Raw genomic sequence first — 144,179 nt, 5'->3', positions numbered from 1 at the left:
AGTGTTAGTTCAGCTAATCCTAAGAAGGCATTCTGATAGAGAATTCCAAGAGGCATTAGTTTGATCTGAGCTTGTGTGGATGACTCTACGTATAAGGTTGTTTCTGGTAGAAAATTAATTTCTATAGCTTCAGTGAATAATTTACGTTAGTTTAAATAATGAATAAGTGACTGGCTTGGGTTAAACAAAAAAAGCACCTGCCTCCGGGTGAGGTGGCTCACACCTGTAATCCCAACTACTAGAGAGGCTTAAGCGGGAGGATTACTTGAGCTCAGGAATTCAATGTTACAGTGAGTTATGATGGCACCACTGCACTTCAGCCTGGGCAACAGAGAAACGTGCTGTCACAAACAGACAAAAAGTATGTTATATATTTATATAATGAAATAAGAGAAAGTTCCCATAATCCTTCCATCCAAAGATATTACAGTGAATGGTTTCGCTTATATTCTTTCGGGTTTTTATCTATTCATATGTGTATTAATGTATATAGGTGTTTGTGTATATTTTGATTATTATGTTATATTACATTATATTTATTTTTTTTGAGAGATTCTCACTCGGTTCCCCAGGCTGGAGTGCAGTGGCACTATCTCGGCTCACTCCAGCCTCTACCTCCCGGGTTCAAGCGATTCTCCTGCCTCAGCCCCCAGGTAGCAGAGACTACAGGTGAGCACCATTCCCAGCTAATTTTTGTATTTTTAGTAGAGACGGGGTTTCGCCATATTGGCCAGGCTGGTCTCGAACTCCTGAGCTCAGGTAATCCTCCTGCCTTGGCCTCCCAAAGTGCAGGGATTACAGGTGTGAGTGAAAATCATTTAAAAGTGAAAAGCACCTCACCCGGAGGCAAGTGCTTTTAAAAAATCTATTTTCACTTTTAAAAATATATATTATACTTTATTATTCATTTTTATAATTTAAACTTATTAATGAGTTTAATAGGACACACCACCCCAAAATATGACTGTAGAGTCCAGAATGTGCTATCCCAAATATGCCTCTTTGTCATAAGGATTATTTTGAGCTGGTTATTTTGAGAAACGACAGGCATAGGAGAAGTTCTGGAAAGTTACCCTTTTGTAAGAGAAATTTAAAGCTATAAAGGAAATCTCTATTTGTAAGTGTATCTCCCTCTCTGAATCAGGAAGAGAAGGATGACTAAATCTTTAGAGACTTAATCATTGGAAAAGGCATCACCTTAATCTGTATTAAAAAAAACTTACCCTGGATTTATGATATCTTTCCTGGCCATGTCATTTTTTTTTTTTTTTTTTGAGACTAGGTTTTGCTCTGTTGCCCAGCTTCTCACTACAGCCTCAGTCTCCTGGGTTCAAGTGATCCTCCTGCTTTGGCCTGCCAAAGTGTTGGGATTAGGTATTACAGTTGTGAGCCACTGTACCTGGCATTTTGGTTCTTAATTATTGAACTGCTGGGCATAGTTGAGCACAGCTAAGTGTTTCCTCGATTTTTTTTTTCTTTCCCCAGGAAGATTCTAATCTCTTAAAAGGCAAAAATCTTGCTTTCCACTTTCCTTTTGTTCATGAATTCACAACTATTGACTGCCTGCTTTACATCAGGCACTGTGCTAGTTGCTGGAGGTACATTGAATAACAAAATAGAGATAGTGCCTGCCCTAATAGAATTTATAATCCAGTTGGGGAAAGGAAAATTACATACATCATCTCGCATATGATGACATAATTACGATTCCAATAAATACGTAGTAGGAAAAATAGAAAACTAGAAGCAAGGGTAACTGAGATACTCACTCCCCTATTGCTGGGATCAGAGAAAGTCTTCTCAAGGACCTGGATACTTGGGAAAAGGAAAAGAAGTGGGGAAGAGTGTTCCCAGTTAAAGGAACACCATGTGTGAACACCCTGAGGCAATTAGAAGATTCTAAAACCTGGAGTGTGGGAGGGAGGGAGGCAGGAGGTAAAAGCTTTCTAGTGAGAAGGGCCAGACCATGCTGGCTGTTGTAGTACAGGATTTTAGAATTTGTCTTTTTGGTTTTGAAACAAAGTTTCACTCTGTTGTCCAGGCTGTGGTGCAGTGGCATGATCATGGCTTGCTGCAGCCTCAACCTCCCTGGGTTCAGGTGTTTCTGCCCCTTCAGCCTCCTGAGTAGTTGGGACTACAAGCATGCAACACCACACTGGGCTAATTTTTGTAGCAACAAGATTTCGCCATGTTTCCCAGGCTGATCTCCAACTCCTGGGCTCCAGCAATCCTCCCACCTTAGCCTCCCAAAATGTTGGGATTACAGGTGTAAGCAAACACGCCTGGCCCAGAATTTATCTTAAAAGAGTGGAAACAGCCAGGTGCGGTGGCTCACACCTGTAATCTCAGCCCTTTGGGAGGCCAAGGTGAGTGGATCACCTGAGGTCAGGAGTTCAATACCAGCCTGGCCAATGTGGCAAAACCCCATCTCTACTAAAATACAAAAAATTAGCCAAGAGTGGTGGCAGGCATCTGTAATCCCAGCTACCTGGGAGGCTGAGGCAGGAGAGTCACTTGAACCCAGGAAGCAGAGGTTGCAGTGAGCCGATATCGCACCACTGCCCTCTAGCCTGGGCGACAGCTGGGATTACAGGAGTGTGCCACCATACCTGGCTAATTTTTGTATTTTTAGTAGAGATGGGGTTTCACTGTGTTGGCCAGGCTGGTCTCGAACTCCTGACCTCAACTGATCTTCCCACCTCGGCCTCCCAAAGCCCATTCAGTATCTTTTAATAATTAAATTTAATTTTTTAAAGTATGTTTATATATATAAAATATATATAAACATATATAAAATATAGATATGAACATATATATAAAAAATATATAAACTATATATAATATATAAACATACATATAAAATATATATATAAATATATAAAATATATATAAACATATATATAAATAAATGGTTACTCATGAGGCATGTGCTAATTGTAGGTCATCGTATTAATGAAAACCCAAACAAAAATTTTTCACAGGTGGCTTACAGGCCTTTGAGAGTGTGTCTGTGCCCCTCGTGAGTTCCAGGGACCCCATTTTGAGAACCAATGAGAATTCTTTTCATAGTATTATTTACTCATGCATTGCATTTATATTGAGATCTTGCCCCAAATATTGTCAGTCTTCTAGTGAAAACAGTATCTGATAGATTTAAATATAAGTAAAACAAAAAAGTTTTTGTTAAAATAACAATAAGAATAGTGGAAATAAGTGAAGCATAGGAATCATGCTAGGAAATTAGGGTCCTTGACACCATTACCTGTTTCAAACTCTGGTTTGATGGGGAATGTTTTTCCTTTAGAACTCTAGGAAGAAGATACCAGGAGAGAATAAATAAGAGTAATTGCGGCCGGGCGTGGTGGCTCACACCTGTAATCCCAGCACTTTGGGAAGTGGATCACGAGGTCAGGAGTTCGAGACCAGCCTGGCCAACACAGTGAAACCTTGTCTCTACTAAAAATACAAAAATTAGCCGGGCATGGTGGCATGTGCCTATAATCCCAGCTACTTGGGAGGCTGAGGCAGAATTGCTTGAACCCGGGAGGTGGAGGTTGCAGTGAGCTGAGATCGAGCCACTGTACTCCAGCCTGGGGGACAGAGCAAGACTCCGTCTCAGAAAAAAAAAAAAAAAAGAGTAATGGTGGAGGCATTATGAATAATAGAAATGTGTTATAACAGCCATCATCGTAGTTGAAGAGATTTTATTTTTAACAGAGGCCAGGGTACATTGAAGCTACTAATTAGTCAGCAAATTGTTTTCTTTTTAATTGTTGCCATCAGCTAGTTGCTCTCTGCTCAAAGTGCAAAAATAAACTTTAGCACTTTATATTACAGGGTGGTGACAGCAGTCCATTAATTAAAGACAACTCTCTTGATTTGAACAGATTTTTAGCTTATGAACTTGTAGAATAAAAGAGTTCAAGACTAATTCTGGGAAAAATCTGTTCTCTTTATCAATCTACTTATTTTTATCCTGCTTTAGTAAAGGGAGAGTATGCCTCTTAATAACATTTAAAATATCAGTTTCCAGTTTGGGCTGCCTGTCTAAATAATTAATTCACAGCTGCATTTTGTTGGTTTTTTTAAATCTCATTTTTAAGTTTTTTAAGCCAGGCATGGTGGCTCATGCCTATAATCCCAGCACTTTGGGAGTATTGCTTGAGTTCAGGAGTTTGAGATCAGTGTGGGCAACATAGTGAAACTCCATCTTTACAAAAATTTTTAAAAAATTAGCCAGACATGGTGGCATGTGCCTGTAGTCCCAGCTACTTGGGAGGCTGATATGGGAGGATTGCTTGAGCCTGGGAAGTTGAGGCTGCCATGAGCCGTGATCGTATCACTGCACTCCAGCCTGGGTGATGGGGTGAGACCTTGTTTAAAAACAAAAAAAAGTAAAAGATTTAAAGATTTTTATTTTCCCTGATCTGTGAATACTTTAAGGACTGAAGACAGAAAAGTCAATCTCTATGACTTTTCTATCACGAATGTCTCTTGGTGGTGTGTGATTATACCATTAGAGATTTATAAATCATGCTCGATGTCACCAAATCATCAGGACATTATGTATATGCCTATGTGTATGTGTGCATGTGTGTGTGTAGATGTGGTTGCAATACTGTCTCTAAAGAGGGGAGGGCCTTACCCACTCAGGTAGGGTCAGAAGGCTAGATATTGTATCAGCCTTCTAAATAAAATGTTGCTATCATCCAGAAAATTCTAATATAAAGCCAAATTTAAAAAGCCTGTTAAAGGTTTTCATGGTTATAATAATAACAATAATTCTAAAATCAGAGAACTATTCTGGGTGGATATTATTGGGGATAATGTAGCTAAAACTTCCTGAGGAAGCAGCCCCTCCCTGAGTGAGTGTTTTTTTATAGTGGAAACTTTTAACAACATTTTTATCATCTTTCCGTTTTATTCTCCTTCATCACCTTTCTTCACTTCCCAGAGGTGTCAAAGTCTATCGTGGAGTTTTTGGTCCTAGTATTATCCTGGCAACACAGGGTACTTGGCCCTCAAATTCCTTCTCTAATCTTTCTTTAAAAGAAAGAAGGAAAGAAAGAAAGAAAGAAGAAAAGGAAGGAAGAAAAGAAACGGAAAAACTTACTTCTTCATGGGAATCGGCTATTGGGGCTCAGAACATGATACCCCAAAGTAAGGGCATGCTGAGTAATGGTTTTTTGTTGTTGTTGTTTTGAGACAGAGTCTCACTCTGTTGTCCCAGCTGAAGTGCAATGGCATGATCTCGGCTCACTATCACCTCCGCCTCCTGGGTTCAAGTGATTCTCTGCCTCAACCTCCCTAACAGCTGGGATTACAGGTGCTCACCACCACGCCCGGATAATTTTTGTATTTCTAGTAGAGACAGGGTTTCACCATGTTGGCCAGGCTGGTCTCAAACTCCTGACCTCAGGTGATCCACCCTCTTCAGCCTCCCAAAGTGCTGGGATTACAGACATGAGCCACTGCGCCTGGCCAGCATGCCGAGTATTGTCTTTTTCTTTTTTCTTTTTTCTTTTCTTTCTTTTCTTCTTTCTTTCTTTCCTTCCTTCCTTCCTTCCTTCCTTCCTTCCTTCCTTCCTTCCTTCCTTCGTTCCTTCCTTCCTTCCTTTCTCTTCTCTCCCACACATACAACTCACTCTCTCTCTTTCTTCTTTCTTTCTCTCTTTCTCTTTCTCTCTCTCTCTCTCTCTCTCTCTTTCTTTCTTTCTTTTTTTTTGACTGAGTCTCGCTCTATTGCCCAGGCTGGAGTGTAGTGGCATGCTCCTGGCTCATTGCAACCTCTGTCTCCCAGGTTCAAGGAATTCTCGTGCCTCAGCCTCCCAAGTAGCTGGGATTACAGGTGCTCTCCACCATGCCCGGCTAATTTTTGTATTTTTGGTAGAGATGGGGTTTCACTATGTTGGCCAGGCTGGTCTCGAACTCCTGACCTCAAGTGATCCGCCCGCCTTGGCCTCCCAAAGGGCTGCAAAGTGCTGGGATTATAGACGTAAGCCACCTCGCTTGGCCCTCTTTCCTTTTTAGAGATAGGGGTCTTGATCTGTTGCCCAGGCTGGAATGTGTTGGTGCAATCATGGCTGACTGCAGCCTTGAACTCTTGGGCCCAAGGGATCCTCCCATCCCAGACATCCGAGTAGCTGGTACTATAGGCATGTGCCACCATGCCCAGCTAATTTTTAAATTTTTGTAGAGATGGGGTCTCACTAGTCCCAGGATAGTCTGGAACTCCTGGCCTCAAGCAATCCTTCCACCTTGGACTCCCAAAGTGTTGGGATTACAGGTGTGAGCCACTGTGCCCAGCTTTGGCATTTTGAGTACGTTGAACTAAAGGATATTGGAAGGCCTCAGAAGCAAGGACTTTGTTTATTTATTTATTTATTTTGACGTGGAGTTTTGCTGTCGTCGCCCACGCTAGAGTGCAGTGGTGCGATCTCAGCTCACTGCAACCTCTGCCTCCTGGGTTCAGGTGATTCTCCAGCCTCAGTCTCCCGAGTAGCTGGGATTACAGGGGCCTGCCACGACACCTGGCTAGTTTTTGTGTTTTTAGTAGAGACAGGGTTTCTCCATGTTGGCCAGGCTGGTCTTGAACTCCCAACCTCAGGTGATCAGCCCGCCTCGGCCTCCCAAAGTGCTGGGATTACAGGCGTGAGCCACCATGCCCAGCCAGAAGCAAAGTCTTTCTGACTTTCACCAATTCTCCTGTCTCCCCGCTCTGCCTGTCTTTCTCCCCGGAAGCAATTCCTCTTTTCCAAGTTGGGTCATAGACACTAGAACCTCTCTGCCCCAAAGCAAGCCATAGAGCCTAGAACATTCCCTCTCTATTCCTTTGCCTTTCTTCCTTGAACACCGTTATTCCAGAGGGATTCTGTGAGAGGCATTTGAACCAGAGCAACTCCATCTTGAATAGGGGCTAGGTAAAATGAGGCTGAGACTTATTTATGGACTGCATTCCCAGATGGTTAGGCATTCTAAGTCACAGGATGAGACAGGAGGTCAGCACAAGGTCGTGAAGACCTTGCTGATAAAACAGGTTGCAGTAAAGAAGCCGGCTAAAACACACCAAAACCAGGATGGCAACAACAGTGAGCTCTGGTCATCCTCACTGCTACACTCCCACCAGCACTGTGACAATTTACAAATGACGTGGCAACATCAGGAAGTTACCCTATATGGTCTGAAAAGGGGAGGTATGAATAATCCACTCCTTGTTTAGCATATCATCAAGAAATAACCATAAAAATGGGCAACCAGGAGCTCTCAGGGTTGCCGTGTCTATGGAGTTGCCATTCTTTTATTCCTTTACTTTCCTAATAACTTGCTTTCACTTTACGGGACTCATCCTGAATTCTTTCTTGCGTGAGATCCAGGAACCCTCTCTTGAGGTCTGGATCTGTACCCCTTTCCTGTAACAGTCCTGCCTTACCTGGGAGGAAAGAATGCTACACAGAGAGACCAAGAAGAATCTAAATGGATAGGCCTTGCTGGGTGTCTGCCCTCAGTCTATTACTATCAGGCCATAGCCTTTTGTCCAATCACAGTTCCACGTACCTCTCCATTCTTCAACGAAGTGAAGCATAAAAATAGACAGTTTTCCTTGGGGCTTGAGGTCTTCATTTCTGAAGTCTCCTATGTCGTGTTAAACTTTGATTAAATAAATTTGTCATTCTTTTCTCTTGTTAACCTGTCTTTTGTTATAGGGCTGTTGGCTGTGACCCTGGTGATGAGTGAGGAAAGGTATCACGCCTTTCCTTAGGAATACTGAAAATCTAAAGCTTTGTAGTGATGGGGTATTAGAAGTCCCAGGGGAAGAGGTTCTGATTAACTGGCACTAACTGAAGTTTATCTACAGTTAAATTCAAATGCCTACTGAAAGAGGCTGGACAGGTGATGAAAAGCAGAAAGTAAGCTGGGGTTAAGACACATTTTGATAAGTACTCAGGTACAAAGTACATGTCATTTTGTTTTTTTTTTTTGGAGACAAGAGTCTCACTCTGTCACCCAGGTTGGAGTGCAGTGCTGTGATCTCAGCTCACTGCAACCTCTGCCTCCCGGGTTCAAGCAATTCTCTTGCCTCAGCCTCCTCAGTAGCTGGGGTTACAGGTGCGCCACATCTGGCTGATTTTTCTATTTTTAGTAGAGATTGGGTTTCATTGTGTTGGCCAGGCTGGTCTTGAACCCCTGACCTCAGGTGATCCACCCACCTCGGCCTCCCAAAGTGCTGGGATTACAGGTGTGAGCCACTGCTTGATATAAGAGATATATCAATGCCAGGGTGATGACAAAAGACCGTGGGAGAGATGGAGAGAGGACACACCGAAGAGGTTACATTCTGCAGACGTGAGCTCAGGGTTGCCTTTGTTGGGGCTCAGGACCTACCACCCCAAAATATGACTATAGGAGACCAGAATATGACACCTCAAAATATACTTCTTTGGCATATTTCAAGCTGGTTATTCTAAGGAACTGCAGGCACAGGAGTAGCTCTGAAAAGCTCTTGTTTTGTAAAAGAAATTTAGATCCATAAACGAAATCTATATTAGTAAAAGTGTCTGTATCAGGGAACTCTGAAAAAAATCTTGTTTTATAAAAGAAATTTAGATCTATAAAGGAAGTCTACATTGGTAAAAGTATCTGTATCAGGAAGCTCTGAAAAACTCGCTTTATAAAAGAAATTTAGATCTATAAAGGACATCTACATTAGTAAAAGTATCTGTATCAGGAAGAGGGCTACTTCAGATTACTTTTATTACCTGAGAGACTTCATCTGCATAACAAGATAGCTTTCGGCCGGGTGTGTTTACTCATGCTTGTAATCCCAGCATTTTGGGAGGCTGAGGCAGACAGATCACCTGATGTCAGGAGTTCGAGACTAGCCTGGCCAATGCAGTGAAACCCTGTCTCTACTAAAAATACAAAAATTAGCCAGGTGTGGTGGTGCATGCCTATAGTCCTAGTTAATTGGGAGGCTAAGGTGGGAGAATTGCTTGAACCCGGAAGGAGAGGTTGCAGTGAGCCGAGATCGTGCCACTGCACTCCAGCCTGGGTGACAGAGCGAGACTCCGTCTCAAAAACAAAAACAAAACAAACAAACAAACAAGACCCCCCAAAACAAGACAGCTTTTATCTACCATGCATTTCCTCCCCTCACCCTCTCGTAACTTGTCTTTACCACACCCCAGAAGCTCCAAGCCCGTATTCCCTTCAATAGCTCAGAGTGCTATGAAAGCTTCAATCACCCAGCCCCTTTTCAAGTTCCATATTTTGTGGGACTCTCGTACATATATATGTAATTCAGTATGTTTTTTCTCCTGTTAATCTGCTTTATGTCAATTTAATTTATAGCCCAGCCAAAAGAGATATAAGAGAACCGAGAAGGGTGGAGGGAAGTCATTTTTTTCCCTCTCCAACACCGAATTTTAGAATAATGTAGGCATTTTAATTTTAGTGCCAATATTTTAATATGTGGGCAATCAATTCAAATTTTTAAAATGTATTTATTTACTTTTTTGAGACGAAGTCTTGCTCTGTCGCCCAAGCTGGAGTGCAGTGGTTTGATCTCAGCTCACTGCAGCCTCTGCCTTCTGGGTTCAAGTGATTCTCCTGCCTCAGCCTCCCAAGTAGCTGGCATTACAGGCACCCACCACCATGCCTGGCTAATTTTTGTATTTTTAGTAGAGATGGGGTTTCACCATGTTGGCCACTCTGGTCTCGAACTCCTGACCTCAAGTGATCCACCTGCCTTGGCTTCCCAAAGTGCTGGGATTATAGGCATGAGCCACTGAGCCTGGCCATTTATTTATTGAAACAGGATGTCACCGGGCGCGGTGGCTCACGCTTGTAATCCCAGCACTTTGGGAGGCCGAGGCGGGCGGATCACAATGTCAGGAGATCGAGACCACGGTGAAACCCCGTCTCTACTAAAAATACAAAAAAAATTAGCCGGGTGTGGTGGCGGGCGCCTGTAGTCCCAGCTACTCGGAGAGGCTGAGGCAGCAGAATGGCGTGAACCCGGGAGGCGGAGCTTGCAGTGAGCCGAGATTGCGCCACTGCACTCCAGCCTGGGCGACAGAGCAAGACTCCGTCTCAAAAAAAAAAAAAAAAAAAAGAAACAGGATGTCGCTCTGTTGCCCAGGCTGGGGTACGGTGACATGATCATAGCTTACTGTGTAATCACCTAACAGGTTCTTCCTATGGGCTGCACAGACAAAATCAATTCACTGAGACCATGACATTGTAGTAAGGTAAGAGTTTAATTGACATAAGGCTGGCCACACCACATAGGGAGATGGAGTTATTACTCAAATCAATCTCCCTGACAATTCAGATGCTAGGGTCTTTCAGGGACAGTTTGGTACACAGTGGGCTAGGGGAAAGGGTGCTGCTGATTGGTTGGAGATGCAATCATAGGCCTGTGGACAATAGTCCTTGTGCACTGAGTCTGCTTCTGGGTAGGGGCTACAGGACCAGTTGAACTAAGAGTTGAGGGTCTGGGTGGAGCCATCTAGTTGTCAGAAATGCAAAAGTCTAAAGAGATGTCCCAAAAGGCCAATCTTAGGTTCTAAAATAGTGAATTGGAGAAGTTGCAAGTCTTGTGATCTCCAGAATAATGGCTGGTAATTGTTTAAGCCTACATTTTAGCAGAATTTGGGCCCCTGTCATCCTTCTAACCTGGTGGACTTTCTTTAGTTTTAGAAAGGCAGTTTAGTTTTGGGAAGGGTTACTATCATTTAAACTATAAACTAAATTTCTCCAAAAGTTAGCTTGGCCTGCACCCAGGAATGAGCAAGGGTAGCTTGGAGGTTAGTAGCAAGATGGAGTCAACTATGTCAGATTTCTCTTACTGTCATAATTTTGCAATGGCAATTTTTCAACTGCACCCTCTATCTCCCAGGCTCAAGCAATCCTCTCACCCCAGCCTCCTGAGCAGTGGGGACTACAGGTGTATAACACTTGGCCTGGCTAATTTTTAAAATTTAGTTTTTGTAGAGATGGGGTCTCACTGTGTTGCCCAGGCTGGTCCAAACTCCTGGGCTCAAGCAATCTTCCCACCTCAGCCTCTCAAAGTGCGGGGATTGCAGGTGGGAAACACTGCCCAGCCAATTCAAAGTTTTTAGGGAACATTTTAAGAGACCTTTGTAAAGGGCATCTGGCCTGTGGTTCTCTGGCTTGTGACTGCTGATTTACATATAACCAGTGTATAAATGAGTTGGGAAGAGGAGAGCCTGGGCTTTCTCTGCAGAGGTTTCTCTTCCCCTGTGTACCCACTCCTTCAAGCTTCATACTTGCCCCTGTGAGACCATCCATTTCAATTTAGCAAGTGTGTAATGACAACATCATTTGCCCTGGGATGAAAATTCTCACCTCTAGCTCTCACTACTACTTTGAAGACTTGATATAGTAGGTTCAGGTATCAGATACTACGACAGTGGTTCCAATAAGACTAGATTAAGTCCCAGCACTTTGGGAGGCCGAGGCGGGCAGATCACCTGAGGTCAGGAGTTCAAGACCAGCTTGGCTAACATGGTGAAACCCAGTCTCTACTAAAAATACAAAAATTAACCAGGTGTGGTGGCGCATGCCTGTAATCCCAGCTTCTTGGGAGGCTGAGGCAGGAGAGTCATTTGAACCCTCGAGGCGGAGGTTGCAGTGAGCTGAGACGGCACCACTGCACTCAAGCCTGGGCAACAGAGCGAGTTTCTCTTTAAATAAATAAAGAAACAATAAATAAAGTTTAGCCTAAAGCTACCTCCCTACATATTTTAAGTTTGGCCTAAAGGTTTATCTGTACATAGCAAACTGGATGTGTAAATGGATGTGTAAACAGACTATAACTTACTCTTGTAACAAGAGCAAGAAGCCAGCTCTCAAGACAGCAGCCATACTTCAATCATTCACAGGTGGCCAACTATTTAAACAAGACAAACACTGAGCTGTAACCAATCCAGCTCTTTCTGTACCTCACTTCCATTTTCTGTGTGTCACTCTTTTTTCTGTCTATAAATCTTCTCTGACCAGACAGTAGTGCCAGAGTTGCTCTGAATCTATTTCTGGTTTTGGAAGGTGGGTTGTCTGATTCATGAATCATTCTTTGCTCAGTTAAACTCTGTTTAATTTTTCTAAGTTTTTAACAGTAGATCCAAGGATTAGGCTCTAAGCCCACTCATAAAGAAAAAGTTGGATGTATCAATATCATCCTTGAAAAGTTCCCTAGAAATTCTCCATCATGGCGACCATTTCAGACCACCTCTCACCATGTTAGTTTTCCTTCTGAAACTGCCTTTTGCAAAAATTATGACAGTTAAAAAAAAATCTGACATAGAAAAATTATGACAGTGAAAGAAATCTGACCTAACTGACTCCATCTTGCCTTTAACCTCCAAGCTGCCCTTGTCCCTTCCTGGGTGTAGGCCAAGCTAACTACAGGAGGAATTTAGCTTATCATTTAACTTTGAAACAAAGACGATAGCTGGGATAACAAAGGTTCAAGCGATTCTCCTGCCTCATCCTCCTGAGTAGCTGGAATTACAGGTGCCTGCCACTATGCCCGGCTAAATTTTGCATTTTTAGTAGAGATTGGGTTTCACCATGTTGGCCAGGCTGCTCTCAAACTCCTGATCTCAGGTGATCCACCCACCTTGACCTTCCAAAGTGCAGGGATTATAGGTGTGAGCCACTGCGTCTGGCCTAAACTCTCTATTGCAATTCTCGTCTTAATAAATTGGCTTTATTTGGGCAGTGGGCAAGAAGAATCTGTTGGGCAGTTACACTTCCATTATTGGAATAGATTCATTGCTCCTTGGGCTGAGCACAAATGAAGTACTTATGTGGCTTTTAGGGCTGAGTAGTTTGAAAATATAAACTATAGCTTTAAACACTAGGATTGTACTCCATGGAGAAAATGTTCACATTTTGAGAGACCTTCCCCCAGGAACTGAGAGTTCTAGAAGGGAAAGCACATTTATATTCCCCATTTCAAAAAGCTCTCTGAGTGGAATGACCACTATTTTAATTTTTGTTCTTTACATTATTTTAGTCATATAATTTAATTCACATATGTTAAATAGGGCACGGGGTATTAGGCAATTCCACTGTAAACAATGTACCTCCAAGTAGCATTATTTTTTGTTGGATACTTACTTTCATGTAATCCAGCATTTTTCCAAGTGTAGCCCAGCTACTCCTGGAAGTCTTTGCCACCTTTCAGGGGGACTGGGCACTGTGGCTCATCCCTGTAATCCCAACACTTTGGGAAGTTGAGGCAGCAGGATTGCTTTAGCCTGGAAGTTCAAGACCAGCCTGGGAATAAAGAAACTCCATTTGTATAGAAAAATTAAAAATTTAGCTGGGTATGGTGGTGTGCATCTGTAGTCCAGCTACTCTGGAGGCTGAAGTGGGAGGATCGTTTGAGACCGGTAGGTTAAGGCTGTAGTGAGCTGTGGTCATGCTACTGTGCTCCAGCCTGGGTGACAAAGTGAGACCCTGTTTGGAAAAAAAAAAATCTTTCAGAGGGTCCATGAGGTCAAAACTATCTTTTTTTTTTAATATTGAGATGTTATTTTCCTTTTTTAGCCTCATTCTCTCATACATGTGATTTATTATATTTCTGATGCATCAACCTGGCCAGGATATAGTCTCCAGTTATTCAGGGGCTATAGTTCTCTAGTTACAATCTAGGTGTTACTGTGAAGTTATTTTATTGATATTGATATTTTATTGATAGCTTCTTGTGCCTTAGAATTTCAGTCAGCTCCATCTGACAGCCTGTCCTGTGGATTTCAGACTTGCCTCGCCTGTCCCCACAATTGCATAAATGATTGTTTACAGTAAATCTCTTAATACATATTTCCTTCTGTTCTGATTAAGATTTTCACTGATAGAGGCCAGGCATGGTGGCTCACACCTGTAATTCCAGCACTTTGGGAGGCCGAGGCAGGTGGATCACTTGAGGTCAGGAGTTTGAGACCAGCTTGGCCAACATGGTGAAACCCCGTCTCTACTAAAAATACAAAAATTAGCTGGGAGTGGTGGCACGGACCTGTAATCCTAACTACTTGGGAGGCTGCGGCGTGAGAATAGTTTGAATCTGGGAGGTGGAGGTTGCAGTGAGTGGACATCGTGCCACTGCATACCAGCCTAGGTGACAAAGTGAGATTCCATCTCAAAAAAAAAAAAAAAAAAAGATTTTGACTGATAGAAATATTGGTAGTAGAAGTGGTTATAGAGAAACAGAATCATAAGAATGAGTTTTTGGAGTTGGTTTTCTAATCTGATTAGATTTGAAGGCACCAATGCCTCTATTTTCAGTGGTAAAGAAGGCACTGGTAGTCCACATTATGATATGGTAAGAGATATGCAAGGCATAGCCACTGGATACTTCTAATAAAATATCTACCGGAGGCAAGGTTCTGGGTGGCCAAGTATTTATTTTTAGTTAAACTACGGAATATAATAAGATTGGCTGATTGTTCCTAACTTCACTGAGTAGTAGGAAAAGAAAGGATGAGCTCAAGCCTTCAAATTCTCAGGTCATACTCCACCTAAAAAACCTGAAAGCTTCTATGTCTGCCCTGAAATAAACCCTCATCTCCTGTAGCCACATGGCAAAGATTTCTGAAAACCAACCCCCGAGTCTCCCTCTGCCAAGGACTAAGTTAAATACAAAAGTGAGTCCTCGATTGAGAAGGAACAGGATCCTGAAATTTGATATGGGAACAAGGCAGATCTTGATGAAGCTGAGGCTTCAGAATCCCTAAGTTCTGATGCATCTCCTTTGCCAGTTGTAGGTGCATTCCACCACTGCCTGAAGAAGTTAGCCCTCCTTTGCCTGAAGAATGTGTCATGGTCTTCCCTGAGGCATTTACCTTGCTCATTCTCCTCAGGACCTGCCTCCATCACTCCTGTCTGGTTCTAGACTAGAACTAGACTCCAGTCCTAGCAGGTCATGAAAGGTGAGGTATACTATACTCCAAAGTATGTCCTAGGAGAAGGTATACTGTACTCCAAAAGAAGTGCTTTTTTTTTTTTTTTGAGACAGTTTCTCGCTCTGTCGCCCAGGCTGGAGTGCAGTGGTATGATCTCGGCTCATTGCAACCTCTGCTTTCTGGGTTTAAGTGATTCTCTGCCTCAGCCTCCCAAGTAGCTGGGACTACAGGCATGTGCTACCACGCCCAGCTAATTTTTGTGTTTTTAGTAGAGACAGGGTTATACCTGTTGGTCAGGCTGGTCTCGAACTCCTGACCTCAGGTGATCCACCCACCTTGGCCTCCCAAAGTGCTGGGATTACAGCGGTGAGCCACTGTGCCTGGCCAAAGAACTGCATATTTTTTGCAATGTATGCTGAAAGAAATCTGTAGAATTGTGTGGGAATGACATGAAGGAACTGGGAGCATGTCATCCTGGTTCACAAGTAAAACTAGGAGCTTATGTAGGGCAGGTGATCAATGGAGTTTTATCTCAAGTCCATCTTATATTGGGCCCAGTGAATCTTTGAACCCATCCTGTGGTTATTTTCCCAGTCCTGGAACGCAAAATTGGAATAGACATACTCAGCAACTGGTAGGATCTCCACGATGGATCCCTGACCTGTGAAGTGAGGGATGTGGATGAGAAGAGGAGACAGGTGTGTGTGTATGTGCACTGGGGGAAGCACTGGGATGTGACCAAAGACCCAGAGAAGAAGAAACCCTGCATAAACCAGAAGGTGGGAAAGATTTTTTTTGGCATGTGATGAAAATTGGGTTGGATGCAAACTGTGGAATGCTTCCAGATCTAACCTAAGATGTTCAATATTTCAGCTTTAACTTCTGGCTATTAGAGAGTGTTAAAGTAACTAAATGTGGTCTGAGAAGGACTCTGTGCTTCTATATTTGAGTCCTTGTGGATGAACTGCAACCTAACTTAACAGGCAGACAAGATCAAAAAACCTAACTTAAGAGTATGCACCTGGCCAGTGCGGTGGCTCACACCTGTAATCCCAGCACTTTGGGAGGCTAAGGCAGGCAGATCACCTGAGGTCAGGAGTTTGAGACCAGCCTGACCAACATGGTGAAACCCCCGTCTCTATCAAAAATACAAAAATTAGCTGGGCGTGGTGGAGCCTGCCTGTAGTCCCAGCTACCTGGGAGGCTGAGGCAGGAGAATCATTGGAACCTGGGAGGCGGAGGCTGCAGTGAGCTGAGGTCATGCCACTGCACTCCACCCTGGGCAACAGAGCAAGACACCATCTCTAAAAAAAAAAAAAAAAAAAAAGTATGTGCCTGTAACAATAGCTGAGTGTTGGCCAATCCCAGGAGTCATACTTCAATCACTCATAGACTGCTGAGTGTTCAAACTGTGTTCAAATAAGGCAAACACCAACCTGTAACCAATCTAGCTGTTCTGTTCCTGCACATCGCTTTAGTTTTTTTGTCTATAAATTTGTTCTGACCATGAGGCACCCCTGGAGTCTCTGTGAATCTGCTGTGATTCTGGGAGCTTCCTGATTCGTGAATTGTTCATTGCTCAATTAAACTCCTTTAAATTTAATTTGGCTGAAGTTTTTCTTTTACAGAAGTTGCTGCTGGCTTTGAACAAGAGTGTGTCAAGAAGTGAAATTCTGTGCAGGTGGAAAAGGGTTAGAATAACAGGCAGAAAGGTATGATGAATGCTGTAGCTTCTGATATCAAGCAATGAGTTCACAGTGGGAAAATTCATCTAATACACAAACCAAGGCAGGATATAATGAAAGCTCAAGAAACGTGTGAAATAAAACCAGAGAAAAGAAAGATTTTATAAAGATACTGGAGATAAGCAATGCAACTTGTCTGTTGAATAAAGTACTTCAAAAGTCTGCTTCACCCCCAGACTTCTGAGTTCTACCATACCTTTTAAATTGAATGAATAGTCTTCGTTTGGCTTCAGCTATGACGTATTATTTGCCATAGGCTTCTACTCATGACAGTATTGACAATTGCTCAAAGTTTTTTAGCCTAAATTCTGTTCGCATTGGCCACAATTGCTGTAAAAGCAGAGGCTTGAAGAAGACTTGAATAACACAATGAGTTAATAGGTAAGGGCAGCTGTTTGGAATAAATTATTTTTGCTTTGATATCCATACACTTAGCTGGACCTCAATGGGTTTTTTTTTTTCTTTTTAGACAAGGTCTTCTTCTGTTGCCCAGGCTGGAGTGCAGTAGGGTACATGTCGTCAGGACCTCCTGAGGCTGTCATGGAAAAAAAAAAAAAAAAAAAAAAAAAATATATATATATATATATATATATATATATATATATGTATGTATACACACACACATACAAACACACAAACACACACGTAGCCTATAATCCTAGCACTTTGGGAGGCCGAGGTGGGTGCTCTCCCCGCTATGGATATGACCTATGGATATGACCTTATTTGGAAAAAGGGTCTTTGCAGATTAAGGCAAAAAAAAGATGGGGAGTTTTTGCCCTTGCACCAGGCTGCCTGCTGATCTCTGCATAGAGCTTTGCATCTATACAGTAAGTATATATATACAGTATACTGTATATATATACACTATATATACACTTATATATACACTATATAAGTGTATATATCCATACACATACACTATATATAAATGTATATATACACACTACATATAAGTGTATATATACATACATACTATATATACAGTATATATACAAAGTATGTATTATACTGTATGTATATACACAAAGTATGTATTATACTGTATGTATATACACAAAGTATGTATTATACTGTATGTATATACTGTATATATAGTATATGTGTGTATATATAATATATATAATATGTGTGTATTATATATGTATATATGTATAGGTGTATAGATATATACACACTCCTGTATATCTATATATACATATACACCTGTATATACATATATATGTAGAGATCAGCTGTGTGTGTGTATATATATATATATATACACATATATACACGTGTATATATGTATATACATATATACACACAGGTGTGTAAGTGTATATATATACAGGTGTGTATATATATTCATAGTTACTGGTGTTAGGACTTGGACATATCCTTTGGGGAGGCATGTATATATATACATTCCTGGATTAGTAGGTAAAAAAACAGAATTATGGATAACTTCATTATTGAGCATTGACTATCAACTACCATTTAATACATATTCTCCAATCCCAATAACAACCTCTCCAGGTAGGTGTTATTATCCTCATTTTACAGAGATGGTAATTATAATGGATTGAATTGCACCTTCCCCAAAAGATATGTCCAAGTCCTAACACCCCTAACTATGGATATGACCTCATTTGGAAAATGGGTCTTTGCAGATTAAGTTTAATTCGGGGAAGAATCTCAAGATTAGATCATCCTGGATGAGGGTGGGCCCTAAATCCAGAATAATGTGTCCTTGTAAAAGAAAAGAAGGGACGAAGAGACACAGGAAGGCAACGTGAAGACTGAGTCAGAGATGTGTGTGCTGCCACAAACCAAAGAATGCTGGGATCCACTAGAAGCTGGAAGATTCTCCTCTACAGTTTTTGGAGGGAGTGTGGCCTTACAGACAGACACCTTGATTTCACACTTCTGGTCTCCAGAACTGAGAGAATCAATTTCTGTTGTGTTAAGTCCTTAAATTTGTGGTGATTTGTTAAGGCATCCCTAGGAAACAAACACAGTGAGTAAAGGGGGTCTTGACTTCAGGGATGGAGTAAGTAGGTTCCTACCTAGGTTTAAGTCTCAAGGAATGGAGGAGGGAGGAGAGGTGAGGAGAGTGAAAGAGAGACAAGGAGAGCGGCAAGTCGGGACCACCTTTCCCCGACTTGAGACAGGGTCAGGATCACCCTACATTTCTTCTCTTCCCTCACCCTCCTCCATCACTGCAAAGATGAGCCTTTGTTACCCTGGGGAGCCTGTGTTGGCTCTCCTGCCGTTTAGGCAAGAAAAAGATAGAGTTTTTGCCCTTGCACCAGGCTGCCTGCTGATCTCTGCACAGAGCTTTGTCATTTACCATGCAGTTTCATGCTCACAATCACTTTCAACCCTGAGAAGAACCCATCTTACTGATTAGAAAGGTGAAGCACAGAAGCACTTGCTCAAACTTATATGTGTTTGCGCTGCTGTCAATCGAAGACTCCAAATTCCATTTTATTACCATTGCACCATACAGCTGTGGACGAATAATTCTTCCGTAACAGTTAAAACAAAACCAAACCAAAACCATTTTGTGGAGTTTGTAATTACTGGAGAGTGTGTGCACTCAACACACGCAAAGTTGTGTGTATTATCTCCCTTGTGGGGTAAACTTTGGTACAAGGATTTAGCCTTCATTAGTTATCCTGGTTTGAGGAAATAAAAGGAAAATAAGAGTTTTGCCTGAACATACGGTGTTAAATATGCCAATATAATATTTGAAGTTTTGCACTCAATATATATAGTTTTTGAAAGCAAGGACTTTGGGCAGCTTTCGGTAGTTGTGTTTTCCGTGTTTTTCTAAACTAGCCAACCATACAGAGGTTTAATTTTGAGAAACCAAGCTCCTAATACTTCTTCATTTATAACCTGTTTTACTGAGTCTCTGTCTCCCAGGCTGCAGTGCAGTGGCACGATCTCGGCTCACTGCAACCTCCTCCTCCCGGGTTCAAGTGATTCTCCTGCCTCAGCCTCCTGAGTAGCTGGGACTACAGGCGTGCAACACCACGCGGGGCTAGTTTTTTTGTTTAATAGTTTTGAGTAGAGACGGGGGTGTCGCCATGTTGGCCAGGCTGGTCTTGAACCCCTGACCTCAGATGATCTGCCTGCCTCGCCTCCCAGAGTGCTGGTGTGTCCAGAATTGATGGGTTCTTGGTCTCACTGACTTCAAGAATGAAGCCACGGACCCTCGCGGTGAGTGTTACAGTTCTTGAAGGCGGCGTGTCTGGAGTTTGTTCCTTCTGACGTTCAGATGTGTTCAGTTTCTTCCTTCTGGTGGGTTCGTGATCTTGCTGGCTCAGGAGTGAAGCTGCAGACCTTCACTGTGAGTGTTACAGCTCTTAAGGCAGCGCATCTGGAGTTGTTTGTTCCTCCTGGTGGGCTGGCGGTCTCGCTGGCTCAGGAGTGAAGCTGCAGACCTTCACGGTGAGTGTTACAGCTCTTAAGGCAGTGAGTCTGGAGTTGTTCGTTCCTCCCGGTGGGATCGTGGTCTCGCTGGCTTCAGGAGTGAAGCTGCAGACCTTCGCGGTGAGTGTTACAGCTCATAAAGACAGCATGGACCCGGCCGGGCGCGGTGGCTCACGCTTGTAATCTCAGCACTTTGGGAGGCCGAGGCAGGCGGATCACCAGGTTAGAAGATCGAGACTACGGTGAAACCCCGTCTCTACTAAAAATACAAAAAATTAGCCGGGCGTGGTGGCGGGCGCCTGTAGTCCCAGCCACTCGGAGAGGCTGAGGCAGGAGAATAGCGTGAACCCGGGAGGCGGAGCTTGCAGTGAGCCGAGATTGCGCCACTGCACTCCAGCCTGGGCAACAAAGCAAGACTCCGTCTCAAAAAAAAAAAAAAAAAAAAAAAAAACCAGCATGGACCCAAAGAGTGAGCAGTAGCAACATTTATTGCAAAGAGCGAAAGAACAAAGCTCCCACAGTGTGGAAGGGGAACCAAGTGGGTTGCCACTGCTTGCTCGGGCAGCCTGCTTTTATTCTCTTATCTGGCCCCACCCACGTCCTGCTGATTGGTAGAGCCGAGTGGTCTGTTCTGACAGGGCGCTGATTGGTGCGTTTACCATCCCTGAGCTAGACATAAAAGTTCTTCACGTCCCCATCAGATTAGTTAGATACAGAGTATCGACACAAAGGTTCTCCAAGGCCCCACCAGAGCAGCCAGACACAAGAGTGTCGATTGGTGCATTCACAAACCTCGAGCTAGACACGGGGTGCTGATTGGTGTGTTTACAATCCCTGAGCTAGACATAAAGTTTCTCCACATCTCCACCAGACTCAGGAGCCCAGCTGGCTTCACCCAGTGGATCCTGCACCCGGGCTGCAGGTGGAGCTGCCTGCCAATCCCGCACCGTGTGCCCGCACTCCTCAGCCTTTGGGTGGTTGATGGGACTGGGTGCTGTGGAGCAGGGGGTGGCACTCGTTGGGGAGGCTCGGGCGGCACAGGAGCCCATGGAGGGGATGGGAGGCTCAGGCATGGTGGGCTGCAAGTCCGGAGCCCTGTCCGGCAGGAAGGCAGCTAAGGTCCGGTGAGAAATCGAGCACAGTGCTGGTGGGTTGGCACTGCTGGGGGACCCAGTACACCCTCTGCAGCCGCTGGCCTGGGTGCTAAGCCCTCATTGCCCGGGGCCGGCAGGGCCGGCCGGCTGCTCCAAGTGCAGGGCCCGTCAAGCCCACGCCCACCCGGAACTCCAGGTGGCCCGCAAGCGCCGCGCACAGCCCCGGTTCCCACTCGCGCATCTCCCTCCACATCTCCCTGCAAGCTGAGGGAGCCAGCTCTGGCCTTGGCCAGCCCAGAAAGGGGCTCCTACAGTGCAGCGGTGGGCTGAAGGGCTCCTCAAGTGCCACCAAAGTGGGAGCCCAGGCAGAGGAGGCGCCAAGAGCGAGCAAGGGCTGTGAGGACTGCCAGCATGCTGTCACCTCTCACTGGGATTACAGGCATGAGTCACTGTGCCTGGTCCATAACCTGGTTTTAATCATCAAGTTATAATATTTTCCGTTCTTAGTGTGGGAGGGGGCTTGTGACAGCTACCTGGCAGTAAGTACTTAAGGCAGACATCTACATTCTTTACAGAGGGGCTTCTCACTTCCTCGGCCCCCCACTTCCTCCACACCCTGGGCAGGGACCATTTTCTCTGCAATATTTGCTATCAGCGCTGTTTCAGTTTAGTTTGCTGGCCCTCTCAGTTTTTTCCAGCTTGAAACAACACCTGAAAAGTACCTGTAAGAGATTTTGGTCGAATTCAGCGGCAATCTGGAAAATCCCTTCTCAAAAACCCTTCTGCTCATTCTTAAAAACAGTCCAGGTCTCTAAGAGAACAGCAATGGAGTAAATAACATACAAGGTTTTGCCCTTCGTTGCTCTGATAAGGGCTGGCGCGGTAGAAGCGCGGAGCCTGAACGCCCAGGAGACACGCGTCAGCTTGGTGAATGAAGGCTTGCGCCGGCCTGGCATTTCTGCTACGCCTAAGCGCGGGTAGTGTTGGCTGAATGGTAGGGGAAGGTGTGGTTGGAATCTTCCTCCAGGAAGGGAGTGACAGATACTTAGCCGCAGGGTTTCTGTACCAGGGAGATGGCGGCTCAGTGGGCTAGGCAACGCGTGGAGAGAGCTTCCTACTCTCGGGATAAGCAAGATTGAGCCCCACAGCTGTAGGCCATGTGGGGAAGGAGGTGTGGAAGCCTGAAGCGGCGTACACGGCTGCCTGGTGCGCTCTGCGTTTTCCTGTCCTTGGAAGCCCTTTCCAAGAGTTCGTTTTACACCCACACACACAAGACCTCAAGCGTCTCAGATACGTCAGCAGTTCATTCTGCGGGTGAAGAAAATATTGACATTTTTCAGATGAAAACTCTCCTCCTGAAAGGACCTTTGCTGAGTGCTGGGGGAGGCGGGGCGCGGGGAAGAACGGAGACCGCCCAGGAGGCTGCGGCACTCCTGGGCTAAGTCCTGCCAGGGAGCTCCCCCGTTGGGTGACAGAGGAGGTGGGGCGAGGGCAGCGCGCAGAAATAGGGCGCTGGGCGCCCGAGCGCAGCCAGCTTCCAGCACAGCCCGCGGCCCGGTGCCAGCTCCGCCGGCGACCGGTGTGCCAAAGTGCGGTGCTCCCGCAGGGAACCTGGCTCGGGGAGAGCCTCCGTGAGTCATCTGCTGAGTTGTCGCAATCACCACCCAGAGGAAATCAGGCACCGGGCGGGGCGGGTTTCTGGCTGCGCTCGCGCGCTCTGCCCGCGCCGCGGTGTGCCTCCGCTTACCCGCAGCTCCGACCACTGGCTCGCGCTACCCAGGTCTCCGCACGCCGCGGTGGCTTCAGCCCAGACCTGGGCCGCCAGCGGAGAAAGAGTTAACTGGCAGGCGCGAGGAGGAGCCCAGGGAGGAAGGAAGGATATTGCCGTAATTCTGAAAGTTTTTTTCCTTCCTCTCTTCCCTTCGCAGAGGTGAGTGCCGGGCTCGGCGCTCTGCTCCTGGAGCTCCCGCGGGACTGCGTGGGGACAGGGACTGCTGTGGCGCTCGGCCCTCCACTGCGGACCTCTCCTGAGTGGGTGCGCCGAGTCATGGAGGGCGCAGAGCTGGCCGGGAAGATCCTTTCCACCTGGCTGACGCTGGTTCTCGGCTTCATCCTTCTACCTTCGGTCTTCGGAGTGTCTCTGGGCATCTCCGAGATCTACATGAAGATCCTAGTGAAAACTTTGGAGGTGAGTGCCGGGAGGGATGCAGCCAGCCCCACACCGCTGCGGGCTGAGAACCTGGGGGTCCAGTTCTCAAGGTCAGTGGTCGTGGGTCAGGGGTGTGTGTGCGCGCGTGTGCCTGCGTGCGTGCATTTCTGTTCCTTGCCCGCAGCAGTGCGAAAGTCAGCAAGCATCTCGGCTTCTTTCGCGGAGCTGGAGGGATCTAGGCTGGAACCACTGGACCACTCTGTTGTTTCTCTGGTCGAAGGCGAAAAATCACTCCACTCCCTGAGCATCGTTATTATTTTACTGATTAGAATAACAATGCGACCAACTTTTTGTATCAGAGGATTTGCTTATATCCATTATGCAGTGCAGTTTCCGCTTCACCCACTTATTTTTACAGCCCCAGGTTTCAGAGGTCCTTTTGTGTACTAAGGCATCCTGTTCAGAAAGGCATCATGTTCTTCTTTATGCCCAAGATAAGACACCAATTGCTGGATGGCAGAAAGAAATCTCATTTTATTTTAGTGGAGTCATGGAAATTTTATCTAACCAACAGCACTTGAAATGCCATTGAAAAGGTATATATTCTTTGACCTCAGGTCTCCCTACCCTCCCCTTTCCAAATTCTGCAAAGAAAAATGTTAGATGGAAGTGGGCCTGGTAGAGAACAACTGCAGCTTACTCTTAGGGTTTTATTAAGTGTCAAAAGGCTGGGTAGGGTAGGGAGGGCAAGTGCTATCCCGCTTTTACAGGAAGGGAAACTGAGAGTCAGAGATCAGTGGTTTGTTTGAATTAAGTGTTAGAAGCAGGAGTCTTTTTAAAAAAAATATTTTATTATATATAATATATGTGCGTGTGTGTGTGTGTATATATATATACATATATAAATATATATACATATATAAATACATATACACATATAAATATATATACACATATAAATATATATAAATATATATATAAATATATATATAATATATATATATTTAACATAAGAGACAGGGACTTGCTATCTTGGCTAGGCTGGTCTTGAACTCCTGGCCTCAAGCAATCTTCCTGCCGTTACCTCCCAAAGTGCTGAGATTACAGGTGTGAGCCCCACGCCTGGCCAGAAACAGGCATCTCAACTGAGAAGAGGCCCTGCAGCCTAGTCGTTAGGAGTAGAGACCCTGGATACAGGTGTGCTTAGATTTGGTACCAAAATTGTAGCTCTGTTTCTCAAAATGTGATCTTAGGGAGGTCATCTACTCTTGTGCCTCATTTTCTGTATCTATAAAATAGGAGTAACAATAAGTCCTATTTCCATAGGGTTGTTCAAATGAGTTAAAATGTATCAAGCACCTTAGAAGGCTACCTGCACCTACTATATGAATGCTTGTTGCTATTAAAAGAATAATATGATTACTGAGATTCTAGCATTCCACAGTGCCTTCTAATAAGTTTGGTTCCCATTTTTGTGACCTATTTTCTCTCTGCCCTCAGGACGTGGCTTTATCTGCTCTTCTTTCTCAGCTAATTGGGTGGCTCCCAGGTATACATCTCTAACCCACTGGACATTGTCTTGTACCTGCTAGCCTCCTGTATTGCGCTAGACTCTTGTTTGTGGCTATTTCTTTGCCTAGACTTTGAAGTTGTGTGTGATTCTTCATCCGCAGTGCTCATGTTTTTAAAGTTCTATTGTTTCTACTTGGGAGCTGTTTCTCAGTTTTGAACTCTTCTTATTGACTTTACATTCTGAGCTTGGTCACATTATGCTGTGAATTTCTTAACTGCTTCCTACTGTTAGACCTTCAGAATCCTCTCCCATAGCAGATGATCCTCTTCAGCTGGTGTTCCCTCTTTCTCTGAATTCTGGAATGATTGAACTGCTCTCCCATACAGCAATGTCTTTTGGAATTTATACCCTGTGTAAGAATGGTGTAAAGGTAAATCACACCCACTGGCTTCCAGGGGCTCACTCCTGTCTGTTTTTCTTTAGTAACTCAAGGTCAGCAAGGATGGTGGTCAGCTAGTTGCTGTCAGCCTGGCAAATTATTGTACCTGATAGGATGATCTCCAGTCCAGGATCTGACTTTCAGTTTGACAGGCCAGAGATTTTAATTTTTGTCCTTCTGGACAACTCCAGAGCTGAACTCCTTGTCAATCTAACTGTCAAGAATGCCAGTTTTCTAATTCTGGTGGGAGAAACCAGATAGCTTGGAAACCAGGTAGGTGACACATCAGGAACCCATGCTGTCTGCTGAGACTAAGTTATTAGGTCAAAGAGATGCTTGATATATGTGGAATTTGAATACAGATTCATTGTGTGAGCCAGCTCTGATTTGTTGGTTGCGGCTGCCTGGAACTCCTATGTTTGGGAGCATCTGAACTCATCAGGAAAGAGAGCTGTGATCCCATAGTGATTTCTGCTTTAGGTGCAGGAGAACAGTAACCCAGGATCCTCCATCCTTCAACTAGAACAGTGTTAGATGTTTCAAAGACATTTCTGTTAGACTGGGGTTAATACGGTGGATTGCTTTTCTCAACTATAGGAATACTTCCTTAAGGGATTATGCTGATGTTTAGCATTAGAACATCTTCAGTGCTGGACAAATACCCTGCCTTTCTGTAGATTGCATTCAAGGCCCAGCCCTTGTATCACTCCTTGGTAAATTCTTAATTGATTTAGTTGTTTCTTTCTTTACATTTCATTCCCAAGAATATTCTTTGGGCTCTGATCATAAATTAGATATTTCTGAAGTTTCTTTTCTTATAATTTATGTACCATTTAAAAAGATCATTTAGTTTTGTTTATGTTTACTTTGACAAGTTTTACTGTCAATGGGTGACTTTCTCATGACAATAAACTCAAATTCTAGAAGTTGAAATGTGTGTAGGGTACCCTGTAAATTGCTGATTTTGGTAATTGTTACTTGTTAACTCACTGAGCTTTATGCTCTTCTCTGACCCCTTCTTAACCCACTGGTTCAAGTAATAATCATTTATTGAGCACCTACTTCTATTTTCTTCTGCATTGCTGGGTATCTCTAGATGTATGCATAAGTCACTGATATGGCAAGATACTTGAGGATAAGCCTGAATACTTGGCTTGGAATAAGTTTAGTGATTCTCCAACCCAGTGATTTTCAAGGGATGTATGATAATTTGTTGGATACGTATGTTAATATTACAGCTTTATATTCGAGAAAATTGTTTTAGGAATACAAATTATGAAAAGTAAAACTTGGCCAGGTGTGGTGGCTCACGCCTGTAATCCCAGCACTTTGGGAAGCCGAGGCGGGTGGATCACTTGAGATCAGGAATTTGAGACCAGCCTGGCCAACATGGTAAAACCCCATCTCTACTAAAAATACAAAAATTAGCCAAGCATGGTGGTGTGCACCTGTAATCCCAGCAGCTCAGGAGGCTGAGGCTGAGAATCACTTGAACCCAGGAGGCAGAGGCTACAGTGAGCCAAGATCGCGCCACTGCACTCCAGCCTGGGTGACAGAGCAAGACTCCATCTGGAAAAAAAAAAAAAAAAAAAAAAATCAGACTTAAAGCCATTTCTTTTTGGTTAATTTTGGACAGCTATCTTTTTCCCTCCAAGAGGATTTGGAAATTAGGTGAAAAGAGAACTTGATTGATAAGTATCTTTCAACTTTCCCTGGGGGGCAGAGAATGTGGGTTGTTAGAAGCTACTTTTGTACTTTAGGACCATTTTGCTGACAGAGCTGCCTCTTTTGTGATGCCTTGAGACAGACATGTTCTAAGATACCCCTGTAAGAGATTCAGAACATCTGAAAGAGATATTCTGTCTTTGTATTTGGGTTGATCTGATTGGCTAGAGAAGCTGGCATGGTAAAAGAGAAATAGCTATTTATGGAGAGAAGCACTGGACAGTCTGGAAAAAACTGGCCATTTCAGAGGCCTAAAATATGGAATATAGGGAGGAGGAGGCTACTTTGTGGCCTACTGTGTGGTAGGCAGCAGCTACATTATCTCTTTTAGCCTTTATGGCCACCCTTGGTATTGTCCCTGTTTTATTTTTATTTTATTTTACTTCTTTTTGTGAGACAGAGCCTCGCTCTGTCACCCAGGCTGGATGGAGTGCAGTGGCACAATCTCGGCTCACTGCAACCTCCCCCTCCCGGATTCAGGCGATTCTCCTGCCTCAGCCTCCTAAGTAGCTGGGATTACAGGCGTGAGCCACCATGCCTGGCTAATTTTTGTGTTTTCAATAGAGATGGGGTTTCACTATGTTGGTCAGGCTGGTCTCCGACTCTTGTCCTCAAGTGATCTGCCCGCCCTGGCCTCCTAAAGTGCTGGGATTACAGGCAGGAGCCACCGCGCCTGGCCCTGTGCCTGTTTTAGAGATGATGAAATGGATGCCCCAAGACGTTAAAGTCTCTTGTCTGATGTCTGAGATGATTACAGTGAGGAAGTGGCAGAACTGCAATTCAAATGTATATCTATCTAGCTGCAAGGCACAGGCATGTTTTTACTTTCACCGGGGGATCAACCTACAGAAGAAAAGGGTTTTCTAGTGCAAATTCCCTTAGGCACTAAATGTCTGCTTTTTCAACCTTAAACTTAAACTTTGCATATCTTTTTTTTTTTTTTTTTTTTTTGAGGCAGGGTATCCCTGTCACCCAGCCTGGAGTACAGTGTCATGATCACAGCTCACTGTAGCCTCGACCTCCTGGGCTCAAGCAATCCTCCTGAGTGGTTGGGCCCACAGATGTGTACCACCATGCCCAACTAATTTAAAACATTTTTTTTTTTTTTTTTTTTTTGTAGAGACAAGGTTTCACCCTGATGCCCAGTTTGGTTCGAACTCCTGGACTCAAGCAATTTTCCTGCCTTGGCCTCCCAAAGTATTGTGATTATAGGCATGAGCCACAATGTCTGGCCTAAAATTTGCTTATCTTAACACAGTAATTGTGTTATGCATGGTAGACCTTTAGAGCTATCATTTCAGGAGATGGAATGCATTCTGAAACTTGTCTGGTGCCAAAACATGGAGTGCTTTTGAGCAGATCATGCTATTTGAGGAATGTCACTGTATTAGTTTGCTAGAGCTGCCATAACAAAGTACCACAGACTGGTGGCCTAAACAACAGAAATTTATTTTCTCAGTTCTTGTAGCTAGAGGTTCAAGATCTAGATGTCGGCAGGTTTAGCCTCATTCTGAGGCCTCTCTCCTAGGCTTGGATGTGGCTGCCTTCCAGCAAGAAGGTGTAGTATCCTCACGTGGCCCTTTCTCTCTGTGCTCACATCCTTGTGTCTATTTGTATGTCCAAGTTTTCTCTTCTTACAAGGACATCAGTCAGATTGGATTAGGGCCCACCCTAAGGGCTTCTTTTTAATTTAGTCACTCTTTAAAGTCCCTATCTGTAAATATAGTCACATTCTGAGGTACTGGGGGTTAGAGCTTCAACATATGAATTTCAGAGGGACATAATTCAGCCCATAACAGGCGCAGAATACCAGCATTTTCCATCATGTGAGCATGGAATAATAGGTCTAGTCTAAGATAACTACTATTTGTATAAAATATAAAATCACTCGCCCACAATGAAAAAAAGTGAGTCTGAGATTAACAATGATTGATTGTTTACAAAATTTTGTTTTAATCATATCTTTGGTTTACTTACAAATGATAATAGGCACTAAAGCTGTAAGTAAAAAACTATGGAAACAGTTACCTCAGTTGAGAAAAGCTGAGTGGTGTTAGTCCAGAGTTTGAGAATTCCTGCACTAAATCCGTGAAAGATAACAGGATGCAATCAGATTAAGACCGAGTCTTATGATTTAGTCACTTGTCACTGGAAGCTGGGAGATTGGCATCTATTTATAGGCTGTTCTCTAAGTGCAAATGGCATGTTCTTGTTTGGCTCTGTGGGTTGTTTTGAAGGGGTCCTGACGTAGTCAGATATCATGCGTTACTCCCTGACCTTGATGTACGTTTTAGGTTATTTATTCTCTATCAGTTATGTTCTTATTTATTTGAAAATTTTTTTAACCTCTCTAGTCAACAAACTCTTTTGATCCTAGCAATAACTGAGGTTTTTGACTTGGCATATTAATAAATCTGTCTCTGGGCTGGGTGCAGTGGGTCACACCTATAATCCCAGCAGTTTGGGAGGCCGAGGCAGATGGCTCACCTGAGGTCAGCAGTTCGAGACCACACTGGCCAACATAGTGAAACCCCATCTCTACTAAAAATACAAAAATTAGCCGGGCGTCGTGGTGGGTGCCTGTTGTCCCAGCTACTTGGGAGGCTGAGGCAGGAGAATCGCTTGAACCTGGGAGGTGGAGATTGCAGTGAGCCAAGATTACGCCATTGGACTCCAGCCTGGGCAACAAGAGCAAAAACTCCTTCTCAAAAAATAAAATAAATAAAATAAATAAAATAAAATAAAATAAAATAAAGTAAAATGGTAGCTCACGCCCGTAATCCCAGCACTTTGGGAGGCTGAGGCCAGTAGTTTGCTGAGCTAAGGAGTTCGAGTACAGTCTGGTCAACAAGGTGAAACCTGGTTTTTACAAAAAATACAAAAATTAGCTGGGAGTGATGATGCAGGCCTGTGGTCCCAGCTACTCAGGAGGCTGAGGTGGGAGGATTGCTTGAGCCCAGGAGGTCAAGGCTGCAGCAAGCCCCTGTCTCAAAAAAAAAAATTTTTTTTGTCTCTGCCCCTTCAAGGGTGCTTATGTTCAATTATAATTATTACAATACTTTTTAATATAAGAGCCCTTGGGATTCTCTAGAATGAGAGACTTGATAAGTTCACTAGCAGTTTTTGAACTATGAAGTTAATAGTGAATAATTTGGGATATGTGTAAAAAATGTATAAAGAAAAAAATAAAAAATATCACATCTGGGTATATTTCTTTATACTCCTAGGTACATTCAAAACAAAGTGAGAGTTGTTTTCCCGTTCTTAAATTCCCTCAAATCTGTAGATCTTCATAATTATAACATTTTCCTATGCATCTTCATAAGTAACCATGTGGACAGATGATTTTCTGTAGTTAATGATTTCTTTTTCATTCTCTTTTTTTTTTTTTTTGAGAGAGTCTCACTCTGTGTTGCCTAGGCTGGAGTGCAGGTGCCCGATCTCTGCTCACTTCACCTTCTTCCTCCCTGGTTCAAGCAATTCTGTTTCAGCCTCCAGAGTAGCTAGGATTACAGGCATGCATCACCATGCCTGGCTAATTTTTGTATTTTTAGTAGAGATGGGGTTTTGCCATGTTGGCCAGGCTGGTCTTGAACTCCTGACCTCAAATGATCCACTCTCATCGGCCTCCCAAAGTGCTGGGATTACAGGCGTGAGCCAATCGTGCCTTAGTTATTGATTTCATCGAGTCCTTTCCGGCTTTCCAAGTCTGTGCTGCCTCTTTCTGCAAGCTTATTTCTGATACATCTTTGAGTGTGTCCTACCCCTGAATGTCTAATTTGTTGTGAAAATAATTGTTACAGTTTACGCCCTATGTTTAGGCCCTTACATGTGTCATCTTGTTTAATGTGACGGCAACCTTGTGGGATAGGATCTATTATCCTTATTTCACAATGAGGAAACAGAGGCCTATAGGGAATAAGTAATTTCAAACCCAGACGTTCTTGATGCCGTGACCTGTACTCATGCCCCACATGCTTCATAGCCTTTTCAAGGAATAATTTATCAGGGCACCAGTGCATGTGAGGCGGTTGAGAAAGGGTAAATAGAGTCCTTTCCACATTTTATTAGGGCATTATCAGTAAGTGATATAAAAGTATACTTGGGACTTGGAATATTGCTGTATCAGAGATTCCCTGGGGTTATCTCTTTAGTTCAGATACCGCCAGAGCTTGATGTGTAATTTCACTTCTGTATAATCATGGTTGAAGTATTTTATGTTGTGTCTGTGGGTCAGTTTAAATTAATATTTCTTGTTTTTGAACAGTGGGCCACAATACGAATTGAAAAAGGAACCCCAAAGGAGTCGATTCTTAAAAACTCTGCTTCTGTTGGTGAGTTTTCCTTTTCATTATGACTGTTACCATATTCAAATTGGGTAGATGTAAACCTACCCAATTTGAACTTGAAATATGCAGAGAGCAGTGTGTTCTATAGGGTTTGGACCTTTCATAACTCTGTCAGAGTAAAATAGCAGCTGCCAGAGTTTTCATGGACTTTTTATTGTAAAGGTGGTAATATGTGTTAGCTCATCTATGTGTCCTTATAGATATTGTTTTCCTTTCTAAGGGCATGTATTTGAAGATGGCTGTCCATGGTTTTAAAGATGTAGTCAATGGCCAAAAGAAAAAAAAGAAAAAGGCTAATGGGAGTCCCTGGGAGTTAAAACGTATTATTGAGGTTTCGTTAACCAGCTTGTGATTCTCAAAGTATGTTCCTCAAAATACTCTCTTCTGCTGAAGGCTAATTGGTAATACATGAAATAACAAATAATTTTCTTGTGAAATAAGCTTAGGAATCATCACATACTATACTTTCCTTTTGGAGAGTACTATTGCATACTAATAAAGGCTCAGAAAAGTCCTGCAATAAAGAAACGTGCTTGACCAGGTGCAGCGGCTCACGCCTGTAATCCCAGCACTGTGGGAGGCTGAGGCGGGTAGATTGCTTGGGCTCAGGAGTTCAAGACCAGCCTGGGCAACATGACGAAACCTCGTCTCTACAAAAAATGCAAAAATTAGCTGAGTGTGGTGGTGCGCACCTGTAGTCCTAGCTACTCAGAGTGGGGCTGAGGTGGGAGGAGCGCTTGAACCCTGGAAGTTGAGGCTGTAGTGAGCTGTGATCACGCCACTGCACTCTGGCCTGGGCAATACAGTGAGACCTCATTTTTTTTTTTTTTTTTTAAAGTCAAACTATCAAATACTTTATTGGAAGAAATTTATCTTCTGGAAGCTTTTCTAAAAGGAATTGTAGAAATTGTATTCTATAATGAGTTTTGGAAATAACAAAATATTTGACTGAAAACATTGAAGTATTTTTGTATAATCGGATTATGATATTCAAATGATTGAAGCAACTAGTAGAGCTTCATGGTGTATACTTAAACACCAAAATATTATCACCAATCACATTTTTACCAAGTCTGGATATTTCTGGCTGTATTTTATCCTTTTTTTTTTTTTATTGCCAGATACCTTCTCTGAGATATAGCAGATCTATCATTTAAAAAAATTATTCTGGGTTCACTTAAAAATGTATGTCCTTATGATTTAAGGAAAGAACAAACTTTGTTGCTGGTTTTCTGTTGTGCTTGGTGAGACTTTGAGCTGTTGATCTTGAGAGAAAATCAGTGGGCCTTAATAGATTGGGGTGATTGTGGTACGTTTTGGGCCATGAATTTTAATTTAATTTAATTTTCTTATTTAAATTAAATTAATTAAATTTTCTGCTTTTGAGACAAAGTCTCACTCTGTCCCCGAGGCTGGAGTGCAGTGGCGAGATCTCAGCTCAGTGTAACCTCTGCCTCCCAGGTTCAAGTGATTTTCCTGCCTCAGCCTCCTGAGTAGCTGGGACTACATGCATTCACCACCATGCCTGGCTAATTTTTGTATTTTTAGTAGAGACGGGATTTCACCATGTTGGCCAGGCTGGTCTCAAATTCTGACCTCAAGCGATCCTCCCACCTTGGCCTCCCAAAGTGCTGGAATTACAGGCATCAGCCATTGCACCCGGCCGGGCCATGAGTTTTAAAGGACACAAACGATTTCAATTTGGCAGGTGATGGGATTAAAAAATCAGTAGATGAGAGGGTCCAGTAGCATGGGTTTGGTGAGATGGAGTCTCGCTCTGTCGCCCAGGCTGGAGTGCAGTGGCGTGATCTGGGCTCACTGCAAGCCCCGCCTCCTGGGTTCACGCCATTCTCCTGCCTCAGCCTCTCAAGTAGCGGGGACTACAGGCGCCCGCCACCACGCCTGGCTAATTTTTTTGTATTTTTAGTAGAGACAGGGTTTCACCGTGTTAGCCAGGATGGTTTCGATCTCCTGACCTCGTGATCCACCCGCCTCGGCCTCTGAAAGTGCTGGGATTACAGGCGTGAGCCACGGTGCCCGGCCTAGTTTTTTTTTTTTTTTTTTGGCCTATACAGAAATGAGAACTTTTTGAATATTTACACTTGTTGGATTACTATTTTTATTGTAATCTTTGTCAAATATCTGCTTTTTCTGTTTTTGATCTTTGTCTTTTCCATGGTGTCTCCAGGAAAGAATGGAAGTGAATGGGAGAAGAAAATAGAAATCATAATATTTTAGAGTAATGCTGATGCCCGCAAAATTTGTCATATTTCATTCAGAGTGTCTACCCTTCCTTGTAGCCTGTGAAATTGGAAATTGACTCTCACAGTTATTGAACAACTGCAACATGTAGGGTTGACAAAGGAACCAAAGTTGATTAAGACATGGTCCCTGTGGGGAGATAGGCATTGGACAGACCACTGTGATAAATACTGAAATAGGTGCATAAGCAAAGGACAGTGTGAGATCTAATTTCGGCTCTGATATGTACTGCTTTCATCTCTGCTAATCCCACAACTGTGCATGGTATGCAACTCTGCTCCCCTCCTGACTTCGTGCTTGGGTATCCAGGGGTACTTAGTACCAGGGGTATTAAGTAAGGGGTGTGTGCCCTGTTGATAAATACTAGTATTTGGAGTCATCTGAGAAGTAGTGTTACAATCCTAGACAGACTGATAGCGGGTGATGATGAAACATTGAGTACTTGTGTGCTTGGCTGGTGCAGTTTTTGGCTTTGTACCAAAGTTTAGGCAAGGGTCACAGGCAGGCCAAGGACCCCAGGAGTGTGGGTACAATTTTGAGATGTGTCTGAATGATATAGTCCTGAAAATAGATTTTGAGGAGCTGAGAGGGAGAGTTATGCTTATTTTCTGCACTGAAAAACTTCCTTCTGCTGCTCTTTTTTTTTTTTTTTTTTTTTTTTGAGATGGAGTCTTGCTCTGTCATCCAGGCTGGAGTGCAGTGGCAGGATCTCAGCTCATTGCAAGCTCCGCCCCCTGAGTTCACGCCATTCTCCTCTCAGCCTCCCAAGTAGCTGGGACTACAGGCACCCGCCACCACTCCCAGCTAATTTTTTGTATTTTTAGTAGAGATGGGGTTTCAGCGTGTTAGCCAGGATGGTCTCGATCTTCTGACCTTGTGATCTGCCCGCCTTGGCCTCCCAAAGTGCTGGGATTACAGGCATGAGCCACCGTGCCCGGACTCTGCTGCTCTTTCATTTAGTGAAACACATTTTTTTTTTTTTGAAATGCATTTCAAGTCTCCCTTCGCAGTTAAATCCCTCTTGCATTGTATTTCTTCTGTGCTTTTATTGAATAAGCCAGCTGAAAGCTGAGCCTAGGCAAATTATTATCTTTGTGGTTAAATAATTCTCTTCTGTCTTTAGCCATATTCTGCTGTGTCTTTTATTTAAAAGCTATTTAATTTATTGAGCTTCAGATATGATTATTGGTAAATCTCATTAAGAAGCTCTGTTATTGCACTTTCACCTTCCTCTTCTTCTTCTTCCTTTTTTTTTTTTTTTTTTTTTTTTTTTTTTGAGATGGGGTCTGGCTGTATTGTGCCAAATTCCTGGCCTCAAGCAATCCTCCTGCCTCAGCCTCCCAAAGTGCTGGGATTACAGCCATGAGCCATAGTGCCGGGCCATACCTTACTCTTCCAAGCTTAAGGACTTTTCGTCATTGTTAACACAAAGAAAAAAGTAAATCTTTTTCCCCACTTCAAGTAACTGTTATTCTGAACATTAAACTTCAGTGGAGAATATGGTTACCCTTCTACCTTGGTTTTGTCCCCTGAAAGCAGAAGTGCTAGAGCTACAGCATAGAAGGCTAGGACAAGAAAATACAGGAATAATAGCTTGTTTGCTTCTTTTTATCAGCTGTGCTTTGGTTGCTCCAGCCATAGGACAAATGCATCTCCTTGGACCCTGGGACTTGGTCTGACTGAGATCTTAGCAACTTTTATTTTAGCCTGTTTTAAATATACAATGGATTGTTTGACTTTTAAGAGGCACCAGCCTTACTCATTGGACATCTGATTTCCAGGGATTATGATGCTGTTAGGTCTGAGTTTGAATCGGTTCATAGCTTTGATAGTAATTGTGATTAATACTAGTAATTATGTAATTTTAGTGACTCAAGATGAATTCTACTCTAATTGCATTATGACACTAGGACATTTCGAATGATTACCATGAAAAGTCAGCAAGCATGAATAAAGGCCTGCATTTACCTGAGAGTGAGTCATAAACACCATAAATACATAGAGGCGGTGGCTTGTCCTTTTGGCATTGTTCCCTTAGAGGGTGATGCTGGCATGACTCAGCATTGTTGGCCACAAAGTGCATGGAACCGCTGCAAGTCTTACACCGTGCCCTGCTCCAACAGCACCACACACGAAGACTGTGGTCGCATGGCCTGCTGTTGATTTAGCCCCAGTGCTAAATTTCTCTCTGCCTTATATTCATGCCCCCAAGTCTCTGCCCCTTTGCCCACCTAAACACTCAGAAAGGAGAAGGTAATAAGGTGAAATTTCGGTTGCTATACCTATTTGGAGAGAATTCAGGTTGCCTAACATGGCCCTCTAATTTTACTTTGGGAATTTTTTTCTGTGAGGCAATGGACTAACTACTTGAAATCCTGTATGCATTGGCTATATGAACATTAATAAAATCTTATACATTCACAGAAAATATGGGATCATATTTTGTGACAGAAGTTTGAGAAATATCAAGTCAGGTGGGGTCATGCATGCCTGTACTCCCAGATACTTGAGAGGCTGAAGGGGGAGGATCTGGAGTTTGAGCATAGCCAGGGCAAAATAGTGAGACCCATCTAAAAAAAAAAAAAAGAAATTTGAGGAATATTTTATATACTTATTTTGTTTTGGACAGGCCATTTTTGATAGTTTAAATTAGCTAACTTGATTTAATGGTGTAAACTCTGTGAATACAAACCGATATGTGTTGCCCTCAATAATATGAAGTATAATGCATCTAATGGGGTTATCTTATTGATAGAATACAGGAAATTGTCTAGCTACTTGTAGAGAGCAACATAATCCAGTTATGGGGTTGGAAGGATTATAGGCTGAGGCTTTCTTTTTTATTTTGCGTGTGTGTGTGTATATGTATGTATATATATATGAAATATTATATATTAGTATGAGAAATATATAGTATTAATACATAATATATATTATTATTATTAAGACAGGGTCTCACTCTATCACCCAGGCTGAGTGCAGTGGTGCAATCTTGGCTCACTGCAACCTCTGCCTCCCAGGTTCCAGCAATTCTCCTGCCTCAGCCTCCTGAGTAGCTGGAATTACAGGGGTGCGCCACCACGCCTGGCTAATTTTTGTATATATTTATTATTATTATTATTATTATTATTATTATTATTTTTGAGATGGAGTCTGGCTCTGTTGCCCAGGCCGGAGTGCAATGGTGTGATTTCGGCTCACTGCAACCTCTGCCTCCCAGGTTCAAGAGATTCTCCCATCTCAGTCTCCTAAGTATCTGGGATTATAGGCATGCCCCACCACACCTGGCTAATTTTTGTACTTTTAGTAGAGATGGGGTTTCACCATGTTGGCCAGGCTGGTCTCAAACTCCTGACCTCAGATGATCCACCTGCCTCGGCCTCCCAAAGTATTGGGATTACAGGTGTGAGCCACCACACCCAGCCCATTTTTTAATTTTTAAATAGAAATGTGGTCTCACTATATTGCCCAGGATGGTCTTGAACTCCTCAGGATGGTCTTAAGTGATTCTCCTGCCTCGGCCCCCGCTAGGTGCTAGGATTACAGGTGTGAGCCACCATGCCCAGCTGAGTTTTTCTTTTTCTTTTTTTTCAAATATATTTTAAAGAATTAAGAAAATATACAGATAGGGTTTCATCATGTTGCCCAGGCTGTCTTGGAACTCCTGGGCTCAAGCAACCCATCTGCATCTGTCTCCCAAAGTGCTGGGATTACAGCCATGAGCCTCCACACCCAGCTGAGTTTTTCTTTAGCATGGCCAAATGTCCCCCTGCTTGCATTAGTCTATCCCTATTTGTGAATATTGTGTCTGATGATGATGACGATGATGATGATGACAATTTTCAAACATACACAAAAGTAGAGAAAATAGTAAATGAGCCCCATATCACGAGATTCAACATTTGTCAAGATTTTGCCATGCTTGATTCATTTATCAACCCTCTCATTTTTTTGCTAAAGTTTTAAAATTTAGACACAAAATCTCATGTCTTTTAATGCATAAAGGACTTTTTCAAATAACCACAATGCTATTATCCCTTTAGCAAACAATAATTTCTTAATATCATCTAATATATTATCCATATTTAGATTTCCCTAACAGTCTCAAAATGTTTTTATAATTGATCTGTTTGAAATGAATTTCAGTCATGGTTCACAAAAACATTTATTTTTTATTTTTTTGCAGTGCTTTAAGTTGGAAATATGAAAGTTTTTGTGGGGGCAGGGGTGCAGTTTTATTTCTTGGAAGAAAAATTACTTAATAGCAACTGATTCTGATAAAACTCACTAGAGTACTGTGCATTTTAATCTTTACATCTTAATATAGCTCCGTAGAAGGCAGAAGTTTGATTGTTAGGTTAGTCATCTGTATTTCTTTTATGTACAATATTATAAAAATTTAGTTCAATCACTTTGGAGAGCAATTTGGCAATACCTAGGAAAGTTAAAGACCAGAAAATTACACAACAACCCCACAATTCTACATCTCCTAAAATATCAAATGTACCCAGAGCCTCAGCATGTATGTATTAGGTGACGTGTTACAAGTGTTTACAACCAGTGAAAATGTGGAGACAATCTATCAGGAGGAAAGTTAATATGTAAGCTGGTTTATTTATACTGTACAGCAGTTAAACTGAATTAACTGGACTTATGTGGAAAGAAAAAGGAGATGAATTTCAAACCATATTGAGAGAAAATAAAATATATAGTATAATAACATTTATTTAAAATTTAGAATCACAAGTAGATACTATACATTTATGTGAATATATCATATATGCATGGAAATTATATATACTATAGGGCAGTATATTGCGCCTGGCTGGGACAGGTTGTCTTCAGGAGGGAAGGCAAGAGGTGGTGAGGAGGGGCTTTAACTGTATTTATAATTTTTTTCTTTAAAATATACCTGGGCTGGGCACAGTGGCTCAAGCCTGTAATCCCAGCACTTTGGGAGGCTGAGGCGGGTGGGTCACAAGGTCAAGAGATCGAGACCATCCTGGCCAACATAGTGAAACCCGGTCTCTACTAAAAATAAAAAAATTAGCTGGGCGTGGTGGTGCGCACCTATAGTCCCAGCTACTTGGGAGGCTGAGGCAGGAGAATCGCTTGAACCTGGGAGGCGGAGGTTGTAGTGAGCTGAGATTGTGCCACTGCACTCCAGCCTGGGAGACAGAGTGAGACTCCATCTCAAAAAAAAAAAAAAAAATCTATTTATTTATCTATCTATCTATCTGAAGCAAATATGGCAATGAGTATTTTTTTTTCTTGTTAAACTCATTTTTTGGGGGTTAAATTTATATTATAAACTTAAAAAATAGAAAACCCCAACCAAATAAAACATCAGTAGTCATTCAGCTAATGTTTATTCTGACAAATAGAACTAGTTATATATGAATGGAAGATAGGTACCTTCTTGGGGTGTGATTTGATGGTTATCTGCTCCAAAACACAGCTCCATTCAGCCTGACCGGTACCTGGAATTTAAACTTAAACCTATGGAACAAAGGAGTTTTTAATAAAAATACATTACCTCTTAGAGCTGGCTTTCTCAACCTCAGCACTACTGATACTTTGGATTGGGTAATTCTTTGTCGTGGGCAACAGTCCTGTACAATGTGAGATGTTTAGCAACATCTCTGGCCTCTACCCACTAGGTAACAGACAGTAGCACACTGCCATTCGTGACAACCAACAATGTGTGCAGACATTGCCAGCTGTCCCCTGGGGGCACTTCTCTCTCTTTTCCTCACCCTACCACTGCTCATTTTTGAATCACTGCTCCTAGAGAAGAATGCATTAGTGTATTGGTCCCCACTATCATTAGCATGATTTTAGTTTTCTAACAAATAGGCCCTTGAAGGAGCAGAATTTGATTCTACAGTTTTTTGGTGGTTGATTTGGGGAAGAATGGAACGACAAAGTAAGGCATAGGTGGGGGTGGTTAGATGAGCAGCAGGGTTAGCAGATGGTGGAAGAGGAGGCAGGTTCCTTAAGGAAAGGTAGAAAGCAGACAAAGAAATCTTCCTTCAAACTTTACCTCATAATCTAATGAGAATATACTGGTCTATTTTGGAGGGAGCTTTACTTTAAAGTGGATTAGAGGCTGGCATATAACTGTGCTTTATGGACTGAATGTCTATGTCCCCCCCTTCCCAAATTGATATGTTGATATCCTAACACCCAAAGTGATGGTATTAGGAGGTGGGGCCTTTGGGAGGTAATTAAGTCATGAAGGTAGAACCATAATGAGTGGGATTAGTGCCCTTATAAATAGGGGCCCCAGGGAGTTGTCTAGCCCCTTCCGCCATGTCAGGACACAGTGAGAAGATAGCCATCTGGAAATCAGAAAGAGAGCCCTCACCAGAACCTGACCCCACTGGCCCCCTGATGTTGGACTTCCAGCCTCCAGACCTGTGGGAAAAGAAATTTCTGTTTTTTGTAAGCTACCCAGGCTATGGCACTTTGTTATCGCAGCCTGAAGTGACTAAGGCAGTGCTCTAAACCTCTGAAAGTAAATGACTTAGCATTTAACTTTGACCACTGATGAATGAGCAGGATGAAGTGGTTCTGGCAGGAAATGAGAAGGTAAAAGGTCAGATCAGAGCTATGGTCTTGTAACTGCATTGCGAAGTGATGGGTGTGAAGAGAGGGAATTAAGCCTTGAATCACAGAAAGGAAGGCTCCCATCTAAGGAAACTAGCTAGGACATTCATAAAATGTCTTGAATTATTTTTTAGATTATTTTTCTTTTCGAATAGTAGTAACAACGTGGATAGTATTCCTATGCCTTACCTCTATTTTCAGTGAAACTAGTTAAAAAAAATGTGACTAAGCAGTTTTAAAATTTTCCGTCTCTAGCACTAACTGCTGAAGGTTTGGTTGGTGATTTAGCTGCATTAGTCCAAAACCCCTCAGCAGCTTGGAAGAGGGTACCTGCATCTCAGAGTTGTGGAGGTTTGAAAAACTTGAATGAGGACTGAGATTCAAAGATTATTTGAGGCCGGGCACGGTGGCTCACACCTGTAATCTCAACACTTTGGGAGGCCGAGGCAGGTGGATTGCTTGAGCCCAGGGGTTCAAGACCAGCCTGGGCAACATGGTGAAACCCTGTCTCTACAAAAACTACAAAAAATAGTCAGACATGGTGACTCAGGAGTCTGAGGTGGGAAGATCTCTTGAGCCCAGGAGGTCAAGGGTACAGAGAGCTGAGATCGCACCACTGCACTCCAGTCTAGGCGACAGAGTGAAAGCCTGTCTCAAAATAAATAAATAAAATAAAAAAAATGAATAAATAAAGTAAAATAAAATAAGTTATTTGAGAGGGAGAAGATAATAGGATCAGACAATAGTCCCTTATAGTCAATTCAAGAATGCATAGCCTTTTATTTATTTATTTAGGGAGACAGGGTCTCCCTCTGTTGCCTAGGCTAGAGTGCAGTGGTAAGGATCACTGCTTACTGTAGCCTTGACCTCCCAGGCTCAAGCTGGCCTCCCACCTCATCCTCCTAAATAGCTGGGAGACTACAGGTATGCACTACCAAGCCTGGCGAATTTTTTCCTTTTTGTAGAGGCGGAGTCTCATTATGTTGTCCAGCCTGGTCTCGAACTCCTGGGTTCAAGTGATCCTCTTGCCTTGGCCTCCCAGAGTGCTCAGATTAAAGGCTGGCTGCCTTATTTATTTAGGGAAGTTCTCTTCACTGTTGATAGGAGCAGACCTTTTAGCCAGTATCTACCACATTGAAAATCCAGCTTGTCATTTTAGAAGTATTCCCCAAACCAGGCTCCCCACCCTCTGCATATCTCCTGGTCTCTTTATTCCCCAGAGAAAAATCCCAATCAAAACCCCAAAGCTTCTTTATTTTGTTTCTTTTAGGCAAGAACCTGTCAATAATAATAATCATAATCACCACCATTTGTCAAACATTGGCCCCACTGTTCCAAATTATTTATTATGTATGAGGGGGTCTTGTTAATCATGATTTTACTTGCTCTACATTGCATGGCTGGTCAAAGGCAGCTTGAAAAGAATCCCAGTTTGTTTGTTCTACTCAAAAGCCCCTGTTACCACTTTCTACTACTCTCTTACTATGCCTTCCTTACTAGCTCCTCTGGTCCATACTTTCTGATTCTCCTCTTGATGTTTAAGGTGACTCCTCTTCTACACATGGAATGGAATGGAAGCTCCCTCTTTTTTTTTTTTTTTTTTTTTTTTTGAGATGGAGTCTTGCTCTGTCACCTAGGCTGGAGTTCAGTGGCATAATCTTGGATCACTGCAACCTTTGCCTCCGGGGTTCAAGTGATTCTCCAGCCTCAACCTCCTGAGTAGCCAGGACTATAAGTGTACGCCACCATGCCTGGCTAATTTTTGTATTTTTAGTAGAGACTGGGTTTTGCCATGTTGGCCAGGCTGGTCTTGAACTCCTGACCTCAGGTGATCCACCTGCCTTGGCCTCCCAGAGTGCTGGGATTACAGGTGTGAGCCACTGCGCCTGGCCTCCTCTTCTGAGAGTTGGCTTTGTCACTGTGACATAATAAGAAATATGTATTGGACTTCTGCTCCCTCTCCCTTTCCTGGCACATAGGTCCTAAAACCTTTGGCATCTCTGCAGTGATAAGTGATAGTGTCTTTGTGTATGCTGATGAGATGACTGGTGGCTGGGAGCTCCTGGATAGCCTCAGGATGGTGGCTGATTGCCAGGGGAGCTAAACATGTGATTACAGGGTTGGAACTTTCAGCTCCCCTCCATATTGCTCTCCAAAGGGCAATGATTTAATCGATCATGCTGATGTCATGAAGCTTCCATAAAAACTCAAAAAGACACGGTTTAGAGAACTTCTAGGTTGTTGAACACACCCAGGTGCCTGGTGGGAGGTGCACCCCAGCTTCATGGGAACAGAGGCTTCTGTGCTAGGGACCCTTCTGAACCTTGTCATCTGTGCAATCTTCATCTGGCTGTTCATTTGTGTGCTTTAAAATATCCTTTGTAATACATCAGCACTAGTAAGTAAAGTGTTTCCCTGAGTTCTGTGAACCATTCTAGCAAATGACTGAACCTGAGGAAGGGACTATGGGAATGCCCAATTTATAGCTGGTAGATCAGGAGTACTAAAGGCTTGGACTTGCAATTGGCACCTGAAGTGGAGGAGGTCTTGTAGAACTGAGCCCTTCATCTGTGGAATTTGACTCTAACTCCAGGTAGATAGTGTCAAAATTTAATTCAATTATGGGACATCTAGCTGGCGTTGAAGAATTGTTTGGTGTGGGAGAAAAACCCACACATCTGGGGTCACAGGAGTGTTCTGTGTTTTGGTGAGAGTATAGTAGAAGAAAAGTCAGTATGTTTTTTTCTTATTATATAGTCGCTTACCAGAAAGCTCCTAACAGTTTGTCCTCAAGTCATCAATGAAATTTTTGAAGAAACAAATCTATTAAGAATATTTAGCGTTTCAATCAAAGATACCATTCGTAAATGCCAAACCACAAGGCTGACATTTTAAGTGAATTAATGGTTCATTTGACAGTGGAGTTTTATAAATGCTTCTGTGTTGTAGGATTTCTTGTTTAATCAAATTAGCTGTATCCAAATCAACAGAGTTAATGTGGGCTGCCAGCCAAGATGTGGGTCAACTGTGTGTCAACTGTGTGTTGAGTTGTTAAAATGTTAGTCGTTAAAATGGAACTCTGTTAAGACCATTCTGGCCAACATGGTGAAACCCTGTCTTGACTAAAATACAAAAAAAATAGCCTGATATGGTGGTGCACAGCTGTAATCCCAGCTACTTGGGAGGCTTAGGCATGAGCATTACTTCAACCCAGGAGGTGGAGGTTGCAGTGAGTTGAGATTGCACCACTGCACTCCAGCCTGGGTGACACTGTGAGACTCAGTCTCAAGGAAAAAAAAAAGAAAAAGAAACAAACAAACAAAAAAGGGAACTCTGCCTGTTATTCTCAACACTGTTTTTTTTCAGTGCTAACTGACAACTGATTAGTGTCCTCAACTGCACCCCTATCCCCATTTATGCATTAAAATTCACAGTTAATTATGTGGCTAATATTTATATTTGGGGTTAAAATTTTCCTGTTTTGTAATCAGCATTGATTATTTTGTAAGTTTTTGGAGAACTACTGGAATTTGTAATGATGAAAAAAGAAATAGATTTTCTCATCTACCTTTCTCAAAAAAAAAAAAGTAAATCTATTGCTTGTAGCCTAGTATTTGTCTTAGTCCACTCAGGCTGCTATAACAAAATACCATAGAGTGGGTGGCTTATAAACACCAAACATTGATTTTTCACAGTTCCAGAGGCTGGAAAGCCCCAGATCAAGGCCCAGCTTCCTGGTTTGTACAAGGCTGTCCTTTTGCTGTAACCTCACGTGATGGGAGGATTGAGGGATCTTTTTAGGACCTTTCTTATAAGGGCAATAGTCCCATTCATGAGGGCTCCACCCTCATGATCTAATTACCTCCCAGGGGGTCCCACCTTCAAATACCCTGACATTGGGGATTAGGTTTCAACACATTAGTCTTGGCAGATGCAAACATTTAGCCTATGGCAGTACATTTAACTTGGTTTTGATAACTGAGAGATGCTAGCAGAAAATTATTCAGTTATAAAAAAGGGGAGGGGTACAAATTATTCTATTACAAATATGCAAACCATGTAGAAATGGAAGTATTGAAGTTACCTTTATTTTAGTAAAGCTTTTGATTCTATTCTAATCCCAAATAACAGGGTCAGCAAATCCATTCTGCCTGTTCCCTTGCCATCATCCTGGCAGACATCACTAGTTGATGAAGTCTGACTCTAACTCAGGGGTATCCAGTCTTTTGGCTTCCCTGGGCCACATTGGAAGAAGCATTGTCTTGGGCCACACATAAAATACACTAACACTAACAATAGCTGATGAGCTTAAAAAAATTGCAAAAAAATTTCATAATGTTTTAATGTTGAATGTGGCCCAACACAAATTTATATGCAGCCCACAGGCCATGGGTTGGACAAGATGCCCTAAACCATGATATGTCCTCAGAACTCTTTCCTGCAATGCAGCAGACAGCTACTCACGTCTCCCTGTTTTGGAGTTGGCCTTTGTACCACCTCTGATCTGGAGGATAGATAGGGATTCTCACTCTGTGTACCAGAGAGGGTCACTAACTGAGAGTTGGGGAACATGTTGAGTAGCTGGGTTTTGGCATGTATTTGATTTTATTGTTTGAGGTAGTATTGATGAATTTGACATAATGTAAAGGGCAATGAAGTTGATTGGAGACTCAGAGTTTTAAACAATGTAGGAAACCGGAATAGAATTTAAAGTCATCTTGACTGGGTGTGGTGGCTCATGCCTGTGATCCCAGCACTTTGGGAGGCCAAGGCGGGTGGATCACCTGAAGTCGGGAGTTCGAGACCAGCCTGGCCAACATGGTGAAATCCCATCTCTACTAAAAATACACAAAATTAGCCGGGCATCGTGGTGCATGCCTGTAATCCAGTAGCTACTAGGGAGACTGAGGCAGGAGAATCACTTGAATTGGGGAGGCGGAGGTTGCAGTGAGCCAAGATCATACCACTGCACTCCAGCCTAGGTGACAGAGCAAGCCTCTGTTTCAAAAAAAAAAAGTCATCTTGACAGTTTTGATGAATGAGCCATCAGAGAGCGGGACTACTTTCGAGATTGTTTACCCATAGATGATGCTCTAAAATGAGATTAAAAAAACTGGGCTGGGTTACGTGATAAAGGTGTGCCACAGAATGGCAGAGGCAGAGGTTTAGACAACCAGTAAAAAACAAGGCAAAACAGAGCCTAAAAAGATGCTGCAATGCTAACAGAACCAGCACATTCAACTACACAGCCATGACTGAACCGCTCACCCTGGTTTCTGCCTGCAATATGAAAGGAGATCATTCTGGATGGGGGACATTGGCAGATGTTTTTTGGTGGATGTATTAGTGTTGAAGTGGCCATGTGGAGATGGATTGGGATTAAATAAAGTGAGAAGACTGTCTAAACTGGAGGGATGAGGGAATAGCTTAATTAGCAATGGGAGTGTATTTAGTTTATAGAAGGGACAAAACATAGAAATAAGGTTGTAGGAAAGCAAGATTGGGTTCTGGAGGCCCTAAAAACAAAGCAGTTTGGATTTGATGTAAAAGCATAGATAAACCCACGTTAACTGTTCATATGAAGGGTGGTAAAGAGGAAATTCTGAAGCCTGAAAACGGTTAAGAGATCTGTGAATCTGTTAAATGAGATCTGTGAAGGCTGATTACTGAATTTAGAGAAAAACCAAGGGATGACTCATATTAAGTTGGTTAACTAAGTTGGAAAGAGGAAGCAAACCCACGTTTTCTCAAATTCTTAAGAGATGGAATAAAAAGATCGGCTTAAATGGAAATAAAAGAATTATATTGTATATAAGAAAACACTTCTTGTTAGCAAAAAATGATTAGAAAACTGGACCAGACTAGCAGGTAGATTATATGAGATCTTTTACAAGTAGGATAAATAGTTTAGAATTTTGGGAGAGGTATAAGTTATATAACAAAGCTCTTTTCATTTTCTTAACAGTGCCTGGTCATCTTGGTTGTAAAAAGTTCTCTATAAAAATTTTAAATATCTGTTTATTTTTAAATCCTTCTTTAGGCAATGCTTATACTCGTGGGACTATCTCAGGTGGATTACTTAGTATATAGGCAGAGAAAGCAGGAAAGGTTTTTTTTTGTTTTGTTTTGTTTTTTTGGAGTTGGAGTCTTGCTCTGTCACCCAGGCTAGAGTGCAGTGACCCAGTCTCTGCTCACTGCAACCTCTGCCTCCCAGGTTCAAGCGATTCTCCTGCCTCAGCCTCCCGAGTAGCTGGGATTACAGGGGCATGCTGCCATGCCTGGCTAATTTTTTGTATTTTAGTAGAGATGGGGTTTCACTGTGTTGCCCTGGCTGGTCTCGAACTCCTGACCTCAGGCAATCTGCTTGCCTCGGCCCCCCAAAGTGCGGGATTACAAGCGTGAGCCAGCGCACCCAGAGAAAGCAGGAAAGTTCTTCATCAGTTCTTTTAATCTGCCAGCAAGTAGCAACAATCCTTCCATTCTCCTTTGCCTTTTCTTCTTTCTCTAAAATGTTTTGGTAATAGAATTTCCCATTTTTCTCTGTCCTCTCACTGAAGCTCCTGGGACCCATGCATTCTCACATGAACAAAAACATGAGGGGGGCAGGTGGCAAGGCATGCTTTGTACACAGAAGGCTGGGGAGATGGAAGCAGATAGCAGTGCTTCTGTTTGGCGAGTACAGGATTTTGGGCTCAGAGAAGAGAGACAGCCAACTGGACTTGTGATTAGACAGAGTCCTTTTCCTGGGCTGGAGTAGGAAAAAGCCAGTGATGTCTGGATGCCCGGGGAGCAGGCAAAACCTTTAAGCAGGAGCTTTGGTCTTTGTCAGGCAGCCTCAGAATAGTATTGTGGAAGCTCCACTGTGGACCCCCTTCACTGACTTTTCTAGACCAGGTGCCTGGCTTTCCTGCTTCTCTTCCTCAAAGCTCTGTTTTCTCCAAAGATTGGGCTGGTGAAAGAAGAGCTTTGATTGCCTGGAGGCCCATGAAGTTTCCAGAAGGTCCCTCAGGAAGCAAACCAGTAGACCTTTACATCTCCTGTAATTTCTGAGGAACAGCTGGTGAACAAGAGCAAGAGCAAAGTGCGATGTGGCCTGCTTTTCACCAGTTTGAGCCTCAGCGTTTCTCCCTGGGGTGGGTGGACCTTGCCTCCGAGCTTCTCTGCTATGGTGCCCAGGCAGCCGTACCTGCTCGTTTCTTATTTATTTTTGTTTGAATTTTGTTTTCGTATTTTTTTTGTATTTAAGTGACATCACAGTCGTACGTACCTGCTCATTTCACCTGAGAAATAGGAGTGACTCTGAAGCATGAGGATGCAGGGGATACTGAGGACAGATTTTGTGGGTGGGATACTTTGGCCCCTTTACCTTTAAGTATCTGGGAAAAAGCACTCTATGCAGACGACAGCAACTTGGAGGAATACTGGTGATACAGTTTGGATGTGTCCTCCTGCTCAAATCTCATGTTGAAATATAATTCCCAGTGTTGGAGGTGGGGCCTGCAGGGAGGTGATTAGATCACAGGGGTAGGTTATTATGAATGGTTCAGCACCATCTCCATGGCACTGTCCTCATGACAGTGAATGAGTTCTCGTAAGATGTAGTTATTTAAGAGTGTGGTACCTCCCCTCCCTCCCTCTCTCTTGCTCCTGCTGTGGCCATGTGGTGTGCCTGTCCCCACTTTTGCCTTCTGCCATGATTGTAAGTTTCCCCAGGCCTCCCCAGAAGCAGATGCTGCCATGCTTCCTGTACAACCTGCAGACCCGTGAGACAATTAAACCTCTTTTCTTATAAATTACCCAATCTCAGGTATTTCTTTATAACAATGTGAGAACAGACTAATACAACTGGTATCAGGCCTTTATAAGGAGTTAATGTATTTTGGAGACAGTGTATACACATAGCAAATGACACCCTTCTTCAAGTTATTAGAGAAAACAGCACAATGGGGGATGATTTCTAACATCCTTTCGTAACCAGCAGTTTTCTCTTGGTTTAAGTGGAGAGAAACTGATAATGAATTCCAGAGGCCATCATTTTAATAAAAACAAAACAGAATTTTTTAAAAAAGGAGATTAATGCCAGAAAGAGATTACAGGCTTTGGCTATGTGTAATTAATAACATGCTTGGTAGAATATGTAAAGTACTTAAAATCTTTGCAAGGTGTAAGTCCATGTTTCTTTTTTCTCAAGATTGGCAAACTTTTTATTTATTAGGTTGGTATCTGTCAGTGTATCATTCATATCCCTTCTTCTTGCCTCTGCAATGACGTTGGCACAAATCCGCTAAAATAATGTCCTCATTTTCAGTGACTCATTGTCCAAATCAATGAGTTTACTTGCCAGTGTGTAGGCCAACCCACATGACCTCCCACAAATGATATCAAGTGTGTGATGTGGGCAGGGATTGCAAAATTACAGCATGTTCTGGTGTTCAGCATCTGATGTTCCACTGGCATCCTGTACAAAAAGTATAAGCCCAACAGTGCTAATCGATAAAGAAGCATGTGTATCAGGGTTTGTGTGACGAAGAGTAAAAAGTAGGCATTTTGTAATTGAGGAAGATAACAAACTAATGTCCTTTTTCCCGCCTTTTTGGGTAAAAAAAAAAAAAGAGAGAGAGAATTGCCTTGCCATTCCATCCTTATCTCCGTAGGACAAGCATCTATCAAGTTCTTTAGTACAAGCCTGATTTAATTTTAGAAATTTGGAAATGATATTTCATAAATTTGATATAATTTGTCGTTTTTTGATCTTTTGTAATCATTTAAGACAATGCCTTATGTAATGAATGGAGTCATGAGCTCAAGGAAAATAATAAACAAGGAAACGAAGTTCTACTGATGTGAAAACTCAGAATGATTTCAGGAAAGGGGGCATCTGGTAGAAGAAACTGTAAGCAAAGGCAGGAGGTTAGGAGAGCCTAGGAGATATTAGGCACCCAATAACTGATTTCTAGTTATTATAAATATATATTATATAGTTTGGCTGCAGCTAGAATGCATGAAGATGAGTTGGGCATGGATGGACTTGAGACTGAATATGCAGGTTTACATCAAATCCTAAAAGGCTTTAAGTGAATGCCAGGCTAGGAAATTCATTCCTTAGAGGAGGAGATCTCAAAGTTTTGAAAAGATGAATCTGGCAGGTTTATGAGTGGGATTAGACAGGATGTGTGTGGGGGAAGTGGAGAAAGGAGGCGTAGTAGACAGGAGGCCATTCTGGAAGATAATGGGGGCTTGAACCAGAGCAGTGGGATTGGTGGAGTTCCTAGCAGCCATATAATAATGTGAGCCTGGGGAAGAAGTCAGGACTATAGATGCATATTTGGGAATTCTTTGCAGAGGGTGAAAGTTGAAATAGTAGATTTAATGAACTCACAGAAAGTGAAAGACATTTACAAGGGCTGGAGAAAAATTCATAGAAAAAAGGCAGGAAGAGATGAATGAACAAGACAAAGATCAACCAGGTAAGAGAATAAGAGCAGAGAAAATGGAAACAGAGAGAGACAGAAAGAGAGAGAGAGAGAGATAGATAGATAGATAGATAGAGACTTCTAACTATATATATATTCTCTCTCCTCATTCTTCTGTCCACTGCTACTCTTGTGGGCTATATTTTTCTCCCAAGAATAATAGAATTTGTCTACCAACTCCTCTTCAGAAACAAAAGCATTGAATGTGTTATCTGTAAACTGTGCTTTTCTGTGAATTAATAACACACATGAAGTGGGAGATTATTAGGGACTTCTAAAGCTAACACAGAAATTAAGTATTTTCTGTAAGATTTGGAATGAAAGGGTAACATTAGTTATGTGGAAAGCACCATAATCTAGTTTTACTTTGTTTCATCTTTACAATTCTGAGGACATGCTGAACCATCAGACTGATGTTATTCCGGGAAGGCTAGTGCTAGTGGACAAACACGCAAAGGATATGTGTGTGCAAGTTATTGTGTAAACACTTTAAATTTGGGTTTTACTCATCTTTTTAAAAACGTTTTAATGTTTTGCATAAGTAATAAACTCACATGGGTCAAAAATTATAGCAATTTAAAAACATATGCTTTAATAAATGTAGCTTCCACTCCTGTTACTGCCTACCTCTATCCCAAGTTAGTTTCTTATGTATCTCTCCATTGTTTCTTTATGCTATTACATTACAAATATGTTATTCTAATGCAGGTCTTTATTATTTTCTTTTTTCTTTTTTTTTTTTTTGAGATGGAGTCTCACTCTGTCTCCCAGGCTGGAATACAATGGTGCGATCTCAGTTCACTGCAGCCTCCTCCTCCCAGGTCCAAGTGATTCTCCTGCCTTAGCCTCCTGAATAGTTGGGATTACAGGCATGCACCACCACACCCAGCTAATTTTTGTGTTTTTAGTAGAGACGGGTTTTGCCATGTTGGCCAGGCTGGTCTCAAACTCCTGACTTCAGGTGACCCACCCGCCTTGGCCTCCCAAAGTGTTAGGATTACAGGCGTGAGCCACTGTGCCCGGCCAAGTATTTATTATTTTCTTGACTTGCTAACACCAAACATGATGTCCTATAAACAGTATTCTGAACCTTGTGTTCTTCACTTATAATAGATCCCATAAACCTTTCTCTATTATTACTTAGAAAGTTTCTTCTTTTTTAAGAGTTGTAAGAAGTTTCATTATATGAATGCAAATAGTTCAATTTACCTGTAGTTCCCAACCTTTGCTGCTAAAAAAATGATGCTGAAGTAACTATATCTGTAACATGAATTCTTAGCAATAGGACTGCTCTGTCAGAGAACATGTGTGATTTGGATTGATAGTGTCAAACTGCCCTCCATAATGGCCTCTATCATGGAGGCTAGTGGGGCTATGAGTTCCCACTAGGAGTGTGTGCAAGTGCCTGTCTCCCCACAGCTTCACCAATGTTGTAAATATATGTCTAACTTTTGGATTTGTGCCAATCCGATAGACAAGAAGTGGAAATGCAGTTTGGTTCTAATTAGTATTTCTCTGATAAAGCATTTGAACGTGTTTTCATGTTTAAGGGTCAGTTGCATTAATTTTTCTGGGAACTATCTACTCGTGTTTTTTGACCATTATTCTGTCAGGCTATTCTGTTTGTTTTCTAGGACCCTCTCATGTATTAAAATGATTAATGGTGGGTGTGGTAGTTCATGCCCATAATCCTAGCAGTTTGGGAGGCTGAGGCGGGAGGATAGCTAGACCCCAGGAGTTCAAGACCAGTCTGGACAACATAGCAAGACCTTCTCTCTACAAAAACTCAAAAAATTAGCCAGGCATGGTGGTGCATACCTGCGGTCCCGGCTACTTGGCAGGCTGAGGTGGGTGGATCACATGAGCTCAGGTGGTTGTGGCTACAGTGAGCTGCCATCACACCGCTGAACTCTAGCCTGGGCAACAGAGCAAGACTCTGTTACAAAAGAAGAAAAAAAAAAGGATTAGCTTTTGTCTGTGGTGAGAGACAAATATTTGTTTCAGTTTGCAATTTGTATTTTTACCTTTGCTTATCATACTTCTTACTGTGCAGACATTTTTCATTTATATATAGTCTAATTTATCAATATTTTCTTTTTCTAACTTCTGGATTTAGTAGAAACATTTTTTTTCCTCTGCCAAGTTTTAAGGGAACTCTCCAAAGTTTTCTTTGATTACTTTTATGGTTTTATTTTTTATGTTAAAATCTTTGATTCATTTATTCTTGTGTGTTTTTTCAGATGTCTATCTAGTTGTCTCAACACTCTGTGAAAAAATCCTTTAACCAACTGATTTGAGATGCATCTTCAATAATGTCCAGAATTCCATTATATGTATTTATTTATTTATTTATTTTTATTTTTTTGAGATGGAGTCTTGCTGTGTTGCCCAGGCTGGAGCACAGTGGCACAATCTCAACTCACTGCAACCTCTGCCTCCTGGGTTCAAGTGATTCTCCTGCCTCAGCCTCCCAAGTAGCTGGGATTACAGGTGCCCACCACTATGCCCGGCTAATTTTTCTATTTTTAGTAGAGACGGGGTTTCACCATGTTGACCAGGCTGGTCTCGAACTCCTGACCTCAAGTGATCCTCCCGTCTCAGCCTCCCAAATTGCTGGGATTACAGGTGTGAGCCACCACGCCCAGCCTCCAGTTTATACATTTAGATCTGTTTCTGAGCTATTTTATTTCGTTTGTGTACTTGTCTTCTCATGCACTGTTATCATATTATCTTAATTATTGATTTCTTTTTTTTTTTTTTTTTGAGACAGAATCACGCTCTGTCACCCAGGGTGGAGTGCAGCAGTGCGCTCTCGGCTCACCACAACCTCCGCCTCTAGGGCTCAAGCAATTCTCCTGCCTCAGCCTCCCTAGTAGCTGGGATTACAGGCACCTGCCATCGTGCCAGGCTAATTTTTGTGTTGGGGAAACCAGCCCCAAACCACCCAGTGGGTACCCCGAGTCCAGCAGAGACAAAGGAATTAGAAAGAGACAGAATAAGAGTTTAAAAGGCGGGTCCAGGGGACCGGAGCATCGGAGGCTTGCTCATGCCCCGAGCTCTCGGCCTCCACCCAATTTATTGGTTTACAAGCTCTTTGTTCTTAGGGCAAATGGGAGGGGTAGGAAGGGATGAAGAAAAGGATTCATCAGTGAAGGAGAACTCTGTGAATTTCCTCAAGCAAAGGCGTGTGTCTAAACTACTTAAGATCTTTAACTGACATGGGTGGGAGTGGGTTTCAGGAGAAACCAAGATGTTTGATTATATTCCACTGCTTCAAGGGAGTGTTATTTCCCCCAGCAACCTGTGGAATGTCGCCGAGCTGTTATGCTCTTGGGGCATAAAGACATGAAGGCAATAAGGAGACTTTTCTCCTCAGAGGCCACTCATGGCTCCCCATGGCTGTCTCACACAGGGGAGACCAACTCATCTGGCATCCCAGAAACTCTCTTTCTCACGTTTTTGTATTTTTGTAGAGATGGGATTTCACCATGTTGGCTAGGCTGGTCTGGAACTCCTGACCTCAGGTGACCCACCTGCCTTGGCCTCCCAAAGTACTGGGATTATAGGCGTGAGCCACCAAACCTGGCCAATAGTTGTTTTAGTGTCTGGTCGGAATGGGATTATAGGCGTGAGCCACCAAACCTGGCCAATAGTTGTTTTAGTGTCTGGTCGGAATAGTTGTTCTTATTGCTTTTCCTATTTATTCTTTTTTTTTTTTTTTAAATTAATTTATTATTATTTTATTTTTTATTTTTTTTTTAATAGAGACAGGGTTTCACCAGGTTGGCCAGGCTGATCTGGAAGTCCTGACCTCAAGTGATCCACCTGCCTCAGCCTCCTAAAGTACTGGGATTACAGGAGTGAGCCACCACGCCCGGCCTCCTGTTTATTCTTGTTTACTTATTTTTCCATATGATCTTGAGATTCAGCTTTCTATGATACAAGGAAATACAACAACCCATTTTTATTGGAGTTGTATTAAGTTTGTAAATTTATTGAGGAAGGTTTGACATTATCTATGTTGGGTCTTACTTTCTGAGGACATTATATCTTTCCATTTGTTTAGATTTTCTTATTTCTTTTTCACATTTGTTTAGCTTTTCTTTTCTTTCTTTTTTTTTTTCCCCATTTGTTAGGTTTTCTTTTGTATCCTTAAGAGATGTTTTAAAATTTTCCTCAGATAGGTATTGCACATTTCCTCTTAGTTTTATATTTTAGTCGCTATTATAAATAGGGTGTGTTCTTCCATTATATTTTCTAAATAATTGTTGTTCATTTATAGGAAAACTTTCTACTTTAGTAAGGTAGAATAATATAAAATTAAGAATTCTCATACTGTATATGGTTTTCAGGAATTTCCTTTTGTTCAGATATATAATTATTTTATTTTCAGATATTGATAGGCTTGCTGTTTCTTATTCAACTTTGGTTTGCATTTTATTTCTTTCCCAGTTTGTACTTCATTTTTTTTCTCTTGTCTAGTTGTGCTGGCTGATACTCCCTGCAGTGCTAAACAGTAGTGGTGCTAGTTGGCATTCCTATGTGGATAGTTTTCAGTGCCTTTAGGGTCTTCCCAATAAGGATCACGTCAGCTTTGATCTATTTTTCCATCTCATGTTAAATAGTTGCTGATTCTTGTTTTGTTACTTTAAATTAAGAATGAGTGTTGAATTTTCATGCTTTTAAGGCATGTCTGATGGTGAAGATAGATTACCCCCCTTAGACCCATTGTAGTGAATTTTATTAATAACTTTAAAAATATTTGAATTATCTTTGCATTTATGGAATAAACATTACCTGGTCATAATATGATGCTGGAAGTTGTCTGCCAAAATTGAAGTTAGGATTTTTGCAGTTGATTCTTATACTTGTGATTAGTGTATTACTTACCTTTCATCCTTTATTTCTCCCTCCCTTGTCAGTTTAAATGTTTGGTAGAATTCCTTAAAAAAAGGTCTGGGCCAGGAGTGGTGGCTTATGCCTGTAATCCTAGCACTTTGGGAGGCTGAGGTGGGTGGATCATTGAGCTTGGGAGTTCAAGACCAGCCTGGGCAACATGGCAAAATCCTGTCTCTATTTAAAAACAGCAACAACAAAAAAAGCCTGGATCTGGTGCTTATTGGTTGGTTAGGGGTGCATATGTAGGTATTTTTTTGCTGCCTGCAGCGTTATTTCATCTGTGCAAATGGTTCTCTTTAGCATTTTCATCTCTTGGTGTCAGTAAAGCTTTGAACAATTTTTTTTAAATAGAAAGTTACCTATTTGCCCAAATTTTTATTAAAGTTATTTGCATAAGACTTTGTGTAGAATTCTTTCTTATGGTTTTTATGATTTTCTGTTTTTTTCTTTGCACATTTTTATTTTGTATTATATGCAGGCTTTCTCTCCTGCCCTTATTTTATTTTTCTTAATTGGATTAAGTAGTAGAGGGTACAGGGCTTAAACTTTACCCTTTTTCACATTAAAAAAAAATTGATTGTAACTTGTATCTTTAAATGTGCCAACCCAGGCCACGTTACTAGGGGGAGCGTGAGTAGTTTCATAACTTGAATGCTTTTTTCAAAAATAGGCAGTTGTGATTGAGTCATCATGATTGAGTAGTGCTTAGGAAAACCAAAGGAGATGCATTTATTTTGAGCACATTTCATGTATATTAAAGGTCATCATAGTTGTGATGACTTCTTCCCCTTTTCATTTTATGGACCTATTGTATGGTATATCATCATCTATTTCTTCTAAGGCAGGGTTATTGCTACCAGGAAACCTGTGAAACTTTTATGTAGTGTTTTTTCATTTTTCATTTGTATTCACTTCCTTTTTTTTTGAGACAAGAGTCTCGCTCTGTTGCCCAGGCTGGAGTGCTGTGGCGCCATCTAGGCTCACTGCAAGCTCCGCCTCCCATGTTCACGCCATTCTCCAGCCTCAGCCTCCTGAGTAGCTGGGACTACAGGCACCCGCCACCACGCCTGGCTAACTTTTTGTATTTTTACTAGAGACGGGGTTTCACCGTGTTAGCCAGGATGGGCTCGATCTCCTGACAGGTGATCCACCCACCTCGGCCTCCAAAGTGCTGGGATTACAGGTATGAGCCACCACGCCCGGCCTGTATTCACATTTTTCGTTTGTCATCCTCTTAAATTCCCCCACTTCCAATAACTGAGAAACTTAAAACCTTAAAATAACAACATAACTGCCTAACAAGGAGCAACCCCTCTTACTAGTACATTGCTAATGTAACCATTAAATAGATAAAATACTATTCATAATAAGTAAAATTAAGTGGAAAGACATTATGTGTGTCTGTGACCTCCCAGTGTTCTAATACTTATTGGTAATAAGTTGGTTCTGTCATCTTAAGTATTTTTCCTAGATCAGCTTCATTTGTAAGGTGAATGGTTTAACATAGATCTGTTGTTTCTATCAACAAAATGATAATGTTATTCAGAGGTAGGGGCAAGTCCAGGTCTTGTGGGGGCTTAAAGCTTATGCAATTTGGAGGCCTTCTTTAATAAGGAATACAAAGTGATCCATGCAAAAGTAAGTACAAGACCTTGGAAGGAGCCTGTGCAAGTTTGGACCCTGAAGTTTAACCTTACTGGCTTCACAGTCTATCTGTCTTTTGCTCAAAGACCTTGAACTCAAACCTGGAGTGATGACTGAGAATATAGCAGGGCTGCTTGGCTCTTTGGACCAAAAAAGAGAGACCATTTTCTATAAACCTTGCCTGGCTAACAGTCCAGGTTAATAAGGATGTAAAAATGGTAGAAGGTGTGAGAATATATTTAACAACAATAACACCAACAACAAATCAAGGGTGATTATCCTTTCTAAACCTTGACTAATCTGTAAGAAGTGTAGGGAAGCTGCTTCTGCCGTGTAGAGGGCTTGAAGAGTAAGGATACTGGCAGGATGCCTGTGCACTGATGTTATAGAGTCTTAACGGAGGGCAGAACAGTCTCCTTGGACAACGTGGACCTGGCCGAACTACTGCACTGGGGGACCACTGGGTGCACCACTGCCCAGGGCATGGTTTTGTTTGTTTGTCTGGCTTATTGTAGGATGGCTCAGAGATTCTAAATGAGAAGAATTTAAGTGGGTTCCAAGCTGTAAAAGATTCCTGCCTCAGTTAAAAAAAAAAAAAAAAGGATGAATTGAGTCACAACTTTCTGGGAAGAATGATCACGTGTAAGTGAATTGTAAGTGCATCTCTAGATTAATGTTAGATAGGGGCCATATATAGATTTTCTTCTATCAGTTAAAGTTCTCTTTCTTCCCTCAAAGGTAGGAGAAATGCTAGGAAGAGCTGCTACTCAGGGCTTTCTGTTTAGCAAGGAAGAACTGGGGGGTGGTGTGGTATTGACGGGAAATATCTTACATATTTGGGATTCGTCAGTGGGCAGGTATTGGACAGAGTGATGTGAAACTTGAGGCAATAACATATGAGGAAGCACTTGGTTTTGGAGTCACTGACTTGGTTGCAAATCCTGGCTCGGTTCCTTCTTCTCTCTGGCCCCAGGCAAGTTACTCAAACCCTCTGAACTTTAATTTCCTCATGTATAAGTTGGAGGTAATACATAATACCTCATAGGATTGTGAAGACTGCAAAAGTGTAGGTGTCAAGGGTTTTATATACAGCCTGGCATCAGGAAACACTCAGTCAATGTCAGCTGCCTTCTAGTTTAGGAAGGAAGATTTTAAAATATACATGGGAAGACAGGATTGGCTAGAGCCTTTAACTGAAACTATAGCTAGAAATTTGGGAGCACTCTTTTTTTTTTTCTTTTTTTGAGACGGAGTCTTACTCAGTCACTCAGGCTGGAGTGCAGCGGCACAATCTTGGCTCACTGCAACCTCCACCTCCTGGGTTCAAGCGATTCTCCTGCCTCAGCTTCCTGAGTAGCTGGCACTACAGATGTGCACCACCACGCCTGGCTAATTTTCATATTTTTAGTGGAGACAGGGTTTTACTATGTTGGCCAGGGTGGTCTCGAACTCCTGATCTCAGGTGATCCACCTGCCTTGGCCTCCCAAAGTGTTGGGATTACAGGCGTGAGCCACTGTGCCGGCTTGGGAGAACTCTTAAAGGTAACCTTTTTTTTCTGATTAAAAAAAAATTGAGGTATAATTTACATCTGTTACAATGCACATATTAAGTGTTCAGGTACATGATTTTTTACATATTTGTAGGCTCATGTGATTACCCCAGTCGAACTAAAGAACACATTTATGATCTCAAAGTTCTCTTAAGCCCCTGCTCAGTATCTGCCCTTCATCTCTCCGTCCCAGTGGTACTCTCTTTTCTGATTTCTGTCATCATCTGTTTTTCCTGTTTTTGACATTTATACAGACGAAATCATACATTATATATTCTTTGTGTCTGTTTTTGTTCCCACTCTGTATAATATTTGTGAGATTTCTCCATGTTGCATGAATCAGTGGATTTTTTAAAAAAAATTGCTATGGAGTATTCCTTTATATAATACCAATAGTTTATTTATTATGATGTCGATTGATAATTGGGTTAATTCCAGTTTTTAGCCATTAGGAATAAAGCTGCTATAAACATTGTACAGACATTCTTATGACTGTCTGTGCCATAGGGTAAGCAAGTATTTGTTGAACTTTATTAGAAACTGCTACATGGTATTCTAAAACGTTTGTACATTCTCAGCAGCAATGTTTGAGAGTTCTAGTTGGTCCCTAGCATCTCCAGCACTTAGTATTTTTTGCCTTTTAAAATTTTAGCCATTTTTGTGGGTGTGTAGTAGTATCCCATTATAGTTTTAAAAATAACATCTTAAGTATTTTTCTCAATGTAAATTAATCTATATACTTCATTGAAAAATTAGACATTGCAGAAGTATAAAGTTAAAAATCAGCCATATGAAATACTTATTAATCAGAAAAAGCCTAATATTTTAATGTTTCCTTATAGTTTCCCCCACTCATATATATATATAGTTTTGTTGTTGTTGTTGTTGTTTGAGATGTAGTCTCCCTCTTTTATCCAGGCTGGAGTGCAGTGGTGCCATCTTGGCTCACTGCAATCTCTGCCTCCCGGGTTCAAGCAATTCTCCTGTGTCAGCCTCCCAAGTAGCTGTGAGTACAGATGCCTGCCACCACACCGACTAATTTTTGTGTTTTTCATAGAGACAGTGTTTCACTATGTTGGCCAGGCTGGTCTCAGACTCCTGACCTCAGGTAATCCACCCCCTTTGGCCTCCCAAAGTGCTGGGATTATAGACGTGAGCCCCTGTGCTTGGCTTCATATAGATATTTTAAAATGTAACTGACATTTTAGTTTGCTATATCTGGGAGTGGGCCCTGGTGTCTGTTTTTTAAAAGATTCCACAGAGAATTATGGAAGGCAGCCATGCTTGAGAACCACTGAGTTAGCTCAACCCTTTTTTCTCCCTTTCCCTTATAACTTAGTGTCGTGTCTGGTACCTGTCACACTTTATATATTGACTAACTGAATGAATGAGTGAATGATTTTTTTAAATTTAGATGAGGAAATTGATCCTCAGCTAAGCGGATATCTCCAACAAATTTCTTAAGTGCATTTTTAAGCATAGTATTAATTTTTTAAAAGTAGAAAGAATAGTACAATTAGTCACCTTATACCCATCACCCAAATTCAACAGTTACCAAGAATTTGCTACATCTATCCTTTTTTTTCAGGTTTTCCTTTGTGTAAGTATTTTTCAATTAAAAAAATTAATTACAGAGGCAATATATGAGCAATGTAGAAAGGTGGAGAACACCAATAAGTAATTAGAAATACCATAGTCTCATCTTCATGTATATCCTTTTATGAAAGTATTTTAAAGTTAATTCCAGATATCATATCCTTTTATATACTTCAGGATACATCTCAAAAAACAGACTTTTTGAAAAATATAACCCTAATGCCATTATTACACTTAACTAAATTAATAACAATAAAAATATTTTAAAATGTTTGGGAAGGGAAGCAGTGATAATCAGGATCACAAAGGAGTCACTGTGAAATGAGCTTAGCCAAGTGGCCTAACTTATGTCCTGGAAATCCTAACTTGACTAATGGCTCAGGGAATGGTTTGGATTTGGTATATCTAGAGGTTAGCCTTGCAGTGTTACAGCTACATTATTGTGAGAAAAGGTGGCAAAACGTGGACTGGAAATCTGTGCAGTTAGGTGACTATGTTGTTGATGCAGTAATTAACATATTAATATACCTAGTGATTAATGAACTGTAGAACGACAAGATGGAGATCGGTTGTATATTCCTGGGATCTGTCCTTGGTACTAGCTTGTTAAGATGGTATAATGATCTTTTATTTTTATTTTATTTTATTTATTTATTTATTTTGAGATGGAGTTTCACTCTGTCACCCAGGCTGGAGCGCAGTGGCATGATCTTCGTTTGGTTCACTGCAACCTCCTCTTCCTGGGTTCAAGCGATTCCCTACCTCAGCCTCCTGAGTAGCTGGGACTACAGGTGCATGCCACTATGCCTGGCTAATTTTTGTATTTTTAGTAGAGATGGGGTTTCACTACATTGGCCAGACTGGGTCTAAGTGCCTCACCTCAGGTGATCCGCCCGCCTCAGCCTCCCAAAGTGCTAGGATTACAGGCATGAGCTACTGCACCTGGCCTTAATGATCTTTTTAGTCTTTACATCTAGGTAATTCCTTGAGCATGGGCCAGGCCTCTTCCTTGACATTGAATATTTCTTTTCTTTAATCCCAGTAGCACTGGTCCATCTCATTCCCCAATGTATACATACAGTTGGTCATTATACTACCTTATCGTGGTCTCTTCTTTAATCACACTAATCACATTAATGGGTTAGGAAGGAAGTTGGGGATGGTAGGGAAGGATCTAGGCCTGGCTTCTTTGCCAAGGATCTGAGCCCCTCAGAGGAGCTTCTCATGCCTGGAAAAGGACACTACCACCAGTAATTGGTGCTGGAACAGGTAAACTCCTCCCTGCCCAATTTTAAAATAATAACATACCTAGACAGGGGTGTGAAATGAGTATACAACTTCATGCATTTTCCAAAATGAACTTGCTCATATACCTCTCATCTAGGTCAATAAATTGAACATTACCAGTACCCCCAGAACATTACCAGTACCCCAGAACATTCCCCCAAGGCCCCCTTCCAGTCTCTGTGGGATTTAGGAGTATATTTTTGTCAATTCCAAACTAGATTTAATTTAAAAATTTCCTATAGAAACAGTGTTAAGAGAGACTTTCTATTTCATGCTATTACTGCTCTGTGATCACCTGTTTTTAAGTGAGTTAGGCTTATGACTGGGCAGGGTTCTTGCTCACACAGACCACTTCAATCAAGGCTTCCATGAGAAAGTGTTTTGAATGCTGAATGTTTTGCTGCTGTGTTTGGAACACAGGCCATTGGTAGATTAAGGGTCTACTTCTGTATATAAGCTGCTGTATCTTCTTTGGTCTGCAGTAGACCCTGATTTTCTTAACTGCTTGCTTAGAGAGTTTGCTTTACAACTGGAGGACAGAAAAACTAGTGTGATTTATAAATGGACTGTTATTCTAAGAGTTCACTCACCTAATTTAGAGTTAATTATGTTTGAGATGGTTTCAACTTCTGCCTTCATTTCCACAGGCCTTTCATATCTGGTATTATTTATGTACAAGTGATTTGCTAAAGGCACAGGGGCACAGGGCAGCTTGTGCAATTAATCGCTTGCGTGAGATAGAGAGACAGTTGTAATTTTATCTTCATCCAAGCATGGACTGTGTTGGCTTGGTGAAAGCATTTGGTGTAAGAACAAAGGTCAAATGTTTATGGCTTTACCCTTTTAAAGCTGACTTGTAAAGTAAAAGGATTTTTTTTTTTTTTTTTTTTTTTTTTTTTTTTTTTTTTTAGAATTAGAGTTTTACCAATTTAAGAACTGTGGGCTGCTTTGAAGGATCAGGATTAACTTATTAAAAATAATGAGATTGCTTTAATGATAACAAAACTAATATAATAATTGAATCTGTGTTAGCTAATCTGATGTGTTTATTTCTGTGTATTTGGAAGACTTTTGGTCTACTTACGAACATTTCTTGGTGCCAGAACAAAAATTTCCTCTCTTCCTTTCTAATCTGTAATTTGAGGCCCGATGCATAGTGAATGTCCCCTATATGTTGATTGAATTGAATATTTTTTCCTGTCAGAGCCTATATTTAGGTAAATTGGATCTGTAACTCAGACCCTCAATAGTCAACATATCTCAGGAGAAAGTAACATTATGTTTTCAGTCATGCTCCTTTTGACACCTTATTTTATTTTATTTTATTTTTTTGAGAAGGAGTCTCACTCTGTCACCCAGGCTGGAGTGCAGTGGCGTGATCTCGGCTCACTGCAAGCTCTGCCTCCCAGGTTCACGCCACTCTCCTGCCTCAGCCTCCTGAGTAGCTGGGACTACAGGGGCCCACCACCACGCCTGGCTAATTTTTCTGTATTTTTAGTAGAGACGGGGTTTCACTGTGTTAGCCAGGATGGTCTCGATCTCCTGACCTCGTGATCCACCTGCCTTGGCCTCCCAAAGTGCTGAGATTGCAGGCATGAGCCACTGCACCCGGCCGACACCTAATTTTATAATAGTACCCATTTTCAGATATTGTGTGCCTAATATTAGAGCACTCATAGTCTGGTACCTGCTCTTTACAGTACAGATTTTTGTCTTAGGGACAACTGTCAGTTCCATGTAGCACTTTATTTTTTAGTTATATCACATGTGTACTTGCCACCTCACTTAATAAATACAACATTACAGAAACAATGGAATTCTCCTAGGTATCCTTTCCTGATCCCTTACCCTGCTACTCCTTGGAACTACTACTCTGACTTTCATGCTCATCTTGATGCATATTTTCATACTTCCCTTACATATGTATATATCCTTCATACTTAGTATTTATTGTTTTGCATTATTCAAATGATAAAAATGTTGTCTTCCACATATCGTTTTGTGTTCATTCTGACTTTTGCTCATTCTGATGTTTCAGAATTATCTAAATTAGTACATGTTCTAGCTAATTTATTTTAACTCTTATATAGTATTTACTGTATATATCTATCAAGTCTCTTATCTAGTCTCTCCTTAACGGACTTTAGATTGTTTCCAATATTTTGCTAAAGCAAACAATGTGGCAGTGTTCTTGTATATGTCTCCTTGTGCACAGTTTTATAAGAATCTCTCTGGAGAATAAGAGAAAAAGCTCGTTAAGGTGGAATGCTGAACAATAAATATGGAAGGATTGAAGGAGTGAGAAAATTCATTTTATTTATTTACTTATTTATTTTCTTTTGAGATAGAGTCTCACTCTGTCACCCAGGCTGGAGTGCAGTGGTGTGATCTTGGCTCATTGTAACCTCTGCTTCCAAGTGATTCTCATGCCTCAGCCTCCCCAGTAGCTGGGATTACAGGTGTGTGGCACCATGCCCAGCTAAGTTTTTTGTATTTTTAGTAGAGATGGGATTTCGCATGTTGGCCAGGCTTGTCTTGAATTCCTGACCTCAAGTGACCTGCCCGCCTCTGCCTCCCAAAGTACTGGCATTACAGGTGTGAACCACTATGCCCAACAGAGTGAGAAAATGTCATTTTAAAAGACACGTAGTACTTACTCATTAAGGCCAGAATCATCAATAGATGGTAATACAATGGGTGAAAGTTTGAATATACAAAGTTTGATACACTAAATATCCATGGGGAGCAGGTTATTTACATAGTTTCAAAGTATCTCCCCTTTATAGATGCTTGTACATATTAAGTACTTACTTATTGGTCATAAAGAGAAAAAATACTAATGTTACATGGAGAAACCTGGAAGCACCACTTTCAGCCAAGTGATCAAAGTCACATCACCAGTCATGACAAACTGTCTCCCGATGGGATGCACTGAGAACACCACATTCCTTACATTGTATTACTTCCAAAAGTATACAATCTGCATCTAATCATGAAGAAATATTAGGCAAATCCAAATTGAGAGCTACTCTATCAAATAAATGGCTCATACTTTTAAGAAATGTCAATATCTTGAAAGACAAAGGAAGGCTGAGGAACCTTTCCACATTTAAAGAAACTAAAAAGACTTGACATGTAAATGTAAGGTGCAATCCTGGACCAGAAAAAAAAAATTTCTGTAAAGGATGTTAGTGAGACAATTGTCAAAATTTGAATAAAGCCTGTAGATTAGATGCTCGTATTGGATTAATGTCAACCTCCTTGATTTTGATAATTATAATTTGGTTAAATAAGTGAATCGCTGTGTCCTAAGGAAACATATGCTGAAGTATTTGGGGGTAATGGGTATGATGTTTACTACATATTCTAAGTGGCTTAGGAAAATTTTTTTATATACATATAAAGATAGAACAATAAAGCGAATGTGGCAAGATGTTGGCAATTAGTGAATCTGGGTGAAGTGACCTATTGTTGCAACTTCTCTGTACGTTTGAAATTATTTTTTAAAAAGATCTTCCTAAGTTATACCTGGGAGTGGAATTGCTAGGTCATAAGCTCTGAATGTCTTTGAATTTACTAGATAGTGCCAAGTGGTTTTCCAGTATGGTTGACTAATTCTATTCCATTGTTCCACATCTTTACCAGTACTTCACATTATCAGATTAAACATCTTTATCAGGCTTATGGGTATGAAGGAGTATGTCATTGTGGCTTTTTTTTTTTTTTGAGACAGGGTCTCGTTCTGTCGCCCAGGCTGGAGTAGTGCGTGGCGCAATCTCAGCTCACTGCAACCCTCACCTCCCAGATTCGAGTGATTCTACTGCCTCAGCCTCCCCAGTAGCCGGGATTACAGGCATGTGCCACCATGCCTGGCTAATTTTTTGTGTTTCTAGTAGAGACGGGGTTTCACCATGTTGGCCAGGCTGGTCTCAAACTCCTGACCTCAAGTGATCTGCCCACCTCGGCCTCCCAAAGTGCTGTGATTACAGGTGTGAGCCACCGTGCCTGGCCTCACTGTGGTTTGAGTTTGCATTTCTTTCATTATAGTGAAGCAGAACATCTTTTCAAATGTTTCATCAATAAGGCTACTCTTTTATGAATTGCTTGCTATATTCTTAGCCATTTTTAAAACAGTTCTTTGACATTTTTAAATCAATTTTTTGTATGACTTAATATATTCTGGAAATTAATCCTTTGGGAAATTAATCCTTTGTCGGCTAGATACATTGCAGTTACCTACGTACTTTTGAAAGATGCTTAACTAAAATATAAAATTGAGTTATATTTTATTTAAGTTACACAGAATAAACTAGGTAAGAAGGCAGAGAAAACATTGCACAACAAGTGTGTAGGGGCTGGAGGGCTGGCATCATTTGCAGATGTCTTCTCTCTTGGCTCAGTCAAATAGTATGGGGCAACTTGAACTTGCATTCTTATCTCTGGCCCCTCTGAAAAAGGTTATTTTTAGGAAGGCTGTCTGTTGTCCCCAGTGTATTTCATTCAGAAATTTGCTGAAGAAGGTATTCTTCCCTCCTGCTGTAATGAAACTGTTGCACTGCTAAATACTGGCCAGTACTTGGATTGCGTAATGGGCTTTGAGTTAGGTATTGCAGTGCCTGTAGAGCAAAAGGGTAATTCAGTAGGCACACTATCATGGTTCATCCTCTAATACTAATTAAACCTCTTTTGGAGATGGTGAAAAAAGGTTAAACCACTTAGACTTGACTTCTGAAAAAGAGAACCTAATAATCATTCAAGAACTTACTTTTTTCCTTCCTTCCTTCCTTCCTTCCTTCCTTCCTTCCTCCCTCCCTTCCTCCCTTCCTTCCTTCCTTCCTTCTTTCCTTCCTTCCTTCCTTCCCTCCCTCCCTCTTTTCTTTTCTTCTTTTCTTTCTTTCTTTCTTTCTTTCTTTCTCTCTCTCTCTCCCCTCCTCCCTCCCTCTCTCTCTTCTTTCTTCTCTTTCTTTCTTTCTTTTTCTTTCTTTCTTTCTTTTTCTTTTTTCCTTTCTTTCTTTTTCTTTCTCTCTCTCTCTCCCCTTCCTTCCTTCCTTCCTTCCTTCCTTCCTTCCTTCCTTCCTTCCTTCCTTCCCTCCCTCCTTCCATCTCTCCCTCTTTTCTCCCTTTCCCTTCCCTTCCCTTCCCACCCCCTCCCCTCCATTCCCCTCCCCTCCCCTCCCCTCCCCTCCCCTCCCCTCCTCTTCCCTTTCCATCTCATTTTGTCACCCAGGCTGGAGTGCAGTGGCATGATCATGGCTCACTGCAGCCTTCATCTTCTGGGCTCAGGTGATACCCCTGCCTCAGCCTCCCAAGTAGCTGGGACTACAGGCACATGCCACCATGCCCAGCTAATTTTTGTATTTTTTGTGGAGACAGGTTTCACTGTGTTGCCTAGGTTGGTCTCAAACTCTTGGGCTCAAGTGATCCGCTCACCTTGACCTCCCAAAGTGTTGAGATTACAGGCATAAGCCCCCATGCCCAGCCCCTATTGCTTTAATTCTTAAGGTGACTAGGTATAAACTTTGCATGTGGGACAAAAACAAACTCCAAAATACCCATATATCCCAAACCTAAAATCATAAAACATTAGCCCTGTAAGAAAACTAAATTGTTTCCATTCTCCCAGTTTATAAAAGACGTCAGTCATGGAGCTGGTGGTTGTCCTAAACAGGACTTGGCTTTTGACTCCAGGTCCTCTTTCCTTTCTCCTCTAGTGTAGTATCAGTCCTTCCAAATACTGAACTATTACAGCTCTTTCTACTAATACACGTGTAACTCTTCCCGGGATAGGTAATACAGCACTGTCCATTTTCTTCATTGATTTCCTAGTAAACTGGAAAATGAGGTGACCAAAAAAGATCTTCTTTCAGGGAATTTAACATCTTAATCACTATCTCAAAAGAAAATATTTTTCTTTGTAGTCTAATGTCAGAAGTAACCTTTTGTGATACACCCAGAAGGAACCAGTGAATGATCATATGACTGTGTATATAGCTACTCTTTATTCTTTGAAGACTTTCTCATTTTTTGTATTCAGTAGTTAGAATTGAATGACAGTAGTCATTTTTCAATTCATAAAAATTTATGCTGCTTTAAAAATTATTGAATTATTTTCTTGATGGAAAATACAATAACAGCACAGAGAGGAAAACCTAATCCTATTGTCTAGAAATAGCTACTTAATGTTTTCATTTTGACATTGTTTCTATGTATATGTATTTCATAGAGTGAAACTATAGTTTTAGATTCTGTCTTTTCTTGATTAACATTTATCAATGGATGCATTTTATATCATTGTTTGGATTAATTATAATGAAGAATTCTACAGTGAACACCCTTGCCTACATTTGCCTACATTTCTAATTGTTTTCTGATGACAGATTCCTGGAACTGGAGTTATTGATCATCAGCAAAACTATCTTCAGTCTTTTCATGCCAAACCACCTTTGACAAAATTGCTACTACTTCCGTACTTGTACAAGTTGAATATGAGAGTACCTGTGTCATTTCAAGTCATTGAATTTTATCATTGAATAAAATGCTGCTGATTTGATACTGTAAATAGGCCTTTGTCTAATTCACATTTCTTTTTTCACTAGTGAAAAGTTGTATGATATGAACTATAAATATTCATGTTGTTTCTGTGAACTTTGCTTACTTTTATGCAGGAGGCTGTGTTTTTCTTATTAAATAATTTTCATATATTAAAAAATCGGCTGGGCGCGGTGGCTCACGCCTGTAATCCCAGCACTTTGGGAGGCCGAGGCAGGCAGATCACGAGGTCAGGAGATCGAGACCATCCTGGCTAACATGGTGAAACCCTGTCTCTATTAAAAATACAAAAAATTAGCCGAGCATGGTGGGGGGTGCCTGTAGTCCCAGCTGCTTGGGAGGCTGAGGCAGGAGATTGGCGTGAACCCAAGAGGCGGAGCTTGCAGTGAGCTGAGATCATGCCACTGCACTCCAGCCTGGGTGACAGAGCAAGACTCTGTCTCAAAAAAAAAAAAAATCAACTTTTTGCCATTTATGGTGAATCTTTTGCCATTTTGCTTGCTTTTTGATTTCATGGTTTTTGTCAGGGAGAACAGAAGTCTTTGTTTTTACACAATCTAGAGCTATCCTTGGGGAGAATTTTGCGTGTGTGTGTGTGTGTGTGTGTGTGTGTGTGAGTTCTTTGTCTAATGGTATGCAGGGAAGAAATCCAAACAAGAGGATTATGGAGGACCAAAAACTCCTCTTTATAATTAACAAAGATCATGGGGTAGAGGCCATTTCATGCAGACACAGTGATTTCACCTCTTTTCCCACTGCAATTGTTTGTCCCTTACTTCTGAAGATGGCTGATGTCACCCATTAAACTTATTTACTTGTTTGGCATATTTAACTTCTACACAGTTAAAGTTGCCCCTTTGGTCAATTCTTCTGTCCTATGGCATTTTCTCATGTCCTGATGCTTTCTTTTAAGGTATTATCCAAAGAGATGAGTCACCCATGGAAAAAGGGCTCTCTGGTCTACGAGGAAGGGACTTTGAGCTGTCTGACGTGTTTTATTTCTCCAAGAAGGGATTGGAAGCCATTGTGGAAGATGAAGTGACCCAGAGGTTTTCCTCAGAGGAGCTAGTGTCATGGAATCTCCTCACAAGAACCAATGTAAACTTCCAGTACATCAGTCTGCGGCTCACTATGGTGTGGGTGCTGGGCGTCATAGTGCGCTATTGTGTCCTACTGCCTCTGAGGTAAGTCATATGCCTGGTAATTTGATGATACGCTCGACTCAGCTTTCTTTTTGAATCATGTGCATAATGGCCACGTAAGTGTTCTGTGGTGCTTATTCCACCCATTCCCATGTAGGAAATGCCACCAAACATGACCTCTGCAGGAATGTATGAAGTATCCATTTTCCTTTCACAATTTTTCCCCAAATGAAGTTGTATATTCAGAATCCAATGTATATCTTAGAATCTGGATCCACTTTGCTATTAGAGTCTGAGCTAACTTGAGGATGGAGAGAAAAGGGAAGTGAAGAAGAAGACGAAGAGAAAGAGGAAGAGGAAGAAGAAGAAGAAGAAGAGAGATCATTAACAGTTTCATATTCACTAGAGCATCAACCAAACTGTAAGAGCTGACCAGAACCCACTGCCTTTCTTTGCCAGTCCATAGCACTTCATAATTGCATAAGAGAGAAAAAATTCTTGAGTGTGGTTACACGTGGGAGAGAGCCATTTCGAAGTGTGTTTGTTCCATCCAATTCATTGTGATCACGGACTGCTCTTATTAAAGGGTCCCCACCTGGGTCGCCTTCTGCTTCTGAGCTTGAGTGCCACCTGGTGAGGAGGCAGTGTCAAGCCTAGTTTATGGAAAGCACGATGTGGAACATGAGTAGAAGGCACTGTGTGGTGGGATGAAGCTGTAAGTGGCTGAGATCTGATTAGCATGGTGGTAGCAGTAGTAGGCACGTATACCAGCCACAACATTATTGTTGATCATCTTGCTTCATTTCCCTGGGCATGGCCTTGGCATCCTCTCAGCAGAGCTTTCCAGGCAGTGGCTACCTGCCAACTAAACTTGGCACATGAATTGAAATCTTTTTACCACCCCCAGGGTGGCCTATGCTTGCCTCATTCAGATTTATTACCAGGGAAAGTATTGCTTAACTACAGGGAAATGCAGATTTCTAAGAAATTATTTCTGGAGTTGTTTTTTTTTTTTTTTTTTGCCCATATTGCTAGTTCAGACATTGGGGCATAGTATGTCTTTTGGGAATCATTTCAGCTGTGATAATGAAGCGAAATTCAAGGTTTCACATACACTTTGGCTTGAACCTTAAACTAGTGCCCCCAAAGCAGGGTTCGTGTACTCTGGGAGTGTACAAGACTATCCATTGGCATGCAGGAAGGAAATATTAGAGCTCTTATTTACTAAAAGCTTCTGTTCTGGCTGGGTGCAGTGGCTCACGCCTGTAATCCCAACACTTTGGGAGGCCGAGGAGGGCGGATCACGAGATCAAGAGATCGAGACCATCCTGGCCAACATGGTGAAACCTCGTCTCTACTAAAAATACAAAAGTTAACTGGGCATGGTGGAGCACACCTAGTCTCAGCTACTTGGGAGGCTGAGGCAGGAGAATCTCTTGAACCTGGGAGGCAGAGGTTGCAGTGAGCTGTGATTGCGCCACTGCACTCTAGCCTGGCAAAAGAGCGAGACTCCGTATCAAAAAAAAAAAAGAAAGAAAAAAGCTTCTGTTCGCTTTATAACTAGAGCTTCCATTTATTCTGTTTTCATTCTTAAAAAGAAAAAGGCCAGGGGCATGGTGGCTCACACCTGTAATACTAGCACTTTGGGAGGCTGAGGTGGGCAGATCACTTGAGGCCAGGAGTTCGACTGGCCTGGACAACATGCGAAACCCCATCTCTACCAAAAACACAAAAATTAGCCAGGTGTGGTGATGCACACCTGTAGTCCCAGCTACTTGGGAGGCTGAGGCAGAGAATTGCTTGAACCCAGGAGGCAGAGGTTGCAGTGAACCAGGATCACGCCACTACACTCCAGCCTGAGTGACAGAGCGAGACTCTTGTCTCAAAAAAAAAAAAAAAGAAAAAAGAAAATGAAGCTTGGCCGGGCATAGTGACTCTTGCCTGTAATCCCAGCCCTTTGGGAGGCCAAGGTGGGTAGATCAGTTGAGGTCAGGAGTTCTATATCAGCCTGGCCAACATGGTTAAACTCCATCTGTACTAAAAATACAAAAATTAGCCAGGTGTGGTGGCGCATGCCTGTAGTCCCAGCTACTTGGGAGGCTGAAGCAGGAGAAATCACTTGAACCCAGGAGGCGGAGGTTGCAGTGAGACACTGTATTCCAGCCTGGGTGACAGAGTGAGGTGAGGCTCCATTTCAAAAAAAAACAAACAACAAAAAAACACATGAAGCTTTAGTCAAGTTTAATATATGGATTGGTTTGTATCCAAGGTAACCTGAAGGAAGAATGAGGAATTCTACAGCACAGTGCTTGAGATGCCCTTGTTTGTTGTTGGTTAGCTTTCACCATGCTGTGGGGGCCCAGAAAATGCTGTTATGATTCCCTTATCTACTAAAGAAATGCTCACAAAATAGATAAATGACTTAAAATATTTTTGCAAAGAAACTATGATTTAAGATAATAAAGCAATGTAAACATTTATTACTTCTTGGCCTTTGGGCTAAGATCAAGTGCAGTGATATAAGCATCCAAGAACAAAAAGAAAATGCAGAGTTCAGACTCCTACTCTTAGTAGATACTCTTCACTGTGGAAGAATTGCTTTGTAAATGATTTTTAAAAGAGGCACCTACTACAAAATGAGCTTTTCAAAAACCAGATTGTATTAAGATACATTGTGGTGATGGTTGCACAACTCTGTGAATATGCCAAAAACTATTGAATTGCATACTTTATTTTATTTATTTATTTTTATGATGAGATAGAGTCTCACTCCATCACTCAGGCACAATCTTGGGTCACTGCAACCTCTGCCCGCTGAGTTCAAGTGATTCTTATGCCTCAGCCTCTCGAGTAGCTGGAATTAGAGGCATGTGCCTCCATGCCTGGCTAATTTTTGTATTTTTAATAGAGATGGAGTTTTGCCATGTTGGCCAGGCTGGTCTCAAACTCCTGACCTGAAGTGATCCGCCTGCCTTGGCTTCCCAAAATGCTGGGATTACAGGCGTGAGCCAGTGCCTGAACTGAATTGCACATTTTAATGGGTTGAATTGTATAGCATGTGAATTGTATGTCAATAAAGCTCTTAAAAAACAGACTGTGGCTGAAAACTTATGTCATCTATGAGAACTCTAACATTGGCTCACTTAAGCTGGGATACATAATGTTCTGGCCTGTTAATCTAGCAAATAAAAAGTTTCAGTAGTTTTGAACCCAATTGTTAAACATGTTAAAATGAAACTCCTTCTGATTTAATGGACAGGAACAAGTGATTCTCATTGGGGCAAGATGACAAAACATTATTTTAAAAGTTTTGCATAATTGATGATGAGATTAAACAATAATTTAGTTATTGCATCAGTAACTGACAAGAAAAAAGAACCTGACCTTCAAATTGCTATGTCAAATCTTTAACAAGATTTAACACCTTATTTATCAAGGTATTTATAGGAAAGCATATTCAAAAAGCTTTCTTCTTGCTCAAAATTATAATAGTATTAATTATGTTTTTTAGCTATAGTAATATATCATGTTATTAAGTTATAATTATACAATTGATAATTATAATTATAAAATTAATAATATATATTAATGTATTACTATATTATTGTATTTTGAGTGAGGACAAATTGCAACATTAATATAATTTGAAAATACTATATTTTTAAATAAAAATATTTATAATTTTTTTTACATTCTTTATGTTTCCAGATGTTTTATAATGTATATTATATCAGTACAGCATATGCACATTATTCTTAAACATATTGGGGTGCATGTTCAGATGTATTATTGATGGAGTGTTTCTCCAACTGGGTTAAGACTGCTGCCTTTTACGCTGTTTCCTTTGTTTTCTTGAGACAGTCTCACTTTGTTGCCCAGGCTGAAGTGCAGTGGCACAATCTTGGCTCACTGCAACCAACCCCTGCCTCCTGGGTTCAAGCGATTCTCGTTACAGGGATGTGTCACCATGCCTTCCTAATTTTTGTATTTTTAATAGAGACAGGGTTTCACCATTTGGCCAGGCTGGTCTCGAACTCCTCACCTCAAGTGATCCACTCGCCTGGGCCTCCCAAACTGCTGGGATTATAGCCGTGAGACACTGCTTATTTCTCTTGTTTTAAATAATGCTAAACTGCTATGTTAAATAATAATCTCCTTAAAGACAGAATAACATAATGCTTATGAAAATGAATTCTGAGGCCAGACTCCCTGGGTTCAAATCCTGGCTCTGCTGCTTATTTTCTGTGTAACTTTGGGTAAGTTATTTAGCCTTTCTATGCTCCAATTTTTTCATCTGTAGAATGGGGATAATGATAATATTATTGCCTCATAGAGTCTTGGGGATGATTAAATGTGTTAAATATAAAAGGTACTTAGAATATTGCCTGGCATATAGTGTTAGCTGTTGCTTCATCATCGTCTAATGTAAAACCTGGGATTGGTTAAGACAAACGATTTTATGCTCCAAATATCTGATCAGAAAGTAAAGATAGCTACATGTCAGCAGTAAATGAGCTTCACCCTGGAGAGGGTTACTGTTCCTGACCCTTGACCTTAGGCAGCCACTGTAGCTTCCCCAGACACACAAGGTCCTTCTGATACTGCAGTGGTGGTCCCCTTCAGTCTGCTTACTGAATACCTCATGCATTCAGCAACATGTGTGTGCTCTTCTGGGAACAGGAAGACATAGATAGGCCTCTGGTTTGATTTGAGAGAGTAATGAGATAATCTAAAGTTTCTGCTGTCTCCATTTGACAAAGTAAGATGATTTAAAGGATCTTATTAGTAAAATATGATTAAACTATTGATTTTTCTTCTCTTTTAACTAAATCCTATTTATTTTGAAAGATTTTAAGTCTTAACTTTCCTTTTTGAATAATTCTATTTACATTTCTAGAAATTACTACTTTCCTTTTGAAGTCATTGGAATGTATATTAAAAGCACTTTTCAAAAAGAATGCAATGTCTATATGGAGGTTAGAGGTACTTTCAGTCACCTTGTTTGCTAACTTCTGAGTTATCTTGAACCATGCAAAAGGACAACAGTTAGATTTGCATTAAAAGATGTCTACATGGTGATATATTTTGGTGTTCTTATTATGAAAGCACCTTTAAATATATTCCCTTCACTAGCCCTGTTAACCCTTTGGTGATTATATAGATTTAACTTGATAGTTTTGTGAAAATTTCCAGGCCTTCTCTATGCATATACAGACTTGTTACACATGTGTTTGTTGTTGTTTTGCAGATGGCATCATATTCTGTACTTTATTTTGAAACTTACTTTGTTTTTTGCCTCTTAAAATGTGTCGTGGAACATTCTTCCATGTTAGATCTATATAGATTTACCCAGTTATTTTAGTGGCTGCATCATATTTCATCATGTGGATACTCTACAACTTATTTACAGTTTTATTATTTATGAACTTTTTGGTTACTTCCATACTATGTGTCAAAATCTTATATGACCCTCTCTTTTCTTTTTCAGGGTTACCTTGGCTTTCATTGGGATCAGTTTGCTGGTTGTAGGAACTACACTGGTTGGGCAGCTGCCAGACAGCAGGTGAAATATTTCCTTCCATCCAGCCATACATAGGACTGTATTTTTTCTTAGCTGTGTCCACAAAGAGAGTATTTGTTTGATTCCTATGTATTGCATTATTATTATTAATATTATTATTATTACTGAGATGGAGTCTCGTACTGTCACCCGGGCTGGAGTGCAGTAGTGTGATCTTGGCTCACTGCCACCTCCGCCTCCTGGGTTCAAGAGATTCTCCTGCCTCAGCCTCCTGAGTAGCTGGGATTACAGTCACCCACCACCAGGCCCAGCTAATTCTTTGTATTTTTAGTAGAGACAGGGTTTCACCATGTTGGCCAGGGGGGTCTTGAACTCCTGACCTTGTGATTTGCCTGCCTCGGCCTCCCAAATTGCTGGGATTACAGGTGTGAGCCACCGCACCAGGCCGCATTGCATTAAATTTATGTTCTCTACTCATTTATTAGAATCCTGCTCACTTCATCTTCATAGTCTTTGATTTTTTTAAATCATACTTCCATATTAATTGAAAGAAGTTGTTTTTTCAAAGGAGAATTGAAGAAAGAAAATGAACTGAGTTACCTAACAGAGTCTTATATATTGGCAAGCTCATAAGACCAAGACCAAAGAAGCTTCACTTTATCTTGTTCAGGAGTTTGTCATAATAGCCTAGTGGTTTTGAGCTGCTTTTCATTAGAGTTATGTCCAGTTTTTTTGGTAGACTTCTGTGATCTAATACTAAATGCGCCAATGAGACTATAAGAATTGAACTGTACTGGTTCACCAGAATAGAATGCGGTACGCTGTTGTGAAAAAGCACATTAAAACTTTTATTATATTGTTTCTTAAGAGTGCCCAGAATGGCACAATAAAATGTTTCTATTTCCTTCAGCCTCAAAAACTGGCTGAGTGAACTGGTCCATCTGACTTGCTGCCGGATCTGTGTACGAGCCCTCTCTGGTACCATTCATTATCATAACAAGTGAGTATCTGCTGCCAATGTGCCTGTCTTTTTCTAGGTCAATTCAGCATGAGATTGACAAGGAAGCATTGGAAGTGGTTGGGAGGAAGTGGGGGGAGTCAGAGTGCTTCCAATGTGTTCATCTCTACTTCTCAGTGTGGCACAGGCATAATGCACAAAAACACTAAATAGCAGTGTTTGCAGAAAGAATATAATAATAAACATGTAGTTGTGCTCAATAATTGGGCATTTATGGTGTGCAGGCCAGACCCTATGTTTCTTGTAGGTCATCCCTGTGAGATAGGCACTGTTAACCCATTTTACAGGGGAAGAAATGTAAGCTTTGGGATTTGTTGTTTAGGGTCACAGTGAATAAACAATGGAATCAGGTTTTGAGCCATGTCTCTCTGATTTTAAAAACAATGAAGTTGACAGGTCTGTACTGTGGTGGAAATAGGACTAGACGTGGAGTCTGGAAATGTGGTCTCTATTCTTAGTCCTGCTACTTCTAAAATTCCATAATTGAGTCTTAAAACAAAATTCTGCTTTTCTCTCCCAGAATTGTAGAGAATGAAGGTAGCAAAGGAAAGTAATTAGCTAAGTGAAAGTGATTTTGATTGCATTTGAACTACCTTTCTATTATCTTAATTTTTTTTAGATTTAACATCATTACTGATTTGGTCTTTCTCATTTGTAGAAGAGAAACATTTTGCCATTTGGCTTTACCTTGTGGTACCAACATAAAAGACCCTTTAAACATTTTAAATTATATGATGTTGCAATTGGACTATGAGTTTTAAAGTGAAGAGTAAAAGAAAACACTGGCAGAGGTGCAGTCAGAAGAAACACCTGTAGAAAAGGCACACTTATTACATAAAGAGGAGTTCCTAACTTCTTATAGAATTGCTTCTCATTTTGAAGAAAATATGCTAAATAATTGTGTATTTGGTTCTCTTTCTTCTCTGTATAGGCCCAAACAAAACTGCTTTATTGGTGTCAAATACTGGTTTCACTCCAGGGTAGAGATCAACAAACTGAACTGGGAGCCTATAGACCAAATCTGGCCCACCAGCTGTTTTCTGTAAATAATGTTTTATTGGAACACAGCTGTGCTCATTCACAGCCGTGGCTGCTTTTGTGTCACAACAGTAGAGTCAAGTAATTGTGACAGGCATTGTCTGGCTTGCAAAACTTACAGTATTTGCTGTCTGGCCCTTGATAAGAAAAGTTTGCCAATCTCTGCTCTAGGAGGATAGAAGGGAGGAAATTATGGTGAATTTTCTCTGTGGATTACCATGAAACTGGCCGGGCGCGGTGGCTCACGCTTGTAATCCCAGCACTTTGGGAGGCCGAGGCGGGCGGATCACGAGGTCAGGAGATCGAGACCACAGTGAAACCCTGTCTCTACCAAAAATACAAAAAATTAGCTGGGTGTGGTGGCAGGCACCTGTAGTCCCAGCTACTCGGAGAGGCTGAGGCAGGAGAATGGCGTGAACCTGGGAGGCGGAGCTTGCAGTGAGCCGAGACTGCGCCACTGCACTCCAGCCTGGGTGACAGAGCGAGACTCTGTCTCAAAAAAAAAAAAAAAAAAAGGATTACCATGAAACCACTAAAAGTGATGTATATGAAGATCAAAATAATATGAAAATACTTTAGATTAAATAAGTGAAAGCTATGTATTATCAATGGAAAAATCATGGGCCCTCTACCACACTCTCATCATACTACCTAGAGATCATCTTTTAAAGATGGGCCCGTGTACCTCCAAACTTAATTTTTAAAAATATACTTAAAAAAGACCAGGCATGGTGGCTCATGCCTGTGATCCTAGCACTTTGGGAGGCCGAGTGGGGCAGATCACTTGAGGTCAGGAGTTCGAGACCAGCCTGGCCAACATGGCGAAACCCTGTCTCTGCTAAAAATATAAAAATTAGCCGGGCCTGATGGCACATACCTGTAATTCCAGCTACTTGGGAGGCTGAGGCAGGAGAATTGCTTGAACCCCCGGAGGTGGAGGTTGCAGTGAGCCAAGATGGCACCAATGCACTCCAGCCTGGGCAACAGAGTGAGACGTGAAAAAAAAATTATATATATGTACACCCACACACTTAAAAAAGTAAGATGAGTATTTACATGCTGTGGCTATTTTAGAAGACTTCGAATTTTCCATTGTTTGTAATTGCAGGCAGTACAGACCCCAGAAGGGAGGCATTTGTGTTGCCAACCATACTTCCCCAATTGATGTTTTAATCTTGACAACGGATGGATGTTATGCTATGGTAAGAGCAGCTCATTGATATTTCAAGTAGTTGCATGTTTTATGGATTGATCAAACTTTTTATTTTGGCACAAATTAGCAAGTTGGTTTTACGTTAGAAATTTGACTGCGTTATACTATTGTAGCTATATAAGTTATGTAATATATTTACATGAGGAATATGTAGTGCAAGAAAAGGAAGGAAAAATAGCCATTATATTTAAGATGGCAAAAAATTAACTTACTGAAATGCAGACATTCTTGAGCTTAATAGGACCTTGTAAAGTTGATTCCATTTTCCTTGTAAAATCCCTGCCAGTGTTTAATAATATTTGCAATATTAAATTCTTTCTTTTTACAGTTGCACATATCCCCTAGCCAGCCAATTAGTTCTTTCTTCCTTCAGGGACTTATATGCAATTAAAAGAAATCTGGCTCTTTAATGAGGATCTAGCAAGAAAGGCAAATATTTATCTCAAGTTGTCTTTCTCAGTCCTTGCCCACAGCCCCAAAAGAAAAGAAAATGAAACAAACCCAAGAACAAACTACAAAGCCCACAGTAAAACTGTACACCTCAAAATAGCCTTTCTTGGGGATGAATACAGGAATCACATTCTTTTTTTTTTTTTTTTCAAATCTGTGTTTTCTGTTGCCCTTGCAAATTTGTCAAGATTTCCTGCATCTCTTTTCTGTGTCAGGTAAATTCTGCAGGATAATTGAAGCTGCATGGTGGTTAAATATGCCTTCAGTTGGTGTTTGGCATAGAATGTCTGGACAAGTGTCCTAGGGGATTGCCTTTTCATATTTTCATGGTGGTGGGTTGGGCTTCAGGGAGAGTAGATAGGTTTTATTTCACTTACCAGTTCCAGGGATTGATAGTCATGGTTTGGTGTGTTTTTCTGAGAAGGCATTTGAAGGGAGCCATTTTTGATTAAATGTCACTGCAAGTAGGAAGGTGGAGAGTATTGGCACATGTGCAAGTATTTGACTCTGCATAGGTTACACAATCATTAAGGGGATTTTGAAGGCCTTTGCAAAAATTTCTCCTTATTGCCATGTGTTTAATCTGTCTAAAATACATGGTCAGATATATAACTCTTGGATACTACATTTTAACACGTTATTAAATTTCTCTAAATAATGGAGCTCTTTCTGAATCTAAGAAAGCATTAGCCACCTTTATGAAGACTTATGGGAATTGGTAGTTCTTAATCTTTTCTTAGGTTAGGAATTAGTTGATAGTTATGTACCTTTTTAAAGAAAAAACTAACCATATCTGCATCATACAAACAACAATTTTATGTATAATTTCAAGATGTTTGTGGGTCTCCTTAAAGACCATCCAAGGACCCTCATGTTAACACCCTAGACCCCCCAGCACAGTTCTGAGTGTATGTAATAATCCTTGTATTTATGTGGACACTTTCATGCATTACATTTGACCTTCCCTGTAATCTAATCAGGTTAGGTCTGAGATTTTATTATAGATGAGGAAGCAGAGGCTTAGGCAACCAATCTGCCTGTCTAAGTTGATTTTGTGCTGCTATAACAGAATACCACAGACTGTAACTTACAATGAACAGAAATATATTGACTAACAGTTCTGGAGGCTGGGAAGTCCAATATCAAGGTGCCAGCTTCTGGCCATGGTCTTCTTGCTGAGTCATCACATGGTATAAGGCAGAAGGGCCAAAAGCCCAAGAAAGCAAACCTACTCCCAGAGCCATTTTATAAGGGCATTAATCCATCCATGAGGAAAGCACCCTCATGGCCTCAGTATCTCCCGTTATGCCTCACCTCCCAAAACTGTTGCAAACCATAACACTCCTTGGTCATGGTTTTGTGTTTCAGAAATCATATTCCTCCTGTATTCTGGTCAACAGAGAGTTGAGTATAACCCATTTGTAACCAAGGACCTCAGAACTTTGTTGGCATTTTCTTTACTTTTGGATCATGTATAACTGCAATTACAATATATTAGCCAAAATTTAGAAAAGCATAGTAACTGTAAACTGTCCGGTGGGTTGAGTGTAGAAAACTAAAGCTGATTGAATTTAAATTGGAGGTGGCGTAAGGCAGATGTGTGATGATACCATGCCATTAGCCTCCAGACATCATAATTGGCCTCTTTTGACTAAACATAAACTCTGTATTGAAAGAACATCAAAGATCTCTTCTCAGTGACTCTCCTTTTATTAAAAGAAATCTATTGTTTAATTGACAAATAAAAATTATATATATTTATAGTATACAACAGATGTTTCGATAGATGTATACATCGTAGAATGGCTAAATCAAGCTAATTAACATATCCATTACCTCACTCAGTGACTTTTCTAGTCTTGTTTTTCCTTCTAGACAAAGACCTCTACTTTTTTAAATTTAGAAATATTTTCAAGCTTACAGAAAAGTTGTAATAATAAGGAAATCACATTAGAACACCCTTATGCCCTTTATCCACATTTACCTATTGGTAACATTGTGCCTCATTTGCTTTGTCATTTGCTTTCTCAGGTACTGGGAAAAGCTCTCTTCTTCTGTCTCTCCCTATAAAAATGTGGGTAAAATGTTTGTATTTTTAATGTATTTATATTTAAAATTTCTTTTTTTTTTGAGATAGCACCTCACTCTGTTGCCCAGGCTGGAGTGCAGTGGCGTGATCTCGGCTCACTGCAACCTCTGCCTCCCAGGTTCAAGTGATTCTCCTGCCTTAGCCTCCCTGGTAGCTGGGATTACAGGTGCCCACCACCATGCCCAGCTAATTTTTATATTTTTAGTAGAGACGGGGTTTCGCCATGTTGGCCAGGCTGGTCTCAAACTCCTGACCTCAGGTGATCCACCCACCTTGGCCTCCCAAAGTGCTGGGATTACAGGTGTGAGCCACTGAGCCAGGCCTTTTTTTTTTTTTTTTGAAACATCGTCCTCCTGTGTCGTCCAGGCTGGAGTGCAGTGGTGTGATCTCGGCTCACTGCAACCTCCGCCTCCCAGGTTCAAGTGATTCTCCTGCCTCAGCCTCCCAAGTAGCTGGGATTACAGGTGCCCATCACCACACCCAGCTAATTTTTGTAGTTTATGGTAGGGATGGGGTTTCACCATGTTGGCCAGGCTGGCCTTGAACTCCTGACCTCAAGTAATCCTCCCACCTCAGCCTCCCAAAGTGCTGGGAATACAGGTGTGAACCACCACATCTGGCCTATATTTACTATTTATTTCTAATATTTACATTGGAAATCTGAATACATCCAACTCTTAAGGTTCTTTCTTGCTTTCCTTCAATTCATATTTGTATCTCCTGTTTTCATAGTGAAAATCCTGTTTCCCAACAATATCAATATGTTTCCTCATTTTCTCAGTTCTATGATACATCTAAAATTATTTCAGAATTGCTTCACTACTACAAAAAAAAAGGTAGTAAAAAGAGTTCAGGATGTTTTGCAGTTCTTACAATGCCATCCAAGATGGAGGGTATGTGGTCAGATACTGTCTTTGTAAGTTTTTTTGATGTTTCCCCCTTCCTTTAATGCTATTCTTTTATTCATTTAAAATACGATTGGGTTCATTGGCTTCATGGCTTCAGTTTGCTTTAGTTTGTCATTCGCTCCTTACTGATTTAATTTTTTTTGAATATGTAGGGTATCAATATGCTTCCAAATGTCAAAACTAAACAGAAAAGGTATACTCATTGAAGTGCCACTACCTTCCATGTTCATTCCATCCCATTCCTTCCTACTCTTGTAGGTTCATTGACTTTGGTTATCCTTTCTGTATTTCTTTTTGTAGAGATAAACACATGTATGCGTATTATTTCCCCTTTAGTCTTCTACAAAAGGTAGCATACTGTATTTGTTCTTTTGTCTTTTTCATTTAACAATATCTCCTGGAAATTACTCTTTATCAGTCATAGAGATCAACCTTGCTCTGTTCCCAGCTGCATAGTGCTCCATTATTTGTATGTGCCATTATCTATTTATCTAATTTCTTATATTTGGACATTTAGGTAGTTTCTAATATTTTGCCATAACAAGTAATGCTGTAGTTAATAGCCTTGTGCATATATATTTTCATTTTGTTGGAAGTATATCTTCAGGGTAAATTTCTAGGAGAGGAATTATTGAAATGAAAGATGAGTGTGCATGCAATTTTGTAGATGTTGCCAAATTTCTTTCCATTTGTGTTGTAATCTGCTCCCTTCCACCAAGCAATGTATGAAAGTTATCCATAGACTTATGTCAGAGTGTATTGTCAAGCTTTTAAATCTTTGTCGGTATTTTGATGGGTTTGAAAAGGTATTTCAGTGTAGTTTTAATTTGCATTTCTCTAATCTTGACCAAGTTGAAAAACCTCTACTTTTTGAAGTTAGAGGATTGCTAGCACAGCAACATAACTTAAAATTCAAAGGTGCTACTAAAGAATACCTTTTTGCTTACATTTGGCCTTTCAGACTATTTGATCAGACTGAGAACTTCAGTCAGTAGAAGGCCAATCTTATTTTTGAGTGGAGAATAGAAATTTGTTGGTACTTAAAAAACTTTCTTTGGACAACTGTGCCTTTTACATTTTTTCGTTTTCTTATGGTACTTCTAGGTTGGCCAGGTTCATGGCGGCTTGATGGGAATTATTCAGAGAGCTATGGTCAAGGCTTGTCCTCATGTCTGGTTTGAACGCTCAGAAATGAAGGATCGACACCTGGTTACTAAGAGGTAAGCAGTGGAATTACTCAGCATTCACTGGAGTAGCATAAAAGCTGATCAGTCTTGGCCTTGCTACCAAAGAGGACCGAGCAGCACTGAGTCTCAAAACTAAAACAGGGCCGGGCGCGGTGGCTCACGCTTGTAATCCCAGCACTCTGGGAGGCCGAGGCGGGTGGATCATGAGGTCAGGAGATCGAGACCACGGTGAAACCCCGTCTCTACTAAAAATACAAAAAAATTAGCCAGGCGTGGTGGCGGGTGCCTGTAGTCCCAGCTACTCAGAGAGGCTGAGGCAGGAGAATAGCGTGAACCCGGGAGGCGGAGCTTGCAGTGAGCCGAGATCGCGCCACTGTACTCCAGCCTGGGCGACAGAGCGAGACTCCGTCTCAAAAACAAACAAACAAACAAAAAAAACCTAAAACACAGCTCTGTTTGCTGTTGGATTTTTCTGGCAAATCACCTGTCTTAGCCAGATTTTTTAAAAATGTAATTCTGTAGTCATGGTGGGATATATGATGGGATTAGAAGGCCAATGTATTTATATTGCTGTGACTTAGATATAGTTCAGTCACTGAATTTTCAAAGATAAAAATTACCACCTTTAAATTAGATATGATCTCACTTGAGTATGAACAATTAAAAAAATAAATTAGATATGTATACTTTACCTCAATAAAAAATATATAAAAGAGAAAAAAAAACCACCTTGAAGGTTAAATATTTGATAACTACTTGCTAAATATATGATTGATTAAATGTTTGCTGAATGATTGTTATCACTTAAATCCAGCTAGAAGCTGGGCATGGTGGCTGACATCTGTAATCCTAGCACTTTGGGAGGCCAAGGTAGGAGAATGGCTTGAACCCAGGAGTTCAAGACCAGCCTGGGCAATATAGTGAAACCTCATCTCTACAAAAAATAAATAAAATTAGCCAAATGTGGTGGCATATGCCTGTGGTCCCAGCTACTTGGGAGGAAGGATCACTTGAGACCATGAGGTTGAGGCTGCAGTGAGCTGAGATTACACTACTGCCCTCCAGCCTGGGCAACATGGGGAGACCTTGTCTTAAAAAAAAAAAAAAAAAAAAAATGAAGATCCAGCTAGAGGCAGAGGAATGGGAGAAGGAACCTCTGGGGTTTAAGGTGGAGATGAACTACCAGAAACCTTTATTAGGAAACAGCTTTTGGCCTGAGGCCTTTAACTGAAGGCATGTTGGTTATCTCTTCTATAAACACAAAGGTGGTCCATTACTCTTAAGAATATAATGAAAAGTACTTGCTGAATCTGCTTCAAGTTAGAAAAACGTTTCCCTATCTTGAGATCATTTGGCAGTGGGACACTCTGGCAGCTGCATTCTGGTTCCCTCAGCCCTTACCAGCTCTGGAGAGAAGAGTTGGGAATATAGGGTTGGTTGCAGGGAGGACAGGACCTAAGCCTGGAAGAATGTCAGTCTTTCTCAGCTTCATGGTGTGCAAATGGAAAGTTCAACCTGAATCATTTAAGGATTGTCTTGTACTTAATGGCCATAATGCAGGTAGGTCCAGCAACCCAATATTCCCATTTTTCAGATGAGGAAACCTAAGTACATGGAGAAGAGCACAAAGCTCATGACACAGAGGCTCCAGAGTCCATGTCAAATGACTGTCTAATATTCTTTTTTAAGAATAGGCGAAGACACTGAAAATCACTTACTTTAGTCCAGGCACATTGGCTCATGCCTGTAATCCCAGCACTTGGAGAGGTTGAGGCGGGTAGATTGCTTTAGCTCAGGAGTTTGAGACCAGCCTGGGCAACATGGTGAAATGCCATCACTACAAAAAAATACAAAAACTTAGCAGGGCGTGGTGGTGCATATCTGTGGTTCCAGCTACTTGGGAGGCTGAGGAGGGAGGATTGCTTGAGCTCAGGGTGTGGAGGCTGCAGTGAGCTGAGATCATGCCACTGCACTCCAGCCTGGATGAAAGAGTAAGACCCTATCTCAAAAAAAAAAAAAAAAAAAAAATGACTTACTTTGAAATTAGAGAAATTATAATGGTGCAGATCTTCTTATACTTTTTTGGAAAGGAAACAACTCAAATGTATTTCTTTCACCTGTATCTCAATTATTTTCTCCTTGTTGCTTCACAATTGTGTCAGTAAAGTGCAAAGAATATCAAAAAGGACATCCATCTCTCTCTTTATAAAGGCAGAATTTTGATCCTTTTTTTTTCCCATAGACTAAAAGAACATATTGCTGATAAGAAGAAATTACCCATACTAATTTTTCCTGAAGGTAAGAATGGGCCTGCCTACCGAGCTATAGTTGATAACAACAAACCATCAAAAGTGTGTGAGGAATAGAACTGCCATGGAATTGGCAACCTTAGCCCAGATCTCTGCCTTTAGAGGAATGAGATGGCATTCTCTGAGTTATTAATTCCTTGCTTTCTTTTGAGACTTGATAGAAGTCATGTTACCTTTTTAATTCAAAAGTCATTTCTGGGTAGTGAACTGAGAGCAGAATTGTCCATGACTTTAAGGGTTGCATGTATTGAAATTTCACCTGTTGAGGAGTTGTTCCCATAGGCCCATAGAGTGTTCAGTAGAAAAGTAAAAGCTTGTTGTTAAACCTGCTTAGTTAGAACTATCGGATTACTACCTTGGCAGGGGTTCGTTTGTGATATGGTAGTACGATGCCTGTAATTTTGATATTTTAAATTATTTTATATCAAAACAATTTCTTTAAAAATTTATTTTTAAAATGACTGCCTTTAAAAATATTCACGCTCCTACCCTCACCCCCTTGCAGGAACTTGCATCAACAATACTTCAGTCATGATGTTTAAAAAGGGGAGCTTTGAAATTGGAGGAACCATACATCCAGTTGCAATTAAGGTAAAACAGATACCATAAGAATAATAATTATTATAAAGATATTTGATTGGTAATTTTATTTTGGGAGCATTTCAAACTTAAAATTTGCAAGAACGAGGAACACCAGTTTTCGGATGCACCAGTCCTCCGCACTTTGCCTCCCCTCTTTCTCATGCACCCGCTCTCCATCCGCAGATAGATGTGTACTGGGTGGCTCTGTGCCAGGCGTTGTATTTGCTTGTAGTGTTAAGTGAAACAGATTCTCTTTTCCTGCTTTCATCAGCCTGCTAGTTAAGTGTGGAGACAGTATTTAATAGTCATGTAAATAACTCTTGTTGTTGTGCTCTTTGGTTCTATTTAGAAAAGCAGTCAGCTCTAGTCAGACGTGTTAGCTGGCCCAGTTTACTTTCTTTTTTCTTTTTTTTTGATAAATTCTATCAAGTGAAATAACTTCTCTTTTCCTTAGAGTCTGATAAAGCTGTTTGGCCTACCACCTTTAAAACACTGGGCACGGATGAGAAACCACCCTTAGTTCATAACTGAGATGTATTTTCTTTTCTTTTTTCTCAGTATAACCCTCAGTTTGGTGATGCATTTTGGAACAGTAGTAAATACAACATGGTGAGCTACCTGCTTCGAATGATGACCAGCTGGGCCATCGTCTGTGACGTGTGGTACATGCCCCCCATGACCAGAGAGGTATTCCTTAGCTAATACTTTATCTAATCAGGTAGAGGCAAGGAGACCTTCACCTGAAAATCTGGGTGTCTCCCTTCTCCATGTCATGCTTTTCTGCTTTCTCAGCAAATGAGTCATTTTTTTAATAATGTATTTAGCTCACTTTAAATCAGACCATTTTATATTTAGAGATTATTTTCCATGATGGTTTTATAATTGCTGTTGGTTTATTGAACCTATAGATATTATCTTGGGTAAGACTAATAAAGAGCGTAATAAATATATGCACATGGTAAAAAAATTAAACAATACAGCACTGCATTTTCTTGATCGAACAAATGATATTTGCTATGATTGATTAAGAATAGAAAGCATTTAAGCTGAAATATGAATCTTATATTTTAAAACAAATACAAATGATTATGAGATGGTATTAAAAACTTGATAACTAAGATATTCTTGCAATTTTTTTTTTTAAACCAGGAAGGAGAAGATGCAGTCCAGTTTGCTAACAGGGTTAAGTCTGCTATTGCTATACAAGGAGGCCTGACTGAACTTCCCTGGTAAGAGATCTTTCAGAAGTACTATCACTTTTTTTTTTTTTTTTCTGAGAGAATGCCTCACTCTTTTACCCAGGCTGGAGTGCAGTAGCATGATCATAGTTCACTGTAGCGTTGACCGCCTGGGCTCAAGGGATCCTCCCATCTCAGCCTCCTGAGTAGCTGGGACTACAAGTGCTTGCCACCATGCCCAGCTATTTTAAAATTGTTTGTAGAGATGGGGTGTCCCTGTGTTGCTCAGGCTGGTCTCAAACTCCCGGGCTTGAACTCCTGCCTAAGCCTCCCAAAGTGCTGGGATTACAGTCATGAGCTACTGTTCCTGGCCTTTTTTTTTTTTTTTAATTAAAAAAAAATCACTGGTAATAATGTCATTTATTATTCTAGTCAGTTATAGATTTAGCTGAAAGTAATAATGGTTTATATATAACAATGGCTTAAGTAAGATAGAAGTTTATTTTTCACTTAACCAGTCAAGGCTGGTAATGGCTGAATCTATGTTGCTTTACTCTCCTCAATTTGTGCTTCTCTTATGGTCTAAGATGGCTGTTCCAACTCTACTCAGTGTGCACAGCAAATGGCTATGAGGAAGGAATTTTAAAAAGGACACACCCATCTCTAAGAGCACAAGCTGAGAGTTGTATATCCCACTTATACTTGTATCCATTGGCTATACTCAAGTCATGTGATAACACCTAGCTGCAAAGGAAGCTGGAGAATGTAGTCTTTGTTCTGGGTGGCCATATGCCTATCTCACATTTAGCGTTCTTTTTCTGATGAAGAAAGGGGGAGTGGATTTGTGAGTGGGGTGGGCATTGGGAGGCAGGGGGCTACTTACAGGCTCATTCATATTTAACTCTAGCTATAACTATATTGTAAGAAAACTGAACAACTTGAAAAGGGAAATAAGTGAAATGTTTTAGTTATGGATCACTATGGCTTTAGTTTTTGTTTGTTTGAGGAAGATTGAATGTAGGTGAATGTATTAGTCCGCTTGGGCTGCCAGATAAAATACGGTAGTCCCCTCTGGATAATGGGGCATATGTTCCAAGTGCCCTAGTAAATTCCTAATACTATGGATAGTACAAATCCTATATAGACTATGTTTTTTTCTATATGTACATAGCTATGATAAAGCTTAATTTATAAATTAGTAATAGAGATTAACAACAATAACAACTGATAAAATAGAACAATTATAATAGTACACTGACTAATAAAAGTTATGTGAATGTGGTCTGTCTCTTTCTCAAAATATCTTAATATTTTCAGACCATGGTTGACTGTGGGTAGCTGAAACTATGGAAAGCAAAACCTTGGATAAGGCGGGAGTTATTGTACCACAGATGGGTGGCTTAAACAACAGAAATTTATTTTCCCACCATTCTAAAGGCTGGAAGTTTGAGATCAGGGTGCAGCATGGTCAGTTTTTGATAAGGGCTCTCCTCTTGTGTTGCAGATAGCTGCATTCTCCTGTGTGCTTACATGATCTCTTCTTTGTGCAGACAGGAAGAGAGAGTGCAAGTTCTCTAGTGTTTCTTTTTCTAAGGGCACTAATCCCATCATGAGTGCCCCACCCTCATGAGCTCATCTAACCCTAATTACCTCCCAAAGGATCCATCTCCAGATAGCACCACATTGGTAGTTAGGGCTTTAACATATGAATTTTTGGGGGGACAAAAACATCAGTCTATATCAGTGAAGGTTAACTATACCTACATTATAATGGGGGATTGAATTATTATTATTATTTTTTGAGATGGAGTCCTCTCTGTCACCCAGGCTGGAGTGCAGTGCTGCAATCTGGGTCACTGCAACTTTGGCCTCCTGGGTTCAAGCAATTCCCCTGCCTCAGCCTCCTGAGTAGCTGGGACTACAGGCATGCACCACCATGCCCGGCCAATTTTTTTTGTATTTTTAGTAGAGATGGAGTTTCACTATGCTGGCCAGGCTGCCCTCCAACTCCTGACCTCAGGTGATCTGCCTCAGCCTCCCAGAGTGCTAGGATTACAGGCGTGAGCCACCGAGCCTGGCCGGGAGATTGGATTCTTATTTACATACAGGATGTTAAATTAGCAGGCTGTCACAAAACAGTCTATACTTCAAGCCCTATACAGTTAATAAAGTCCCTGCTGTCTTTTTTGGTGTTTCAAAAACACTTTGCATGAACAGTTTGTTTGAGGCAATTGTAGCAATGTTTCTAGGAGCAGGATTTGGCCAACTGAGTTAGGCTGTCAGCCAGGAAACCAAGGACCCTCCTGAACCAGCAGAGGATGGTTTAAGGTGTCTGCCTCTCGAAGAAGGGCTGGCTAGATACTATACAGTAAGCATTCACTTCACATCATTGATAGGTTCTTGTAGGCTGTGACCTTAAGCAAAATGACTTTATAGTAGGTTTTTGAATAAATAACATCATTTTGTTCAATGTTGTTTCTTTATAATGTTGATGAGAAAAAACATTGAGTTTTGTTTTACATAATTTTGTTTAAAGTTGCAGTTTCTAAGAACCTATCAACAATGTTCAGGGAGGACTTACTGTACTCCGTTATGCAAGGGTGGGGAATATCACGAAAATATTTATCCATTCACGTAGCATGAATACAACTAATTGCGTCCAGGTAAACCAGCTTCTGATATCCATTATGCAAATTAACAAACCACTAATTTCTACGGTGAAAACTCATTTCTAAAATTTGTTATGCAACATCCTGGTGCAGTGGCTCATGCCTGTAATCCCAGCACTTTGGGAGGCTGAGGTGGGTAGATCACCTGAGTTTGAGAGTTCGAGACCAGCCTGGGCAACATGGAGAGACCCTGTCTCTACAAAAAGAATACAAAAATTAGCTGGGGGCTGTGGCACGTACCTGTAGTCCCAGCTACTCGGGAGGCTGAGGCCGGAGAATCCTTGAACCCAGGAGGTCAAGGCTGCAGTGAGCTGAGATCGTGCCACTGCACTGTAGCCTGGGTGACAGAGCGAGACTCTGTCTCAAATAAATAAATAAACAAATAAATAAAATTTGTTATGCTAATTAACAAAGCTTGAGAAATCGATGGGCAATAAAGATAAAGATAGCTGAAGCCGTTAGTGGCATCTCTGAAAGGCGGCCTTCTGATTAAATGCTAGCTGACCACCCTGGAGTATGAGTTCTTGACTAACAAGGTGTATGACTTGAGTTCCATACACCCTGGAGTATGAAACTGACTAGTCCTAAGGTATAGGTTAAGACTAAACATTTGTATTACACTGTCTACACTGGAATATGTTAAACTAAATGACAGAATGATAGCATCACAAAACTATATAAAATGACCTTGGTCCACAAATGTCCTATAACCCGTGGTCATATGTGCAACTGGGTTCCTTTTCCTTATTTAAAACTCTTTATTCGGCCGGGCGCAGTGGCTCATGCCTGTAATCCCAGCACTTTGGGAGGCTGAGGCGGGCAGATCACGAGGTCAGGAGATCGAGACCATCCTGGCTAACATGGTGAAACCGTGTCTCTACTAAAAATACAAAAAATTAGCCGGGCGTGGTGGTGGGCACCTGTAGTCCCAGCTACTTGGGAGGCTGAGGCAGGAGAGTTGCTTGAACCCGGGAGGCGGAGCTTGCAGTGAGCCGAGATCGCGCCACCGCACTCCAGCCTGGATGACAGAGCAAGACTCCGTCTCAAAAAAAAAAAAAAAACAAACAAACAAAAAAAAAAAAACTCTTTACTCACTCTTTATCTTACCTGACACTCAGCCCTCCTGCTCCTACCCTGAAGTCAGTGTCTGTAGTCTCAGACACAGAGGAAGGGAAGAAAGCCTTGAGAGACAAGAACAACCTAGGGGAGTCAGCCAAGTACTGACTCTCCATCAGAGTGGCTGAACTAAATCCGTCAAAAATGATCCTCGGAATAGTCCAGTTTCCTTTTTTCAGGCCATATGCAATTGTATAATAAAATTACTTTTAATTACCTAGCCTCTTAAAAAAAAGAAAGTGGCCTCATTGCCTTTCTAGATATGTTTGTCACGTACCTATTGGTTATGAATTAACATATCTAGATTGTTTTTTCATAGATTGAGTGAAAATATAATTTTATGATCTTAAACTGGCTCTTACATATGGCTGCTCCCTTTCTTAAGAACTAAGACCTGCTGCCATTGCAAATGGGAATTGGATAAAATTTTGAAGTCTCTGGGGGTGGCAAGTCACAGTTTAAGTGCTTAGAACAGCATGAGGTTTACTGGGTGCTTGGGAAGGTGAATTGTACAAAATGATGTCAGATTGCTCAAGACTTAAATTTTTGCCTGTTTTGGGCTTGGATCTCGTGAAAGGAGAAAGGCCTTTCTTATTTCTTTAGTTTTCTTAGTTCTCACTATTCAGAATTCAGGTAAATGCTGTTAATAGAAGAAGCTCATTGGATAAAAGAGGCTTATGTGGATGGACAATTCTGTGGACCTAACAACAGTTTATAATCTTGTTTCATGAAAACCTCCCACAACTGACCCCCTGGATGATTTGTGGATCACAGTCTGTTTTTAAGTTGAGGACTTATTGCTGTGTCTTAGATTTGACTCTGGAAGCCAGAACATTGCATTTGTCTCAAGCCGGTGTCTCTATGGAGGTCAAGTTCTATCCACATGGCATTGAGTTCACTGGCTAACCTATGATCATTCATCATCATCAGAAAGCATTTGGTAAACATGTCTGCTTAACTGGGTTAAAATTAAACAGTCAGAGTATAAAGTAAGCAAGTTCTTAACCCATGCTCTCCTAGCAGTTAAAATCTAAAACTTTAGATTAGGAGCCAGATAGTGACCTATGATAGTCCAAACTACTCCCAGCAACTCCAGTTTGTTGTTTCTTTATGTGTAGTCCAAAGAAGGAAAAGCATGCAGAGTTCTTATACCCAGGCAGGCACCCTGCAGAGAGTTCAAAGATTTACAGGCTCTGAATGAAGAAATGCTGCTTACACAGGCACTTCTGGTTGAATGCAACTTATGATTTTGGTGTTTTATTCTGAGTCTGTTTTGGAATATAAAAGATTATAAATGCTGGAAATATAGTGCTTTGAATGAAAATACAACTTGTTAGACCGGGCACGGTGGCTCACGCCTGTAATCCCAGCACTTTGGGAGGCCAAGGCAGGCAGATCACCTGGGGTTGGGAGTTCGAGACCAGCCTGGCAAACATGGAAAAACCCTGTCTCTACTAAAAATACAAAATTAGCTGGGCGTGGTGGTGCATGCCTGTAATCCCAGCTACTCGGTATGCTGAGACAGGAGAATCACTTAAACTCGGGAGGTGGAGGTTGCGGTGAGCCAAGATTGCCATTGCACTCCAGCCTGGACAACAAGAGCAAAACTCTGTCTCAAAAAAAAAAAAAATACAACTTGTTAAACATAGATAGGGTTATATTTGAACAATGATTTATCTTTTTTGAATAGTCATTTATCTTTAAGAAATTTACCCACACATATACAGTACCCTTACCGTTTCTTCTGTGTATATTTTAAATTTTCCTGTGGTTTTCTAGTAAGACAAAACCAGTATTTTGTTTTCCTTAAGGAACCATATAGAGAAATAATCCTAGTTTTAATAATCCTTGTTTCAATCCAATTTTTGTTTGTTTGTTTGTTTGTTTTTGAGACGAAGTTTTGCTCTTGTTGCCCAGGCTGGAGTGCAATGGCGTGATCTCGGCTCACTGCAACCTCTGCCTCCCAAGTTCAAGTGATTCTCCTGCCTCAGCCTCTCAAGTAGCTGGGATTATAGGCATGCACCACCATGCCCAGCTAATTTTGTATTTTTAGTAGAGACAGGGTTTCACCATGTTGGCCAGGCTGGTCTCGAACTCCTGATCTCAGGTGATCCACCCGCCTCGGCCTCCCAAAGTGCTGGGATTACAGATGTGAGCCACTGTGCCTGGCCAATCCAAATATTTAATACACCACCCCTTAACTTCTAAAGAAACTGAGTTGGGGATATTGTTACTTATTTTAACCAAACATCAGAGAGATTGTTCCTTCCTCAAAGTAATGTATATTTGGCAAGTGGTAGGGCAGAGACTGAAACCTGGGTCTTCCTGTTTCCAAATCTAGTGTTCTTTCCCTTGTTTCATCCCAGCTGCCTAAGTATCATGGTATCATGCAGCATGCAATTATTAAGTTAACTCTTTTAAATCACCGCTGTAAAGTATCTTTTATGTATTTGTCTTTCTGTTCGCAGGGATGGAGGACTAAAGAGAGCAAAGGTGAAGGACATCTTTAAGGAAGAGCAGCAGAAAAATTACAGCAAGATGATTGTGGGCAATGGATCTCTCAGCTAAGAGGATAGATGACAGCTTTTAGATCTAGAACTAGCCCTTAGAAATGGAATGGCTTTATTTTTTGTTTTGTTTTATTGTTTTGTTTTTATTATTGTTAATCTTTTCTACAGAATGATTGTCTCTACCTCTTTATGCCAGAGGCAGAACCTACAGGTGCCCTTTTTGGCTTTTGTTGTTGTTGTAACATTAGCCCCTTGGATTGTAAGGTGGTTTACTGAGTTAAAACAGATTCTGCTTTTGTAAAATGATGGCGTCACTGTGGACTGAATGAAATATTTGTATAGAAAAAAGTGCTTGTAAAGTGTGTTTGGAACTCATTGATGGGGTAATTCTCCAAAAATGCCCAAACTGTCTTTCTGTAATTAGTCTTGCCACTTTCTTCAGTCACTTAAATGGTGGGATTACACATCAGTGCAAGATGACCATTATGGTTATGGTCTACTGCAAGGTTGAAAGGAAAAATGGAGGATTGTATTTAGGAAAAGGGACAACTTTGTGGCCACCTGCTCTGAAAGTCAAAAGGAAATGTAAATTAATGTTATTAGTGTGTTGGAAGAGAAATACTATTCAGTAAGCTTTGCCAGAGAAAAGTGAGTCAAAGTTAATATGTGTGTGCATTTATATGTAGGCAGCTCGTAGACCACATTTTAGCCAGCGACTGGTAACAAAGAGCTTAGTTTTCCTTGTTTGAATGCTGTAGATCTATACCTAGTACCCCTCCCATCTACTGATTTGTTTGTTTTTGTAACCAAACACATTTTCAGATAGAAGGAGCCTTAAAAAAAGAAATCACATTGAGTAACTTCAGTATGAATGAATGAGAATGTGTGGAGTTACCCCTCACCCTCCATCCCTTTGTGGTTTATTCCCAAAGTTTCCCACTCTCTTAAACAGAAAAATGACTGATATAATTACCTTTTGGAAACTGAGCCTTAATTTTTTTTAGAGGGGGAAAAAAGTTTTCCCCAACTCACACAGCGTAAGCAATGTTTGACAGCAATATAATGCTGTTGTAAACTACTGAGAGTATTGTATCTGTTCTGGTAACCATGTACAGAATGTGAAACTGTCTTATGAATGTAAATAAATTCTATATTTCTAAATGTGTGTTGCATTATTCCCCCTTCTCTTCTCCCCTTTTCTGGTTTTGAGTAAGTTAAATTCTTTCTTATTACAAACAAGTGTTGTTTGTTTTTCATTTCAGTGACATAGTTAGATTTTATTGGACTGGAACAAATGGAAAACAAGAACATGAGCCACTGATTCTCCCCCTCCCCTCCCCCCGCTTAAATCTTTTCTTCAGTCTAGTTATTTGGACTCTGGCCCTGTGAACTCCACCTTGAGCAATGTCGCAGACTACAGTTATTTTGCAGGTGAATTAAGGCAATTATATCTAACTATCTAGGTAGGCCTGGCATAGCACTATCAGTATATACTCTTCTTATCTATCTAGCTAGTTGGATTTCATCCCAAAAGAAAACTTGCAAATAGGTTACTCTCATGGCCATCCACCTCTCTGTTCTCACTCTCCCCACTTTCCCTTTTTTGTTTGGTGAAATTTTGCCCCACAAACTCTATTAGGAGTGATCTTGACTGAAAATTAGCAAATCCAAATATGTATGTTGGGTGACTTTTTGTCTTAATTTTTTTCCTCAGAAAAAGGAGTGCAATTTTTTTTTTAAATTCTATGTTAATTATGGCTTGAATTAACAAATATATTTCATTAGCCCAGTTCTCAGACAAGTGTATCTTTCCAAGAGCACTGTAAAAATAATAATGCTATCGTGTATTCACTAGATAACCTAACAGTGTCTCAATCTGAACTTTTGTCTTGTAGGTCTGATTTACACAACTAGGTTTCGGGTTGCTTGAGGAATTGCCATGTTGTTGAAACCATGTTTTTGGAAAGCTGATATTGCTCAGATTTAACGTATGCTCCTTAGAACTCCTTTTATGTTTGCTTTCCCTAATATTATTCCGTACCCACTTTAGAAATACTGTGTCCAGAGTTTAGTTTTCCTGAGTCTTCCCTAATTGTAAGGCAATATGAAGGGAAGGCAGGATTTGGTAGAAAAATCTCATCAGATAAGTAAGACCTTTCATCGAACTCTTGCATGCATTCATTAATTGAGCCTCGAGGTTGCCCTATTTTTATTTCAATTCTTTGTCCTGCGGTCGTATTTATAGACAGCAGGTTCTAGGAATGCCAAGGGTTTCTAAAATATACCACATTCTGGGACTGGATGAGCAGCCATGTGTGAAACAGTAAAAATACCCGGAGCGCAGGGGAAATGGTTTCAGATACCACTCTAGGGCAAAGAACAGTCTCAGGGGAAGTTTTCTTGCGTCAACAGACTTTCCAAGGCATAGCCATCTTTGTCTTGGTGATTTGCATGATCCCAGTGCATATGTTGCAGTTTGCACATTCTGTTGATTTTTTATTGTACTTTAAGTTATAGGGTACATGTGCACAACGTGCAGGTTTGTTACATATGTATACATGTGCCATGTTGGTATTTTAACCTACATGATAAGGATTGTTGGTTTCTTGTGAGTACAAATAATGTATTGTAGTCATGAGGACTGCTTCTTGGCCAAAGCTGCTCTCAGGTTTTTTGTTTTTTTTCCTTCAATGTGGCACTATTAACCTAAACTGCTTCATGATAGAAAAGGGTAGGTTATGATAGGAGGATAGGCTGGGGGTGGAGGTGGGGTGGAGGGAAGTGGGGAAGGGTGTTGTGGGGACTGTGGGGGGCAAGGCTGGGATCTGGGATTGATATTGCTAGGGGCCCTAATAAGTATCTTCACAAAAGCTGTGTGTTTGCTTTTGTTTTTTGACAGCTGTTTCTAGTGGATTGATACTAGCTATGATTTAAAAAAAAAAAAAGTTAAGATAATGGGATTAATGGGATACAGAGTCATAAAACAAAACATTTTCTTTATTTTTTGAGATGGACTCTCACTCTTGTTCAGGCTGGGGTGCAGTGGTGCAATCTCGGCTCACTGCAAACTCCGCCTTCCAGGTTCAAGTGATTCTCCTGCCTCGGCCTCCCAAGTAGCTGGGATTACAGACATGTGCCACCATGCCCAGCTAATTTTTGTAGTTTTAATAGAGACGAGGTTTCGCCATGTTGGCCAAGCTGGTCTCAAATCCCTGACCTCAGGCGATCCGCCCGTCTTGGCCTCCCAAAGTACTGGGATTACATGCGTGAGCCACTGCACCTGGCCAATTCTATTTTTTTATTACACATTCCTTTTTTAATGCTCAGTAAATATTTATTATTATTACTACTGCTGTTAGCAAGCATTGGTGATTGGCTCATAATGTCTTCTACTTGCCATATGTCTTTATTAGCTCAGTTCATATTCATACCCCCTTTTTTAAATTATACTTTAAGTTTTAGGGTACGTGTGCACAACGTGCAGGTTTGTTACATATGTACACATGTGCCACGTTGGTGTGCTGCACCCATTAACTCGTCATTTAGCATTAGGTATATCTCCTAATGCTATCCCTCCCCCCTCCCCCCACCCCACAACAGGCCCCAGTGTGTGATGTTCCCCTTCCTGTGTCCATGTGTTCCCATTGTTCAATTCCCACCTATGAGTGAGAACATGTGGTGTTTGGTTTTTTGTCCTTGCGATAGTTTGCTGAGAATGATGGTTTCCAGCTTCATCCATGTCCCTACAAAGGACATGAACTCATCATTTTTTATGGCTGCATAGTATTCCATGGTGTATATGTGCCACATTTTGTTAATCCAGTCTATCATTGTTGGACATTTGGGTTGGTTCCAAGTCTTTGCTATTGTGAATAGTGCCACAATAAACATACGTGTGCATGTGTCTTTATAGCAGCATGATTTATAATCCTTTATATTCATACCCCTTTTTATAGGTGATAGATTGTAACTTCTCAATCCTGTGTCTTTTCCTTCAGAATCAGCACTTGTTCCCACATAAAATAATTTAAGTCATCCACAACACTGTCCTGCAGGCCTATTTTTCAAAATTGGACAGTCTAGGGAAAGGGCTTTCCTTTGGTTTTGTTGTTTTCTTTCCTCATGTATGGTGGCTGTGCCCAAAATGTAAGGAAAATCAAGAAATTGCAAAATATATCATCAGGCTATTCATACTAAATGTGGAACGTTAAGTAATATTTCAGTTAATTTGTGGCTTGTGAAAACTTTGGGAGCTTATATAATGAACTAATGGCACATAATTTCTGAAAGTTTTAATTAGACTCTGTTGATATTTGCAACATCAGCCTTAGCATACCTACTTTTAAATTATTCTTAATTGATAGATAATTGTACATATTTATGAGGTACAGTGTGGTATTTTGATACATGTGTACAATGTGTAGTGATCAAGATAATTAGCAAATCCATCACCTTAAACATTTACCGTTTCTTTATATTGGAAACATTCAAAATCCTGTCTTCCAGCGATTTGAAAATATACAATAAGCCGGGCATGGTGGCTCATGCCTGTAACCATAGCACTTTGGGAGGCTGAGGTGGGCAGATCACTGGAGATCAGGAGTTCGAGACCAGCCTGGCCAACATGGTGAAACGCCGTCTCTACTAAAAATACAAAAATTAGCTGGGCATGATGCCGTACACCTGTAATTCCAGTTACTTGGGAGGCTGAGGCAGGAGAATCACTTGAACTCGGGAGGCGGAGGTTGCAGTGAGCCGAGATCGCACCACTGCACTCCAGCCTGGGCAACAGAGTGAGACTGTCTCAAAAAAAAAAAAAAAAAAGAAAATATATAATAAATTGTTAACATTGTTAACTCTAGCCACCTACAATGCTATATAGAACACTAGAATTTATTCCACTTATCTGTCTATAATTTTGTATCTGTGAACCAATCTCTCCCTATACTCCCCTCCCTCCTATCCGTCTCAGCCTTTAGTAATCACTATTCTACTTTCTACTCCTATGAGATCAAATTTTTGAGCGTCGACATATGAGTGAGAACATATGGTATTTATCTTTCTGTGCTTGGCTAATTTCACTAACCATTAATGTTCTACAGCCTCAGCCATGTTGCTGTGAGTGACAGGGTTTCATTCTTTTTATGGCAGAATAGTATTCCATTGTGTATATACACCACATTTACTTTATCCATCCATCTGTTGATAGACACAGGTTTATTCCATATCTTGGCTACTGTGAATAGTGCTGTAATAAACAGGACAATGCAGATATCTCTTTGACATTCTGATTTTCTTTCCTATGGATAAATACTCAGTACTGGGATTGCCATGTCATATGGTGGTGCTATTTTTAGTTTTTGAGGAACATCCATACTGTTTCCTATAATAGCTGTCCTAATTTACATCTTCACCAACAGAGTATAAGAGTCCCCCTTTCTCTGGACCTTTGCCAGCATTTGTTGTTTTTTGTCTTTTTGATAATAGCCATTCTAACTGGGGTGAGATACTATCTCATTGTGGGTTTGATTTGCATTTCCTTGATGATTAATGATGTTGAACATCTTTTGTAAACTTGATCATTTGCATGTCTTCTTTTGAGAGATGTCTATTCAGATCATTTGCCCATTTTAAAATCAGATTATTATTATTATTTTGCTATTGAGTTTTTTTAGTTCCCTATATGTTCTGGATATTAATCTCTTGTCAGTGGCTAGGTGCAGTGGCTCACGCCTGTAATCACATTTTGAGAGGTGGAGGTGAGAGAATAGCTTGAGGCCAGGAATTTGAGATCATCCTGGGCAACACAGTGAGACCCCGTCTCTACAATTTTTTTTTTGTATCAGCTGGGTATGGTGGTGCATATCTGTAGTTCTAGCTACTTGGAAGGCTGAAGCAGAAGGATCACTTGAGCTCAGAAGTTTGAAGATGCAGTGAGCTATGATCACTGCACTCTAGCCTGGGTGACAGTGAGACCCTGCTCAAAAAAAAAAAAAAATCCCTTGTCAGATGATTAGTCTGCAAAAATCTTTTCCCATTCTGCAGGTTGTCTCTTTAATCCATTTATTGTTTTCTGTATTGTGCAGAAGCATTTTATTTATATATGATTCCATTTGTTTATTTTTGTGTTTGTTTCCTGTGCTTTTAAGGTCTAATTCATAAATTTTTTGCTCAGAACAATGTCCTGAAGCATTTCTCCTATTTTCTTCTAGTAGTTTCATAGTTTTTAAAGAAGACCAATGTTCTGAAACATTCCCTCTGTTTTCTTCTAGTGGTTTCATTTTTTTGGGTTTTTCATTTAAGTCTTTAATCTGTGTTGAGTTGATTTTTATACTAAGGATCTAGTCTCATTTTTCTGCACATGGATATCTAGTTTTTCCAGTACCATTTATTGAAGATACTGTCTTTTTCTCATTGAATGTTTTTGGCATCTTTATAAAAAATCAGTTGGCTATAAGTACATGGATTTATTTCTGCATTGTCTATTCTGTTTCATTGGTCTATTTTTCTTTTTATGTCAGTATCATGCTGTTTTGGTCAATATAGTTTTGTAGCATATTTTGAAGTCAGGTAGTGTGATGCCTACAGCTTTGTTCTTTTTCTTCAAAAATCATATGGTTTTTGTTTTTCATTCTGTTGATGTGATGTATCACATTTATGAATTTGCATATATTGAGCCATCTTTGCATTCCTGGGATAAATCCAACTTGATCATGGTGTATATTTTTTATGTGCTCTTGAATTTGGTCTGCTAGTATTTGTTGAGGATTTTTGGATTTTTGTTCATCAGATATTTTGGCCTATACTTTTCTATTTTTTATTGTGACTTTGGTTTTATTATCAGAGCAATGCTGGCCTCATACAATGATTTTGGAAGAATTCTCTCCATTTCAACTTTTTGGAATAGTTTGAGAAGCATTGATATTAGTTCTTTTTAAATAATTTTGTAGGATTCAGGAGTGAAGTCATTTGTACCTGGTCTTTTCTTTATTGGGAGATGTTTTATTACTGGTTCAATCTGATTACTTGTAATTGTTCTGTTCAGGTTTTTCATTTCTTCTTGGTTCAGTCTCGGTAGGTGGTATGTGTCCAGAAATTTATCCATTTCTGTCAGGTTTTTCTAACAGAAGTTAGGAAGTAGAGTTGTTCATAATGGTCTCTAATGATCCTTTGTATTTCTGTGCTATCAGTTGTAATGTCTATTTTTTTCACTTCTGATTTTATATATTTGGGTTTTTTCTCTTTTTTCTTAGTCTAGCTATTCCTTTTCAAATTTTGTTTATTGTTTCAAAAAAGCAGCTCTTTGTTTCATCAATTTTTTTTTGCATTTCTTGGTCTCAATTTCATTTATATTTGCTCCGATATTATTATTTATTTTCTTCTACTAATTTTGGGTTTGGTTTGTTCTTGCTTTTCTAGTTCCTTGGGGTGCATTGTTATTTATTTGAAATCTTTCTACTTTTTTTGATGTATGTGTTTACTGATGCAAACTTCCCTCTTAATACTGCTTTTGCTGTATCCTATAGGTTTTGGGTGTTGTGTTTCCATTTTTATTTGTTTAAATAAATTTTTAAATTTTCTCCTTAATTTCATCATTCACTCATTGGTCATTCAGGTGCATGTCGTTTAATTTCCATGTATTTGTACAGCTTCTAAAGTTCCTCTTGTTATTGATTTTTAGTTTTGTTCCATTGTGGTTAGAAAAGATGCTAGATGAGATTTGGTTTTTAAAAGTTTGTTGAGACTTTTTTTGTGGCCTAATGTATGGTCAGTCATAGAGAATGTTCCATGTGCTGATGAGAAGAATATGTATTTTACAGCTGTTGAATGAAATGTTGTTAATGTCTGTTAAGTCTTTTGGTTGTAGTATGTTTAAATTGGATGTTTCTTTGTTGATTTTCTGCCTAGATGATCTCTTCAACGCTGAGAGTGGGGTCTTGAAGTCCCCAACTATTATTTTATTGGAGTCTATCTCTCCTTTTAGATCTGTGTACTCTAGTGTTGGGTACCTATACATTTATAATTGTTATATCCTGTTGCAAAATTTATCCATTTATCAGTAAATAATAACCTTCTTTGTCTTTTTTTTTTTTTTTTTTTTAAGACGGAGTCTCGCTCTGTTGCCAGGCTGGTGTGCAGCGGTGCGCTTGGCTCATTGCAAACTTTGACTCCCGGATTCAAGCGATTCTCCTGCCTCAGCTTCCTGAGTAGCTGGGATTACAGGCATGCACCACCATGCCCAGCTAATTTTTGTATTTTTAGTAGAGATGGGGTTTTACCATGTTGGCCAGGATGATCTTGATCTCTTGACCTCGTGATCCACCTGCCTCAGCCTCCCAAAGTGCTGAGATTACATGCGTGAGCCACCATGGCTGGCCCTTTGTCCCTTTTTTTAAAATAGCTTTTTTACCTAATGCCTATTTTATCAGATATAACTATAGCTATTCCTGCCCACTTTTGGTTTCTGTGTGGAATGTCTTTTTCTATCCCTTCACTTTTGGTTTATGTGTATTTTACAGGTGAAGTGAGTTTCTTGTAGACAGTATATGGTTGGGTCATTTAAAAAATCCATTCAGCCAGTTTATATCTTTTGATTAGGGGATTTAATCTGTTTAAGTTCAAGATTATTATTGACAGGTGAGGACTTTATTCCTGTTATCTTGTCCATTGTTTACTAATTGCTTTGTGTAGCCCCTTTGTATAGTTCTTTTCTTTCTCTTTTATCATTTATCTTTGAAGTTTGGTGGTTTTATGTGGTGATAAGATTTGATTTATTTCTCTTTCTCCTTTGTATATCTGGTGTATCAGTGAGTTTTATGCTTTCATGTTCTTTCATGTGTTTTCATGATGGTAGTTACTGTTCTTTTGCTTCCAGATGTAGAACTCCCTTAAGCATTTACTTTAAGGGCAAGCCTAGTGTTGATGAATTCCCTCAGTTTTTGCTTGTCTGGGAAAGGGTTTGTGGACTTCATTTTTCAAGGATAGCTTTCCTGGGTATAGTGTTCTTGGCTGGCAGTTTTTTTTTTTTTTTTTCTTAATGCGCTTTAACTATGTTGCCTTATTTTCTTTGCCCTGTAAGGTTTCTGCCGATAACTATGCTATTAGTCTGATGGAAATTCCCTTATATGTGACTTGACATTTTTCTCTTGCTGTTTTTAGAATTCTCTTTGTCTTTGACTTCTGACAATTTGACTATATGCACCTTGCAGAGAACCTTTTTGGGTTGAATCTATTTGGGAATCTCTGAGTTCCTTGGATCTGGATGTGTCTATCCCTCCCAAGACCTTGGAAGTTTTGAGCTATTAATTTATGAAATAGGTTTTCTATGTATTTTCCCATCTCTTCTTGCTATAGTTTGGATATTTGTCTTTCCCAAATTTCATGTTGAAATGTGACCCATCCCCACTAATGTTGGAGGTGGGGCCTATTGGAAGGTGTCTGGTTAGTGGGGGTGATCCCTCATGAATGGCTTCGTCCCCTTCCCGTGGTAATGAATGATGGCTTGGTCCCCTTCCCATGGTAATGAACGAGTTCTTACTCTATTAGTTCATACAAGAGCTGGTTGTTTAAGGCATGGCACTCTTCCCATTGCTGTCTTGCTTCCTCTCTCACCATGTGACGTGCTGGCTCCCCTTGCCTTCCACCATGAGTAAAAGCTTCTTGAGGTTGTCACCAGAAGTAGATGCAGGTATCATGCTTCTTTTACAGCAATAAACCCCTTTTCTTTATAAATGACCCAGCCTCAGGTATTTCTTTATAGCAATGCAAAATGAACTTACATGCTTCTCCTTTTGAAATTCTCATAATGTGAATTTTTATTTTGCTTTATGATGCCCTGTAAATCCTGTAGTCTTTCTTTATTCTGTTTTATTCTTCTGTTTTTGTTGTTGTCTGCCTGGGTCATATCAAAAGACCTGTCTTCAAGTTTAGAAATTCTTCTGCTTGCTCTGTTCTTTTGTTGAAGGTCTCAGTTGTATTTTTTATTTCATTCACTGAATTCTTAAGCTCTATGATTTCTGTTTGTTTCTTTTATTCTATCTATCTCTTTGTTAAATTTCTTATTCAAATCACGAAGTGTTTTCCTGATTTTGTTGAATTGTCTATATGTAACCACTTGCATCTCACCAAATTTTCTTAAACTCATTTTTTTGAATTTCTTTGTTGGCATCTTGTACATTTTTTTTTGCCGAGGGGGGAGTGGCTGGTATTGGAGAATTATTATGTTCCTTTGGAGGCATAATGTTTCCTTGCATTTTCATTTTCTTGTATCTCTATGTTGATACCTGTGTATCTGCTGAAACAATTGTCTCTTCCAATTTTATGGAGTACCTTTGGTAAGGAGAGTCATTCCTGTAGGTGAGTCATATGGTGTCAATGCGTAAGTTGAGTTGGCCTTGGTTCTGGGTGGACACAGTAGTGTAGTCTGTTAATCTGTTAAGATTCTTTGGCTATAATCCACGTTAATGACCTTTGCGAGTACCTCAGTGGCCTAGGCTGTGAGAATCTATGGTGGCAGTGGTGCATCTTTGCGGGGATGGGACCATTGAGCTTTTTCTCTGGCCAGAGGAATAAGTGTGCAGTGGGTTGGTTGGTTTGGTGACTGGCTTGCTGGGGGTGAATTTTCCATGCAGTTTTGTTGGCCATGGGTGTGGGGACACAGATGCTTGGTGGACCTGGGGGTGGGTCCACCAGGAATGTTTCTGCTGGAGGTGGGTTCACCTTGTTGCTTCTCCAGCTGGGACATGGGTGTGCAGTAGTTCGGTGGCTTGTCTCAGGGGCAGGTTTGTCAGGCTGTTTCTTTGGTAGGGAGTGCCAAGAAGGGGGACTTTCTGGGGGAAGGTCCATTGGACTATTTAGTTCAGCCAGCCAAGGGTTGGCTTTCCTGCTGTGCAGTGCTGAAGTCATGGCTGTTCCTGGTCCCATGCACACAGCATTGTGGTATTGCAGCCACCTGTGTGGACTTAGTAAAATAATGGCAGAGACTCAAGGCTGGAGACATGCAGTGGCTGCTGGACCCCAGAGCAGGGTAGACTCTAGCAGTGATTCCAATTTCAAGATGGCACACTGCTGCAGTAACTTGGCTCACAGGGGTTGATTGGGGTGGGGACCTTGTGTTCCTACTCTGGAGTAATGCAGTTAATTCCAAGCAGCTCCCCAAACTGGGCTAAGGGCTTTTAAGGACTGTGGGATTCTCCTATAGTAAGTACTACAGGAATCTGCAGTGGCAGTTTGGGCAGGTGGGGGCCTTCTGCTTACCTTTTCCCCATATGGGGAAGTCCCTCCTGGATCTGAGCCAATCTCAATGGGAAAGATGGGGTGGCAGGGGCAGGGTGCCTTGCTGCCCTCTTTTTGCTGACATCCTGGGCTTCTGTGCTCCACAGGGATTTCACCAGTCCCTTTCTGCGCTCCAGTGCTGTCCCTCAGATACTACAGTTGAATGTTAGTTGTTTATTTGTTGTTTTGGTTGTTTTTTGTTGGGAGGGATATGTGCAGGCAACTCTAGTCAGCCATTTTGTTGATGTCCTTTATTTCCCTTTTTTTTTTTTTTTTTATGAGACTGAGTCTCCGTCTGTCACCCAGGCTGGAGAGCAGTGGCACAATCTTGGCTCACTGCAACCTCCACCTCCTGGATTCAAGCGATTCTCCTGCCTCAGCCTCCTGAGTAGCTGGGATTACAGGCGTGTACCACCACCTCCAGCTAATTTTTTTTTGTATTTTTAGTAGAGACAGGGTTTTGCCATGTTGACCAGACTGGTCTCGAACTCCTGACCTCAGGTGATCCGCCTGCCTCAGCCTCCCAAAGTGTTGGGATTACAGGCGTTAGCCACTGCGCCCAGCCTTATTTCTCATTTGTAAGAGTTATAACTAATTCTTTTTCAAATGTGATTACTCTCACATAGTTTTGAAGTATCTCATGCTTATTGATTTTATGTTTTTCCCAAGAACTCCAAAATCTTATATCTTTTGAGGGTCTGGGTCTATCTTTTCTGCTGCTTCTTGTTCATACAGTCTTTGTGTGTTTAGAGAATTTTCATAATTATCATCTTTGGAATTTTATCCTCTCTTAGACCTGGAGAGCAGGGATCAGCAAACCAAAGCTTGTAGGCCAAATCCTGCCCTCTGTCTGTTTTTGTAAATACAATTTTATTGGAAGACAGCATTTGTTTATATATTGCCTATAGCTGCTTTTGCATGACAAAAGCAAAGTTGAGTAGCTACTATAGTGACCTGCATGGCCCACAAAGCCTGAAATGTTTACTATCTGTTTCTTCACCTGATATGATTTGCTCACCCCAGCTCTAGGGCACTATCAATCTGGTACTACTTTAAACTGTATTATTGGCTTGAGGTTACTGGGCTATGGAAATAGTGAGAATTTAGCCTGTAAATCCAAATGTGAGCCATTGTGGTTTTGAATGATCTGTGTACTATTTTTAGATAAATCCATGTTGTGTTTATAAGTAATTCATTCTTGTTAATTGCCAATTGGTTTTAAATCTTTAGGGGAAAGTTATTTTTCCCTTTCACTTAGCAGTAAGGTTTGACACAAGCAATTTACCTTGCTTCCATTTGAGAGTGGAGGATGGATGATTTCTTTTTTTTTTGAGATGGAGTTTTCCCTCTTGCTCCCCAGGCTACAGTGCAATGGCATGATCTCGGCTCACCGGAACCTATGCCTCCCAGGTTCAAGCGATTCTCCTGCCTCAGCCTCCAGAGTAGCTGGGATTACAGGCGTGCGCCACCATGCCCGGCTAATTTTGTATTTTTTTGGGGTAGAGACGGGGTTTCTCCATGTGGATCAGGCTGGTCTTGAACTCTTGACCTCAGCTGGTCTGCCTGCCTCAGCCTCTCAAAGTGCTGGGATTACAGGCGTGAGCCACTGCACCTGGCCCTTTCTACTTTACCCTTACACAGAGGTTATAGTCCTTTGATATTTCACCTTCAAAGGAAGACTCTAGTTAGACTTTCCATCTTGGGCAGGACTTCAATTTTGTTTTTTGTCCCTTAGGCCCTTAAGGCTCTAGAAACCAATGCTAGAGTTTGCCTGGTTCAGCCAATGCCTGCAAAGTAAATGACAACTGCTGGGCTCTCTGCTTTGCTTTTTTCTCTGGGAACTGATCTTCCTTTAGTCTTTGACTTGAGTAGTCCTAACTTTCTTGCTAGTTACGGAAGCATTCAAAATCATTTTCTTTTATCATATAGGAAGAGAGTGTGTACTTGTTGCTAAAAATAAAAGTTCTAGAAGGAGACAACTTTAAATTTAAAAAGAAGTTTCTCTGAGTGTTTTACTCTAAATTAAAGCCATTATTTAAATATAAGGAGAAAAGCCTCTCCTTTAGAATCATTACTGTTCATTTGCAAATTAAATGTTTTGCTGAAAGTTTTTGTAAGATAAAGTGATTTATAGGAGATCTGGACTAACAGGGAAAACTGGAAGATTTTGGTGTCGGTGGAGAATACAAAAACCCGACAGCAGGAAGTCAGCTGAAAGAAGCCACCAGGTCAGTGGTGTTCTTGGCATTGTGGGTGGGTGGTGAGTTTTCAGGCTGCACATGTTACAGCCTAGGCTGAGGATCCCATCAAGGCTTTCGATGGCCCTCCATGGTCATAAATTCCTGTTATGAGCACTCCCTGCTGTTGTGAGACGCAAATAGTAATTCTGGCCACTTGCTGGCCTCTTGGCTGTATGTCTGAAAAAGATGTCCTGGGGAACTCTGAGAATAAAAAATGTATACTCTATCTTGGTGACCTAAAACATTTCAAATCTGTTTGCCCTCTAAGCTGTGATCAGGGAGTGGATAGCTGAAAGAGCAGAACCAGTTAGTCTCCTCTCAAGGTGAAATATATATATTTCTTATACAAATAGGTGAATTTAAACTTTTTTGAGAAACTTTGACAATTGTATGTCTTGGCTCAGTTAAGATATATCCTTGCTGATTACACAAATAAATTAGGGATCACAGGTTAGAGTTGGGCAAGTTTTCAAATCATTGTTTCTCTAGCTTTATAAAGGAAAACACCTATATTTGGTGCTTACAATTCCTATACTGTTCTCGGTCTGAGGACACAGCAATGACAAAGACAAAAACTCTGGGCTATGGAAATCCACTGAAGCAGGTGGAAAATAAAAACAAAATCAAGAAACATGTTTGGATGAAAACATCATAGGGGATTTAGAGTGGCTTTGAACATTTTTCATGTAAGTATGGGATAGTAAATGCCTAAGCATTCTTTTGAAAGAGTTTACAGAAAAGTATACTTCCTTTACAACTGAAGTATAGTGTCAATGGAATCAAGCTCTGTGACTAGGAGCCGGGAGTGGAGCTGACATCTATGGAATGCACACGTGACAGTGCTCATGTGCTGAGTCACCTGTGGGGTTGACCTTGGTTCAAAGCCTGTTTTTCATTGCAATCATTCTTTGATACAGGCAGCCCTGATGTCTGTTGCTAAATTAAGCACAAGTGAACCTGTCAAACTTCCTAACTGGAAGGAATTTTCAGTGCTGTTGTTTGTAAGGCAGGTTCTGAAACTATTCCTGCAGAACCACAATTTTTTTAGCATAGGCAGAGAAATGACTTTGGAAATCAAGTTCTATCCAGTCAGTTCTCCAGATTTTTGGTTAATCGATGGAGTGATGAATGAAATACCATAGCTTCACCTAGTAAATTCCTTGGTCCAATAGCTCTCTTTGGAAACTGCTTCTGTTGAACAGTTATCCTCTTTAGACATTTACACATATTTTATAAAATGCATACTATAATTCAGGCTCTGTTAGTCCTGAGGCTCTTTGCTGCCCAAGACAGGAACTTGCCGTTCAGGAGCTTAGAAAAATCTGGAAGTGGAGACAAACACCACTAACCACAAGAGGAAGTGGCGAGGTCCTGTTTTCCAGCCCAAGAACAAAGTGCTGTGGGAGTGTGGAGAAGTGATTAATGTTGGGTGGAAGATGTGTAGAAGGGAGGACATGAGTGTGCCTTGGAGAATGACTAAGTGCTCTCCAGTGAAGTCAGGAAATGTGCAGGTGATTCCTTGTTCTGTACATGTACTGCCCTTCCCAATCCCCATACCCTGGAGAAAACAAAACAAAACAAAACCAAATAGGAGAGGGTCATTTATAATCGCAGACCTTTTTGACTCCTAAATACCCCATGTTCTTATTTTGGAGCCACTTACCACTTCCCCAGCATCACCACCCTAGCCCAAGCCATCATCATTTCTTACTGGGCTATAGTAACTCTTCTAATGGATCTCCCTGTCTCTTCTCTTGTTCCCCAAATAGTCTGTTTGGTAAATAGAAGCTAGTGTGATAATTTCAACTCATAAATTGAATCATTTTGCTCCCACTTTCAGAACTCTTCAGTAGCTTCCCATTACACAGAGGATAAAGATTAAATTCCTTACCCCAGTATTTGAAGCCTTGAAACAATCTGACCACTGACCAGTCTTCTATCCTGATTTCTATCATGCTTTCCCTGGCTCAACTTCCTGCAGTACTCTGGCCTTTTTGTTCTTTTTTGAAACCACTATGAATTTTTATGCTCAGGGCCTTGGCACTTGCTACTTCAGCTTGGAATGATCCCCTAGATATTTGCAAAACTCCTTTTTCTTCATTTGTCTGCCAAAATATCCTCTCCTCACAGGACTTCCCTGGCCATCCCACCTAAAAGAACAGCCCCTGCCACTCCCTATCCCCCTATCCTGCTTTTTTCCCATTAGTACTTATTTTTGAACATTATTTGTTAGTTTTACACACCCCCGCCACACTATAAGCTTGATCAATATTTGCCAAAGAACAGGAAAATTTGTTATCATTCCTCAATTCTTCCTTGACTTTCATGCCCTTAACAATTTTGAGAATTACAGGCCAAGGCATTTTTTTAGTAGTTCCTTTAATTTGATGTTTCTGATGTTTTCTCATGGTTAGTTCCAGGTTATGCATCTTTGACAGGAAAAACAAGAAGTGATTGATGCTCAGTGCCCTTTTCATTGTTTCCTATCAGGAGGTGCATACTTTTGATTTGCCCCATGACTGAAGCACAGTACTCTGGGTGCTTGATTAAGGTGGTGATATGGTTTGGAGCTGTGTCCCCTACCCCAAATCTCATATTCAGTTGTAATCCTAAATGTTGGGGGTGGGGTCTGGTGGGAGGTGATTGGATTGGTAGTAAGTCTCTTGAGATCTTATGGTTTTAAAAAGGGTTTTCCCTTTCACTTCATCTTCTTGCTGTGTCCTCACACGGTTGTCCCCCAGTCTGTGTGTTTTCTGGGTCCTAATCTCTACAAGAACACCAGTCATATTGGATTAGGGCCCATGCATATGACCTCATTCTACCTTAATCACCATCTTAAAGGCCCTATCTCCAAACAGTGACAGTTTGAGGTACTGGGAGTTAGGACCTCAACATACAAATTTTTGGGGGTACACAATCCAGCACATAATAGGGGGTGTCTGCCTGGCTTTTCCATGGTAAACTTACTCTTTTCTCATTCATTAGTGAATGAGTCTTTTGGAGGGAGATACTTTGAAACTACACAAGTATCTGATATGGTTTGGCTACGTCCCTGCCCAAATCTCATCTTGAATTCTAGCTCCCATAATTTTCGCGTGTTGTGGGAGGGACCTGGTGGGAGATAATTTAATCATGGGAGTGGTTTCCCCCATACTGTCCATTTCCAGTCCAATATTACAGGTTCATTTTAATTTTCTCCCTCTTTATATTTGTAAGTCCCCTGTCAAACAGTGAGGAGCCTGGTTCCCTATCTTTGATATATTTACTTACTTGTAACCAGTCTCAGTGGCTTTGCACTCTCCCCGTGTAGATGCCTTCCTCACCTCACTTAGTGTCTACTTTATGGAGGACCACCCCCTTCCATGAACGCCTTTCTTACCCTGCATAGGAGGGGCCACTCCCTCCTGTGAATCCTCCCATTACTGCCCTAGGCTTGCCTCCCCACACCAGGCTTTCCCCTCCCAGTGAAGATATCCTCCTCACTTAATGCAGGCTCTGTCACCTCACCTGTTTGGGTTCCAATGCCCTGCATTGGGCAGCCCTCCTCTGAGGATGTTCTCACCATGCACAGGCTCCACCATGCACAGATCCTGCTCTGGGCCACCAGTGCTTCCCATCACCAGTGTGGAGGCCCATCTTGCTCTGCCCACCTATGGCTTTAGGACTGAAGTATTCAAGGAAGGGGAAAAAGAGATCATGCCACTGGCTGTTGCCCAGGCTGGAGTGGGCACTGGCACTGTCTTGGCTCACTTGCAGCCTTAACTTCTTGGGCTCAGGTAATCCTCCTGCCTCAGCCTCCTGAGTAATTGGGACCACAGGCATGTGCTGCCATGCCTGGCTAATTTTTGTATTTTTTGTAGAGATGGGGTCTCACTCTGTTGCCCAGGCTGGTCTTGAACTCCTGGGCTCAAGTGATCGCCTGCCTCAGCCTCCCAAAGTGCTGAGATTGCAGGTGGGAGCCACCATGTATGGCTTTTATTTTTCTTTTTGATTTGTGGTTGCAGAGTATATCTTTTATTCAAACTTTACTTTCAATTGTACATGTTTCTTTAAATTACACATAGATAAGCATGCATATTTAAGACATAGTCTCTTTTAATAACCAGTTCACTTTCCTGAATGATATAGTTTGTCTATGTCCCTACCCAAATCTCATCTTGAACTGTAGTGCCTATAACTGTAGTGCCTATAGTGTGTTGTGGGAGAGACCCAGTGGGAGGTAATTAAATCGTGGGGACAGTTACCTCCATGCTGTTCTTTTGCTAGCGAGTGAGTTCTCATGAGATCTGATAATTTTATAAGGGGTTTCTCCCACCCTCCTTTACTCTGCACTTCTCCTTGCTGCTGCCATGTGAAGAATAACGTTTGCTTCCCGTTTTGCCATGAATGTAAGTTTCCTGAAGCCTCCCAAGCCCTGTAATTGACTGTAAGTCAATTAAACATTTTTCCTTTGTAAATTACCCAGTCTTGGGTATTTCTTCATAGCAGCATGAGAACGGAACTGACACAGTAACTTGGTACCAGGAGTGGGGTGCTGCTATAAAGATACCTGAAAATGTAAAAGTAACTTTGGAACTGGGTAACAGGCAGAGGCTGGAACAGTTTGGAGGGCTCAGAAGAAGACAGGAAAATGTGGGAAAGTTTGAAACTTCCTAGAGACTTGGAGGGTTCAGAAGACAGGAAGATGTGGGAAAGTTTGGGACTTCCTAAAAACTTGTTGAATGGCTTTAACCAAAATGCTGATAGTGATATGGACAATAAAGTCTGGGCTGAGGTGGTCTCAGATGGAGATGAGGAAAGTTTTGGGAACTGGAGCACAGGTGACTCTGGTTATACTTTAGCAAAGAGACTGGCAAACTGGCATGTTTTGCCCCTGCCTTAGAGATCTGTGGAACATTGAACTTAAGAGAGATGATTTAGTGTATCTGGTGGAAGAAATTTCTGAGCAGCAAAGGGTTCAAGAGGAAGCAGAACATAAAAGTTTGGAAAATTTGCAGGCTGACAATACAATAGAAAGAAGAAAACCATTTTCTGGGGATAAATTCAAGCCTACTGCAGAAATTTGCATAAGTAACAAGGAGCTGAATGTTAATCACCAAGACAATGGGGAAAATGTCTCCAGGGCATGTCAGAGAACTTCCTGGCAGCCCCTGTCATCACAGGCCCAGAGACCTAGGAGGAGAAAATGATTTCATGGGCTGGGCCCAGGGCTCCTCTGCTGTGTGCAACCTAGGGACTTGGTGCCTTGTGTCCAGCCTCTCCAGCTGTGGCTAAAAGGGATCAAGGTAGATCTCAGGCTATGGCTTCAGAGAGTGCAAGCCCCGATGCTTGGCAGCTTCCATGTGGTGTTGGGCCCGCAGGTATTCAGAAGTCAAGAATTGAGGTTTGGGAACCTCTGCCTTGATTTCAGAGGATGTATGGAAATGCCTGGATGTCCAGGCAGGAGTTTGCTGCAGGGGTGGAGCCCTCATGGAGAACCTCTGCTAGGGCAGTGTGGAGGGGAAATGTGAGTTTGGAGCCCCCGCACAAAGTCCCCACTGGGGCACTACCTTGTGGAGCTGTGAGAAGAGGGCCACCATCCCCCACAAGCCAGAATGGCAGATCCACCGACAGCTTGCACTATGCACCTGGAAAAGGCACAGGCACTCAAAAACAGCCTGTGAAAGCAGCCAGGACAGGGGCTGTACCCTACAAAACCACAGAGGCAGAGCTGCCCAAGGCTGTGGGAACCCGTCTCTTGCATCAGCATGACCTGGATGTGAGACAGGGAGTCAAAGGAGAGGAAATAGCTTTAAGATTTAATTACTGCCTTGTTAGATTTTGGACTTGTATGGGGTCTGTAGTCCCTTTGTTTTGACCAATTTCTCCCATTTGGAATGGGTGTATTTACCCAATGCCTGTACCCTTATTGTATCTAGGAAGAAACTAACTTGCTTTTAATTTTACAGGCTCATAGGTGGAAGGGACTTGCCTTGTCTCAGATGAGACTTTGGACTAAGACTCTTAAGTTAATGCTGGAATGACTTCAAACTTTCAGGGACTGTTGGAAAGGCATGATCGTGTTTTGAAATGTGAGGACATAAGATTTGGGAGGGCCAGGTATAGAATAATATGGTCTGACTGTGTCCCCACCCAAATCTCATCTTGCAATCCACATGTGTCATGGGAACGACACAGTGGGAGGTAATTGAACTGTGGGGATGGTTACCCCTATGCTATTCTTGTGATTAATTACTTCTTATGAGATCTGATGGTTTTATTTTTTATTTTATTGTTTTTTTTTGAGACAGAGTTTTGCTCTTGTTGCACAGGCTGGAGTGCAATGGTGTGATCTCATCTCACTGCAACCTCTGCTCCTGGGCTCAAGTGATTCTCCTGCCTCAGCCTCCCAAGTAGCTGGGATTAGAGGTGTGTGCCACCACACCTGGCTAATTTTGTATTTTTAGTAGAGACAGCATTTCACCATTTCACCATTTTGGCCAGGCTGTTCTCCAACTCCTGACCTCAGCCTCCCAAAGTGCTGGGATTACAGGCATGAGCCACCAAGCCTGGCTGAGATCTGATGGTTTTATTAGGGCTTCCCCCCTACTTTGCTCTGTACTTCTCCTTGTTGCCACCCTGTGAAGCTGCCACCATGCTTCCCCTTACACCATGATTATAAGTTTCCTAAGCTTCCCCAGCCCTGCAGAACTGTGAGTCAATTAAAGCTCTTTCCTTTATAAATTGCCCAGTCTTGAGTGTTTCTTCATAGCAGTGTGAGAGCAGAACTAATACACTGAGTGAATTTCAATTTGGCTTTAATAAACAAAGAATATTAGTATATTTTGGGGTATGCCTTCAAATTTCATTTTGAAAATGGAGGTCTGATATTACCATGAAACAAGGTCGTCCTACCTTATTTCAGTGATGTAAGGGGTGTTACCTTTTATCTTCCATGTATTCTTTTCTTTTGTTGATATATTATTGGGCAAGCATCTTCTCCTTCCATAGAGGTCGGCACATGCCCCCGCACTGGCTGGTTAGAGAACTTCTTTTGACTCAAGCGTGGACACATTATCTAAGAGTGTCAAGCAGAGTCCTTCTGAAAGAGCAATAAGGACACAAAGAGATAGGTTCTTATACTGCAAATAGTAAGAACTATGCAGATCCAGAGATCATGGGCGTCATCTTTGCTGCCACAAGGAAAGTACCTTCTGAGAATGAAGCCAGCACAGAGGAAAGTGGAGAAAAAAGAGAGAGACCCATGCTGATGATATAGCTTGATACCCTTCATTCATCAATGCTTGAAGCCAGAAAACCCTTTGACTTTCCAGATATAATAGTTAATCCAATCTTTTCCACATACTTCAGTTAGAGAGAATTGGGTTTGCAATTAGTTAATTGAATTTACAGCTATAGTGAGTTGCAAATGAAATAGTCCTAAAATGAAGAGTTTTATAAGCATGTATGTATAGTATATATGTGTGCATATCTATACATACATAAGTGTGTTATGTCTCCATGTGTGTGCACACACACACACATACATTTTCTTTTTTCACTATAGAATTTTTTCCTCAATGAAATCTTACATAATGCTTTGATTGAATCAGTGATGAGGTTCCAAAGACTCAGAGCCCCATTCCCTTGGTCTTCTTCTGTTTCTTTTTTTTTTTTTTCTTTTCTTTCTTATTTTTGAGATGGAGTCTTTGTCTGTCGCCCAGGCTGGAGTGCAGTGGTGTGATCTCTGCTCACTGCAACCTCCCAGGTTTAAGCAATTCTCCTGCCTCAGCCTCCCGAGTAGCTGGGATTACAGGCGCCCGCCACCATACCTGGCTAATTTTGTATTTTTAGTAAAGATGGGATTTCACCATGTTGGCCAGGCTGGTCTCGAACGCCTGACCTCATCCTTCTGCTTCTATTGATAGTCTCTAATGCACCTTATTAAACCCTGAGGCTCTGCAAAGCAAACATTAAAACATAGCCTTAGAGCAAGAAATATGTTACTTTAAGAGATTCTTCCCCTCTCTATTGTAGGACCTAATTTTAATGATTTAAATATAAAATATTCACAACAGACTTTGTTGAATGCTTATTGAATCTAATGTCTATTAAGCTAAATTAAATATTAATTAAACTGGACACTAGCTGAGATAGGCAATTGTGCGCAGAAGCCTTTGGAAGTTTCCCACCTGCTGCTACACTCATGTCTGAGGCAGAGAAGCCACTGTTGGGTGCTCCCCAGGCAATAGAGGCCTCAGAAGTGCATGGGTTCTTCCAGGAGCTGTATAGCACACGTTCTTTGGTGAGTGCCAGGAAAGACAGCCAGGGAGAGTATTGCAAACTTACAGGAACCCGGAGGAAGAGTTTCCAAAAGTCCTCCTTCCCAATTTATGAGTGAGATAGAGAAAAACAGAGCATTTGAGGCTGTCAGTATCTCTTATTGCTAATTTACATCTGATTCTACTCCCTATAGCCCAAAAGAAATCCCCATATTCAACGCTAAACACACACATTTGTTTAATGTTGCAAAGTGGTTAATTCTGACATGGAACACACCACTCTCAAATCTGAACATAAAATGGAAAATTAACTCTAACAGAATTATGAAGGGATTTATAAACACTAGTAGTTAGAGGTTCCGCAATGCTGCAGTCCCTCTTTTAGGGGGAAGCGAGCAGGTGAAAATTCCAGCAGCGTATTTCTTCCGTGAACATACACTGCTTTTTGGAGGCGATACTGTTTCACAGAAACACTAGTCTTAGAATTTAGGAGCTTGCATAAACCATGTCAGCCTTCAATAAAACAATGTAGGAAGTAACCCATTTTCTCATTGTCTCTGGGAAAGGGAATCGGTCTGTATTAAAAAAGCATTTTGATTGTTTCTTTGACCTTGTTTTCTCTGGATTGTCTTTCCTTCTATTTATAGTGTGGCTCTAGCGCATGTCTGGCTCGGGTTACCTATGCTCAGTTCATCTGGGTTTGCTATTTTTAAACACTGTGTGGAGGTAGTTTGGGTTCAAAGTCATGTATCTGGGCAGCACAAGTCACTCAACTAACAAAGGCATAATCATCACTGAGGTGACATCCAAATTAGACTTTTTTTTTTTTTTTTTTAAGTGTAGCATTTCCAAGTAGATCTGTGAATTCTTATCAGATTTACTTTGGAGCAAGAAGCATTTTCTTTCCTAGTTCTGATATTATTTCCTTCTAAAGTGGTCTCATGATGTAATTGGTTACATCATTAAAGGAAAATTCAGTTTTCCTAAAAACTGAAATTTTTAGGAAAGTTTTAAGTCTATGAAAACTTACGTTTTCATAAAACCTAAGTCTTAGGCCAGAAGTTCAACTTCTACTAACAAAGTAAAACAATGTCCTCTTAGCAGCTTTTCTCTGTAATGGGAAATTGCAAAGCATTGCTACATGGTGACACATTTAAATTTCTTTCTCTACACTTTCCGATAAATTCCAATTCTGAGGATCTTGTTCTGCTATTGTCACATTATATTTATGGATGAAATTAAGAGAGTGGATCTGCTGGCAGCAGTTCAAAATATTTCACAGATAAATCTGTTCTGTAGCCCATCTTTCTTAATGAAAGCTTGAGGGATATTCATTCATTCATTTAATCAGTGCTCATTGAAGCAGAGCCTTTCCCGACAACCTGCTATCTGGGCAGGAATGAATGTTGTTTTTCCACGTTGGGTGCCTTGCCTATCTGTATGGTGGCTTGTCTGGGGCAACCTCAGATTGTCCGCTGGTGTGGTCTTGGGGCAGGATCTGTTATCTGCAGACCTTTCTGTAGTCTTGGTCTAGCTGTCCCTAGCCTCTTGAGGTAGGGGGCCAGGCCAGGGGCGTAACTGGTGAGTTAGGCTGGCTCCTGAGGCTGGCTACTGGTGTTCCTCAAGAGGAGTGATGGGTAGGTGGGATGCAGCCCCAGGCTGGTGCATGCACATGTCTCAGATTGGCAGATGGCTGGTAAAGGTGGATGGCATTTCAAGAGTACTGAGTTCAAATAAGGAAACTTTTTGTTATCCCCCATGATTGGGCTTTCTATTATATTAAAGCTAGTAGATTCATGTAATTTTCTGGAAGAGAAAGGAACTTCATCTACTTGCTGCTTTAACAGGTGGATGTGTTTAGGCCACACAGCTGGGCATGCCGTGAAGTGCCAGGTATGCCTCTATTCCCCCTTCTAGTTGCAAAATTAGGTGTAATGGCCATTGTTTACTCTGCATACCAGGAACTCTGATCTTGCAAGGTAGGGATCATTATCCCCATTTTCAAATGAGGAGAATTGAGTTCCACAGAGCCTGAGCATCTTGCCCAGCCAAGGCTTGCCTAAGTTGTGGGGGATGGAGCCACTTAAGTTATTTCTCTTATAAATATTTCACTACTATGGTTTTCAAATTTGCTACCAGGCCTATCATTTTCCTTCCTTAACTCTAGCAGTCAGCCAGAGAGTTCTCCTTGCTCCTCCTGTTCTATTGACATGGTACCTCCTTAGGTTTTCCTGTCTCATTTTCTCTCCACCAACTTGGCTTCTTTGTCCTCTCTCCTGCCATTTACATATAATTGGATTTTTTTATTTAAAATAGCTCTCTAATTTCATTCTTCCCTGTCATCCCTATTCAGGTAACATTCAGATCTTTTCATCTCTTGCTAGATCATAACAGTCTTAGAACTACTATTCCTAAGCCTGAAGCCGCAGTTACATTCAGCTTCCTAACTCACCCCTTTCATCATGTCACTGTTCCTTATTAGATACCAAGTGAAATCTAATTCCTTAGCTTGCAATTCTACGCTCTCTACAAACGTATTTCCAAATTATTGATATTCATATTTGTTCCCTTTCCTCTAGGTAGATGTGTATACTTGATATTTCTAAGACATCTTATGAGGCCTGGTATGGTGGCTCATGCCTAGCACTTTGGGAGGCCGGGGCAGGTGGATCACGTGAGATCAGGAGTTTGAAACCAGCCTGGTCTACATGGTAAAACTCCGACTCTACCAGAAATACAAAAATTAGCTGGGCATGGTGTTGTGCACCTGTAGTTCCAGCTACTCAGGAGGCTGAGACAGGAGAATGGCTTGAACCTGGGAGGCGGAGGTTGCAGTGAGCTGAGATCGCACCATTGTACTCCAGCCTGGATGACAGAGCAAGACTCTGTCTCAAAAATAAATAAATAAATAAATAAATAATAAACATCTTATGGCTGAGACTATTTACTCTCTCCAAATTCATTCTCTTCCTCTGTCTTAGTAACAGAACCCTGCATTTACTCGAGATATTAGCATACCCAACTAGAAACTGTATTTCCCAGGCTCTGTTGCAACCAGGTATAGGAATGGGACTTAGTTCTTGTCAAAAGGACTTGAATCCAAGTCTTAAGCAGGAATTTTGGGAAGTATCTATAGAAAGTATTTTTTCTTTTTAGCTGTCTGGTTTGGGGATGTGATGGTTGGAGCTCTAGCAGCCACCTTGGGCCTTGAGAATAGAGACCACACTCTAGGTTAGAGATCTGGAAGATGTCTTGATCCTCAGTGATTTTGTGGATTTGTATTATCAGCTCTGGCTTCAAAATTATTTGAGCCATAATTTGAATCTCATCTCGAGTGATACACATGCTTCATGGAGGAGGTAGCATCGAGATGGTCCTTGAGGGAAGAATAGGATTTAGATGGTCAGGAAGTGTAGGGAAACATCATTGGCAAGGGGATAAAATAAAAATAAAAAACCATCAAATTTACAGAGTACTTTACAGTTTATAGAATGAATTCATGTCCACTATTTTATTTGTTCCTCATAATAACTGGGTATGTTATATGCAAATATTATCTTCATTTTACAGATTAGAACTGTGGAGTCCAAAGATGGACAAATGATTAAATGGAAAGGACACTGGGTTTGTAGTCAGAAAGTCTGGGTTTGAGTTTTTTATTGCGATGGGCAAACTTTCAGGTGGCTCCCATGATTCCTCTCCTGGTGTTTATGTTTTTATATAATCCTCTTCTCTTGCATGTAGGCAGACCTGTGAATTACTTCTAATCAGTAGACTACAGCAAAGGTGAGGAGATGCTGCCCTTAAAATTTCATTATATTATATATCACTCCAGAACCACCTGCTCCCTTACCCCCTCCACCATCTCCATTGCTGATTTTGAAGAGGAAAGTTGTCATGAATCTTATAGCTGCAAGGAACTTAATGTTGCCAAGAACTATTTGAGTGGGAAAATGGATTCTTCTCCAGGCAAGGCTTCAGATGAGACCTTAGCCCAGGCCAACACCTTGACTACAGCCTTGTGAGACTCTGAAGCAGAGAACCCAGCTAAACCATGTCCAGACTCCTGGCTCAGACTGTTTGTTATTTTAAGTTACTCAGTTCATGGTAATTTGCTATGCAGAAATAGATAGCTAATAGACTATCTACTAGTTGTGCGGCCTTGAGTTAATAGCATAACTGCTTTGTCATGGCAGAGGTGATTAACTTCACCATAAAGTTATGCTTCCTCTTCCACAGAACAGCATTATCACTGGGAAGCAGCCACCCATCGAGAGCCTACATTTCGCAATACCCCTTGCATCTGGGTAGAGGCATTGACTGTTCTCACCAATGAGACGTAAATGAAAGTCATTTGGGTCACTTCCAGCATGAGGTTGTTAAAAAGCAGGTGTGCTTTCTCCAACCTATCTGCCTGTCTGCCAGCTCGAGGCAGGAGACTCCAAGGCTGTAGGGTCTGGTGGGGCCACAAGACAGAAGGAGCCAGGGCTCAATTACTTCATGGAGGAAAACTGCGCCCTGACCAGGAACACCCTCAGTACACAGTTACATGAGCAGGAAATAACCCTATTGTGTTAAGTGCTGACTGTTTTTTTTATTGTAGCAATTACTGTTTCCCTAATGTAACATTAATTTTCTTATCTATAAAATGGGGATAAAGTTGTTGTGACATGAATGAAACAATCTGTTTAAAACACTTATCAAATTGTAAACTATTATCCTAATATGAGGTGTTAATAGTGTCTTCACAAAACCCCTGTGATGTAACTAGAGAAGGAATTATTCCTTCATTTTATAGGTGATAAAACTACATGAAATGGCTATGTGGCTGGTTTGAGGTCTCTGAATTAGTGACAGGGGTAGGACTATCTCTCTTGATTCCCTATCTAATATTCTTCCACACTTCCATGACATCACACAAGGGTTCAGGGGAGTAGAAGGTGTGCAGAGGAAGGGGGAGTTGCAGGAAGACACATTTCTTTAAATATGTGCACATGAATACAGTGATTTCAAAGGTGTCCCTGTGGAGTTGAACCAAATCCTCTCTCTGCAGAGGCTGTATGTTCAGTTGTCAGTACATGGAAGAGAAACATAGCTTCACCTTACATATGTTTTAGTTAAATTAGAAGATTAATGTATATTTAGTTTGAGGTGATTGTTAAAATACCTTCCTTGTGTGTAATGGAATTTTCTCCTTTTGGTGATGCCAAAGACAGTTCATTTAGCTACATATGTTGTCAGTGAAATTTCCCACATGCTTCCATGAAACATTTGTCTTCTCCAGATGGCCTGTGTAAAATAAAGCCCAGTTGTTCTTTCAAATAAATTTATAGCTACAACAAATGTGTTATCTCTCTAGACTAGCTGAGAGTTCCTTTTTGGAAAAGGAAATAAATGGTTTCCTACAATTCAAAGAGGGATAGATTTTTCAGTGTAAAGTGGGCATGAAACTCTGTTCTAGGGCTGAAATTTGGTAGGATCTGAGTTTTAAAAATTAATAGGTAGATGTGTTGCTTTCATTCCCCTCCACCCATAAAATCTGTGTGGCTTTACGTTCCCTTCATACAAGAATCCCAGACACAAGAATTCCCCTGCAGATCGTTTCCATATTTCTAACCTCTTGCTTTGCAGCTTTTTCCCCCCAATAAGGCCTTACTTTTAAAATTAAAAATCCAAACACTTATTATTCAATATTTAATATATGAAAAAGAATACTTATAACACAGATATAAGTTAAGAAGCATACTAATAAATTGGACACCTGTGGAACCACTGATCAACTCAAGAGCCAGAACAATAACAGTGGCATTGTATTCATCTGCTCAGTTCCTTGCTTCTCCTGTCATTCCCCTCCCACTAGGAACCACTACTGCCCTTTACTTTTAAAAATTATTATGAACTGATTATAACTATTTATGAAAAGGTTTGAAAATCTTAGTGGGAGAATATGCAATGTGACTTCAGATTGGTATTAACAATAATCCTCAACCTTATATTGAAGGCTTTCAAGTCTGCTTTTTTCTTCTTCTTTTTTTTTTTTCTTTGAGACACAGTCTTACTGTCACCCAGGCTGGAGTGCAGTGGTGCAGTCGTGGCTCACTGCAGCTTCAACGTCCCTGGCTCAAGTGATTCTCCTACCTCAGCCTCCCGAGTAGGTAAGACTGCAGGCATGTGCCATCATGCCCGGCTAATTTTTGTATTTTTTGTAGAGATGCAAAAGGGATTACAGGGGTGAGCCACTGAGCCTGGCCTTATGTTTTTAAGTCTGTGAAATTCACAATATCCCTGTGAGCTTATCAGTGCACATGTTTTATTCTTTTTCAGATTGGAAATGGAGGCCCACACTGAACTGATTACTAACAGGTGGCAGAGGAGGCTAGAACCAGAAGCTTTAGACCCTAAGTCCTGTGATCTTCGCAGTAAATGACATTGCTGATGAGTAAGTATTTATCAAGCAGATTTCAAAGGATAAATCATTGTTTCTCACCTCACAGAAATAGCACTGCAGGCAGCAGCAGCAAACAGTAGTTTGTATTATTAGCAGACCCAGCAGCGCAGAACCAGCTATTGTATCTTATTTTTCCTTGTATTCCCAGCCCACGGCATGGTGTCTGACACATAGTAGGTCCATGTTAGGAGCTTGGGCTTTGGCCTTAAACACCATTAGGCTGAAAACTGGCTTTCCATTTAGTAGCTACTTGACCTTGGGCCAGTAAACTGGCCTCTGTAAGTCCCACTTACTCATTTATGAAATGAACATAAACATGGCAGAAGGACAAGAAGCCCTTCTATCCTAGCCCACTTGCCAACATGGTGCAGCTGAAGAAGGGCATAAGTGGTAGTGTGGCAGGTGTAGCAAGCATGTCCCCCTGCCCATCCACCCACCTGCACATGAAGCTGCACAGAAGAGTTCCCCACAGGGGCATAAAATTGACCGGGACCCTGACTAGAGAACTTGGGGTGGGGGTACCTTGCTGTCAGAATGAGGAGGACCCAGGCTGTCTTGCTAGGGCTTGGTGACTGAAGCAAAAGGGGACAGGGATAAGATACGTCTGCATGCAGTGACGACTGAGTCTTGATAATCAAAGAAAGAGGGAATGAATTGTGTCAGCAACAAAACCAGCATGAGAGGAGATGGATCAAGGAGGGCAGACCCCAGGACAGTAGAAGCAACAGCTTAGCTGGGAGACAGGTATTCAGAATGACAAGGGATACCGTGTGTTGTGTATTATTCTGGATTATGTTCAAGGTGCTGTGGCTATGGTAATATGACAGAGGGAGTAAGCAGCCGCAAAGAGAGAATGACGTACGCTGGGTTTTAAAGATGCTCATGCTGTGGGAAAGAGGGAGGCAGTCATTCAGAGGAGAGGGAACATGTTCAGAGTCCCAGAGAGGTCAAGAGCATGAAACATATGGCAGACAGCGAGAAGCCCAGATGTCCAGAAGGTCAGATACAAGTGAGAGAAAGGCAGGACAAGAGGCAGGACAGGGATGTGGAGGCCAGCCTGCAGAGAGCCTTGTATGACTTTCTAATTTCCCCCAACTCTAGATCTTTCCATGAAGGTTTCCAGAGTTCTCTTTATGAAAGACGAATATGATCATGTCATTTAGCTAAAAGTCTTGTATTGACTGCCCTTAGAACAGGGATTCTTGGCTGAGTGCAGAGGCTCAGGCTCAGAAAAAATATTTTTCAATGCATAACATAAAATAAATAAGATCACAAAGGAAACCAAATATATTTAAATACATTGGGTGGCCATGATGGGTAGATTGCTTGAGCCCAGGAGTTCCAGACCAGCCTGGGCAACACAGGGAGACCTCATCTCTACAAAGTAAAAAAGTACCAGCCGGGGAAACATGGAGAAACCCTTTCTCTACAAAAACAAAAACACCCAAAAACCAGAAAGTAACCAGGCATGGTGGCAGGTGCTTGTAGTCGCAGCTACTCTGGAGGCTGAGGTGGGAGGATCCCTTGGGCTTGGAAGATAGAGGCTACAGTGAGCCTGAGCTGTGACGGTGCCACTGCACTCCAATCAGGGCAACAGAATGAGGGCTTGTCTCAAAAAAAAAAACGAAAGCAGAAATTCTTTTTTTTTTAAATAGTTAATGTATTTTATTCCTTAAAGGGTTTTTAATATTTTCAACTTTTATTTTAGATACGGGGGCACATGGGCAGGTTTATTACATGGATATATTGTGTAATGCTGAGGTTTGGGGTGAAAATGATCCCATCATTCATACAGGTAGTGAGCACAGTATGCAGTAGGTAGTTTTTAAAACCCATCCCCTGCCCTCTACTTCCCCCCTTCTTCCCCTGCCCAGTCGTCCCTGGTGTCTATTGTTCTCATCTTTATGTCCATGAGTACCCATGTTTAGCACCCACTTATAAGTGAGAACATGTGGTGTGTGTGTGTGTGTGTGTGGTTTTCTGAGACAGAGCCTCACTCTGCCACCCAGGCTGGAGAGTGCAGTGGTGCAATCATGGCTTACTGCAGCCTTGACCTCCCAGGTTCAAGCAATCCTCCCACCTCAGCCTCCTGAGTAGCTAGGACTATAAGTGCACACAACCACGCCTGACTACTTTGTGTGTGTGTGTGTGTGTGTGTGTGTGTGTGTTTTGTTTGTTTGTTTTGTTTTGTAGAGACAGGGTTTTGTCATGGTGTCCAGGCTGATCTTGAACTCCCGGCCTCAAATGATCTGCCCACTTCAGCCTCTCAAACTGCTGGGATTACAGGCGTGAGCCACCACTCCCTGCCAGTATTTGGTTTTCTGTTCTTGTGTCACGTAGGATAATGGCTCCAGCTGCATCTGTGTTGCTGCAAAGTATTCCATGGTGTACATGTACCACATTTTCTTTATCCAATCCATCATTGATTGACACCTAGGTTGTTGATTCCATGTCTCTGCTAATGTGAGTAGTGCTGCAATAAACATATGAGTGAGTACATGTGTCTTTTTTTGGTAGAATGATTCATTTTCTTTTGGGCGCGTACCCAGTAATGGGATTGCTGTGTTGAATGGTAGTTCTAAATTATTTGAAAATCTCCAAACTGCTTTCCGCAGTGGCTGAACTAATTTATATTCTCACCAACAGAGTATGAACATTCTTTATTCTTTGCAGCCTTGCCAGCATCTGTTATTATTTGACTTTTTAATAATAGCCACTGACTGGTGTGAGAGACTATCTCATGTAGTTTAGTGAGATGGTGATTAGTGATAATGAGAATTTTTTTTTTCATATGATTGTTGGCTGCATGGATGTCTTCTTTTGAGCAGTACCTGTTCATGTCCTTTGCTCCTTTTTTATGGGGTGATTTGTAGAACAGGGATTGAAATATATTGGGAGGCCAAGGTTGGTGGATCACTTGAGCCCAGGAGTTCCAGACCAGCCTGGGCAATCTAGGGAGACCTTGTCTCTACACAATAAAAAATTAGCAGCCTGGGCAACATGGTGAAACCTTTGTTGTGCCACGTGTTCGTAGACTAGTCCAGTAAAGCTCAGAGAAATATTTTTCCATGCATAACACAAAATAAATAGAATCACTAAAGAAATCAATTATATTGAAATAGTTATTTTAAAAGAGAAAATTTGTAACACGTGTGCTTCTTAGTAACATGTTAACCTCCATACATGTAGGTCTAAGAACTACTGTAATTTGAAAATAATGATGAGTGTATATATTTTATGATATCTGCAGCAACTATAAAGTATTACAAAAAAACTACAATATTACTTGGTTGAGTAAGCAACAGGTTCTGGCCAGTACTATAATACTTGGTTCATTGCCTAAATTCTTTGTTTTGGTTTTGTTTTTTAAAGTCTAGTCAGCTGGGCGTGGTGGCTCACGCCTGTAATCCCAGCACTTTGGGAGGCCGAGGTGGGCAGATCGTTTGAGGCCAGGAGTTTGAGACCAACCTGGCCAGTGCGGTGAAACCCTGTCTGTACTAAAAATACAAAAAATTAGCTGGGTGTGGTGGCTCACACCTGTAATCCTAGCTACTTGGGAAGCTGAGGCAGGAGAACTGCTTGAACCTGGGAGGTGGAGGTTGCAGTGAGCCAAGATTGCCTGGGTGAGACAGCGAGACTCCATCTAAAAAAAAGCAGAAAAAGAAATAAAGGCTCGTCAAGGGAAGCAGTGGGAGTGGAGAAGAAACAAAGAAATCTGTAACTGGCTGTAATCAATTAGTTGTAAACACTCCGTCCTGGCTGTTGCCTAAATTCCCTTTTTTTTTTTTTTTTTGTGACGGAGTTTCGCTCTTGTCACCCAGGCTGAAGTGCAGTGGCGTGACCTCGGCTCACTGCAACCTCTGCCTCCCAGGTTCAAGCGATTCTCCCGCCTCAGCCTCCTGAGTGGTTGGGATTACAGGTGCCTGCCACCACACCCAGCTAATTTTTTGTTAGCTGGTTTCACGATGTTGGCCAGGCTGGTCTCGAACTCCTGATCTCAGGTGATCCTCCCCTGCCTTGGCCTCTCAAAGTGCTGGGATTACAGGCATGAGACACTGTGCCTGGCTGTAAATTCTTAATTGAAACAAATTTTAAATTTCAGTTAAGAGGTTAGTGAAAATAAAGATGTAACTTTTTCCCCCATGTAAGTTCATGGATATCAGGCTTCTAAGCCCAGGCTAAGCCATCGCATCCCCTGTGACCCGCACGTACACATCCAGATGGCCTGAAGTAACTGAAGATCCACAAGAGAAGTGAAAATAGCCTTAACTGATGACATTCCATCATTGTGATTTGTTTCTGCCCCACCCTCACTGATCAATGTACTTTGTAATCTCCCCTACCCTTAAGAAGGTTCTTTGTAATCTTCCCCACCCTTAAGAAGCTTCTTTGTAATTCTCCCCACCCTTGAGAATGTACTTTGTGAGATCCACCCTCTGCCTGCAAAACATTGCTCCTAACTCCGCCGCCTATCCCAAAACCTGTAAGAACTAATGATAATCCCACCACACTTTGCTGACTTTCTTTTCGGACTCAGCCGGCCTGCATCCAGGTGAAATAAACAGCCTTGTTGCTCACAAAAAGCCTGTTTGGCCGTCTCTTCACATGGGTGCGTGAGACAATGGATCCTTTGAATCCCATGGTCCTTAGGCCCTAGAGAATGAATGAAGTAGGTATTATTCAATACCTATGCCAGATCAGGCAGAAATTATTACGAATTGGAGAAGAATGCCTCTTTTCCTCTCCTGATTTCCATGAGGAGGGATTACTTTCCCTTTGACACAGCTGTCTTCTATCCTTATCTGTGTTCTAACCATAAGTAAGGTTCAGGTGGGTGCACTGTTAGCCTTCGTCTGCAAGGGGCAGAGACCTAAAATGACGGTGGATTAAACAAGGTAAAATTTATACCCCGCTCACTTAATGTGAAGGCAGACAGTGCAGGGTGGGATAGCAATTCTGCCCCATGACGTCGTTCTATCTGCACTGTACAGGATGCCTGTCAATCTAGGTGCCCCACCTCCAGTCAAGGGTTGGTCCAATGATCTACTCTAGGCCAATCAGATACTCTCTCTGAAACTGGTATCTGGAGTGAATTGTCCATAAGGACTGAACATGGACTGAACTCATTGCCTTTGTGGAAGGCATCTTGAAGAGAGAACCTGTTCATTATTTCCTGCTACCCAGATCCTCAAAGCAGCCATTTCTATCTTCCCTGAAGCCTGCTTCTGTGCCTTTTTATTTCCTTTCCTTTCCTTTCCTTTCTTTTTTTTTTTTGAAACAGGGTCTCGCTCTGCCGCCCAGGCGGGAGTGCAGTGGTGCGATCTCCACTCACTGCACCCCAGACCTCCTGGGCTCAAGCCGTCATCCTGCCTCAGCCGCCCGAGTAGCTGGGACCACAGGTGTGTGCCACCATGCCCAGCTAATTTTTTGTTTTTGTTTTTGTAGAGATAGGCTCTTGCTATGTTACCCAAGCTGGTTTTGAACTCCTGAGCTCAAGCAATCCACCCGCCTACGCCTCCAAAAGTGCTGGGATTACAGGTGTGAGTCACCACTTTTAGCCTTTTTAAAAATTTTGATGCTATGAATTACTTCTGTTACTTTCTAGTTTAAGTCACCCAGAGTTAATTTTTGTTTCTTAAAGTTAAATAACCCTAACAGGTACAGAGGCAGTAAAGCGTTGTTCAATATCCCCTTTGTTGTGGGCAGTTTCCATCTTCTATGCAGATATTTCTGCACATATACTAATTTGTGGGAAAAAAGGACTTTTTAGACAGAAGACAAGCTGGAACTTGGCTGAACAGTTAATAAAAATAGGAAAATCTGAGAGATGACCAGGAAACCGTGAATAGAACAAGGAGAGAGAAAGACAAATGAGAGGGTGGCTAGAAATATGTTGACTGGACAAGAACCCTGTTTAGGGTTGGAGACCGGGGTAGATTTCATCTATGTATGCCCAAGAGTTTAGGAAGAACTCTGGTGGGGACAGAAATAGATCCAGAAGTTCGTAGTCAGCCTCTGTATTAGTTAGAGGAGAGGATGTGCTGGAGATGAGTTGAATACCAGTGATCCTGGGCTGTCTGACCAATATGGTCTGGGTTGGTGTCCCTGCCCAAATCTCATGTTGAATTGTAATCCCCAGTGTTGGAGGTGGGGCCTGGTGGGAGGTGAGTGAAACACGGGGGTGGGTTTCCCCTGGGTGCTGTTCTCATGATAGGGAATGAGTTCTTATGAGATCTGGTTGTTGAAAAGTGTGTAGCACCTCCCAGTGTCTTCCTCCTCGTCTGGCCATGTAAGACATGCTGCTTCCCCTCTGCCTTTTGCCATGATTGTAAGTTTCCTGAGACCTCCCCAGTCTTGCTTCCTATACAGCCTGCAGAGCCATGAGCAAGTGAAACCTCTCTTCTTTATAAATTACCCACTGTCTGGTATTTCTTTATAGCAATGCAAGAACAGACTAATAGACTGACTAAGGCTTTTCTACCATCCTAAAAGTGTTGGCATGTGAGACTGTTTTCTGTACCTTCCATTATTTATCAAGACATGGATTGTGTATCTTGATAAATAGTTGCACTTGTTTTATAGTAATTTTCTGTATTGACATAGTTTTGACACTCTCATTTGTTTATTCATTCAATAACTTTATTGGATGCCTACATAAATATTTATTGAGTGCTGGTCATTGTTGGTGCTAAGTACATAGCAGTACAAAATATTGTTCCTCCCTCATGGAGATAGATAACTGTGCAGGAGAGAAAAATAAACAATTAAGTAGAAATATATAATTACAAAATGTGTGCCAAGTGCTCAAAAGGAAAATTGCTGGCTTTGAATAGAATGTAACATGTGATGGTGTTTTACTACCAAAGGAGAGACAAGAGGGAAAAACTTTTCTTCATAAAGAAAGTTCAAAAACTTATTATGGTAGTAGGAGCCTTGTACTTTACCCAAGAGGCCTTTTCCTTCCGTTTTCATGAGCTTACCTTAAAACGTAATTCAAAGAATCTGTAAGATGTAACGTATTTTGGTTTTGACTTTATGTGTTGTAGGTTGTATCTGGAAACTGAAGGCAAGCTTTGAGGAGACTTCTTGGGCCAGTTGATGGACATTAAACCTGGTTGAGAGACAGGGACATGAACTTGTGACCTTAAGTTGTCAATAGGGAAAACAACTTAAAAATAGTGTAAAGTTCTGTTTACCCTTGAAGACAGGGAAGATAATCAGGTTAATTTAATGAATGCATAATAGGGGTTTGCTGATCTTAGCTGTCAGCTGTCATAGAGCATTTTTATTTGACCAAATTTCCTGAACATGTTGCTGGTTGATTTGTTATCCTGTAAGACCAGACATCATCTTTTCATATTTGTTCAGTGTTTTGGTGATTTGACCATTCACTGAAGACCATTATGTGCATGATACTCTGAAGGCTACATTGTAACTACCAGAGTGCTTATAGAATAATCTAGAATGGAAGGATTTTGCAACCTAATAGAATCTTTACATAGGGCATGAGTGGCCTTTGAAAGAATGCCTTAGGCGCCATCTTGTGGTCAGCATTATGAATGCATTGAATTCAACTCATCCTCAACTTGCTGGAGACTTTACAAAGTTCATGACGGCTTTCGGGCTGTTGAGACCTGAATACATCTCTCCATAGAACCAATGTCACAAAGGGAGGTTACATTATCCTACTATGGCAAAGACCTGGTATATTAGTCAGGTCCTTTTCAGCTTCAGGTGACAGAAACCTATTTCAAACTGGCTTCGGCAAGAAGGGGTTTTCTCACAGAAGAAGGAATTGCTGTGGGAACCAGGGCCTTTGGTTTTATTCCATCTTGCTTCAAGGAAGGTTGTTATGAGAAATCCAGATTTTGAATAATTTTCCACATTATTACTCAGCTAGCTACAAGCAGAAGCATCTCAAGGAAGGACCCTGGCCTGATTGGGTCTCATGCCAAGCCTCGTACCAATCATGTATTCTGGGGAATGGGACACCATGAACAGCCAGCTTGAGTTGGGTGATCATCCTCAGTGGTTGGGGGGTGGAGAAGAAGAGACAGAATATGTTACCTTAGGAAGGGAGTGGGAAGGCTTGCTGGGCAAATGAGCAAACTAAAAAGAGCAACCACAACCTACTACATTCCGCTACTGAGACACCAGAACACATCCATACCTTTCTCCCCATGAATGCAATTCCCAAAGTGCCTAAATGCTGTAACTTTCCTGAGTAGACACGGCACAAACTCATTTTCTTCCCAAGAGGAATTAAAGATACATTGAATTGATGTGTTCAACACCACGTCTAGGATTTCTGGATGATGTGTGTTCCTCTTAGGTTCAGAGGTAGTGTCTACTCCGGGTCCAATAATCTATTTCCATTAAGAAAAAAACTTGATCACAAAGCCAGTTATTTAATCTATTTCAGATTCACTTAACATACCTTTTAAGATTTCCAAAAGAGACAAATCCTGTGTCGTATTTTATTGAGTTAAACACTTGAAAGCTATATATTCTTTTAAATCAGTATTTTGAGTAAGTGTTTATATGAGCCCCTAATATTTGTCAGGTATCATTTTAGGTGCTAGGAGTATGCCCCTCATTTCTCTGAACTTAAAGACATGAGCAAATAACTAAGCAGTAAGGGGCTGTAATTGCAGTATGAATTGCATGTATGTTCTATTTGTACCATTTTTACAGAATTGTATGTATTTTACAAGTGGTATTTATGAAAAATTGAAACCACAAAAATAAGAGAATCTCATTGATACAGAGAATAGGGATAAACAGAACCTCAAAGAGTTAGAGTTATTATTAGGACCAATTTTAAGTTGGAAGATACTTGGCAACAGTTTGTCAAAAATGATGGAACCATTTTCTTCCTTTTTCTAGTTTATGTGGACTTTTGTTCTAGCAAATTTTGGTTTGTGCACTTGAGGGCCAATTACTCATGAAGCAGAATATTTGAATCAATTTGCTTTATTCACTAACTAGTTGTCCTACTGGCATTTCTAATTTAAAACACATTGAATGACCTCCTAAGACAAACATCTAGCTTAATGATTAGAGGGAAGGATTGGATAGTACTTCAGAGCATGAGTTTTGGCATAAGTATCACCAAGGTGGGCCGGGTGCAGTGGCTCACACCTGTAATCCCAGCACTTTGGGAGGCTGAGGCGAGTGGATCACCTGAGGTCAGGAGTTCAAGACCAGCCTGACCAACATGGAGAAACCTCATCTCTACTAAAAATACAAAATTAGCTGGGCGTGGTGGTGGGCGCCTGTAATCTCAGCTACTCGGGAGGCTGAGGCAGGAGAATCGCTTGAACCCAGGAGGCAGAGGTTGTGGTAAGTTGAGATTGCGCCATTGCACTCCAGCCTGGGCAACAAGAGCGAAACTCTGTCTCAAAAAAAAAAAAAAAAAAGTCACCAATGTTTAGTCCTGGCTTCGCTCTTATTAGCTCTGTGACCTTCAGCAAGAGTCTTAGCTTTCTTAGTTTTCTTGTTTAAGTAGTGGTACTCAGCTTGTACTAGTACTCAACTTGTAAGGTAATTGTGAGTGCTAAATAAATATGTCACAGTATTAGCATATAGTGAGGGCTATATACATGTTGAAAGAATAATTAGAAAAAAGTGAAGCCTTTCTTAAGTGCCTTTTAAAAGTAGGCACTACATGGCTAAAATCCATTTATTAATGCTATGGAGACTTGATTATTGTTCATATAATTGATTATTGTTTGTTCATATAATTGATTACTGCTCTCTTAATTGGGGACCAGTGTCACTCAGAAAGAGTGTTGACAGTATGGAAATTACAGAAGATGTTGTTTTTATTTACTATGTTGAATGGTGGTATGCGGGAATCACTGGACTAGCAAAACTCTCTTAAAGTTTTGACATGGGATGGAGTGTGTGGTGGTGGGGACCCTTTTCCCCACTATTGAGGTTTTATTCTTGTGGAGGGAGCTCCGCTAGTCTAGGATTTCAGGATGATGTGTGTTCCTCTTAGGCTCAGACACAGCGCCTTCTCTAGGTCCCTTCCTTGGTGTTTCTATGCCCCTTCCTTGCTCCTTTCTGGAAGATAAGTCACTCATCCGACTGGTGAATGTGGAAGGAATAACTGTGACCAAATGGCTCGGCTTCTTCCCTTTTTCTCTGGGGAGGAGCCTGTCTTCTGGAAGCTTGCATTCCACTCTGATCCTCCTTGACATAAATGCACCAGGCAGGCCCTGTTTTTCAGATGCTTGGCCCAGTCCAGTGCTACTTGGGATTCAAAAGATAAGCAGTGGCGGGGCGCGGTGGCTCACGCCTGTAATCTCAGCACGTTGGGAAGCTGAGGCAGATGGATTGCTTGAGCTCAGGAGTTTGAGACCAGCTTGGGCAACATGGTGAAACCCCATCTCTATGAAAAATACAAAAATTAGCCAGTCTTATAACTAGGTCTCAAAAAAATAAATAAAAATTTAAAAAGACCAGCAGTTTAATTCTTGAGTGCAATGTGATCTACTTGCCTAGAGACCTAGCCCCATTTTTCAATATTAACAATGTGATATCTACTCTCCTAGCTGCCTTATTCTTTGGTCGGATTTCTCAGTTGCCTCACAACATTTGTGAGAAAGACGGATGTCATTTACCAAGCCTGTTGAAATCCCAGCAGTCCTGTTAACAATGAATTGTGCACGTTCTACTAGGGACTTCCTTTCCTTCCTTTCCTTCCCTTCCTCCCTTCCCCTTCCTTCCTTCCTTCCTTCCTTCCTTCCTTCCTTCCTTCCTTCCTTCCTTCCTTCCTTTCTTCCTTCCTTCCTTCCTTCTTTCCTTCTCTCTCTTTCTCTTTTCTTTTCTTTTTTCTTTCTTTCTTTCCCGAGTCTCGCACTGTCGCCTGGGCTGGAGTGCAATGGCGCAATCTCAGCTCACTGCAACCTCCGCCTCCCGGTTCACGCGATTCTCCTGTCTCATCCTCTTGAGTAGCTGGGTTTACAGGCACACACCATCACACCCAGCTAATTTTTGTATTTTTAGTAGAGATGGCGTTCACTATGTTGGCCAGACTGGTCTCAAACTCCTGACCTCATGATCCGCCTGCCTTGGCCTCCCAAAGGGCTGGGATTACAGGTGTGAGCCACCGTGCCTGGCGGGGACTTTCTAAGAGCCTGAGTGGAATACACTTCAGAATTATCTATTGAAGGGCAAGGGAGTTAGGGTGTCTATCCACCAACTCCTGTCCCTCACTGGCTGAGGGTTGCTTAATTCCCTGGTACTTTTAGCTTGCCCATTTTGTGGCTAGCAGAAGTCCTCAGCCAGAGAAACGCAGGTGTTTGATGCGGGAAACCAAGAGTAAGATGAGAACAATCTACTGAAGTGCCAAGTAACTCTCAGTGTGTCCTGGGGAATGGTTGGGGCACTCACAGTGCCAGCGATAAGGTTGTCTCTGAATTCCCATTGGCTATGCTAGTACCTTGCTCTGTGATTCCACAGCTGTTTCCTTAGTCAAATCCAGCATTGGATGGGTTTATTCTGTCACCTCAGCTGTAAGCTCTATGTGGGCAGGGACCAGATGCATGCTGTTCACTGTGGTATTCTCAAGCCTAGGTGATCAGTAAATATTTGTTAAATGTAGCCGGGTGCAGGGGCTTACGTCTCTAACCCCAGCAATTTGGGAGGCGGAGGCAGGCGAATCACTTGAGGTCAGGAGTTCAAGATCAGCCTGGCCAACATGGTGAAACCCTGTCTCCACAAAAAATACAAATATATATATATATATATATATATTTTAGCCGGGCGTGGTGGCACGTGTCTGTAATCCCAGCTACTTGGGAAGCTGAGGCAAGAGAATCGCTTGAACCCAGGAGGCGGAAGTTGCAGTGAGCTGAGATCACACCACTGCACTCCAGCCTGGGCAACAGAGTGAGACTCCATCTCAAAAAAAAAAAAAAAATTACTTGTTGAATGAATGCTGTGGTCAGGAATGAATAAATGGTCACAGTGGAAAAAATCATATGCAATTATTTTTAAAGCTAGTTTTGGTGTTTTGTAAGAAAGTACATTTGCTATACAAAGAATTGTACTGCTGAACCCATTTAACACAGAGACGTGAAGTGCATGGTTTGGACCCACCTGATGTTAAGTTTGAAGGCAACTTGCCTTTTACAACTTTATGGTCCTAGAAAAAGGGAGATCAGATATTTTCCTTTCTTAGAAAAAATTGTTAGCAAGGAATAGTTTCCATGAAGGTAAAACAGAGTAAGAGATTTGTTCTATTTGAAGTATTTTAAATAGGTTCTGTTTGTGAAGTTACTTGTCAAAGTTTCTCAACAGGAGAGAGATGGATTTCAGGGCTGAGGATATGATGATGTAATGTAACAATATTGCCAGTAGGTGGTGCTGTTTCACATAGCATTAGCAGCTTTATGGCTTTGGATTCTGTAAATAAGAGTTCACAACATTATTCTCGAAATGAATTAGATTAGTTTCTGAACGATTGATAGGATTTTTAACGTCAGACAGGCAATAAAAGAGAAAGCGCCAAAATCAGTCACCCCACTCCATAAGCAAAGAAGTCTGAGGGAGATAAAAATCTGTAATTCATACAACTGCAGCCAATATGGGGAAGAAATAATAAAATAGAAAAAAAGGGCTAATTCCGAGTTGATTATATGCTCCAGTGTGGCCTGGATAATTCCAGTTTTGAAAGACTAATCTGGATGGGCACTTATGCTGAGAAAAATTCAGATATAATGTATAGTGGACAGTTTTTATTATAGAGTCAAGAGTTGCTTGAATAGATAGCTTTAAGATGAACTGGGAAGTGCTGGGCTTAACTTTGTGAACTACCACATATGAAATACAATTATGCTCACAAATTACTATATTTAAAAACAGCTCACAAAGTAATTCTCATACTCCTGTATTTATAACTTGACAAACTGCTGAGCTGTCTTAATATTTCAATTGAATCTAATAAACACCTATTGGGGGTCTACTGTGTACCAGGCAGTCTGCCAAGCACTGGGAATCCACAAATTTTAGTAAGACAGAGCCCTCCGTTCGAGTTTAGCCTTTAGCCAGGGGTTTTTAGGCCTTATAGAGACATTGCTTCTTTTCCATCACAGCCAAAGAACTCAGTCCAAGAGCTGTGGTGCAAGGAGACGAGTGGTTGCTCCCTGCCTCCATGGTCTTCCTGTAGCAAGGTCTCTGCTCCGCTATACGAAGACCTTGTTTCATCTGGAGGCAACCAAGAAGTAAGAATTGCCAAAACACTGATTATTCCTCTTGCATCACTCCTTTCAATGCAGAGGGAAGAACTATGGTCATTTTAGATGTTTATCAAAATCCAGTTAATAGATTTAAAAAAGATTATCATTCATCATACCTAAATGTCATAATCACTCCCTTTTCCAGGATGCCCAAAGAAGGCTCAAAGACACAGTGAAATGGCCAAAATAATATTCTAGGACTAGCCTAGAATATTCTAGTCTTCTAGCAGGTTCTAAAATGACAGCTCTAGTGCCAGGACACTAACACGACTGCCCCCAGATTTACGCCTTCCTCTCCCTCCAGAAACATTTGAGACGACAAAAGTTTTCCCATGCAGCAGCAGAAAGCTATCCAATTACTTTCTGGAGGAGTGAAATCTTTTAGAAGACACGAACATCAAAGATTTTGAAATGGGGGTCAAAGAACAAGGGTGTCTTTGGAAACATACAGTCCTGGTTTGGATTCCAACTTAATTTTTCAGCCCTGTGATTTTGGGCAATTTACTAAGCCTTGGCTTTCTCACTTAAAAACAGGAATTATCATTCCCAGCTCTTAAGATCATTGCAAAATTTGAAATAGGATAATCTATGAGAAAGCACCTATAATAATTCCTGGCATGGTGGGCATCCTGGAAAGTGTTAGAATTCTCCCTTCCTTCTTTGGCGGGGATATTGGTATTCAGTTATGTGATCGTCAAACCACATGTAAGCACGTTTAGTATCCAAGCCATGTCATCAACATAGACCCATCATCTCCTCCTGGCCTGCTACTAATGCCCCTCATTTTGATAGTAATGTCAATATGCTCTTTCATGGTAAAGTCAATGAACAGCCATGATCATGAGGGCTAATTCTGAAAGCATTCATAGGCAAATCCAAAGCAGGGAGAGGCTATTTATATTTTTCCTTAGTTTTCTTTCAAGAGGCGTACCTGAAAGCTGGCATTCTGAAAGAAACTGATTAAATAACGCATCATTTTGATGCATTCCAGAGCCTTCCCCTTGTTTACCGTGTGATTCTCAGCCTGCCAGCTCAAGTGAAGTGAGGAACAGTTTCTCTTCATATGCCACGCACAATATGGGAGCACGGCAGCTTTTGCTGCTGCTGAAAATATTATGGCCTCAGTTCTCTGTAATCAATTTACTGCTTTATGGACCCAAAGTCCTCCAGAGAATTTAATAAATTCACATAATGTTTCTAAGTGCTGCATTGTGCATTTGGAGCGCTGATTTAACTGATAAATGTGAAAAATTCGTGTAGTTAGACAACTCCCTAGCGATTAGACATGTGTGGAAGCTAAAGAGAACACGTTGCTCCAGAGAAGGTCAGCATTAACATACAGCCCAGAGTCTTCTCTTGACTGGCCTCATGTCCCTTCAGCTCTGATGGATAACACCATCTGACCAAACATTTATTTGGGGGGTAGGGTTTTACTCATTTCCAGTGGGGCTGTACTTTTGATTCTCTAAAAGCCTGCTCTGGTCTAGGCAGAGTGAAGAAAGACCAAGTTAAGCGTGATAGTGTAGTGTGTGACTAGGATGGCACCTACGGATTTAGAGGATGAAATGGTCACTAAGTTATGCACATTTGACCCTGAGAGATGCCAGATGTTTCTAAGGGAGCATTTTCTGGGACAGCAGCACAGAGTCACTTGTTTAAAACCAGTTCCATTTAAAGTTATATTAGCTCTTTCTGCACATCTCTCTCTCTTCCATTCAAATTTCTTTCCAAATATAAACAGATTAACCAGAAATAATTATTAAACCACTTTATTACTCAAAATAATCTTCTATCTTTACTAATGTACATATAAATATTCTGCACCATGATAACCAACCTATTACATTGTCCTAATAATGCCATTTTGTATTCCCCTTTTCCTCTTTAATGTTACTTCATACAAACAACAAAAGCGTTATTTTGTGTCCATCAAAGTGGGCCACAGAGCTGTTGTTTCAAATAGGCTTTTAGTATTTAATTTCTGGTGCTGTATTGTTACAGAGACCGTCATTATTCAGAATTACTGCAGGTTTTACTGTTAATTTTAGCTTGAATTTTGGTTTTCAGCTCAAGCAAAGATTTAAGATTTACCTTGAGTTCTCAAATTAGGGGCAATCTGCAATGGATATGGGGCATGGAGATGTTGTAATAGCCCTTGTGGAAACAAGCTGATGCCTGTTGCACCTCCTGTCCTGGTGATGGATGACCCAGCTGATACCTCTACTCTGGCAGGCTCTGAGCACTGGATGAGTGACTGTGGACTCTCTCTCCTGGGGGACCCAGAAGGTTTGGACCTGCTCCTATGGCTCTGGATCTGGGTAGAGACACCCAGATGCTTCACTGATGAAAAGGGAATGTCACTCCCTGTATTTGGATACTGTAAGCAATGCTTGACAGGTGAACTTTCTACCACTGTCAAAGCAGCCGAAGAGTTGGGGGAACAAAATGTGGTCAAGTATTAACAATCAGAGATAGAATGGGAGTGAATATTCCTGTTCATAAAACACTCTGTAAAACATTTAAAGAGGTATATTCTGAGCCAATACGAGTGACCGTGGCCTGGGGAACTGTATCAAGAGGTCCTGAGAAAGTGTGCCTGAGGTGGTTGGGTTACAGTTTAGTTTTATACATTTTAGGGAGACCAGGAGTTACAGGCAAAGACATAAAATCAATACATGGGAGGTACATATTGGTTTGGCCCAAAAAGGTGGGAAATCTTGAATAGGGGGTGGTGCTTACAGGCCACAGGTGGATTCAAAGACTTTTCTGATTGGCACGTGGTTGAAAGACTTCAGCTTTGTCTAAAGACTTGAAGTCAGCTGAGCCTAGAAGGCTTGGAAAAGGAAGGTCTGGCTGTATTAATGGAGATTCTCTACAGATGCAAACTTCTCCCACAGAAGATGGCTTTGCAGGGGTATTTCAAAATATGTTTCGGGGCTGGGCGCGGTGTCTCACGCCTGTAATCCCAGAACTTTGGGAGGCCGAGGTGGGCAGATCACTCGAGGTCAGGAGTTCAAGACCAGCCTGCCAACATGGTGAAACCCCTTCTCTACTAAAAATACAAAAAATTAGCTGGGCGTGGTGGCAAGCGTCTGTGATCCCAGCTACTTGGGATCACTGAGGCAGGAGAATTGCTTGAACCCGGGAGGCAGCGGTTGTAGTGAGCTGAGATCATGCCATTGCACTCCAGCCTGGGTGACAGAGTGAGACTCTGTCTCTCTCTCTATATATATAAGTATTTTTTTGAGAAATATATATAATATATATTTTTTTGAGAAATATATATAATATATATATTTTCTCTCTTTCTCTCTCCCTCTCTCTCTATATATATGTATGTATTTGGGGGTAAAATATTTTGATTTTCCTCAGGGTCTGCTCTCTGTTGTGTGATGATACACCAGGGTCCAGTTGGAAAATTATTGCACAAGATATTTTAATTTCTAAAGGCTTTTGAGTGAACTCTTGTCTGGATGGTACCGTGCAGCACAATGCAGTGATACTATAAACAATATGCTTGATTGTGAAGCTTCCTGCCTCCCAGGAGTTAACAACAGATGATGAGAAATGGAAAGGTTGAAGGTTTAGTGAAGGTCCCTTTTAAAAGGAGGATACTTGCTAATGAACATGCTTTCTAGAAGTTCAACTTTCTCCATGGGGAATGGCACCCAGTGCCAAATCTAACTATATTGTAATCCACCACCCATCCCGAGATGGAGCTGAAATGTCTGTGCTGGGTAGGCAAGATTCCACATTATTACTGAAATGACAAACCTATGAGGCCAACCTGCTTGTGAGATTGTGATTTTATTTTTGCCACTATTTCGTTGCTGTCATTCCTCATAAGTATGTCTCCACACTTGTCAGGTCAAATCTGCTGTCAATTGAAATACATAAAATGCATATCTCTGTATGTATATATATTTTTCATTTTCTAAAATGAACATCATAAAAACAGAAACATGACCTACAAAGGCAGGATACAGACTCCAAATATTGTACAGCAGCTTCATTTTTTTATTAGATTTTCTGTGTTTTCTTCCCCCCCAGTTGCTGGGTAAAATCCATACAAATGAAATACTGGCTCACTCAGTAAATAATAATGAAAAGGTAAATTCATTTTACAGAGAAGCCAGTGCATGTAAGACATCATCTTGAATGACTGTGATTTTCTTGAACTGATCACCAGGCTATTAAAGTCTCTCAAGAATGATATCTGGTTTTTAGGTTCTCCAGTTGTGCCTGCGACCTCTCCTTAACCCTTTGGCCCTTAAGAAACATTGACTTAAAACCAAAAACCATGTGCAACAGTATGCTGCTGAAATGACACAGGTACAATTTAGTTCACATTAACTTGGAGTTCTAAGAGCTGAAACACACACTGAGGATCTGGCCTCTCCCTGCCATCATCTGACCCCTCCTCTTGTATCTTTTGATAGTTGTGATGTAATTATAAAGTTCTTTAGAAGAGTGTAGAAAAGAAATATCTTTAGGGATAAAATCTTGTTTTCTTTTTAAGTTTATTGTGTAGCTTACAGTGTCTCCAAATATGCCATATTAGGTTCCATTTTGGTTTTTGGAAAAGGCCAAATGTTTATATATTTTTTGTTTTTTTCCTGGGTAGGAGGCTGACTTTTAAGTCAGTATACATATGCCAGAGAGGACCAATTTCCTGGTTTGCCCCAAACTGAGGATGCTCCCAGGACATAAAACTTTCAGTGCCCAACCCGGGAAAGTCCCTGGCAAACCAGGATGAGTGGGTCTCTCTATAAGATGGGTTTTCTTTGAACTTCGTTTCGGTGTGAATTAAAGGTAAAATTAAACTCAACAACTTGTTTTTTTGAGGACATAAAGGGCCTCTAAGAACATAAGATCAGCAAAACAAATCTCTTCTTCTCAGAGAGTTTTCTGCTTGGACTAACTGGTGAATCAAGTCCTCAAATAGCTGCAGGTCAAGGTGACCCAAGCCAAGAGCTACTGGAGCCGTTACATAGACTGGGAGAATCAAAGGAAGGAATGGTCCCTTCCAAATGAATAAGCTGCTCTCTGGCATTTTGTTTTGAATTAAAAATAAAATACGCTTTTAGCTGGGCATGGTGGCCATGCCTGTGGTCCCGCCTACTTCGAGGCTAAGGTGGGAGGATCACTTGAGTCTGGGAGTTTGAGTCTGCAGTGAGCCAAGATCGTGCCACAGTTTAGTTCTGGCATGACAGAGTGCCTGGATGACAGAGTGAGACTGTCTCAACAAAATTAATACAAAAATATCTAAAGCTCATTAATGCCATGCAAATAGCTCAGTGTTTCTTGTGTATCTAAGAAGACAAAAATATGTGAGTAAGCCCTTAGTCAGAAGTAGTTTGTCCACTGCATTCAAGATGAATCTTGGGCTTTATCGAAAGCTTTATTGTGCTTTATTGAAAACTTTGAAGATGGAAACAAGTTGGCATCTCTAATATATTTGTCTTCAGTACCAAGACTGTGTAGTAGCTTGAGGAAACAACGTCTGTAACATCTGAGAATGGGTCCAGGTTCAAGTAGCTTTGAATGCGAGGAAAGAGAACTATGACTTTGACCACAGTGAAGAGAAGCCAGGGTGGTAGAGTGCATGTATTTTATTTATTTATTTATTTATTTATTTATTTATTTATTTATTTATTTGATGGAGTCTTGCTCTGTCACCCAGGCTGTGCAGTGGTGCAGTCTCAGCTCACTGCAACCTCCGCCTTCCGTGTTCAAGCAATTCTCGTGCCTCAGCCTCCCAAGTAGCTGGGACTATAGGTGTGCACCGACATGCCTGGCTGATTTTTTGATATTTTTAGTAGAGACAGGGTTTCACCATGTTGGCCAGGCTCGTCTCGAACTCCTGATCTCAGGTGATCCGTCCGCCTTGGCCTTCCAAAGTGCTGGGATTACAGGTGTGAGCCACCATGCCAAGCCTGTGCATGCCTTTAGACAGGAAGCCTCAGGAACCAAACCGTGGAGTCCCTTGGTTTAGTTTCAGGACAGGCAGGCCCTGATGTTGTTACTAACAGAAGGAGAGAGAATGGCTCAGTGCAGAACCTCTATCCTGGTTTTTGTCACAAAGGTGTGAAAAGCTGGCAATGGCCAATAAGTAGAGGTTAAGGGCAGAGCCAGGCAGTCCCGATTGGAATCCTTTTCCCACTACTCTCTATTGTGTAATCTTGGGCAGTCTACTTCCTCCCTCTAAAATCCCATTTTCTTATCTGTAATCCAGGGCACAATTCCTTCACTATAGTTTAGTCATCAGGATTAAATGAGATAATGTAAAACAATTTAGCATAATTCCTGGTACAGGTGCCCAATACATAGTAGCTATGCATATTATCATTATCAATAATAGGATAGACATTTCATTCAATTGCTGTGATGGATTAACATGTGTGAGTTCTTTCTCTTGTCAGTTTATGTAATCATTTTTCCCCCTGAACTAAAATCATTCTTTTATTGATATGTACTGTAATTATAAGAGCCATTTTCTAGTGGATGCATAGATTTAAGGCATAAAATATCCATTTGATTAATCTCTTAGGATTAAAATTTGACCTATGTTTAAAAAGGCTGATCCAGGATTTCTTCAGAAGTAACAGGCTTATTATTTTTCTGAGAGGGGGCCTGAGTTTCCCCTGGGATTTAGTTATTCCTCTCCTTCGTGGGCATAGGTGCACCCTGTGCCATCTGCTCTTCTGGGCTGAGAACCAGGATGGAAAGTGGGAGGCCTGCTCACTGTACTTGGGATGAGAGCCGTGGATAGCCGTCAGGACACGTGAAAGAGTGGCCAACAATGGGAGCAGCTGAAACAGAATCACCCTCGTCCACAAACCCACACCACCCAATTTGTTTTGCTCTCTCCTCTTCGGCAGCCATTCCACTGACTTTTCTGCACTAGGTAAAGTCATCCTGGTATTGGGGATTAATCCTCCTCAAGGGCTCTGGTAGTGATGAGAGCATGAAGCAGATACCACTAAGGCTAAGTCTGTGCTCAAGGAGAAGAAAGACACATTTGAAGTACCTGCCCTGGGCTGCAAAGCAAATTTATGTCATGTCCTCCTTATTAGGAAGCTGGAAATTATACACCAGTCAGACAGTAAATGTCCTGAATTCACCCTCATAGGGATGAATTCTGCTGCTAAGACAATTCTTTTGGTTTCAAAGAAAACTAGCAATCGTTCAGTCTTTTTATTTTTATTATTTATTTATTTATTTTTTGAGATGGAATCTCACTCTGTTGCCCAGGCTGGAGTGCAGTGGCGTGATTCCGGCTCACCACAACTTCCGCCTCCCAGGTTAAAGTGATTCTCCTGTCTCAGCCTCCCGAATAGCTGAGACTATAGGCGCGTGCCACCATGCCTGTCTAATTTTTGTATTTTTAGTAGAGATGGGGTTTCACTATGTTGGCCAGGCTAGTCTTGAACTCCTGACCTTGTGATCTGCCCGCCGTGGCCTCCCTAAGTGCTGGGATTACAGGCGTTGAGCCACCGTGCCCTGCCTTGTTCTTTTTAAAATGACAACTTCTAACTGGGCTGAGTTTTCTTCTCTGTTAGAAGGCAAATACCGGCTGGGCGCAGTGGCTCACACCTGTAATCCCAGCACTTTGGGAAGCTGAGGCGGGCAGATCACGAAGTCAGGAGATCGAGACCATCCTGGCTAACACAGTGAAACCCCGTCTCTACTAAAAATACAAAAAATTAGCCAGGCATGGTGGTGGGCGCCTGTAGTCCCAGCTACTTGGGAGGCTGAGGCAGGAGAATGGCATGAACCCTGGAGGCGGAGCTTGCAGTGAGTGCCGAGATCGCGCCACTGCACTCCAGACTGGGGGACAGAGCGAGACTCTGTCTCAAAAAAAAAAAAAAAAAAAAAGAAGAAGGCAAAGATTTATGCTTGCCTCCTCCCAGAAAACAACATTAAGCAGTTAATAGTAAATCAAGTGTCCTGGACAAGCCATGTGAACGTCAGCTGTGTTTACAGCTGGGGTTCAAGGGGCCTGACAGAAGTCTATTTGCATAAGGTACTAGGGAGTGTCATGGGCGAGGACTCTGCTTAAGTGAGGTAGGAACCAGCCTCATGAGCCTAATCCTCAAATGAAGCTCAAGTAAGTTGTTAGGAGGAACATGCCTTGAACATATTCTACCTCAAACGCACAGATGGATGAACAAAATAAAGAGCTAGAAAAAAGCTGACAAAGTCGCTATTCCAATAGAACTCACTATGGACCATTCTACTGAAGGGGAAGCCCAGGAGCTGGGGAACTGCTCAATATTTACAGTTGAGATGTGGGTACAGTTGAATTGTGGTTGGTAGTTTTGAGGAGAGCAATTTTGACATGTGGCAAACTTGGAGTTCACATCCACAGAATAAATGTCATGGGTTGGATTCTTTGGGAAGTAGTCAGCCACATCACAGCTCAACTTCTCCTTCTGCCCAATCCTTCCCCAGTAGGCGTCAATCCCAAAAGGCTAAGTCTTTGTCCACAAACCCCAAAGTTAATGCTTTTGGGATGAATGCCTACTGGGGAAGGATTGGGCAGAAGAAGAAGTTGAGCTGTGATGTGGCTGACCTCCCAGGAGCTTTGCAGCTGGCCCAGCCCTTTGGAGTTGTCCCCACTTGGGCTTGGAGGCTGGAGTTTTATACTCCTATATCCACCAGTCATTGAGTGCAGATTGGGAACAACCCTCAGTTGGCTAAAGACAACCATCTCAGCCAAGGTCTTGCCCACTTCCCAGGGTCAGTCTGCATTCAATGACCCTGGAAAGTGGGCAAGATCTTGGCTGAGATGGTTGTCTTTAGCCAGCTGAGGGCGGTTCCCAAAGGGCTGAGAGCTGAATGTTGTTGGAGGGCAGGGTGCCCAGCAGCAGTGGGAATGACTTCTCCAGCCCTGAAGCTGGGATTTGGGTGGTACAGCACTGTCTGTTACAAAAGGACTACTTATCTTTTGAGAGACTAGTAGAATGTACTGAAGTACTGCTGACTTGGGGAAATAGATGTCAGTGTGGATTTTCAAAGCCAACTATAGTAACCCACATGTCTGGGCATAAGGGACTGCCTCGGTTTAAAGCTTAAGTGAAGTAGCAACAGGCTTTATGAGCCCAATCCTCAAATGAAGCTCGAGTAAGTTGTTAGGAGGAACATACCTTCTCCAGAAGTTGGAGAATTAGGAGGTCACAGGACCCACTGTTGGTTACAGGGCCATGCTACCAAACTGGACCAAGTCAGACTAAAATGATTGAGCTACAATTGGTTTTTTTTTTTTTTTTGGTTTTCCCATTCTGAGAAGAGTGTTCCTTTTTCTCTTACTGTGGTAAATAGTAAGTACTCTGTGTACTTCTAAGGTTGTATGGTGCTACAGTCATAATAACAGTAAGAATAATCACAACCATAAGCAACATTTATTGAGTGGTACCGTGTGCCAGCACTGTTCTAAATGCTTTACTTACAATTATATATTTGAAGGTCAAGTCCCTTTGTAATAGATGGTGCTGTGCCACCCAAATCCTACCATAACCCCTATGACATAGGTCATTTTATTACGCTCACTCTCAAGATGAGGAAACTGGGATACAGGGAGTTGAAATTGCTCTCCCATGGCTACATCGCCAATAAGTAGCAGTGCTAGGCTGCAAAGTCAGGCATGAAAAGCAAAAGGGAAAAGATTAGAATAAAAGCAAAGTGTTCTTTAAAAGAGATGGTCCCTGATGCCTTGAGAGCTGGTCACGTAAGGTTTCCCAAGCAATGGCAGTGGGCATGACCAGCTGTCCTCTGCTTGAAGTGGGCATGCTGTAGAACTGTGTCTGATCTATTCACAGCTACATCTCCTACTCTAGCCCCCTACCTGGCTCCTGGGGAAGCAGAGTCCCTTCGAAGCACTCAAAGAGAAATGTAATGAAGGATTAAATGAATGTACCAGAAGGATTGTTTTTAGAGTTAAAACCCTGGGCAATTTACTTATTCCCTCCTGGCCTTGGTTTCTTCATCTATAGAAAGTAATTGATGACTGAGGGATGGTGTAAGTTTTGATCTATCATATAGTCTTGTGTAGCATTAACTCCCAATAAATAGAAGCTATTATTATTATTATTATTTCTCTCTACGTGCTGGAAGGTGATAGTTGGCTTAAAAATTGCAAAGAAGAACTAAATATCTCATTCTTTTAGTCAACTTTGGAAGGCTTGACTACATTATCTCTAATGTTCTGTCTTAAAAGTAAGTATGGAATCCTACATTTTCATGTTTTTTCAGGCACAATTTTTCAACAAAATAATTTGTACCAAAGTAAAAATGGAATTTCCTCACTTCCATCCTGCCCTACCCTGTCCCCTTCCAATATTTTCCAGGCACGTCTTGTTTTTATTACCCCTGCATTAACAGATCTACTTCAAGGAGCTCACCATGACCCAGGAAATGGAGACTGACCAAAAACGGAGGAGAAGAGAGGACAAAGACACATAAAAGGAATTTTATGTTCTTTTTAAGGAGTCATTAAAGTAGTATAAAATAAAAAACCTTAAAATGCCACACAATGTCTTGTTTAGAT

The 144,179-nt window shown here is 41.3% G+C and overlaps 1 protein-coding gene across 3 annotated transcripts; it reads left to right on the top strand.

The window, feature by feature from the left end:
* Nucleotides 1-22,564: 22,564 nt before the first annotated feature.
* GPAT3 (glycerol-3-phosphate acyltransferase 3) lies at nt 22,565-93,321 on the top strand. 3 transcript variants are annotated; one of them, XM_063611176.1, is made up of 13 exons: nt 22,565-22,666; nt 23,115-23,374; nt 31,280-31,346; nt 68,144-68,414; nt 73,861-73,935; nt 74,804-74,893; nt 77,058-77,151; nt 81,714-81,829; nt 84,039-84,094; nt 84,611-84,696; nt 85,246-85,374; nt 85,837-85,916; nt 92,119-93,321. In XM_063611176.1, the coding sequence occupies exons 2-13, from the start codon at nt 23,234-23,236 to the stop codon at nt 92,216-92,218; spliced, it is 1,305 nt and encodes a 434-aa protein (XP_063467246.1). In that variant the 5' UTR covers nt 22,565-22,666; nt 23,115-23,233; the 3' UTR covers nt 92,219-93,321. The 3 variants fall into 3 exon arrangements, with proteins under 3 accessions (XP_063467246.1, XP_055153087.1, XP_055153088.1); XM_055297112.2 differs by having other exon boundaries at nt 22,566-22,817; XM_055297113.2 differs by having other exon boundaries at nt 22,582-22,966.
* The last annotated feature ends 50,858 nt before the right edge of the window (nt 93,322-144,179 follow it).

This window comes from Symphalangus syndactylus, chromosome 10 (genome assembly GCF_028878055.3).
Source record: "Symphalangus syndactylus isolate Jambi chromosome 10, NHGRI_mSymSyn1-v2.1_pri, whole genome shotgun sequence".
In the NCBI taxonomy this organism is placed as follows: Eukaryota; Metazoa; Chordata; class Mammalia; order Primates; family Hylobatidae; genus Symphalangus; species Symphalangus syndactylus.
This window is presented reverse-complemented; position numbering and strand designations above follow the sequence as displayed.

Excerpts from the sequence above, each read along its gene's own strand:
- GPAT3 (XM_063611176.1), top strand. The coding sequence starts at position 23,234 with ATGGAGGGCGCAGAGCTGGCCGGGAAGATCCTTTCCACCTGGCTGACG. Across the intron at positions 73,936-74,803 it reads GGGCAGCTGCCAGACAGCAG|CCTCAAAAACTGGCTGAGTG; the intron begins GTGAAATATTTC and ends TATTTCCTTCAG. Across the intron at positions 77,152-81,713 it reads CGGATGGATGTTATGCTATG|GTTGGCCAGGTTCATGGCGG; the intron begins GTAAGAGCAGCT and ends TGGTACTTCTAG.